This window comes from Dermacentor andersoni, chromosome 11 (genome assembly GCF_023375885.2).
Source record: "Dermacentor andersoni chromosome 11, qqDerAnde1_hic_scaffold, whole genome shotgun sequence".
Classification (NCBI taxonomy): Eukaryota; Metazoa; Arthropoda; class Arachnida; order Ixodida; family Ixodidae; genus Dermacentor; species Dermacentor andersoni.
Genome location: NC_092824.1, coordinates 38,079,494 through 38,223,672, shown reverse-complemented (window position 1 = coordinate 38,223,672; position 144,179 = coordinate 38,079,494). Strand labels below are relative to the sequence as shown.

Sequence of the window (144,179 nt, the reverse complement as noted above, 5' to 3'; positions counted from 1 at the left end):
CTGCGTGGTGGAAAACCAGGCAGATGGATCAATGCCCAAAGAGGCCATCCATTCCTACACATGGAGCGAAGATGAAAGCTCCAAAGGAAGCAACCAAGTAGCCAGTGCGGTACATAATACACTTCGAAGCGCTAACTTCGAAGGAATTAGAGAGGTGCGGTTAGTAGCCGATGGCTGTGCTGGACAAAACAAGAACAGTACTGTGCTTTGCATGCTTCTTTGGTGGCTCCAGAATGAGGCTCCAGCAGGTGTCTCAGTAGTTTCCCTTGTGTTTCCTGTCACAGGACACAGTTTTTTACCCCCAGACAGGGTATTTGGCAGAATTGAAAAAGATGTTAGACGACACGAAGAAATCCTGAATCCACAAAGCTACCAAAGGATTTTTTCAAATCACGGCACTGTGTTAGAGCTTGGAAAACATTGGCATGCGTACGACTGGAAGGCCTACTGCACGGCGGTGATGAAGTCGACATCCAGCTTGCCGTTCAAGATAACCGAAACGAAGGTCTTCTACATTCAAAGAAATGCAGCTGGTAGGAGTCCTCAAACTAGAGCAGAGCCTCACTATAAAGTTTCTGTGTCAAATTTTGTGTCAGTGCTAAAAAGGGGAAGGTCCCTTGCACAAGCACCCATAAGATGTGCACTGTACGCACACCACGTCAACGAAATGAAAGTCAGAGATGTGACCAGCCTTCTTGTGAAGCATTTCGGAAATTCCTGGCAAGACAATGAAGAGCTTGCGTACTTCGTTAGTGTCTTCAGGCGCGCCCAAGGAAATGATCCTGCGGAAGAATTAGAAGAGAGCTGCTTATGCTGCCAAGAAGACGCACCTGCTCTTCAAGTATAGTTCTATTGTTCTTGAAGCACAGCAAAGCCCTGCTGCCAATGTTATTATAGCTTTTCTGTCATTATTACATGATGCCATTCTGGAAAGCCAATTTTAATAAAGTTTTCATAACAATACCGCCTAAAATCCAGTGTTTCAATTCAATACGAGCCAAATCCAGAGTTCTCACCCTAATATTGGGCATATCTGCCGCATAATTTTTCATTACTTGTGGTCGTAAACTTGCCCTAGCCGACATGTAAAGCATATCATATAATAGCTTTGCTAGCGTTGCATTTAGGTCCGGTAACAAATTTTTGCTTTTTTCTCAACTTTTGTTTACGTGGATTTGACCCATTTCGAAAAAAAAACTCCTCCATTCTCTATTTTAAATAAATTTATAAAAGCATACAAATCCTTATTTCACATTACATGGCTTCGTGTGGATTACCACAGCAATTCGTCAGCTAAGTAAACTAGTGAGCTTACTCTACTTTTTAATGACAAACTTGGCAGCGAGTGTTTAGAAGGAAACGTTCAAGAGAATGATCACACAAGTTCACTTTCGTGTTTCCATATTACCAGGTTATTTGGAAGAACTGCTGTTAACATATTCACTCCCTTTATCTCAGTATGCGCGCGTGAATACCCTGCGCAATTCGCGGTCAAACTTCTGTGCGATGAATTAGGTTGTGTTAATAAGGCTGCCGTTGCCCTTCCCTCTGTGCACAAGCTAATGCGGGCTGGTGCTTTGCGTAAATCCCTATTCAACGAATATCTTTTCAGAAGCAAGGGGAGTGAGGGGCTGCTCCCTCGCGCGATATATTGACGTTTGCCTACCGCGCCTATTCAGCATTGCTGACCAGCTGTCGACAGTTTGAAACGCCGCTTTCGAGAACCTCCACGCCATTCGCGGACGTACTGTCCTTTCGCACTTGAAAGGGAAAAAGCATATTCTTTCCTATAAGGCGGTGGTTTTGAAAGCCCTCCGAAATTTCGCGATGGTCAAAGTAGAAAACAAAAATGGCTGCCTCCGGGAGCGGTGCGTGCTCTACGGAATATCACAGACCTCGCGATTCCACTGCGTCTGAGGCTGGTTTTATCGATGGATGAAGGAGCAGCGAACCTGAAAATGTTCCCTTTTTGTCGAACTTCGCTGCTGAGAGCAACGACAACCCAAACTAACCCGAAACATCGCCTGCCGCAGCGAGGCAAGCCAAATTGTAGTGCAAGGTTCTCTAACACTAAACCCTGAGCTGGAGCATGTGTTGGAACTAACGGTGGGCGACGTCCAACTTCTGCCCAGCAAGCCTCAACGGCCGGGCGGCTACAAGTGGGCCTGTGGTAGTGGTATGATCCGTCAACTTGTGTTTTACGGGCATTGCATCGTTTCGGGGCTTCGTTAGTTGTGGGCACTCAGCAAGTATCCTGTCGTACGTTGAAACCGGCCAAAACTTAGGATGCCAGATGAGAAGAGATTTGACTGCAGGCCAAGTACATAGAGGGATGTGACGTTATCCTTTATGCTCCGATCGCGAACACTCACATCTAGGTTGAAATGGGTGAGGAAGCCCACTGCTAGTATCGCAAAGCTGAAGTCTGCGATTACAAGCCCCATCTGCGCAAGCGCAGTAGTCCGATATGTAGCGTCCTGGACCGGAGCCCATACGACACGACGGCGTGTAGCGTTGGTGTGGGCTTGCCGCGATGGTAATTTGCTGCCATGGCGGCAAGGATAGGCGGCTCGACTCCAGTGTCAATGAACAGGAGGGTGCTGGTGATGCGATTGACTACGAAGAATAGGCGGCTCGCTCGAGGGCAGATGTCGCACTCCACCGTTAGCGACTGGCCGTTGTGTTTTCTGTCCACGAACAGGGCTGATTCAAGCAACTTGTGTTTTCGCGAAAGTGGCGATGGTACCAGCACAACCACACGGCAACTTTTCTTCGTGCAGTGCGTGATTATGAAGCCGAACGATAGTGCGTCAGTGTTCCCACCAATCGTCAGCTTCTCCCGTGCAGTGGCAAGGTGGTCGACTGTTTACTCCACGTGCCAGTGTTGGTCTCCTGGTGCTGAGACTCTCAGAGCAGCGATAGCAGGCTGTGCCGAAGACGAGCGGTCACATATGTCCTGAGCGAGTGCAGCTAGCCGATCAAGGCTCACCTCGTCGGAAGCCGCCAGTACCATTCGTGTAAACTGTAGAAAGCGTTCCAAGAGAAGCTTCGGCAAAATTGGAAGCTGGCTCTCGTTTACCGAGTGCTTCAACCATAACTGACGCAACTGGTGCGGCAGTTTTGACGGTCGTTGGTTGCCGAGTTCCTCGAAGAGGAGCTGTTGGAGCCTACTCTGTCGCAATGGCTCGAGACTCGTCAGGAGCGTGCGTTTCCGGTTTTTGCATGCGCTGGCCGAAAGCGTGCCCACTAACAAGTCTTCTATGGCATCAGCAATGTTGTGCAGGTACTTTGCTGTCTGTGAAGTAATGCGCCGGAATTGAAATCGGGCCTCAACTTGCATAAAGCAAACTCGGGGATTCTCGGGCCAAAATCTAGAAAGCTGAAGCTCTGGGGAGATGACAGTAGACATAATTGGGCCGTCGTCTCTGTCAGCAGGAGTAGGAGCAGCGTCGTCCGTGGCAAGTGTTCGAAATAAAACGTAGAAGTCCAGGGCCACCTCTTGTTAGGAGCTTGGTTTTGAGAAGGCAAGGTATACATGTTCTCACAGCTTGACAACCGAGCGCCTACTGAATTTATTCAAGAGTAATAGCAGGTTTGCCGAGTGACTGTGGTGGTGCCCCAGTGAGGCAGCCACCCTAATTCTAAGAAAGAGCAAGGGGCAATGCCCCTGCGGTGAAGCAAGGCGATGTATACAGAATCTCCGCGAAGCGCGGACAACATAGTGACGAACAGTCACTGCAGTTCCATTACACAGCACTAGCTATAGTAAACAACTCAACTCAGAGAAGTCAAGCTCGTGCATTATTTTATTTCATATCTTCTATCGCCTCATATTTCATCTAATTTCCGGGAACCTTTTTTGGTTTAGTAAAGGGCAAAATTTCCGAACCAGGTAACTTTATTGTAATAATAACGTGGCGAGCTTTTTTCTCTGACTTGTTATGTTAGTGGTCGTCTATTGTCCACTAAAAAAAGCAATGTGAACTGCGGCGCCCTATTTTTGCAAAAAATAAATTTCCTGGTTCAGTTAGGGCTTCCAGCTTTGCTCAGACAATAGATCGACACCAAGAACGGGAGGGGAGAGTTGTGATAACTTTCATATGCAAAAACACAGACTAATTGAAAGCAATTTAATGTTGCGATATGGTAAGTAATGATGATGCCATGCGTACCTGCATTACATAGGTTATGCGAGAGAAGCACAGGATGTTAATCAAACTTCGGAGACCCGTAGCCATGGTGGTGGTTCGGGGCAGCATTTAAACAAAAAATCCTCCTGCACAGGGATGAGTACGTCCGAGAGTAGGAGCGAAGCAATAAAGGTTTATTTTTGAGGTTTTTACTGGCTTCAGGTATAGAAGTTCATTTCATGTAGCATCACTTTAAATGTTTGAGCTCACCACATGTCTGATAACACATAAAGACACGTCAGGACAAACTCACTCGACAAAAGGCATCCGCTAGTCGTGCTCCCTCGGTGTCTGCAGTAGGGAATCTGATGACTTTGTCTCGGCCAATGATTCGTGGTGTCGTTCGCAAGATCCCGACAACGACGTCGCACCATCCGCCGAACTCCTCATCCAAGGTTGCGCGATCGCCACCGCCTAAAACAAAATCACGTGGCAATTTGGGAACCCGAACCTGTCCCCTTGCCTCAATTAGTCGAATCTCCATGACAGTCTACTTGCAGCTACCCGGGAAGCCTCGACTTCATGGTTTTACCATGTCTGCAGAGTGAGGTGTTTGTTTTAACTTTGAAAGAAGCTTCTTTGTAGACATGGCGAGCGTTTGCTGGCACAGATGAACAGGCTGTATTTCGGGAAGCAGCCAAGGAATGCCCATTGCCGTTTTGAGACTTAACAGACTCCTCCGCCACCGGGCCATCAGACCTGAGGGTGACCAGCTATTATATTGTCCGTAGTGTTGGTGTTCCATCGTGATCTGGGGATTTCTCTATGAAACATTGGCCAGTGACATACTTCAGCTTCAGGTCTCAGTATTCGCTTCGCTGTGGCTTTCTTCCCTGAAATGCACAGGCACCCTCACTACCACAGGGCAAAGGAAAGTGTCATGCTCGCACGGAGATTCTTCGGGTGTAGTGTATAAATCAGCAAATGAATCACTCACACTGAATAACATTAACTTCACAATCACTGAACCTTCGCTTAAACCCACAATGAGATGAGACCAGGCTTCGCAGCATTCTTACAGCATCCGATGCGGAATATTCATTCCCAGCGACAAAGCGCCACATGGCGCGCGAGCGTCGAACTCCGCCTAAATCAATCAGGCTTGGCTTGACCACCCGCCGTGGTTGCTCAGTGGCTTTGGTGTTAGGCCGCTGAGCACGAGGTGGCGGGATCGAATCCCGGCCGTTTCGGCCGCATGGGGGCGAAATGCGAAAACACCCGTGTACTTAGATTTAGGTGCACGTTAAAGAATCCCAGGTGGTCGAAATTTCCGGAGTCCTCCACTACGGCGTGCCTCATAATCAGAAAGTGGTTTTGGCACGTAAAAACCCTATAATTAATTGGGTTGACCCAATGACTTGGACCAAATATTTTCTGTCGCCAAAGCGACCTTTCAATTTCATCGGTGCTCAACAGAACCACAATGTCATGCTGCGAGAGAGCAAAATAACAATACACAATATTGCTATAAATATTTCACAATTGAAAAATCATGAGCCATTCACCCTGTGCAGGCGGATGGTCAGCAAGGCTGTGAAGCACAAGACAAACAAGTGACAGAATTTTCAACTATGATAAAAATTTATGGCCTACTCCAATGGTCATCTTTCCGAAAGCTACTCACACCCATCTATATTTATAAATCCGTGTTCATTTGTGTTATATTTTCGTTATACACATTCGCGCTTTCATTTGGCGATAAATTGAGTCAAAGAACTTTAGACGGAAATCACCGTGCCGACTAGCAGTGGGCCAGTTCCGTCAGTGCCTTCGCAGAGGGAGGGACAGTATGGAAACGATAGCACGATGAAGGGCATTGGAGCCAGCTATGGAAGAAGACGACGACGAAGGTGCAAGCGATATATTGAGGCAAAGTTGAGACCGTAATCAGCACACTTACTGACAGTGGGCCAGTGGCGTTAGCGCCTTCGCAGAGGGAGGGGAGTACTTACCCACTGCTGCTGCGGCTGCCTAGCACACCGCATCGAGGGTGGTTCAGGGAGTGCGCATACATGTCAGCAGCGTGGCAGAGAGTAAAGGCAATGCGAGAAACTCGTTCGGACCTTTGCACAACGTCGAATGTGTACAATTCTTTCAGGAGCTTCTCGGCCGTCCACACGTTAGCCTCTTGACGGCTGTGATTATGCGCGGCCCCCACAAAAGCGTAGCCAAAATTGCATCGCTTACCTTTCTGCTAACGTGCAAATCCACAGGGAAGCTGGATAGAATGATAGAGAGGAGGGAGAGAGGAGGCCCTGAATTGATAGAACCGATGCAATTGCGAAACGAGGGAGTGAACGCCATGGCACTCTTCGCTCGCCGTTCGCACACAAGAGGGCGCTAACGAGGTAAAGCAAGGAAACAGCACTACAATAGATACGACAGCGGTTCCGATCAAACGGTATGAATTTAACTGTAAGGAATTGTACCATATGTTTATGCTATCTCTGAAAAATAAACGCCATGCAAATTTGTCAAGCCGACAACTTACGTCTGCGTGCAGAATCAGAGCCGCATTAAAGCGCACCGTAGGTTCTAGACGACCTTACGCAAGCGATTACCCGTCATATCAACACTTCTGTGCCTCCCGCGGTAGTTTGCAGCTATAGCATTGCTCGAGGTAACGAGCTTCATCCCTGCCGCAGCAGCCGCATTTCAGCGAGGGCGAAATTAAAAAATCGTTTGTGCATTTATATTTAGGGACACGTTAGATGACACCACGTTCTCAAAATTGCTCTCGAGTCCACCAAGACGGCGTGGCTCATAATCCTATTGTTGATTTGGCACGTACAGGTCCATAATTCAATTCAAGTTTAGTACTTCGGTCCCGATACAATGAGACATGTGAGGCAATGACAATGCTCATCCATCTTAGAGGTTACGAAGCATGGTGCACAACAACCCCTCAAACAAACACCTCCCCCTCTGTGCTCTGTAGACTATGCAGACAAACAGCAATGGTGCACTCAAGATAACGTTTGATATCAACTCACCGATCTCGTGTTGGACTAAAAGTTGAAGAAATTAAACATGCGCCGTCATTATCACCGCTGATTTATGTCAATCGACGCGAACAGCACAGATAGCATCGCTTACATGGATTTAAACAGAGAATGTGATCCACATATTTTATGTTTTCAAATTCATATACATATGAAAGAGGGAGAAAAGTTTAGAAGATACATCATTTTGTATAGCGAAATGTTGCGCTGGAGCTTTCGGCAAACTTGCCTCGCATGAATACTACAGACAGCAGGGGCAAGTTACACTCATCAACACGCATTTGCCCTTGTTCAGTGAGTCGTTTTCTGGTTGTCACTAGCACTCAGAGCATTACAAGACGAAGATATTTCCGCCTAGCAGAACAGTTTAGAGATATAACTAATCCAATTTTTAAAATATACAAACGTAGTAGGTCAAATTTCTTGCAACATGAAGCTATATCCTCCCGCAGATGTAACGTGATAATTTCGTACCTTTATCATTCACATTCAGAGTCATTTTAAGTTAGTGTGAGATACCTAAATGCTAGTAATAACCAACTAGTAATCCATTTCATGATTACTTCCTATTACAAATTTACTAATCTCCAACACCTTTAGGGAGTGCATCGTGTTTATTTGGTCTTCTGTTGTCTTTTCAGTTGAATACCTTGGTACGTTTTATTTGTACCTTATTCCTGTATTTCTTTACTTCTTGTAACGTAAGTATTTTGCTTAGTGGCTAATTCTGATTTGTGGGGTTTACCTTCCCGAAAGTCAAGAGTGGATTCTGCCAATTGACGTAGTGGATGGATCCGGATTAAGTTTGACCGAAAACAAGGTGCACGGACGTTCTTACATTTATCTACATCTGAGTGCAACCGCAGCGGTAGGGAGTTGGGCCCTCGAGATCGTGCTGAGAAACACCACGAGACCAAGTTTTTTTCAGTCAAGTTGCTTTGCATGCCTTTTAACAGCACGCCATTCTAAGCATTTGTCGCTGAAATGACACCGTTTGCTAAAAACCAATACGACGGAAAAAATGCACCTGTATAAGAAAGCTCACATTGGTGGCAGTGTTCACGATACAATTACTTGAAAGATACCTGAATGGTGAATTGGTTGATAGGTAAGAGCAATTGAACAACAAATAGGTCTCCTAAGAAGAATACAGGGGCTCGTCAATAGAGAAACTTTAGCGTGCAGGCCACCAGTCTTCAATTTACGACGCCTCAAAGTAGTAGCCCGAAACAGATAAGAACGCGGCATCGCTCTTGCTGGGGACAGTGCCGCAGACTCGTCGGACGTCTAGCAAAAAATTCGGTAGCGCAACGGTAAGTAACAGCATTGCTAACTCTTTTTCAGCAAGCACAGGGCAATTGGCCCTTCGTGGCCCTAGGCGCTACGTCTTTGTCCGGTACTCGCTCGCAGGACAGTGAAAATATGAAAAGCTGTTGCGACGCTAAGTCATGACTCGAACCTCGCTCTATATTGTAGCGTAGCGGAGGCTTCATTTTGAAGAAACCAGAAGCTCTGATGAGCGGAGAACAATATTCACTAGGCTTACTGACAATTCAGCAACAGCTATTTACATTGCTGAATAGGAAAAGCAGAAAAGAAGTTAAGCCTTTAGCAACAAACGTCTCGTTGAGCTTCGTTTTCATGACCCAGAACAGCTTCTTTTCTGTCTGCACGCCATCACAACACCTCTGTTCAAACACTCCCTCCTGGTAATACCTCATCACACACAGCTGACCACCCACCAGGACGACAGCCAATGAAGAAACAGATTCAACACTGTCGCATACGGAATATCGAATCGGCTACCCCCTCCCTCCCCTTTCCAGCGGGCACAAAGGCGGAAAGCGGATGTGGCCATGGGAATGGGAGAGGAGATCTTTTACTCCCAACTGGTCTCCTTCACGGCTTCTAAGTTGAGGGCAGGCAGCCGTTCGAGGCGGATTTCTTCAGGGAAACGTTCGAGTCCTTCGCGTCATCTCGGCCTCCCCTGCAGTGGCAACTAACTGTTTCTTCGTTTCGTCTCACTTTGTGCCCTGGGGACAGCACGTTACGGTAACATTAGCAGCACCCAGCCTCGTGTCGGCACTGTCCTTCTACTATCTTCTCAACGTTGCTCTGGCATTGTACTCTTACGCGTGACTGACAGCATATTGTCTATAGCAGTCATAACAGCTTCGTCCCCGCGAAAATAGTAACTGAAGGTAGCAGTCAATACGGCTTCATTTTCTGCTGATGAATGCCAGAAACTCGTCATCGATTGCCCCATTTTAGGGTATGCCGCGGACGAGATTCTTCGAGCTGTCTCTGAAACTCAAGCACGTACTCAAGCAGCATTTAGCCACCTCCGGTCAAACCTGCTTCGCTGTTTGCAAAATGCACACACTCAATATCTTCTGGATTGGTTCGTGCAGATAAAGCAGAGGTGCTACAATGGGCATCTATATACACAATCGCACAAACAAACTGAAGTAGCATAATTGACGCAAAGCGCAAAAAAGCACAACAACAGAAGGTAACGGACACACAGCTCTACTAACAACTGAATGTTTATTGCACATAGTTACCACACATCGTACAATAGGCTAATATCGTAACATAGATTTCTTTCCGGAACAATCATCCACTGGAGGCAGCTACGGTGATAGGAATACAAATTGTTTTTGTTTTTTTTTGACAGCGACAAAGATGGGCAACTTACAGAAATATAATTTCTAATCGTTTCGAATGCCTCGGTGATCTCCCTAGTGACTTCATCTGGGTGGCTAGATATCAGTTTTGATTTGTCAAACAAGGGTTTAGAGCCACAACGCGAGTAGTGTTGTGGTAGTAATATGTTGCGATATTGGCCTGTTGTACGATATATGTGTGCTAACCACGCGCAATACAAATTCACCCGTACGAAAATGACTGTTGATTAACCATTGATGTATTGTTGGGGAATTGTTGAAACAACGGACTTCAACAAATTTTCAAAAGAACTTGAGTTCGCTCAACATTTGCACAAAAATATTACCGTTGAGTGTTCTCAATAAACAATTTATTGGGTAATTTGTGTTGATTTTTGTAGTTGTTTTCTTGTTGTGTAGCAGTTGAGTCCACTATACAATAATTAGGACTCGCAAATGAAGACAGTCCAAAAATTTAATGCGAAACGTTCCAACCTCATTCCTGTCACTTTGCGGCAGGTAGGTTCTTGTGTCGCCTCATTTTCATAAAAAGAAAATAATGTGTGACCTATGGGGTGGCATTGAACGTCGGCCGTCGATCCCGGTGCTCTAACCATTAGGCCACGAACGCGCGCTTGCTCCTATCGTTCGAAAGCCAGTAAGTTCTGAAATGCTTGGCGCATACGCAGCGTGCCACTTACTCGTGCAGTTGCTACAGCTAGAGCTTTCAAGCGCCTATCTCCGGGACCGCCCTACTTTCGTAGCCGTTTTCACTCTGTAAAAATTGCAGCGTTAGACTAGCTTCATGACCGCCCAAGTTCATAACGATTTATTTCTTCGCCGGTGTACAAATGCCATCGTTGTTTTAACATACACTAGATGACATAGCAATTGGTACGATCCAAAATGAGCACGTTTCGGGGAGCAGAAGAATGCGAAGTTCACTCGCAAACATGGTGACTACGTGCATGTGGAGTTCCCTAAAAGTAGACATGGCGGCAGCGCGGCCGGCGATAAGACAGACGCCGACACGCGACGACGCTACCTTCGAGCATCCGACGCGCTGTGGGAACCGTAGGATGCAAGCGGCGCACACGCTGCAAACATACACGTCAGAGATCTTCGAATTTCCTGCGTCGCACCCTCTGTCCGGAAAGTAAACATAGCTTTTATCCAACGGCCGTGGTACTAGATCAAACAACGAACACGCTTTGAGATCGCAGCGCGCAGCCGCTATAACCATTGCCTTCAAAGAGCTTCTGATTCAGAAACAGCCGCAACAGTATCGCAGCCAATTGCTGTATCTGCGGCTTCTCCCGACTCTCGCCTTGCAAGAAGAATGCGATTTATTTGAGCCTCGTCGAACTGTCGTCCTCCCGTCTCCCACGCCTGCAGGACAGGTCCCGTATGTTCAGAACAACACCAAAGTGGAATGAAAGAAATACAGGTCACGGACTCTTATCATACCTTACTTGTCACCTCGTCATCTGCAAATGTGCTATAAACTATTCTAGCAGGGTTACTTTTGTAAAAACAATAAAATTAGTAGTAATTTTTATTTCTAGGTGGCGCTACGAACGTCAAGGTAGCGTTTGAGTGTGTGTGTGTGTGTGTGTGTGTGTGTGTGTGTGTGTGTGTGTGTGTGTGTGTGTGTGTGTGTGCGCGCGCACGCGGTTGCAACCGTTTCAGCTTCGTTTTGAGCACGCTTTTGCAACAGTACACATCGTTAGCGCTAGTTTCGTAGTCGCATATTTTGGTCGTAGTATTTATTGTTTACGCTACAAATTAGGTTGTTCTTTAAACTTTATGAAGGTTAATGGATGAAAAATTAGTACCAATTATTAGTGGTTTTTCCGTGCGGTTACATTGTGTTTGAAAGGTTTTTATAACTCCATACGATAGTGAAGCTGTGAACGGCTTTCAAACTCAGTTAGTTGCCGTTGTGTAGTGAATCACGCCTCGTGCTTTGTGATGAAAGTATTTTTTTCTTTTCGGACATCATGACGCACATTTTAGTGAAATGCTTTAACGACGATAAGTGGGACGTTTATCCGTTGAAGTCGCTGGCTGACCCAGCTACTAGTCTTCGACTGATGTGCGAGCCTGGCTGTTTTGATGAGCTGCGCGGCAGAGGTCATGATGCCTGTTGGAGAGAAGGCACCCCGAAACAGTCGCAGCCGAACTTCTGCAGATAGGTAAGCAATCTCGTTTTCTTGGGCACGTAGCCTTTTTTCTATTTTGACATTGACAAGCGTGAGATGTTAAGCACACCGTTCACTTTTTTCAAGCAAACCGTATGCCCCGGAGCTAAAGCGCGCGATACTAACGCTCGCTGCCGCCGTCACTTCGTTTGAAGCAATAATAGGCGAAGAGGCAGCGGCGCCCCACGTGCGTAAAATTGCATTGCTTCATTTGTTCCTGTCTAATGACCTTTCCTTAATTTGTATGAGAGAACACAATTGGAACATAAGGATCAGCTTTTCTGAGCAGTGATAATTTTGTACAGTGGTCACGCCATCTTTCATAGGGGCTCACGTGGGTCGTCTAAGCGCTTGTTATCGCGTTCCGATACGTGAGAGGCGCGCTGCCTTTCAAGGTATTTAAGCAGACACTACAAGCTTAGGAGAACCGCGACAAATAATTGTGCAGCAGGTGTGCAGCTGTGCTACTTTTGTACCACACTCGTACCGGAAGGCGGTGTTGCACGTCACGCTTACGCATTTCGTAACTATGGCGGCCGCCGTGGCAGTTTGGGGCTCGAGGTCGTGGATATGATCCCTGCAGCGGCCGCATTCCAAAGGAGCGGAATGCAAAAACGCTCGTGCATTGTGCATTGTAGGCACGTAAAAATTTCCAGGAAGTCCAAATTATTACTGAGTCCCCAACTACGACCTGCCTCATAATCAGATCGTTGGTTTCGCACGTAGGACATCATAATTATTTTTTTTTAAATCCGTAGTGGCTCATCGTATACCATACGGTTAGTGTGATCACCTTTTGTGCCGTAGCGGTTAAGCGCGCCTAGATTTAGGTTGCGCCTAATGATGGGGCGCACCGCAAAATATATTTCCCCTCTTTGGGATTTGCGGAGAACGGCCAACCGATAAGTCGCAGCTTCCGCGCGGTGACTGTACACGGATACACAGCGCAAATGAACAGAGGTGTGGTAACGACGTCGCCAAAGAACACAGACGCCGACGGGCTCGCCTTATCGCCTATCACCGCCAAAACTACCGCAGTAAGCATCTTTATCTAGCGCGGCGCGTTTCCGTTGAAGGCGTACTGTACAATTTTAATTGGCGATAACCGAAACATGCCACCGTTCTCTGCTGCCTCTTTGAGCTGGACCGATCCGAATGTGCTTTGCTTGCAGAAGCGAAAGGAGCGCCACTCGGCGCGTTGTCGCCTCAAGCACCGTTTGCGCGGTGACGCGTGCATGAAGCTAGCTCACTGCGCAGACGCTACCGCGCAAAACGCGCAAGGGCGTGTACACGACGTTCTGCACACAAATCGCGTGGGATGATCGGAGACACGCCGGAGCGGCTAGCTTCAAAGAAGCGGTGCATCTTCTCACTCGTACAGGCACGCTCACGCTCGCGTCTCTCTCGGCGCATCTTTAGGTCATTCCTGCTGCTGGACTTCTACCCAAAGATTCGATATCTGCTTGGTATCGGCTATGCACTGTCGCGTGGTCTTTGGTTCTGCGAGAGCCGGGAATATTTCTCCCCGCTGTGAAACATCGCTGTGCGTGTCTTAGCTAACATTTACCGTAGCAACCCATTTCTTCCTTTTCTAGACAGCACTCGTAAAGAGTCGCAAATTTTTACTTGCCAGTATAGTGTGTACTTCTATTTTGTACTTCTTCAGTGTGTGGCAGACTCTGAATCCGCGCAATCTCATTTTCTGTCTGCATTCCCTTCTCGCAGGTTACGCATGCAGCAAATAACCAGATGCTAAAGTGTTCTACGCCAAAAGCGCCTTGGCGTCGTGCAAGAGACACCCGTCTATATGTGGCTGATTCACTAGCAAGCTCGCATCTCTGTTGCCACTCTCCATCAAGTGGAATTTTTAACTATTTTTTGTGCTGCTGTGTGGTGTACTAGCTGCCGCATGGACGCTGTGATGGCTTACTTTCGATTTTCTCTGGCTTGGGAGGTATTTCCTTTTGCTTGCGAGAATGTTTACCAGCCTAACCAAGTGATACCTGCGTACTGGAAACAGCAGCGCGAACAGAGGCGGACAATGGACGACGAAATAGGTAGGAACACACACGAGCGCAAGTTTATTTTTGAAGACAGAGGTACTAAAGACGCTGGTCAACTTGGCAAAGGTAAAGAGCCGTGCATGCGTGGTAGAAACAGCCACGAGCGACAAGAAAAAAAATATGAAAAAGCCATGTCGTAGAATAAACGTGCGTGAAAAACGAGAACTATCGGACAAATCTTTCGAAAAAGCGAAATATTTGTCCGATGAGTGATACTACCCAACGAGAAATACTCTTGAGAACTGCAAGTCTCTCCCAATAAGGGCAACAGATAACTTGGTTATGCATTTGTTTCGTTTGTGATCAATAAATATTGCTTCTGGAACTCCTCTGGTGTTGAGGTATAGGGCAGAAAGAACGGTTGTTCCATCACAAAGACCAGAACACAAGAGGACTTATGGAAGAATTATTTATTGATCACGAAGAAAAATTCATAAGCAAGATGTCTGTGACCCTTAGTGGGAAAGAGTTGCTGCAGCATTTCTCGTTAATATCACAGGACAAACCTTTGAGTTTTCATGTTTTTTTTTTTTTGACGCACATGTTTGTTCTACAGGACATGTCTTTCGGTGCTTTTTTGTTGTGCCGGGCCGTTTCTGCTGCACATCCATGGCTTTTTCTTTGTGAAGTTGGCCAATGTGTTTAAAATCTTTGTCTTCACGAATAAACTTCTAGTTGAGTCAGCGTTCATGTGTGTTGCTACCTTAATTCATCCTTCTCGTCTGTTTGGGTGGTTGTCCAATATAAATGCACACCGAATTGGCGAAGTGTCCATAGAATTGATACATGAAATATTTGCGCTGTTATTTCAGGAAGAACGCTATAGGGTCTTATCTCCTCTGTTTTTAACACTGATGTACATTTTTCTAGTTCAACTTCAAGGAGTCCTCTGAGAAAGCCAATAAGTGATGGTAACTTCATTTGTGTAAGATTTATGAATTTCATCCATTCAAGGCATGACATGTCACATGCCTGTAGGTATGCAAGTATTCGTACTTTTTAAACATACTAAGCTCTAGTTCTCGGTTCTCATGATGCTGCTTTGTACTGTGCTGCATTCTCCAGGCGCAGGAACCTTCTTTTATGAAGTCAGTGCATGTGTTCTTTTCGTATGTATTGGAGACAAAATTGTCTTGAGCTTAAATATGCATGTATATAACTTGTAATTTTTTTTCAACACGGGTGCTGTATCTCCCTTCGTCTTTGTTACTGCTTTGTCCCAATTTTTATGCAACTTTTATGTATTTTATGCAATAAAATTCTGGTAACATTTTAATAACATTTTACCTGCGCAAATGAGGTCATTGGTTTTTCGTATACGCATTTGCGTTTTTCACTGTCTCACCAATCTGGCTGTGCAGTCATTGAAACCTTTTCCAATCCTTTATGAATATTTCTGGGGTACTTCATACTGCAAGTGCAGGTGACGATCTATTTGGCACTTTGGAATTGTGTTAGCCGTGTGTGACTACCAATTTTCTGGGCTAAATAATAATTTTTTCTCTTATCGTTCAAGGTTTTAGCCTTGCCTTATCTATTTATTGACTGAGGTACCACTTAGTTGCTGTGTATAGTGAAAAAGGCCCCAAAAAGTGCTCTAAATAGCTTTGTGCAAGTCCAGAAAAATTAACTGAAAATAAGCTCACTAAATTGAGGAAATGCCACCAACAAACTCTTCTGTACCTCAATTTAACATATACAAGTGGTGTACTGTTCTTGCAAACCTAGCTCGTCAGAAACATGATTCAGGTGCTCACCATGCCCGACAACTTTCTAAATGATGTCTCATCAATTAATAGCTAAGTTGAGTGATGTTATTTTATAAAATAATTGGGCAACCTGAAAATATATACATCTCGAAGACAAAAAGCTCAGACAAGTCTACTTTGGTACTTCATTAAATTTTAATCGCCGTGAAGTTATTTGTTTCAAGTCTGTTATTTTGCCTTCTCACAGCCGTAACTGTTCCTGTGATGGATTAGTGTGCGAAACATTTTAATGTAACGTATTCAGATGTCTTGTGTGTATTCACACGCAAGCAGCTTCAAGTGTTCATGTGTTCAAAGTTGGTTGTTAAAAGGGTATGCTTAAGCCCTGCCTTTTGAGTCGCTTTGCCTTCTAGTCACAAACTTAAGTCGCAAGTGAAGACCACCATGATCGTTTTGATTGAATTCATATGTATATGTGTTTTCAGATGTATTTACACTGTTAAGAGTGCTGTAGGTACTAGCCTATGTCTCCAGGTTCGATGTAGTGGTGCCTTATGTACTGTTATAATGTTTCATGGGCACGCATCTTTAGTGTAAATAAAGGTACTTCAAATTGATCAGCCTCTCCTTTGCTTTTGTTTGTGTTTGTGAAAGATATGAGCAGGCACCGGGGCATGCAAGTGTGAATAGCAAAGCGATTTCAATATATGAATAAAAATCCACTAGCCCAACGAAATGGCAATAATATTTCAATGGAGACATCTGAAATCTCAATGCCATCTCAACTGAGCCACAATGTACTTTTCAGTGCTGTGACAACAATAACTCAACAGCTCAACAGAACTACCACAACGTCAATTCAATGCAGCATCAATGGTAACCCAACAACCATTCAACAAAATGAACACAACGAGCCGTCTAAGCGCAATGGAATTTCAATGGTAACTTAACAATTATTCAACATTGAGCCACCCAATGGTGTTTCAATTAAATTTCAGTGGCCAATATTCAAGACCACTCAACAATCAGCCCAACAATTCTCCAGCAAAATTTTCACAATTCCTGAATGAAAAACTCAACATTGACCAATAATAATTTAATGCCTTCTCAATAATTTTTTTGTACGGGCAGTTGTTACTAGCGCTGTGTCTCAATTCTCTTCTGTTGTCATGCTTTCTTGCGCTTTGCATCAAGTTATGCAAGACCAACTAGTCCACTATTCTGTTCCCCTGAAGTTCATTTCTAGCTCTTGGGCTCTATTAAATGTATGAACATCGATTTAAGCATTTTAATCTCACTTATGGCCGCCGCCATCTGCCGCTCCCGTTCAATATCCTTCAGTACCCGAAAGAGTATACTTCCGCATGAAGTACTTATGGTCTTTCGTGGATTCACCCCTTCATTTGGTCAACAAAGGAGAGTGCCCCGAGTTTTGAAGTCAGAGCTGTTACGACAATCCCGTGTTTACAAGTCGGCCCTCTTCATTAGAGTGTACCATGCTGTGGGACAGAACCCAGCCCGTATGAAATGGGCGGAATGCTCTCGAATGTTGGACAGCACGATTGAATGGCTGTAGCAGTAAACTTTCCTGCAACTTCGGGCCGATCTGCCGAAGGAGCCCCCTGTTACCCGGAACCTGATACACACAGTCGGAACATCCACCTTCCGCAGAACGTGAGCAATGTTCTCAACCGTGGACCGAAATTTGCTGTTCAACGAAAATAAAAATCCGCTCCAGAGCTTCTTGCCATGGCGAGGAAGAATGGTAGCAGAGCTCCTGACAATGACGCTGACTGATGCATTTCAGAGGGGGCGGACCTAGTTGAAAGAACTGTTGCACCAATCTGCACGAACGATCTGAACAGTACAGTTGCCTACCTCAAGAACGGTTCGTTATTTTTAGTTCCTGCTGATAAGAAGTATGGTTTCACTGTACTTGAAGAAGGCACACACAACGCTAAGGCGTTGGAAGCCGTAAACTCTACGTTTGTTAAGCGGGACGACGTGTGCCTTGAAAAAGATCAGAAAGAGACGCGTACACTGTGTGAGAGCTTTATTCTAGATGCGCTTCGTCGGAATTTACACAAGACAAAGGGGATATGTTTGTAAATGTTTTTTTCTGCGAAAACACGCAAAGATCAGTGCCCATTCCGTGTTATTGTGTCAGAAAAGGGCTGCTGGAAGAAATCGGTAGCTTGCTTTTACCAGCGAAGCTCAAAGTTTTAGCTTTTGACAACCCGTTTAGAATCAGCAGCTCTGAGCAAGTGATATAATTTTTGAAAGACAACAGTCACGTGAGCTCTGCCTTCCCTCTAGACATAAAGGATTTGTTTTACTCGGTACCTCAAAATGTGCTACTTCACTGCGTGGAAGGCGCCATTCAAAAACATGGCACAGTGGGCTTCCAGAATGTTGTTCTAACCACTCACGAGTTTTTATAACTTTTAAAATTTTACTTGTCTTCGACGTTCGCCTGCTTCGGATGACTCAACGCTTTTACAAAGAGAAGGCGTATGGATTGGATCCTCCCTCGCGCCTCTTTTAAGCGACCTATTACTCCCTGATTGCGACTGGACTCTGTGCACTAGCCTGAAAGGGTCAAAGGTTGTAAAAGTTTTTATTTGGGTCAATGATTATCTAGTATGTTTACAATGTGACAATGAATGCTTGGCTTCAGCCATGTCTGCTGTTTGTTCATTTTTTCGAAAATTCCTCCAACCTCCTATTTTGTCATGTGAGGAGCGTGCTAATAGCTCCATTCGGTTTTCAGATCTCGTGCTTGTTTTCGGAAACAGTCCGGTGTGTTGGTGTTATGAACCCGAAGGGAAGAACGTCATTCTACCGTTTTCATCAGAGCATTGCAAGCTATTTAAGTGAGGCATCATTATTCTTTGTTTCAAAAACGCTCGCCTAATATCCTGCCATCACTTGGTACACAGAAGCTTCGAAAACCAGGTTTCGCGGCCAAGCACAGCTGGCTACCACTTGCCAATGTTGACAGCAATGGATGGCACCAGGTTAAGGAAACGTGATCACTCGGAATCCGCTGCACAACAGAGCAGAAGCAGAAAATTGGTTGTGATGCCGGACTTGCACCAAGCTAGCCAACACATGAAAAGTGCCTTCGCACCTTGGCGACATCAAAATTAAGCCAGATTTGACGAGTACCGATTGTTTATCACATTGACCACGTCAGTAAAATACTCTATTATTCATAATACCCTGAGCGTCAAGCGTTATATTCAGGAGAGTGGTTATTGTAACGCATAAAAACATGCGGACAAAAGGGCAATTAGTCAAAGATAAACTATAAATGTTCTATGAGATTTTGCGAGTTGCTCACTGCAGGGGCTGTTATAACATTTTTTGAGATTATACACAAATTGGGAGGGGGGGGGGCAGTTGGTTAACAATGTAAAGTACAAGAATGTCAGAGAAGATTAGCTAAAATTGCTTGAAATCGTTGGTCTCATTGATAGGTTCGACGTCTTTGGAAAGATAGCTCTAATGAAAGGAAACGCGCCACCAAAAGGCTGCCGAAGAGATTTAGTCTCGCATTATTCAATACGAATCCAAGAACGTTGATAAATTAGAGCTTATGTGTAAAGTCGTTGAGATATGGGCTTCAAGAGCAGAGTGAGATAACGCTATAGGGTGTGAAAAAGAAGCCAAAGAAAAAAATTCGCGAATATACTAGGGCCGAGAATTACAACATAAACATGTAATGATGGGATGTGCACAAGCATGATACAACAAATATGCGGCGCAGCCCTTGGCTAAATATGGAGGCCATATAGCCCATTTTATCCATTAACTCATAACAGTGTCTGGAATGAAGGCAGACTAGACATCGGGGGAGAGAGTGTCCTGTAGCTTTCGCGGGAAAAGAAATGTGAATGCTTAAAACGAGTTGCATTGCAGTCAACTTTCAATAGCCGTTTTCCAACAAATGAGGCGGCTTGTTTGAACTCGCTACCGACACATGACGCCTAGCAGCTGCTTTCCCAAATCGCTAGACATGTAGGACTAACATCGAAAACATTAAACAGCCATTTTTGCTAACAGTACTGTATTATTATGTTTCAGAGTTTGATGATGAGGGTGACCTCAGAACACTTCACTCTTACTGGACCAACGACTGCGGCACGGGCACAGCTGATTGTACTAGTGCAGGTCGAGACCATACTGTTTGTGTCTGCCGTAAGTATGCTATTTTATTTAACCCTCTGAAATGTAAAAAAAGTTTTAAACAAATCTCCGCAATATTATAAATGATCAGGACGTTAACACAAATATTAGTAGTCTCTTCTTGAAATCCTTGCTCTTTCTTCAAGAAGTGTTCCTTTTTGTCGTTGCGTGGCACTTAATACGGCACTTTTTGCAGCACTTAACGAATATTTCAAAAAGGAAACCTCAGACAGAGATAGAATTTTAGCTCCACTATTGAAAACAATATAGAAACAGTGAAATAGTGATTCCTGTTTTGTACTTCTCCTGAAATAACAAATTTTTTATGCTAAGATTATACGAATCCGGTTCTTCCTCATCGTTGGTTTCGACGAAAATTTCACTACGGGAATCCCTGTTGAAATCGCCTCCGCGCGGAGTCACCCCATAGTCCAGCATGGCTATACAAGGTTGGTCTAACCGCGTCTCCTTTATGCAACACTTGTAAGACCTTAGGTGATGTTAAACGCAATTTCTTTTGGTGCCCTCTACGCGTTACAGCGCGTAACTTTTTCTTTGGCTCACTCCAGGGCATAGGTCCTCTAAATTTTGGTGTGAACACATGGTGTTTCCTCCTAGACCCCGGGCATCTAGGAAGGAGGTGCCCCGCCTCCTTCTGGAGTTTTTAAGTCATGTAGCCTTCGCGAATGAATGGTAATACTTCACACATTAATTCTAGGTCAATGTATCGGGGGGTGGGCGACCTGGCGCCGCATGTCGCACGGAATATTTCAACGGCTGAGGCCTTGTGTCCTATTCCGCCTCGCTGTTCGTGCCATCTGGTTCACTCACATCGTGCCCTGCGTCTGACCAATGGCCAACTTTTCTGAAAAGGGGCACTCCGGCTGAACAGTTGCCGGCGTGTCTTACAAGCCTAGATCCACCTACAGTCTACAGCATCCTCCATCTCCTCTTGGTGCTTGCGAGAAACGCTGTGCTTCTTTAGTGACTCTTTGCAACCTGACAAAACAAGGGCCACGATAAAGTCAAGCTGTACCATAGTGATTTAACTCCGTTAGCGGCAGTTAGAATAGATGTAAGCTTTGCCGTGAACACGACCACGAACTCGCGACTTCTTTAGCAGCCAAGTCAAGCGCTCTTCTCGTTTGTAGCAGTTTGCTTTCTTTTTTTCAGCGAATAGCACTGCCTACCATGGCAGGTATCCTTTAATTAGTCGACGGATAACCTGCTCGCCGAAAAGAACGGGGTTTGTGCGGGGCAGTTTCACTAGCCTGAAACTAAGTCACTGGGGCAGGAAAGACTCCAGCGCTGGTGAAGTGGCATAGCTGGCGCCTCGAGCACGGGACGACTAGGTTTGAATCCTGGGAGCGCCGGAAGCCAACCGGTTGTTCACCATGATTAGAGGTGTATGATGATCTGGCATTCGGTTGCTGATATGAGCTCTCATGTCAAAAGGGGACGCTATCGCGATTGCTGAGCACATATCTGGGCGCGCCTTGTTCCCACCAGAACTTTGGTAAAATAGTCAAGCGCGTGCCACTGCTGCGGTAGACAGACGGGTGCTGGTGACGGGTAGCAACAGGTGAAATAGGCAAAAGCGTGCTCCCGGCCAGTTGCTCCGCAATAATTGGACTTCCGGACGTTTGGAAGGACACCCACCTAGAGGCAAGTTAGTGCCTTGAGAAATTCTGACCTCTTTTTGAGTAGTTAGAGCGCTTTCACTGTGTTGGCTGTTAAAAGGCAAGCTTAGTGGTTTGTACAAACCTCTCCCAAGAAATTCACCTCTGGAAAGTCGGACGCCCGGACAGGGTGTTGGTCACTTTCTACTTCGTCTTTTAAACCGCTGGGCGTCCGGCGGTGAGGAGCGAACAACTACCTCTAGCTACTGAGCCGGTTGCACAAACATCCGGACCTCGGCTGCAAGTGGACCGAGCTGCGCTGACATCACGCAGCTGTCATAGAGAATATGAAGGGTGGCGGATAGCGATGATGGCTTCTGCTTGCGGTGCGCTTGGTGCTTGTGGTGTGCTACGAAGATTGGGCTGGCTTTAAACGGGTACTACGGTTTCTCCCGAAACTTATATTCAGCGAAAACATGTGAGCATATCGGCGTCGTTAGGCTGCCAAAAGAGATGTGGAACGAAAGGAATCACTGGGCGAGATCAGTGAGATTAGCGCTTAGCGCCGTGAAGCGGAATGCCTGGAACAATCTTCGGTTGCTACTGCCTACAAATAGTTCGTGTATAACTTATGAAATGGCAAGCGTACAGCAATGTGTGACTTGTGGAGTCAGTTTAAGTCATAGGTTGACCGTCGCTATCAGTAACCCAGTAGTAATAACGATAGGTATTTTACTACAATTGTTACACTGTACAAAAAAAGAAGGAAAGAAATACTTGTGACCAAACGAACTTTCCAAAGCAGTCAGCTGACACCTGCACTGCGGTCAACACTGAGAGAATGCGGGAACTCAGTAAAATTAACACAGAAAGAAAGGGAGGTTGGTAAAGGTGATGGACTTATGAAGGAGAATATTTACGTGTTGTGTAGAGTACAGCAGGGGTGTTCGATTATACAAATTGGTGCCAAGGAAAATGAAGCGTAGCCGAAGATGGCAGAAAATAATGTGGAGTGATGAAGTTAACAATTTCACAGGTGGAAGTCACAATCAGCTAGTGTAAACCGGAAGAATTAGTGATCGCTGGGAGAGGCCTTCGTCCTTCAATGGTCATAAAAATAGACTGATGCTGATGACAAAACAGTACAACGACTAGGCATAGTTTGATCCATAACTCGTCTGATGAGTGCATTCCTCAGGAGAGTTCGTAGAACGATTACAGGGCATCGAGCCAAAACAGAATCGAAAATTGTAAAAAAACTTACTCTTACAAAAACAGGAATTGAACTGTTATTTACGATTTGACAGCTTTCATCAAAATGCTCAAAAGGCGATGACAAAAGGAACACAAAGTTATTGTTACAATTTCCATCACTGTGTAATCAAACAAAAAAAAGCTGATTTAGTGTTAAGGCTCACCATCTTTCCAGGAGGCATTTATCCGTGCATTGTCTGCACTTGCTAATGAAATATGCTACGTAATTTTATATACCCACCGTTTCTTCATGATTGTAGATGTAGAAGCACAATTAACGTGGGGGCTGACGTGTTAATAATAGATATCTAGGCGGGTGCAGCGATGGCGTAGAGATAGAGCATCCGCCTGGCGCGCAATAGGACTTTTGTTCGAATCCCGGTGCCCCGCAATTTTCCACCGGAATAAAAAAAATCCGCGTGTTGATAAAATTGCATAAACAGGCCTGGAGAGCGGCCTGATCCCGGCGACCAGAACCAGTAATCCACTCCCTCACCATAGCAGGATTGGCCACCCTGGGGCAGTACCTGGCCACATCCTACTATATGATTAAAACAATCTAACCCCGGCCCCCAGACCCTAGCGGCTGCGAAGCAACTGATCACGGCCGCGGTCACATGTGCGACGTAGCAGAGGGTGCTAAGAATCTCTACATCCGGGCAGGCCGCCAGTGGAATTCGAACCTGGCAACGTTTAATGCTAGAACGTAATCGAGTGAGGCGAGTCTATCAGTGCTACTGGAGGAATTAGCGGGCAATAAATTTGATATAATAGGGCTCCGTGAGGTTGGGAGGCCAAATTAACCATATACAGTGCTAAAAAGCGGGCACGTCATGTGCTACTGCGGCTTAGCAGTGAGACGATACCCAGGAGTCCGATTCCTGATTAATAAGGATGTGGCTGATAATATAGAGGAACTCTAAAGCATTACCGAGAGGGTGGCAGGTCTTGTTGTGCAACTTAATAAGCGGTACAAATTGAAGGTCGCACAGGTCACATTCAGTCATGATGACCAGGAAGTTGAAAGCTTCGATGAAGAGGTGGAATCGGTGATGGGTACTAGTAATGGTAAGAAAATGGTACATAAGAAGCCGATCAATGAGTTCGAAAGGCGGGAAATAGATGGATTCGGGATCAAGCTACAGAAAAGGTATTCGGCTTGATCTCAGGAAGAGGACCTTAGTGTTGAAGCAATTAACGACAATCTTATGGGCATCATCAAGGAGTGCGCAAAAGTCGGCGGCAACTTCGCTAGATAGGATACCAGTAAGCTATTGCAGCAGACGAAATGTCTGTTTAAGAAACGCTAATGTATGAAAGCCTATAACCCTACAGGTACAATAGAACTGGCAGAACTTTTCAAGCCAATGAACAAGCGTAAGATAGCTGACATAAGGAAGTATAACATGGATAGAATTGAGCATGCTCTCAGGAACGGAGGAAGCCTAAAATCAGTGAAGAAGAAACTAGGAATAGTCAAGAATCAGATGTATACGTTAAGACACAAAGCCGTCAATATCATTAGTAATATGCATAATATAGTTCAAGTGGCTGAAGAGTTGTATAGAGATTGATACAGTACAAGTCGCATCCACGACGATAATGTAAGAGGGAATAGTCTAGAGAAATTTGACATCCCACAAGTAACGCCGGATGAAGTAAAGAAAGCCTTGGGAGCTATGCAAAGGGGGAAAGCAGCCAGGAAGGATCAGGTAACAGCAGATTTGTTGAAGGATGATGGGCAGATTGTTCTAGAAAAACTGGTCACCCTGTATATACAATGCCTCATGACCATGAACATACCGGAATCTTAGAAGAACGCCAACATAATCTTAATCCTTAACAAAGGGGACGTCAAAGACTTGAAAAATTATATACCGTGCAGCTTACTGTCCGTCGCCTACAGAGTATTTACTAAGGTACTCGAAAATAGAATCAGGAACACCTTAGACTTCTGTCATCCAAAGGACCAGGCAGGATTTCGTAAAGGCTACTCAACAATAGACTATATTCACACTATCAGTCAAGTGACAGAGAAGTGTGTGGAATATAATCAATCCTTATATATAGCATTCATTCATTATGAGAAAGCACTTGATTCAGTCAAAATCTCAGCAGTCATGCAGGCATTACGGATCAGGACGTAGACGAGCCGTATTTAAGAATACTGAAAGATATCCAGTAGCTCCAGAGCCACGGTAGTGTTCCATAAAGAAAGCAGCAAATTTCCAATAAAGAAGGGCATCAAGTGCTATTCAAAGCGTGTTTACAGGAGGTATTCAGATACCTCGATTGGGCAGAATTGTGCATAAAAGTAAATGAAGAATACCCTAGTAACTTGCGATTCGCTGATGATATTGCCTTGCTTAGTAACTCAGGGGACTGATTGCAATGCATGCTCGCTGACCTGGACAGTCAAAGCCGAAGGGTGGGTCAAAAAATTAACCTGCAGAAAACTAAAGTAATGCGTAACAGTCTCGGAAGAAAACATAAGTTTATGATAGGTAGCGATGCACTGGAAGTGGTAAGGGAATACATCTACTTAGGGCAGGTAGTGACCACGGATCCGGATAATGAGACTGAAATAATCAGAAGAATAAGAATGGGCTGGGGTGCGTTTGGCAGGCATTCTCAGATCATGAACAGCAGGCTGCCACTATCCCTCAAGAGAAAAGTGTATAACAGCTGTGTCTTACCAGTACTCACGTATGGGGCAGAAACCTGGAGGCTTACGACAAGGGTTCTGCTTAAATGGAGGACGACGCAACGAGCTATGGAAAGAAGAATGATGGGTGTAACGTTAAAGGATAAGAAAAGAGCAGAATGGGTAAGGGAACAAACGCGAGGTAATGACATCTTAGTTGAAATCAAGAAAAAGAAATGGGCATGGGCAGGACATGTAATGAGTAGGGAAGATAACCGATGCTCATTAAGGGTTACGGAATAGATTCCAAGGGAAGGGAAGCGTAGCAGGGGGCGGCAGAAAGTTAGGTGGGCGGATGACATTAATAAGTTTGTAGGGACAACATGGCCACAATTAGTACATGACCGGGGTAGTTGGAGAAGTACGGGAGAGGCCTTTGGCCTGCAGTGAGCGTAGCTAGGCTGATGATTATGGTGAAGCGTTTCAAATTGGTCAAATAAGTCAGCGTTCATAAGATACGTAAATATGATCCTTGAAAATGTTTGCCAGATCCCATGTCACGACCAATATCGAGGTGGCTGTGATTAGCATTGAAGCTAGCTATCGGCACACCATATCGCTACCACCGAAAATATGAGGCGTGTATGCTGCTGGGGCATTGATGCTCTGGGGCATTGGATTGAAGGGATGGATGTTATGAGCATACCCTTTGGAACGGGGCGGTGGGTTGCGCCACCAAGGTCCTCAACACACTGCGCCATTTAACAAGCACACACACACACACACATATATATATATATATATATATATATATATATATATATATATATATATATATATATATTGTGACGAGTGGTGCTATACATAGGTAATTAGAGAAGACGAGCGCACAGCAAGACAACCATTTATTGAGGCGAACTTGTGCCCCACATAGCCAAAAAACAACTAGCCCAATAGCAGCAACATGTGCATGGACAGCAATCGACAAAGAACGAGCATTCCGTATCTGCTGGCAGTATTTAAAGTCTGTGAAGTAACGTGCGTAGAACTACCGCGAGAGATAGCGCGAGTTGCCCGGCGAGATACGATGGGCGCATCGTAGATACGAAGCTAACGCGGTAGGTTTGTGCGATTGCTCACACGCGTCAACATCCATCATTCGAACGCCACCGGCACAGATGCAAAGCCTGAAAGGCACGTGCCCATATATATATATATAGCACCGCAGCGAAGCGTCACACAGCTTAGGCAACACAGGCACAAGGCTACCAACCACCCCTGATTGTTGTCTTTTTCTAAGCAGTGCGTGCTGCTCGTTCTTCTCCAGTACAATTGCCTCCCCGGAGAAGAGGAGCCGTCTCGGTGACCTACGGGCAAGATAGCACAGGTGGATCAAAGTACGGCCTGAGCCCCTGAACATGCACAATTTTGTGCCCTTGGCGGCACTTATCGGAAGGCGGATCAAGGGGTTCCACCAAATAGTTCACAGGAGACGTCTGACTGACGATGCGCTAGGGAGGGTCCCTGGTACTTGGACACAAGCTTAGGTGAAAGTCCAGGGCTGTTAGCCGTTGTGCACGAAAAGCGCCAATGCCGACGCCACTGGCATCCGTGTGTATTTCGGTCGGTGCGCTTGGGTGAAAATGTCGGTTTATGGGGGGTGAGGTTAGAAGACGACGCAGCGTCGTGAATGCGGCATCGCAAACTGGTGGCCAGGCCAAGAGGTCGTGGTTACCCACGAGAAGCTGCGTGAAAGGCGCTATTATGGTGGCGAAGTTGTGAATGAAACGAATAAAGTAGCAGCATAATCCGATGAATCTGTGGAGTTCTTTTGTGGGCTTTGGTCGAGGGAATTCAGCGACGGCTTGGAGTTTGGTTGGATCTGGGAGCACGCCATCTTTTGGAACAACTTCGCCAAGGATGACTAGCTGCCCGGTGGCGATTCTACACTTCTTTAAGTTGAGCTGGTGTCCAGCATCGGCGAGGGAAGTGAGCACGCGTTTGAGTCGGAGCAGGTGAGAAAAAAGTACGGGGAAAAGATGGCATTGTCATTGCGATAACGAAGGCATGTCTGTCATTTGAGGCCCCTGAGGATGTTATCCATCAGTATTTCAGACGTCACAGGCAAACGGGGATCACGGTAAATTAATATAAGTCGTCAGGCGTAACAAATGCCGTTTCTGGGTGGTTTGCGTCAAGCACCGAGATCTGCCAATAACTCGATCGTAAGTGTAAGGACGAAAAGAATTTAGCGCCTTGGAGGCAGTACAGCGCGTCTTCCATACGCTCAACGAACCACTTTAACGTCGTCCTGGGTCAATGTACGCACGGCACTGCGTAGATACGGCTGTACGCAGAAACAGTTTGACGCCGACTTGAAGTGCTGGATATGTGCCACTGGGTCTAGAATGAACCTTCCTGACGCCAGCATGGGTCACCGGATATGTAGTTTGTACGTGTGTGCCAATTTTCAGTCTCAGTAACTAGACATGTGTCATTGAAATGGTGCCACTCTACAATGACAAGGAATAACCCCTTGATATATCTGATGCTGAGCGGAATCAAACCCACGTCACGAGGTATCGTCAAGAGTAGCAACGTGGTGCATTAGTAGGCAGGGCCACAAATGCACTGCGTACGTGCCACCTTTCAGTAAACGGCTTTCACTCCTGTGCTTTCGTAAGCTGTGTCATGAATTCATTTGTTATTTACCGCTCTTCAATAAACCTCTCGCCAACTTGGTGCACTGAGTATGTGCGACTCAGTGTGCGGTGCGCTAGGGACGAATTCTCAGCTTTCACAGGCACCGGTAAACCAGGCGTTTTGTCTCTGAGTATACGTGCGGACGTCTCGGCAATGCCACTAGTTGGCAGAGGATGTCAAAGAAATCTCTAGGGGAGCCCGGATGCAGCATGGCGCGTTTCCCTCTTTCGCACGCATCGGCACCCTACGCATTTCGGAGGCCACGCCCAGGCTTCGCGGTGGTGTTGTTAAATGGCGCAGAGTGTTCTTAGGGAAGCGTAAAAAAAGGAGTCCCGCGGCAGTGCACGGCATTTACTAACTCATTTCGTTGGTGCCAATAAGTTGTGTCGCTATATTGACTCACTGCCAAAGCATTGCCGTCAAAAGTCGCCGTGACATGGGTTCCGCCGCAATTTTCTTGTGGTTGAAGAAAGGCACACGCGCAGTGGCACATACCAAGCAACGGAAGAGAGCGACAATAAGATTCATGCGAGAACGATAGATACCCACTACGCATACTCGTGTGCCTAAGTTTGTGTAAAGTGGTTAATTGAAGCGCCGCACAAATCCAGTATCGCACGTCTAGCAACCAAAATTCAAACCACCGCTGTTTATTAGTCTGTAGGCTGTAGTGCAACTGTAGGCCGTGTGCCACGCCGACGGAGCCGCCCTAGTCCAAAGACTCGAGGTCGTAACCTGAGCTAGGGTACTATTGGCCCCACCTCACCCAAATTGCCTGGTATCTTTAATAAAGTTTTCACTCACTCTAGTCGAGTGGTACAAAAAATATCATCGGCAGCAATAGCTCATACCCCAGTAAGCAAGCGAAAAATGCAATGGCTTGTCCTCCCAGAGGGCAGATGCTACAAGCGCTTAGCAATATCAAGCGATCAGTGCATACATTGATCGAAATGTCCCATATAACACACATTACCGCATGTGTTTCACTAAAGAACAAGGTTAAAACAATCATCTGAACCATCAATAAAGCATCGCATACCCTCTTTGTAAACAAACATATAACATTTATTAACGTATCTTGTAGCTCTAATCCATTCATTGTAAGATGGTTTCGACTTCATATTGCCAGTATAGAGAAAAATGAAACGTTTAGTACGGGTTACCACAGCGGTATTTCGCCTAACTAAACCGTCGGGCTATATGCTCCATGCTGATTGTGGAAAAGATTTGCCGTCTTTCTTTACCTTATTTTTTTGCACATGTTCTCGTTGCTCGAACTAATGCACCAACCCCATTCTTTTGTTGCAGCGACGTAAAAATAGGATACCATGGATGGTTAGAACGCCAGGCATTCTTAGTGGTGACGGAAGTAGATGGAGGGCAAATAAATGTTTGCGAAAAATGCACCTGTGCAACAAGTTTTCTTCTCTACAAATACATTAAAATTCGTCACTGATAATCAAGAACAAATTGCTGTTGTAATATACATTGCAAGAAGCCGCATTACACCAGCATACACCTTACAATAAGAAAAAGTGGCTGATTTTTCTTCTCATGGTCAGAGCTCCCAGTGATTAGTTGACCTGTACAAACGTAGTCCTTCACATACTCTAGAGGCTGACTTGCGATCTTCAACTCTTGTTCCCTTGCCGGGTTATTTACCATTATCTTTGCCTTCTGCATATTAATCTTCGAACCCACTCTTACACTGTCCCTGTTTAGGTCCTCAATGATTTGTTGAAACTCGTCCACCGCGTTGCTGAATAGAACAATGTTATCGGCAAACCTAAAGTTGCTGAGGTATTCGCCGTCGATCCTTACTGCTAAACCTTCCAAGCTTAATAACTCGAATACTTCTTCCAAGCCCGCAGTCAGACAAGGTCAGCCAAGGAGAGATTGTGTCTCCTTGCCTGACCCCTTTGTTTTTTGGTATCCTTCTACTTTTCTTGTGTAGAATTAAGGTGGCTGTGGAATCTCTGTAGATATTTTCCAGGGTAGTTATGTAAGTGGTCCGTACTTGTTGATTACACAATGTCAACTATGACTGCTAGTATTTCTACTGAATCAAATGCCTTTTCGTAATCTATAAACGCCATATAGAGAGGCTTATTGTACTCTGCCGATTCTTCAATAACCTGAAGAAAGACATGGATGGGATCCATTGTAGAGTATCCCTTCCTGAAGCCAGCCTGTTCCCTTGGTTAAATAAAGTCCAGTGTTGCCTTTATTTTATTGGAGATTATTTTCGTAAATATTTCATATAATACTGGGAGTAAGCTAACGGGCTTACATTTTTCAGTTCTTTACCATCCCCTTTTGTTGGATTAGTATATTTTTTGCATCTTTCTAGTTTTCTGAGATACTTGTAGTCAATAGACACTTTGTATGAGAGCCGCCACTTTTGCGATCATTATGTTTCCTCAGTCTTTGACTAAATCGACTGTCATTCTATCCTCTCCTGCCACTTTTCCCCGTTTAATGCCTTGCGAGGCCCTTCTGACCTGATCTCTAGTTATGGGAGGATCTTCTGAATAATGTTCATTACTGTATCGAATAGAGTACTACTGAGTCTTCTGCGTACTGTAGAGGTAGGAATAAAATACTTCCATTGCTTTTATTATACCTTCGAGATTGCTGATGATATTACCCTGCTTATCTTTCAGTGCATACATCTTGGTTTGTGCTATGCCAAATTTCATTCTCACTGATTTCAGGCTGTGCACATTTTTTACGGCTTCTGCAGTGTTTCTCACGTTAAAATTTCGAATATCAGTTAGTTTTGCTTTCTTTATCAGTTTTGACAGTCCCACTAATTCTATATTATCTCTTGAGTTGGACACTTTCATTTTTGTCGTTCCTTTATTAGGTCCTTTGTTACTTGGGAGAGCTTGCCTGCTGGTTGCCTTGGTACCTTACCTCCCACTTCAGTTGCTGCCTCGGAAGCCAGCCTCGTTACGGTTTCATTCATTACCTCTATGCCATCATCATCTTCTCTCTGTTCTAAGACTACTTATTTGTTTGCAAGTAATAGCCTAACCTAAAAACCTAAAACCTAAAAAAACCTAACACTAAAATCTGAAACCTAAAAGCAACCTAAAAAAAGAAATGGGCATGGGAAGGACATGTAATGAGGAGGGAAGATAACCGATGGTCGTTAAGGGTTACAGACTGGATTCCAAAAGAAGGGAAGCATAGCAGGTGACGGTAGAAAGTTAGGTGGGCGGATCAGATTAAGAAGTTTGCAGGAACAACATGGCCACAAATAGTACATGACCGGGGTAGTTGGAGAAGTATGGGAGAGGCCTTTGCCCTGCTGTGGGTGTAACCACGATGATGATGATGATGACCAGCGTAAGTTTGTCTGGTTTCTTCTTACTGCCTCTAAGTTGACCTGTTTTTTCTTGGCCAATTTTACTCTTTCTCTGTCCAAATTGAGGTGAATCCTAGCCCTCACTTACCTATGATCCCTGCACCTTACCCTACCTATCACTTCTACATCTTGAACTATGCTGCGATCGGCAGAAAGTAGGAAATCAATTTCATTGTTTCCCCATAAGGGCTTTTCAGGTCCACTTTCTGTTGCTACGTTTCCTGAAAAAGGTGTTCATTATTCTCAGCTTATTGCTTTCTGCAAATTGTACCAGCATCTCTCCTCTAACATTTCTAGAGCCGACGCCATAGTTGCCAACTTCCTGTTCACCCGCCTGTCTTTTCCCCACTTTTGCATTGAAGTCACCTGTTACTACTCTATCTATTATCACCTACTATTATTATCAATCATTACTACTGTAGATTAAGAAGTTTGCAGGGACGACATGGCCACAATTAGTACATGACCGGGGTAGTTTGAGAAGTATGGGAGAGGCCTTTGCCCTGCAGTGGGCGAAACCAGGCTGATGATGATGATTATTACTACTGTCTACCGAGTTTGCACTTTTCTCGTCGCTAATTCAACATCTTCGTAAAACTGATCTTCTTCCTCATCGTCGTGACTTGAAGTTGGCGCGTAGGCTTGTTCTACCTTTAATCTATAGCTCTTATTAAGTTTGATTAAGACTACTGCTACCATCTCGTTAATACTGTAGGATTCGTCAATGCTGCCCGCTATGTGCTTATGAATTAGGAATCCTACCCCGTATTGCTTCTTATCAGGGAGACCTCTATAGCAAAGGCCATGGCCGTTATTTAGCCATGTGTAGGCCTCACTAGTTGTTCTAATCTCACTAAGGCTCATAATATCCCACACTACGTCTGATAGTTCCTCGAAGAATACAGCTAAGCTTGCCTCACTAGAGGGGCTTCGGGTGTTAAACGTTGCAAGGGTCAGTTTTCGTTGGCGGCCTGTCCGGACCCAGGGATTCTTAGCACCCTCTGCTGCGTTACAGATCTGACCGCCACCTCGGTCAGGTGCTCCGCAGCTGCTCGGGACTGAGGGCCATTGGTTCATTGTAGATATGAGGGAGGTTGTGGCCAAATACTGCACCAGGGAGGCCAATTCCTGATCTGGTGAGGGAGTGTCTTTGTTCAAGCCTAGTAGGCTTTTTTATTTGGTTCTACCTGAATTAGTACAGCCCCACTCGCTCTCGGCATCTTTCGCCGGTGCCAGGCATCACACAAGCCTGCAGATCCATATTACCGAAAGGCAAACATTGTGGCTAAAAGAGTCAACAGTGACGGTAAAGTGTTCATTGTATTCTACCCTGATTTTAAGAGCGGGTGAAAGTGTGCGCCCTTCATAACAGCGCCCCGTCACAATACCTTCCACAGAAAGACTCTAGGCTGGCGTGCGCACTTTGCAGCCTATGGATCAAGCCCTCAGCTCCGAGCATACGTTATGCTTAAATGTCCTAACAAAGTGACAATGAAAGAAATGGCAAAGTCGCATGGAAAGCAAAAAAAAGTGCCAAGATAATGACAAGTAAGCTTCTGACAGCCGTCCCCCAAGCTGCCTTCCTGATATTCCCCATGGGGAATGCTGCTGCTGCAAAAAGGCTTACAGAGCCTTAAAATCACCGCCTGCGCTCACGTCTGACGAATAAAAACCGCAAAAAACAGGCAGTGCTGAAGACTACATTATGAAAGACCACAGTGGTTGGAAGGCATACTTTCTTGGAAAAATGGCTGCCCGAGGAGAAGAGCGAACTCGAGCGGCTTTAGAGACTAGGAAAACTGCCTTAAAATATTTAGACTTGAGGGAAAGCTTCGGTAACAAACGATAGCACAGCAATCAGCACTCGAATATAATTATAACCCTAATAATAATTGTAAATATTCATCTCATCTATGGGATCTAATGCGCGCGCTGTTGCTTTGTCTCTGCGTGTAGTAATTAAGAGAGCTAGTTTAAGGGCGGAGAAAGAGGAAGGAAAGGAAAGTCTCTGAAGCAAAATTGCAGCGCCGTGGTTTTAAAACGCTACCGTGGTAGAGAAACGGAAGGCGATATAAGAGTGCGTGGCCATGACACGCACACGACAAACCGCCTTAAAATATTTAGACTTGAGGGAAAGCTTCGTTAACAAACGATAGCACGGCAATCAGCACTCGAATATAATTATAACCCTAATAATAATTGTAAATATTCATCTCATCTATGGGATCTAATGCGCGCGCTGTTGCTTTATCTCTGCGTGTAGTAGTTGAGAGAGCCAGTTTAAGGGAGGTGAAGAAGGAAGGAAAGGAAAGTCTCTGAAGCAAAATTGCAGCGCCGTGGTTTTAAAGCGCACCCGTGATAGAGAAACGGAAGGCGATATAAGCGTACGTGGCCATGGTACGCACCCGACAAACTGCCTTAAAATATTTAGACTTGAGGGAAAGCTTCGTAAACAAACTATAACACGGCAATGAGCACTCGTATACGGCGAGAGAAATTATTGAGACGTGGAAAATTTCCTTGAAATAAATATGGTTTGCGAGACAAATGCTTGTAAGTATTGAACCTCATAAAAGATGAGGGGAAATTTGCGCTCACCAAGAGGGCATCGTCCGCACGAGACCACCACCAGGCACCTTACTGAGACGTGGAGGGCCTTGCGGCCGGAACAAAGCCTCCCGTCCCCGCCGGCCAAGAGGGGAAAACGCGCTTTCCGATCGCTCAAGGTTGCGCGGACATAGTATAACTAGCGTCTAGGAGAAGCTTAACCAGGTGCGATAGCGGTACGCATAGCGTGGGAAGCTAGCCGCCAGAATAACTATCTCAAGGACTGCTGCTGACGAGGGCGAAATACCTTCGTGTAATTATAATAACCCTAATAGGACTACTTTCGAAAGAAAAAAAAAAGGAAAGGCCCAGGGGGCTATACTACGAGAGCTATGACTGATAGTTTTCTATATATATATATATATATATATATATATATATATATATATATATTCATCTCATCTACGGGATCGCATGCGCGCGCTGTTGCTTTGTCTCTGCGTGTAGTAGTTAAGAGAGCCAAGGAAAGCGAAAACTGCAGCGCCGTGGTTTTAAAGCGCACCCGTGGTAGAGAAACGGAAGGCGATATAAGCGTGCGTGGCCATGATACGCACACGACAAACTGCCTTAAAATATTTAGACTTGAGGGAAAGCTTCGGTAACAAACGATAGCACAGCAATCAGCACTCGAATATAATTATAACCCTAGTAATAATTGTAAATATTCATCTCATGGTGCTATTAAGGCACGCAATTTTACCCACTCTTAAAGACGAGGTAGAATACAATGAACACTTTACCATGCCTGGTGGCTCTCTTAGCCACCATTTTTACCTTTCTTCTTTATTTATTCCAATCTAACAGCTTGTTACTGTAAAAATGGCACTGGTCTTGCGTACAAGAACGTTTGATCTTTCATTATTTACTATTGAAGTGCGATAGATGTGCTGGCGTCTTCGCCAGTTCTTGCTGCTTTAACTGTCTTGCGCATGTCAGTATCAACGAGAACCGATGTCTTCTTTACTCTTCGCATGACGATTAGTAGTTCAACATGTGTAGGTATGTCACAGAACGCTGTGCTACGTTATTTCCGCAATGACTGTATTGTGCATTGTTAAGGCACTTCTGACAGGTTTCCATGTATCGATCTATTTTTGATGTATTTCATATGGTCTCGGCTAGACCTGCAGCTGGATGAGTTGCTTTCTATTTGTACTACGTTTTTTGGGCAAATAACACATGGACAAGAAAGAATAAAAGGCCATTTGAGAGCTTTCGCTCGAGATTTCTTCGTTGCCCCTTTGTGTTTATGCACTACTGTTATTTTCAAAGAAGCACTACCTTGTATAATTTCGTTTGCATCTTCCAGCTTGGAATCCAATCATTGTGTATTTCCCATTGCACAAAATCGACATTGAGAATTCCAAAATCGGCATACAAGCTGAGTCATCCAAACGGATGCACCAATATCTTCCTTCAAAACCACCCCGATGAATTTAAAGAAATACTGCCGTGGTACACTACATAGGCTCCCTCATGAGTGTCAAAAAGCATTTCCATAGTTGCATACAAAAGCTGCTCAATTACTGCAGACATATACTCCCAAAGTTCGCTGTAAAATCTTGTCAATGGATGTAAAGATATACGCCCATAGTTCCCTGCAAAAACTTCTCGATGGATCTTAACAGACTCCAATCTTTTGCTGCAAAAGCTCTTTAACGGATTTAAGCTCATACTTCCATAGTTCTCTGCAAAACCTCTTTAAGGGATTTAAGCTTCTACTCCCATAGTTATATGCAAAAGCTCTTCGATGGATGTGAACATATACTGCCAATGTTCCTAGCAAAAGCTACTTGATGGATGTAAACATATTCAACCATACCTCTCTGCATAAGCTCATTGAAAGAGGTAAACATATACTCCAATAGTTTCCAGCAAAATCTCGTAGATGTATGTAAACCAATACTCCTATAGCTTTATAGAAAAGCTCCACGATTTACGTAAACATATACTCTGATAAGTCCATCCGAAACCTGCGTGCAGCAGGTGAGTAAAATTTTTCCTCGACCTAAGCAGGGTATAATAAACTCCCATCGGGGAAGGTGCTAGAGGACAAGTCATTCAGTCCCATCTCGACTCATTTTTGCTTACAGTGCAAACTTCACATTCGCATTAGTAAACAAAAGTCTCGCCATCCTACCAACGCAAAAAAATTGACACACTCCGTGCTGCAAACAACAGTATAAAGAAGTTCACGTGGGCATGACTCCTCTAACACAAGGCACATGAACAGGACGGAATCCCCATTGTTCTGTTGCATACTGCCTCTCACAGTCAGCACTCCGCACCGTGATTGTCCCAACACGCGAGGCCCACTCTGTGCACCCCAAGGACCCCCAGAGCACACTCAAAGGGAGCGACGGGAAAAGTGTAAGCTATATCCGAAGCTTAATGGATCGCACTGGCAAGTGAATGACCATTTCACACGGCATCCCAGACAATTCGGCATTATGCACAAAAATATTCACCTGTCAGAGCTAATCTAAAACTACAGTTACCACTTGTCTCCGAACATGCGAAAGCAAATCCTGCACGGCGATTCGATTTAGGCAAACTAATTCATGGCCAAAGATCAAGTAATATACAAGTCTTAGTCAACATACCAGCCTACTGAGTAAAGAAATTTATAACACATCCCGAATGATCCTCCGAGACGCGAAAATGCACCACCAGTCTTGTTCCATGCACCTTCGATGAGAACAATTATCTATGTCGTACTTTTGGATCGCCAATGCCCAACGCGTCAGCCTAGCACTGGAGAGAGCAGCGCAAGTAAGGAGAGTCAGTGGATCGTGGTCAGTCATTACTTTGATCTTTGTGCCGAAAAGCCATGTACCCAAAGACTCTAGCGCCCACACAATTGCATACGCCTCCCAGTCAATTGTGGACCAATTTTGTTGTGACGGGCTCAATTTCTTACTAAGAAATGCAACGGGTCGCTGAATTTCACCTACATCTTGGGAGAGTCAAGCGCCAACTGCCATTTCCGCTGCATCCTTGGCCAAACAAGAAGCTTTGCCTTGGTCTGGTGCTGTCAACACTGGAAATGACGCAAGGGCCCTCTTAACTGAGTCGAACGCAACCTGCGCCTCCAAGTTCAACGGCAGTGTGTTCAGAGCCCTTTTGTTTGGCAGCCTTCTCTGTGTCAAGACGAGTCTTGAATAGGCACATAGCCTCAATAGTAATTGAGAAGACCGAGGACAATCCTTAGTTGACGTTTTGTTTTAGGCTGTCTCAGCTGCTGGATAGTGCGTACCTTATCAGTGTCTAGAGCATGTACACCTGATCCCACTACGTGTCCGAGATACTTTACCTACGGCTGGGCAAATTTGCATTTTGCCGTGTACTGTGAAGCCTGAAGTCTGAATGGCTCATAATACTACCCCCAAGTGGTGCATGGGGCGTTTTCCTGCCTCACAAAATGTGGCTATGTCGTCAATGTATGTACAAGCATACTGACGATGACTGCTGAATAACTCGTTGGCTACTAGTTGGAATGTTGCCGCAAAATTGCATAGTGCGTAAGGCATAACCTTCTACGAATGCAAGCCGCTAAGTGTTGCGAACGCTGTCAGCTTTGCTATTTTTCGTAAGGGGTATTTACGAATACCCGCGGGTCATATCTAAAACTGATATGTACTTTGCTTTACCTATATAGCACAAGAGCTTGGTCCCACTTCCCATGGGAAATTGGTCAGGTTCTGTGACGACGTTTAAATTCCTGTAATCCACACATATTCTGATGGATCCGTCCTGCTTGGCCGCACACACCACGTGATGTGCAAAGGCGCACTGTACTGGGAAGATAAAGTCGCACGCCAGCAACTCTTGCATTTGCCTTTCCACTCCCTCCCTCAAGGTCATTGCTACCCTATACATATGTGGACGTGACTGCTTAGTACCGGGTGACAAAATAACGTTATGCTCCCCAAACTTACTTCAACAGGGTGGGTCCGACATCACCTCTCTATACTCATGCACAATCACGCTGAGTTCTTTCCTCAGGCCAGGAATTAAGTCACATGTCTGTGTACCTAGATGAATTTGGCCACACGGCTTGTTATCGTGCGGTGTCATCTCGATGTTCCCAAGCTCTGCGTCGGCCTCGAATGCCACGCCTACATTACTAACTCGCGCGTGATGCGGTCGGAGCTTATTAGCATGTAGCAGCCTCTCAGCACCCACAGTATCCACTACAACGTAACTGTCGGTCCGATTTCTTTCTGTCCCGACTACGGGTCCTTTCCATTTCGGTTGCAGTTTGCGGACACCCTCCCTTTCCATGACGAGGACCTAATGTCCTGCCCAAAGCTCTTTCCGGGTGGAGCGCAGGTGATACGTCTATTTACATAGTTTCTGCATTTCGCAGCTACGCTCATTTACAACTTTTGAAGCCTTGCCCATCTGTACTCAGAGCTCCTTTAGATACCCCGCTGCTAGTTTGATTAGTCCTATCGGAGGGGTCCACTCACCAGTCCACGATTTACGAAGAATGCTGAGGGGCCCATGTTCAGCGCGACCACACAATAGTTCGAATGGTGACTTCGCAGTGGTGTCGTGCGCCACTTCGCGATACGACCACAGCAAGCAAGGTACGTAGCGGTCCCGACCTCTTCTGTGCGTTCCGATTACGTGAAACGGCATACCTTTGAAAGTACCGTTCCCACGTTCAACTATACAGTTACTTTGTGGGTGGTGAGGCATCGCGAACCTCATCTTTACACCTTCCGCATCGACTAAACACGTCTATTAATGCTTGACAAGTTGCCTTGGCTGTTAAAGCTTGCAGTGTAATCACTTCACGTCGAGTGCAAAGATACACTACACTTAAAGCATATTTATGACCCGGTGACGAAGCTGGCTCAAGGGCGCCTATGCAATCAAGGTAAATTACCTCGAAAGGCGTCTGCGGTCCGTTCAGGGGCATTATGGGCACCCGTTCAGTTTTCAGCTTCCGCGCGTTAGCGTGACACTCATGACAACTCTGACAATGGCGCTGTACATCAGATGCCAATGATGGCCAAAAGAACGCTCCTTTATTGCGATTTTTTTATTTTTTTTCTGACAAGTGACCACCTAAAAGACTGTCATGCGCTAACTCTAACACCTCGGTTTGCTACGAGCATGGGGCTACCAACTGGACGCACTGTTTCCCACCCAAATTCTCCATGTGATAAAGCGATGGACCATTGATTACCATGCCGTGAAACCCCTCTTTCGCCTGGCGTCAAGCATCGGCCAGTGACTCATCTTCTTTCTGCTTTTTCGGGAAAAAACTTTCTGTGACTGGTCAAAGTTGCTCGCTGTCGCCTATATTATCCGCCCTTACAGCATCCCGACTGTTCGAATGCTCCTGCTCCTCAATTGACGTGGGATTGGTAGCTCACGGCTTCAATGTTTGTGCGCCCTCTTCTCTCTATCATTCATCTTCTAATGAGGTGTCTGCGCCCTCTCAGTGTCAGTCGCCTGGCACTCATTGCTCTATGGTTCCTCAAATGCACCCTGCACAGGATTAGCACTACAGGTAGAGCATCCGGTCCCCTGTTCTTGCTCTCTCATTGGGAAATTGTTCTAGTACCAACTTCTTTGTTTTAAAGTCTATACGCCAATCACATTCCGGCAGATCATTCAGTAGCTCTTGCCGGCAGTGACGAAGGCATTCGTAATCTTCCGGAGTGAGTAAAACTGGTGCGCTGGTAGTTAACTTATCAGTTACTGCGCAGAGCAATGGCACGCGCTGAGTAGCGTTCCCCGACGAGCACTGGAAGACCGAGAGGCACGTACATTAGGTGTGAGGGGACACCCTGTCCAAAAGCACAAGTTATCTTTTTTGTGCCGCTCCTCTGACCCAGACTCTGAGCCGGTACCTCGTTTGCTCTTATCACTGTGATATCTGCACTCAATGAACGCGCGACGGAGCGTTTGTCTCGCACTAAACTCTGGATTCTCGGGTCACCCGTTAGAGGGTTGTTCCCAAAGGCGATGTGTCGCGGTGGTGTGCCAGGGCTCTTAACTGACATCTCATGCTGAGGAGCTACGCGTGGAATTTCAGCTTTCTTGGCAGTAGTGACATGTGAAGAGTCACAATCTCTTTTAATGTGACCCCGTAGTACACATTCAAAACACACCACAGAATTAGGGCTGAAGCTCGACCCACTGGCCTGTTCAGCTTGTGGCCTATAATTATAATTTCCTGATGCAGTACCTCGGTTATTGCCTCGCCTGCTAATGTCCACGCATTCCTCGCATTTTGCGGCTACCTCTGCTATGTCACTGGCTTTAAAACAGCATTTTACTTCCTGAGGCTGACCAGTGAACGGAGATCGCTTGGCATTAACTGCTTTACCCTATCAGCTATGAGCAATTCCGGCACACTCTCAAGCGCCTTTGCGGGCTGCGAAACAGTGCCCACAGAACAGTTCGTGTGTGTCCGTGCGTGTGCCTATGTTTAGGTTTTTCTTTTCTTTTTTTTATCCTTCTTTCTCTCACCTATTGCATCCCCTTGCCCCTCCCCCAGTACAGTGTAGCCAACCGGAGATAATCTCGGGTTAACCTCCCTGTCTTTCTTTTGCATTTCTCTCTATCTCTCTCTCTCTCTCGAACGACAGCACATTTCTACTTCTGAGGTAGTACCTGAACATTGTCTCAAGGCGTGCTGCAACTTGGCTCCAAGACTCGTCTGCTTTCCTCGTGATTTCGAAAAACATTCTGCAGTACTCACTTGAAGTCATTCGCACTTCCTTCAACACTGTATACTCTAGGTCTGAGTAACGCATTACACCAGCCTCCGATTTATTGGCAACGAATGTTTGCATCTTGTCATTTAAGAAAGGTTATATAATCCTCGCCATGTTATCGGTTGTTAACGAGATTTTCCCTCAAGTCTCTAAATATTTTAACGCAGTTTGTTGCGGGTGTATTAAGGCCACGCACGCTTATATCTCCTTCCGTTTCTCTACCAGGGGTGCGCTTTAAAACCATAGCGCTGCAATTATGCTTCAGAAGCTTTCCTTTCCTTGCTTCTTCTCCTCCCTTAAACTCGTTCTCTTTACTACTACACGCAGAGACAAAGCAACAGCGCTCGCTTTCGATTCCATAGATGAGATGAATATATATATATATATATATATATATAGAGAGAGAGAGAGAGAGAGAGAAAATTATCAGTCATAGCACTCTTTTCGAAAGTAGTCTCATTAGGGTTATTATCATTACACGAAGGTATTTCGCCCTCGTGAGCAGCAGTCCTTGAGACAGTTACTGGAGCTAGCTTCCCACGCTAAGCGTGCCACGCTCGCACCTGTTTAAGCTTTTCCTAGACTCTAGAGGTATACTATGTCCGCGCAGCCTTGAGCGATCGGAACGCACGTTTTCTGCGCTTGGCCGGCAGAGAAGGGGGGCATTGTTCTGGCCACAAAGCCCTCCATGTCTCAGTAAGGTGCCTGGCGTGTTCCCGTGCGGACGCTGTCCTCTCAGTGAGCGCATATTCCCCTCATCTTTTAAAAAGTTCAATACTTACAAGCATTTGTCTCGCAAATCAAACTTAGTTCAAGGGAATTTTCCACATCTCAATAATTTCTCTCGTCGTATTCGAGTGCTGATTGCCGTGTTATAGTTTGTACACGAAGCTTTCCCTCAAGTCTAAATATTTTAAGGCAGCTTGTCGGGTGCGTATCATGGCCACGCAGGCTTATATCGCCTTCTGTTTCTCTACCACGGTTGCGCTTTAAAACCACAGCGCTGAAATTTTGCTTCAGAGACTTTCCCTTCCTTCCTTCTTTTCCGCCCTTAAACTGGCTCTCTTAACGACTACACGCAGAGACAAAGCAACAGCGCGCGCATTAGATCCCATAGATGAGATGAATATTTACAATTATTATTAGGGCTAATTATATTCGAGTGCTGATTGCTGTGCTATCGTGTGTTAACGAAGCTTTCCCTCAAGTCTAAATGTTTTAAGGCAGTTTGTCGTGTGCGTATCATGGTATCATCGAGCATGGCTCGATGATATCGTAATACTACCCCTCGGGCGGCAAAAGCACCGTGACGGTACTGTTAAATATCCAAGGCGCATGGAGAGTTGTAGGGCTTGAGTCGGGCGACGTGGACAATGTAACTGGTTGTCACAGCGGAGGACGTAGTGGGCGTGGCTAGAACGATTTCATAGGCGACATCGGTCACTTTGCGGAGCACGCGATATGGATCTGTGTAACAAGAAAGAAGTTTTTCACATAGGCCAACATTACGCGAAGGTGACCAAAGCAACACGAGGCTGCCGGGCACAAAATGGACATCATGGTGACGGAGGTCGTAGAGTTGCTTCTGCTTGTCTTGAGACACTTGTAGACGAGCGCACGCAAGTTGGCGAGCATGGTCAGTATGGGCGATTGCATCACGGGCATCATCGATAGTTGAAGCTGTGGCGGACGGAAGCACAGTGTCCAGTGGTAGCGTTGGTTCGCGGCCATACAAGAGGTAAAACGCGGAAAAGCCAGCAGTTTCGAGACGGCAAGAGTTGTATGCAAATGTAACGTAAGGTAGAGCCAGGTCCAAGTCACGGTGGTCGTCGGAAACGTATTTGGATAGCATGTCTCTAAGGGTGCGATTCCAGCGCTCAGTGAGGCCGTTCGTTTGGGGATGGTAGGAGGTGGTAAATTTATACCCTATTGAGCAGGCACGCATTTCGTCGATGACTTTGGCCAAAAACGCACGGCCACGGTCTGTTAGCAATTGACGCGGAGCACCATGCATCCACGGTCTGTTAGCAATTGACGGGGAGCACCATGCATCAAAATAATATCATGTAGGAGGAAGTCCGCAACATCAGTTGCGCAAGTGGTCGGAAGAGCACGGGTTATGGCGTAGTGGGTCGCGTAGTCCACCGCGACTGCAACCCAATTGTTCCCTGATGTAGATTCCGGAAATGGGCCGAGAAGGTCTAAGACGACACGATGAAAGGGCTCGGCAGGAATGTCGAGTGGCTGCAGGTAACCAGCGGGGAGCTGGGAAGGCTTCTTGCGTCGTTGGCAAACTTCACAAGCGGCGAGGTAACGTTTTACGGAACGGGCAGGACCCGGCCAGAAAAAACGGCGACGTACACGGTCATAGGTTCGAGATACGCCGAGATGTCCTGCCGTTGGTGCGTCGTGGAGCTCTTCTATAATGGTGGAGTGGAGGTGTTTAGGTACTACAAGTAGGAACTCAGAGCCGCCCGGATGAAGGTTACGGCAGTACAGAGTACCGTCACGGAGGACGAAGAGGCGTAGAGTAGCATCGGCCGGAGAGTGCTTAAAACGGTCGATAAGCGCTCTGGTGTAGGCGTCACGGCGTTGCTCGTCGGCGAAATGAAGCAGCTGTGATACAGAGAATACGCAAGAAGCACTGGCAATACTAGAGGAGTCAGAGTCGTCAACAGGGTAACGCGACAAGCTGTCAGCGTCTTGGTGCAGGCGGCCAGACTTGTACACCACGGAATATGAAAATTCTTGAAGCCTCAAATCCCATCGACCAAGCCGGCCTGTAGGATGTTTTAGCGAAGAGAGCCAGCAGAGAGCATGATGGTCAGCGACCACGGAAAAAGGGTCACCGTAAATGTAGGGACGCAACTTCGCAACCGCCCAGACTACAGCAAGGCATTCTCGTTCCGTAATGGAATAGTTGCGCTCCGATGGTTCTAAGAGGCGGCTCGCATAAGCAATAACGCGATCCTTGCCACGCTGACGCTGGCCTAAGACGGCACCTACGCCATGACCACTGGCATCTGTGCGCATTTCAATAGGGGCATCAGGGTCGAAATGGTCGAGAAAGGGTGGTGAGGTTAGAAGAGTGATGAAACGAGAGAAGGCGGCGGCCTCTCCAGTGCCCCACGACGAGAATTGTACGCCTTTCTTCAAGAGATTAGTTAGGAGTCTAGCAATTGTCGCAAAATCTGGAACAAAACGACGAAAGTACCAGCATAGCCCTAGAAAACTTCGAACGTCTGCGGCTGTCTTTTTAACCGGAAACTCTTTGACAGCGCGAGTTTTGTCGGGATCAGGCTGTGCTCCGGCAGCGTCAACCAGATGGCCCACAAGAGCAATCTGCCGGTGGCCAAAACGACATTTGGACGAGCTAAGTTGCAGCTACGCCTTTCGAAATACATCAAGTATAGTTGTCAGACGCTCAAGGTGAGTGTCGAACGTTGGCGAGAAGACGATGACGGCGTCGAGGTAGCAGAGGCATGTGGACCATTTGAAACCTTGGAGCAAGGACTCCATCATACGCTCGAAGGTGGCAGCGGCGTTGCATAATCCAAACGGCATTAGTTTAAATTGGTATGGGCACTCAGGTGTGATGAACGCAGTTTTTTCTCTGTCGATATCGTCAACAGCAATCTGCCAGTATCCAGAAAGAAGATCAATAGAAGAGAAATAGCTGGAACCGTGCAGGCAGTCAAGGGCGTCGTCTATACGTGGGAGCGGGTAGACGTCCTTCTTAGTTACGTTGTTCAGATGACGGTAGTCTACGCAGAAGCGCCAGGTGCCGTCCTTCTTCTTAACCAACACCACACCCCGCAGGGGCGTCTGCGTAAGCAGGCGTTTGGTGTGTTGCGACACCACGTACCCGAGCACACGAGGGTTGGACCCTCCCGCGTATAGCCGTGCGCGGCTTAGCCGTGTCCGGGGAAAAGGGGATCCTGGGGGTTGAGCCAATGCCGGGTGTTTGGACCTTTACGGCCCCTCGGCGGCGGCAACACACCCCTTTGGCCTCGGCTTCACGTAGACGGCACCCCCGGACTGACCCACCCGGGGGAAATCGGCAGTCGCCTTTTCCTGTCCTCCTCTCTAGTCTTCGTCTTTCTCTCTCGCCTTTTTCATCTTTCCTGTCTTCTCATCACTTCTTCTTACTTCCGAATTTCCTGGCGGCAAGGGTTAACCGTGTGTAGTATATCCAGTCTTGGTTATATGCATTAGGTTATAGTGGCGGTGCATGGCTGGCGTGTGCAGGTTGCTCACAACCTGTAGCGTCCCCTTGTTGGGCTCGGTGGTGGGTGGCTACCACCGCCGCCGAATTTCAAACCATATTATGGCAGAAGCTTTTCCGCGACTTCCAGATCGGCCTCTGAAAAGAGGCCGCACCGAAGCACCTTTTCAATTCACCCTCCGAACCGACCTAGACAACTTTCAACGTTACCACGTCTTGCATAGTGAAGGATCACAAAGTATGCGTAAGCTATCTCCTTTCTTGGTGGCGAAATGCCTCATCGAAAAAATTGGCAAAGACTATAAAGCCTCGAAAATGACCAGTGGAGACCTACTTATAGAACTGAGAAACAAAGAACAAGTGCCAAAGCTGTCCGAACTCGCCAGTATTGGTGAAATCAAAGTCACAATTTCTCCCCATCGCTCCCTAAACACCTGCAGGGGCGTTATCTCAGAGGAAGATTTTCTCAGCTTGAGTGACGAGGAACTTCTCGAGGGGTTCCAAGAACAGAATGTCATTAAAGTACAAAGAATTACAATCCGAAGAAACAATGAACAACTCCCGACCAAACATGTGATCCTCACATTTGGTACTAGTATTCTCCCCACTTCTCTCGACGCAGGATACCTAAAGATAAATGTTAGGCCATACATACCGAACCCGAGGCGATGTTTCAAGTGCCAGAGGTTCGGCCACGCATCACAATCATGCAGAGGCAAAGAAACATGCGCGAAATGCAGTGCCAACGATCACCCATCCGAAAATTGTAACGCTCCTCCACGCTGTGTGAATTGCAAAGGGGATCATCCAGCGTATTCGCGATCATGTCCCTGTTGGAAGAAGGAGAAGGAAGTGATTGCTCTTACAGTGAAAGAGAAGATTTCATTTTTTGAAGCAAGGAAGAGGCTTTCGCTCCTACCCCAAATAAGCTATGCCAATGTGGTGCGACAGGGGGCAGCGCCACATCGGTCTCAGGAGTCTACAGAGGTCACAGTCGGTGGTCCTGTAGCAACTCCATCCGCCCCCTCGGTGGCAGCAGCTAGTGCTACTCCACCATCATCCAAGACGGCCCTGCAGACAGTCGTCCCGCAGGTCCCCAGACTAAACAGAACGCCAAGGCCCGAGGCGCGCGTCTCGGCGCCTGGCTCTCGATCATCCAGCGCCTCAGAGAAGGCAATGGAGGTCGACACTAAAACCCCGGCGTCATTGACGCCAAAAGAACAGCGCTCTTCTGAGCGCCCTAAGAAGGACAAGGTCCTTATAACTCTACAGAAAAAGCAACAGGCAACCTGATCGGTTACCGCCCATTAAACGTGCACTGTCCCGTATCGCATGTCACCTTTAGTTTTTAAGTTCGCAAACACCAGTACATTTTTCATTTTAGAAACATGGCTTTCATTGTACACTGGAATTGCAGAGGTCTTATACACAATATAGGTGACATCAAAGACATTATCAGCACTTTTTCGCCAGTTGCAGTGTGTCTCCAAGAAACGAATCTTGGTCCAAAAAATAGTAACATTCTCAAAGGTTTCACCGTTGTCCGAAGGGATCGCGAACACTCTAGCCGTTTGTCAGGAGGAGTCGCCATAGTCGTTCAGGGCGGCACCCCTACACGAAATGTTCAACTGAGTACTTCTTTCGAGGCTGTTGCCGTCACCGTTCTATCGCATAAAACCATCACCATCTGTTCACTTTACATCCCACCCCATACTCATTTTACTACTAGACAACTGGAAAATCTAATACACCAGTTGCCGGATCCTTTTATTCTAGTAGGAGATTTTAATGCCCATTGTAGCCTCTGGGGCAGCGATAGAACAGACCAAAGAGGGCAAGTAATCGAAAATTTTATTTTGTCTAACAGTATATGTCTTTTAAACTCGGGTTCACCAACATATTTCTCACCAAGCTCACGCAAATTTAGCTGTCTAGATCTAGCCTTCTGCTCACCGTCTGTTTTTAGCGATTTTAAATGGGAAGTCCTCGACACTTCATATGGAAGTGATCATTTGCCGGCCTTTATCAAGCTAACATCTCCATTACCTACCTTAAACTCTAAGCCACGTCGCTGGAAAATACATCTTGCCGACTGGCCGCTTTTTACGAAATATGCAAAACTTGAAGAAGTCTTTTCAAATGAACTCAATATAAATGATATTAATGAGAAGTTCACTGAAGTCTTAATTTCAGCGGCAGAAAGGGCAATACCTCAAACATCCAGTCTTGTGCGCAAAAAACGTTTCCCCTGGTGGACTCCTGAGTGCACACAAACAAAAAAGCTTCAAAATAGGGCCTGGGGTATGTTACGAAGACACCCCACCTATACTAACCTTTTATGCTTTAAACACGCCAAAGCCAAGGCACGATTTATCAGAAGGCAGGCTGAAGAATCATCGTGGAAGAAATACGTATCTTCTATAAACAGTACAGTCACGTCTAAACGCATGTGGGAACAGGTAGGAAAGTTTCGGGGAGATTACTCATCTTACACAATACCGTTACTTACAAGTCCAGACACACAAACAACAATACAAGAACAGGCAGATATACTTGGCGAACATTTCCGTGATGTATCCAGTTCAGGAAATTATACAAAGGAATTCTTACAGTACAAACAGTCTGCTGAAAAACAGAAGCTGCCCACTACTGGCGCGTTAAATGAACCCTACAATTCCCCCCTCACACAACAAGAAATAAACAGAGTCCTTTCTGCAGGGAAAAACACAGCGCCAGGACACGACCGTATCCACTACGCCATGCTGGCTCATCTCCCTCAGGCATCTGTAGAAGCTCTCCTTAAATTTTTCAACATAATCTGGGAATCTGGTATAGTGCCCGAAGAATGGAAAAAAGCAATAGTAATTCCATTCCTAAAAGCCGGCAAATCCCCAACATCCGCAAGCAGCTACAGACCCATTGCCCTCACGAGCTGTTTGGCAAAATCATATGAAAGCATTATCAATATGAGACTCTCATTTATTTTAGAATCAAGAAACCTCATAGACCCCCACCAGTGTGGATATAAAAAGGGTTGTTCAACTACTGACCATCTTGTCCGTCTAGAACATGAAATTCGGTATGCATTTTTACATAAACAACACTGTCTTGCAGTTTTCTTCGATTTAGAAAAAGCCTATGATACCACATGGAGATATGGAATTTTAAGAGACCTAGCAGACTTCGGCATTCGTGGTAAAATGCTGAATTGCCTAACTGATTTTATGTCTAATAGAACATTTCGGGTACGTCTGGGTACAGTTCATTCTAATACATTTACGCAGGAAAATGGCGTTCCGCAAGGCTGCGTCCTCAGCACGACGCTGTTTATAGTAAAAATGAATTCAGTTAATAAGGTTATACCGTCCTCTCTTATGCACTCCGTTTACGTAGACGATCTCCAAGTAGCTTGCCGCGCTTCAAATTTGCCAACCTGTGAGAGGCAGCTTCAAATGACAATAAATAAACTAACACAATGGGCTAACAAAAATGGTTTCCATTTCTCCACACAGAAAACAGTTAGTGTTTTGTTCTCTCAGAAACGAGGGCTACACAGCGATCCATTCCTAAAATTGAACGACACCATACTACCGGTGAAACAAGACCATAAGTTTTTAGGAGTAACCTTTGACACCAAACCTAATTTCCTAACTCACATAAAAGCGCTAAAGGTTAGAGCAAATAAAGCTCTAAATATCCTTAAAATTTTGTCTCATAAGCACTGGGGTTCCGACCGAACGTGCCTTTTACGTGTTTACCGGTCTCTTGTGCGTAGCCTTTTAGACTACGGCTCCGTGGTTTACGGCTCAGCCAGACAGTCCTACATCCAACGACTTGATCCGGTACACAACCTTGGACTGCGACTGGCAAGTGGTGCCTACCGAACTTCACCCATTCCAAGTTTATATGTTGAATGTAACGAACCATCATTACAGCAGCGCAGAGCATTACTCACATTCTCTTACGTACTCAGAATTCAGTCATCACCGCAACACATATGCTACAACATCGTCACACAGTGCAACTCACGCATACACTACACAAATAAACCAAACATGATTAGACCACTTGTACTGCGGTATGAGCAATACTGTCGAGATTATGAAATTCCCCACGAAGTCCTCCAGGTTGCCAAGAAACCAGAACGGTTGGCCCCGTGGTACGATTTTACGCAGTTGTGCGACTGGACATTAACACATTTAAGGAAAAGAGACACCCCACACGAACACATTATACAAGAATTCCGTGCTCTTCAGGATCAATATCAAAATCACATGCAATTTTACACTGATGGGTCCAAAACAAAAGAACACGTGGGTGTAGGGGCAGTAACAGAAAACTGGGAAAGAAGCATTCGTCTAACAAAACATGCCTCTGTTTTCACTGCTGAAGTTTACGCTGTATGGGTTGTAGTCAAAAAGATTATCACTGGCAAGCACAAAAACACAGTCATATACACAGATTCTTTAAGTACACTGAAGGCTCTAAACCTAAAATCTGAGTGTGAACCCCTATTAGGGGACATACTAAACATGGTCGCGCTTAACAAATATGGGAAATCAATCCGCTTCTGCTGGGTACCAAGTCATGTCGGGATACCGGGTAACGAAGCAGCCGATAGATGTGCATCGATAGCAGCGAACAAAGAGATAACAGCAGTGGAAGCAGATGGGCCGGTCATCAGGGATACGTCAATGGGACGGGTTGCAGCGAGATGTGGCGGAAAAGGACTGCCCAGGACGAGGAGGCCCGCTAGAGAAGTGGGGAACGCTGGGTTGAGACGTGGAACACACGGAGGTCAGACCCATGTTTTCAAATTCCTGTCGGACGACTGCCTGGATCATCGCAATGGTGGTTGCTGGCGGATCGGGAGGCGTCGTCGAGAAAGCTGGCGAACAGGTGGCCTCGAATCCGCGGCGAACAATACGGGTGACGTCGTCATAGGTGGTGGTCTGACGTGGTCGACTCTCACATGTCGGCGTAGCAGCAGTGTTGGTTAGCCGTGTGATGTGGTGTGTGATACGGCGGCTCTTAGCTTGATCAATGCGACGGCATTCTTTGATGTTGGCGCCGATAGTCGAGACGTTGCCGAAAACAAGCAAATTGAAAGCGTCGTCGGCGATGCCTCTTAGAATATGTGACACTTTATCTTCTTCGGACATAGCATCGTCAGCTTTGCGGCATAGAGCTAAGACGTCGAGGATGTAGGAAACGTACGGCTCCGTAGATGACTGAACACGAGACGCAAGAGCCTTTCTCGCGGCAGCCTTGCGCCCAATGGGGTCGCCGAATACTTCCCGTCGCTTCTCTTTGAAATTGTCCCAACTGATCTCATCGTCATGCGCTTGGTGCCACACGCGTGGGGTGCCGTCGAGATAAAAAATGACATTGGCGAGCATAATTGTTGGGTCCCACCTGTTATTAGCACTGGCGTGTTCATAGAGTTTGATCCAGTCGTCAACATCCTGGCCCTCCATGCCACAGAACACACCTGGGTCGCGATGTGGGGCGACCGTGACGATTGGAGTAGTGGGACAAGCCGAAGCCGTTGCAGAGGTGGGCGCGTCGCGGGGAGGAATGGTGACAAGCTCGTGTGCGCCGACCACTTCTGAGTTCCGTGGTGAGGACGGGGATCGCTGACCTCCACCAGAATATTGCGTGTGGAAAGACACAGACAGAAGCTATTTTACAGGCTATTTACACTGGAGCCAGGCAGCCGACACTCGCTCGCGCCGCGCGCACTCACCAACTTCATTGTCGTTCTCGTGGCGGTTCGTTTCTTGAGCGTCGCTCGATGATATCGTATATATATATACACACACGCACATTATATATATATATATATATATATATATATATATATATATATATATATATATATATATATATATATATGAGAGAGAGAGAGAGAGAGAGAGAGATAATTATCAGTCGTAGCACTCGTAGTACAGCCCTCTGGGCTGTTCTCTTTTCGAAAGTAGTCTTATTATGACTACACGAAGGTATTTCGCCCTCGTGAGCAGCAGTCTTTGGGATAGTTACTCGGGCTAGCTTCGCACGCTAAGCGTGCCGTGCTCGCCTAGCCCGTGATGAAGCTTTTCCTAGTCTCTAAACCCGCTCGAGTTCGTTCATTTTTCCAAGAAAGTATGCCTTCCACCACTCGACCATCGCGGACAAAATCAGTCCCTTTCCACGTAAGTATAAGGCTCGGGACAGGAGCTATGACACTTCATAAAAATCTGGGGCCTGACGGACCAACCGACTGAGCTATCTTTCCGGGCAACATCCAAGGGTCACGAGTTCAAATCACCTTTTTTCTTCCTTTTTTTGCTTCCCACCTTTTTAATGTCTTTTCCTTTAGTTTATCACTGTACGGGGGCCCTCCTAAAAAATAAAAAAAAATAAAAAAAAATCTTCGTTATTATGTATGACCACAGATGTGCAGGTCATAAATACCAGGTTCTCTAGTTGAGTACCATCCCTGCGGTATAACCGAGCTCAGATTGGTCCACCTTCACTGATAAAATAAGGCTCCACCCTAGGTTAAATGAGGCGTACAGCTCCTGCGGGGGCGGTAGAGTATCCACCTCGCGTGCAAGAGGACCGTGGTTCGAATCTCTGTGCCATGCAATTCTCCACCGGAAAAAAAACAACAAGATCGTGTCTTGCGAAAATTGCACCAACAGGCGTGGAGTGCGGCCTGATTCCGGTGACCAGAACCGGTAACGCATTCTCTCACAAGAGCAGGATTGGCCATACGGGTGCAGTACTTGGCCACAACCTCCTATATGAATACAACAATCAAACCCCGGCCCTCAGTCCCCAGCAGCCGCGAAGCCACTGACCACAGCGGCGGTCAGATCTGTGGCGCAGCAGAGGGTGCTAAGAATGCCTGGCTCCAGACAGGCCGCCATTGATATCTGAACCTGGCAACGTTTAACGTTAGAACGTTATCTAGTGAGGCGAGTATAGCCGTATTATTGGAGGAATTAGAGGGTAGTAAATAGGATATAATAGGGCTCAGTGAAGTTAGGAGGACAAAAGAAGCATATACAGTGCTAAAAAGCGGGCACGTACTGTGCTACCGGGGCTTAGCGGAGAGACGAGAACTATGAGTCGGATTCCTGATTCATAAGGATATAGCTGGTAATATGCAGGAATTCTATAGCATTAACGAGAGGGTGGCAGGTCTTGTTGAGAACCTAATAGGAGGTACAAATTGAAGGTAGTACAGGTCTACGCCCCTACATCCAGTCATGAAGACCAGGAAGTCGAAAGCTTTTATGAAGACGTGGAATCAGCGATGGGTAATGTCAAAACAACATACACTATACCGATGGGCGACTTCAATGCCAAGGTAGGCAAGAAGCAGGCTGGAGACAAGTCAGTGGGGGAATATGGCATAGGCTCTAGTAATAGCACGGGTGAGTTATTAGTAGATTTTGCAGAACAGAATAATATGCGGTTAATGAATACCTTTTTCCGCAAGCGGGTTAGCCGAAAGTGGACATGGAGGAGCCCGAATGGTGAGACTAGAAATGAAATCGACTTTATATTCTCCGCGAACCCTGGCATCATACAAGATGTAGACGTGCTCAGCAAGGTGCGCTGCTGTAACCATACGATAGTAAGAACTCGAATTAGCCTAGACTTGAGGAGGGAACGGAAGAAACTGGTAGATAAGAAGCGAGTCAATTAGTTATCGGTAAGAGGGAAACTAGAGGAATTCCGGATCAAGCTACAGAACGGGTATTCGGCTTAACTCAGGAAGATTACCTTAGTGTTCAAGCAATGAACGACAATCTTATGGGCATCATTAAGGAGTGCGCAGTAGAAGTCGGGGGTAACTCCGTTAGACAGGAGACCAGTAAGCTTTCGCAGGAGACGAAAGATCTGATCAAAAAACGCCAATGTATGAAAGCCTCTAATCCTACAGCTAGAATACAACTGGCAGAACTTTCTAAGTTAATCAACAAGCGTAAGAAGCTGACATAAGGAACTATATTATGGATAGAATTGAACATGCTCTCAGGAACGGAGGAAGCCTAAAAGCAGTGAAGAAGAAACTAGGAATAGGCAAGAATCAGATGTATGCGTTAAGAGACAAAGCCACAATATCGTTACTGATATGAATGAGATAGTTCGAGTGGCTGAGGAGTTCTATGGAGATTTATACAGTACCAGTAACACCCACGACGATAATGTGAGAGAGAATAGTCTAGAGTTACTTGAAATCCCACAAGTAACGCCGGAAGAAGTAAAGAACGCCTTGGGAGCTACGCAAAGGGGGAAGGCAGCTGGGGACGATCAGGTAACAGCAGATTTGTTGAAGGATGGTGGGAACACTGTCCTAGAAAGGTTGGCCGCCCTATATACACAATGCCTCATGACCTCGAACGTCCCGGAATCTTGGAAGAACGCTAACATAATCCTAATCCATAAGAAAGGGGACGCCAAAGACTTGAAAAATTATAGACCGATCAGCTTACTGTCATTTGCCTACAAACTATTTACTAAGGTAAGCGCAAATAGAATCAGGAACACCTTAGACTTCTGTCAAGCAAAGGACCAGGCAGGATTCCGTAAAGGCTACTCAACAATAGACCATATTCACACTGTCAATCAGCTGATAGAGAAATGTGCGGAATATATCCAACCCTTATATATAGCTTTCATTCATTAGGAAAAAGCGTTTGATTCAGTCGAAACCTCTGCAGTCATGGAGGCATTACGGAATCGGGGTGTAGATGAGCCATATGTAAAAATACTGGAAGATATCTATAGCGGCTCCACAGTCACCGTAGTCCTCCATAAAGAAAGCAACAAAATCCCAATAAAGAAAGGCGTCAGACAGGGAGATACGACCTCTCCAATGCTATTCACAGCATGTTTACAGGAGGTATTCAGAGAGCTGGAGAGGGAAGAATTGGGGATAAAAGTTATTGGAGAATACCTTAGCAACTTGCGATTCGCTGATGATATTGCCTTGCTTAGTAACTCAGGACACCAACTGCAATACATGCTCACTGACCTGGAGAGGCAAGGCAGAAGGGTCGGTCTGAAAATTAATGTGCACAAAACTAAAGTAATGTTTAACATTCTCGGAAGAGAACAGCAATTTACAATAGGTAGCGAGGCACTGGAAGTGGTAAGGGAATATATCTACTTAGGGCAGGTAGTGACCAGGGATCCGGATCATGAGGCTGAAATAACCACAAGAATAAGAATGGGCTCGGGTGCGTTTGGCAGGCATTCTCAAATCATGAACAGCAGGTTGCCACTATCCCTCAAAAGAAAAGTGTATAAGAGCTGTGCCTTACCAGTACTCACGTATGGGGAAGAAACCTGGAGGCTTACGAAAAGGGTTCTGCTGAAACTGAGGACGACGCAACGAGCTATGGAAAGAAGAATGATGGGTCTAACGTTAAGGGATAAGAAAAGAGCAGAATGGGTAAGGGAACAAACGCGGGTAAATTACATCTTAGTTGAAATGAAGAAAAAGAAATGGGCATGGGCCGGACATGTAATGAGGAGGGAAGATAACCGATGGTCATTAAGGGTTACGGACTGGATTCGAAGGGAAGAGAAGCGTAGCAGGGGGCGGCAGAAAGTTAGGTGGGCGGATGACATTAAGACGTTTGCAGGGACAACATGGCCACAATTAGTACATGACCGGGCAGGCACGTACCCAAGGGGGGGCCCGGGGGGGCCCGGGCCCCCCCCCCCGAAATCAAGTGGCATACCCCCTCCCCCGCTCCCCACCCACGCCACCACTCCTCACTCATTCCTAAAGCGCCGCCAGATCAATGTTGAGACTTGGCAGCTGTTCATCGGTCAGCATTATGCTGCCTTTTTCACTCCTTTTAGATGGCGGTAGTTATCGGCATCGCTTGTAATGTGAAGGACAGTTTTCTCATAGATTCCGCACCGGCGCGATTAACTCGAGATGCGTTCAGTTGTCACCATCTATTCAACTGTCACGCGCATAGCTGTTGCTGTTGTTAGTTCAACCTTCTTTATTTAGGCTGATCCTGGGACCAGGAGAGGGATGCGGCTGTTACTCAGCTGGTCTGTATTCTCATGCAACAAGCTGCGGCGGGAGAAAACGCTAACTGCGTTTAACTTATCCCTTTGCTTCATTATTTCCTTGAGTTACGGCTCGCCGCGACGCTGGCAGATGCCCGGAACCATATACACATGATATGGGTTAGGTAAGGCGGGAAATAAAATAATGTGAAAGAGCGTCCATCATGAAACCCTGCAATAACCCTTAAACCCATAAGCAAGATGACTGTAGCCCGTTACCTCGTCTGTTTTTCCCTAATTGTATAGCACTTTTCGTGCAAAATTGGCAACTCGAAACAAAAATCGCAAGGAGTTGAGAAATTAAGCGATCTACTAAGAGAGAGAGCCAAGGCAACCACCAAACTGCAAGCAAAAGCGAATAATAAAAAAGTTAACCGTTGCTTATGAGCATATTTATGGATCAACATCTGTTTATTTCAAAAGGAAGTAGAGAAAACGCCACCGGAAGTGGAGAACAATTACTTGTTTTGAATGACGCTTCAACAGTTATCGGTCGAACCGCCTCACCTAGCCACTTCTCTGCTGTGCTTATGTGGGTGTTTTTCAAACCTTTCGCGGGGAGCGCAGTACGTATAGAATCGCAGAGTCCTGCGCTCTACGCGTTTGTAAGGGACTGGCGGCCGCACAGCGTCGTTACGCAATTCGCGGAACTGTAAAAACTGATCAACAAGGCGAAAGTAACTGATATTCGAAACTATAACATGAGAAAGAGAAAGTAACATGAGAAAGTAACAAAGAAACCTGGCATAGGACAAACCATGATGTATGCACTAAAAGATACGAAGGATAATATCATCAGCAATCTCGAAGATATAGTAAAAACAGCGGAAAAATTCTAAGCTGACCTGTATACAGTACCCAGAGGAGTCACGATACCTCACTTAGAAACAGTAATGAACAGGATACAGAAACTCTCCTATAACTAGCGATGAGATCAGAAGGGCCCTGGAAGACATGAAACGATGAAGAGCGGGAGGAGAAGGTGGAATAACAGTCGATTTCATCAAAGGTGGAGGAGACATATTGCTTGGAAAACTGGCGGCTCTTTATACGAAGTGTCTATCGACTGCAAGGGTCCCAGAAAACTGGAAGAATGCAGACATTATACTAATCCACAAAAAAGGAGACGTTAAAGAATTGAAAAATTATGGGACCATTAGCTTACTCCCTGTATTATATAAAATATTTACCAAAATAATCTCCAAACACTGGACTTTAGTCAACCAAGGGAACAGGCTGGCTTCAGGAAGGGATACTCTACAATGGATCACATCCATGTCATCAATCAGGTTATCGCGAAATCTGCAGAGTACAATAAGCCTCTCTGTGTGGCTTATATACATTACGAAAAGGCATTTGATTCAGTAGAGATACCAGAAATCGTAGAGGCACTACGTAGTCAAGGAGTACAGAATGCTTACGTAAAAATCTTGGAAAATATTGCTACATGCGTGTGTTGCTTGTTTGTTTGAACGAGGCGCGTAGGCGCCATCACTCCAGAAAAGAGTAGGAAGAACGAACTGGGCTCGCGCTGCGAATCTAACCGGTCAACGCTGCAACCGTTGTTGTAAATATAATCTGTAAATAGTTTCTCGTCTTACTGACTCGTCCTTCGCGTAAGAATATCTACAGAGGTTCTACAGCTACCTTAATTCTACACAAGAAAAGCAGGGTGATACCTATAGAGAAAGGGGTCAGACAGGGAGACACAATTTCTCCAAAGCGTGCTTAGAAGAATTCAAGCTATTAAACTGGGAAGGCTTAGGAGTAAAGATCGACGGCAATTATCTCAGCAACCTTCGGTTTGCCGATTACATTGTTCTATTCAACAACAATGCAGACGAGTTACAACAAATGATTGGAGACCTTAACAGAGAGAGTGTAAGAGTGGGGTAGAATATTAATATGCAGAAGACGAAGATAATGATAAATAGCCGGGCAAAGGAACAACAGATCAGGATCGCCAGTCGGCCACTAGAGACTGAAGGAGTACGTTTACCTAGGTCAATTAATCACAGGGAACCCTGATCATGAGAAGGAAATTCACAGAAGATAAAAATAGGTTGGATCGCATACGGCAGACATTGCCAGCTCCTGACTGGAAGCTTACCATTATTATTGAAAAGTGAGGTGTGCAATGAGTGCATTTTGCCAGTGCTGACATATGGGGCAGAGACTTGCGAGCAAGTTAAGGACCGCGCAAAGAGTGATCGAACGAAGATTGCTTGGCATAACGTTAGGAGAGAAAGAGAGCGGTTTGGATCAGAGAGCGAACGGGTATAGACGATATTCTAATTGACATCAAGAGGAAAAAAAATGTAGCTGGGCAGGTCATGTAATGCGCCAGTTAGATAACCGTTGGACCATTATGGTTACAGAATGGGTACCAAGAGAAGGGAAATGCAATCGAGGACGACAAAACACTAGGTGGAGCGAGGAAATTAGGAAATTCGCGGGCGCTAGTTGGAATCGGTTGGGGCAGGACAGGGGTAATTGGAGATCGCAGGGAGAGGCCTTCGTCCTGCAGTGGACATAAAACAGGCTGATGATGATGATGATGATGATGATGCTGATGATGATGGAGGTGGTGGGCCCCCCCCCCCCGAAAAAAAATCCAGGGTACGTGCCTGTGACCGGGGTAGTTGGAGAAGTATGGGAGACGCCTTAGCCCTGCAGTGGGTGTAACCAGGCTGGTCATGATGATGATGATTTGTTTCTGCCTTGTATTTCCCCTTAGGTACACTCAATGCCGCAAAAAGAGCGTCCACCTTCTTGAACCAGGCGAGAATCATTGGCTCGTTAGTGGACATGGGGACAAGGACTGCTTTTAACTTTTTTGCCTATCGTGCTATTCCGGTGGGCTGATTCCTTTTCTCCAGTTTCTCTGACGAGGCACCCGACGACCTGATATTCTCCCGCTCTAGCTTGAGCTTTAACGTCTCTATCTCAAACTTCAACTCGTGGGTGCGATCCGATTCGTTCACATTGTCACCTTCCATCGCGTTTCTATTTGAATCCGCCATCTCCCAGAGTGTGCCTGAACGCAAGTGCATTCAGTGAAGCGGATCTCGAGAGAGCACAAAATGAGCCTCACCTTGCCCTGATGCGTCGCCCTGTGTGGCTGTCAGCTACGTCAGTCTTGTCTCCCAGGCTCGTCGTGACATAGTCCTTCGATGCTCCAAATACTCCAGCGGACCACCCCTGGTGTTGCCTTGCTCAGTCGTGTCGACCTTCCTGGCTACCTTACTCCTGATGCAGAACACCACAGCACCACCTTTGTCACTCAGCAAAATCCTTAGGCTCTGCCCTGTTCATTGCCGCGCTGCTGCTCTCGTCCCGCTCAGCTCCTTTCTCGCAAACGTTGTATGGCAGGCTCGTACGGGATGCCAGTACTGCTTCTCACAATGTACCAGCAGGTCCAATTTGCAGCTAGCGTCCAGTCAGCTTTACCGGATTTAAGCGCCTTCCTCGCTGCGGGCTGTCTGATCCTAGGGTTGACTGCGCCAGTTAATTTCATTTCCCTTTATCCTCTGCCAGCTTCAGCACTATTAACGGAGGGAAAGTATTTAGGGTCCGAAGTCGGCGCCCCTCGATGATTCGAGCGCACGGTGGCATCGCGAGGGAACAGCCATTGTCCGATAAAGTGACGCTACATTCAAACGCCAAGGCGTCTCTCCGAGTCCAAGCCTGAAACTCCGCTCTCTCCACACAACCAAACATAAGTTTTTAAGGCCTCAGACGCACAAAGGAGTCGCAAACCAGCCAATCACACATGCGAGTTCACATCATTGTAACCAATATCACGACCACCTTCGAGTTGCACACGGCATTGGTGGAAACAGTGGCACCATTTACAGCACGCCATGGGATAGGATTGCTCAAAGACACGTGTCATCTCCCTCCCCCCTATGGTAGACTCCTAGTGTCGGCCCTTGATGTCCTCCCCTTTTCTTCTGAAAGCGGCCGCCACGCAAGCTGCAAGAATGGTTCCATGAAACGACGGCCCATTGACTGCATCTATGGCGTAGAGGGGCTGCCCTGCCAGTACTGAAAAAAACTCTGTCCTCCACAAAGCTGTGGGACGGTTGGCTTGAAATCCAAGCACCATAATTGGCACCCGATGGCGATCGCACAAAGAAGCATCCATCGGTCGTAGCCGGCTAAGTTGTGGTAAACCTAGGGCAGTTTCAGACTGCCCTAGGTTTCATTCAGACTCATTTGAACCGGCTGGGTAGTGTCGCGTCGCCTAATCTCCGTGACCGACATGGTCTACGGGACATGAGGGAAGCGCATGGGCATTTGCGGTAGAGGTGACCTCACGCACCCCCTACCATTTATCTTCATGCCAGTCTCCCCGTACGCTTCCTTTCAGCTCGCACCGTCCCCCTTTTGGTACCGAGCTACGCTGCAGATTAGTGCCTCTTCTACGGCGCAGCCACTCATCCGATTTATTTCCACGCGTGTGTGTTTCCCGCGTCCCCTCTTCGCCGAACCCACCTGCGTCCTTCATTTCCGCCTATTGTCCAATACAGCAGCGTGTTAACTCTTCCTGCGCTTTGCTGTAGTCGCCTAACCTGGGCCACATGAAACAGCAAGGCCAACAACCTAACCTCAAGCTGACTCATGGGTTTACTAGCCGCGGCACAGGTAAAATGTGAAGCCAGCGGAAGAACGAAGGCTTCACCCTTCGTTGTCGACGCTCATCATACCAGCTCTGTAATTACGAAAGCTTGCACTGATTGAGTGAAGCCCGTTCTCGTTCTTCTGTCCGCGTGCCACAACATGCTTGTTTACTCATAGAGGAATGTGCACTTTGCTCTCGCTGCCAATGCTTTACCTTTTGTTAAAACTGCTATACCAGTCGTGGTGTACCACAAGGCGGAGAACTCAGCCCTACCCTTTTCAACCTGGTGCTCATTGGTCTCGCTGATTCGTTACCGCAAACCGTTCAGCTCTCCGTATATGCAGACGCCATTTGCATAAGGGCTTCAGGCGTTACACGTCTACAAGTCCGTGCATGACTTCAGGAAGCCTCAATGGCTGTGTCAACGCAACTAAGAAGACAAGGCCTGGAGCTTTCCGCTGAGAAATGTGCCATAATTGCTTTTACTCGCAAAACGATGACCGTGTATGCTTTGCGGATTAATTACCAAATTATACAATATAGACGAAGGCACCGATTTCTTGGCGTCATCATTGATAGAGACTTGTCTTGGAGCCCCCAAATCTCGTACTTGACAAAGCGTTTGGCCGCCATTGTGGAACTTCTTGCATTTCTCGGCAGGAACTCCTGGGGCGCAACAGTACCGTCAATGTTGCAAGTATATAAAGCACTGTTTTTGGGCTTCCTGCTGTAAAGCTTACCTGTACTAGGAAATACTTGCACTACGAGTATCCGCAAACCCCAGAGCGTGCAAGCCCAAGCACTCAGGTCTTGTCTCGATCTCCCGAAAACTACGTCATTGATTGCGACGGTGGCCATAGCCAGAGACGCTCCTTTGACTGTCTACATTGATACAGATGTCCTGAGAGCACACATCCGACGCCTGATTCGGATTCCCTCCCACCATCTTGCTTGCTTGCCAGCAAAAAGGCCACTTTCAACTTTGGCCAAAACTAGTGTAAGACATCAGTCCTACTTGCCCTAAGAATTTACGCCCGCTACACGATTATCAGGTCCATTATGGTGTCTGCACCGGCCGAAAGTGCAACTGACGATTCCAGGAATAAGAAAGAAAGCTGGAGCGCCATTACAAGCTTTGAAACAAACAACCTCGGAGACATTGAGAACGTGCACCGATTCCGGCAACATGTGTACACAGATGGTTCAGTAAAGCTCAACAGCTCTGCTGCTGCAGTCATCACCCCGGCAAAACCTGAGGAAATCAAATGGAGAACTTCATGTGTGACCACATCGACGTGTGCAGAGCTCGCGGCGCCCCGTGCTCCACTTGATTTGATTAAGCAGAAGCCACCGCAACAATAAACAGTCTTTAGTGACTCCAAGGCAGCCCTTCAGTACATACGAAGCCCAATGCGCCACAGACCCAAAGAACAACTGGCCTCAGAAATTCGGCACATATATAATCAAAGCCATGACAAGGGACACACCATAATCTTTTAGTGGCTTCCAGGACATTGCAACATCAGCGGGAATAGTCACGCCGACGAAGCCGTCCTATCTGCACATGAAAGTGGTCAACGAGTCTTCATTCCGCTTTCGCGAACAGACGCTGCGGCTGGGATGCGATTGATGTCCCGTGATTGTACTTTGCCATTGTGGGACTCAAATGTTTTCACCATGTGTCGGTTGCGTTCGTTTTCTCCGGATATACGCATGCACCTCCCGCCTGGGTTAGTACGACGTGAACAGACCATGCTCTACCTGTCTGTGTCTAGGCGTTGCCTTTAAGAACTCATGTTTTCCTCATTGGAATGGCCAACAGCTCCTCGTACGACACATGCAACATCGACGAGACGGTCGCACATATTATCTGTGTCTGCCCGCGATATAGTGCTCAGAGGCCAGTGATGTGCAGAGTACTGCACCAGTTGGACAATCACCCACTATCAGAACTAAAAGCTTTAGGCCAATTCTCCGATAGAACATCCGTGTTGAAGGCCTTACTCGCGTTGTTAAGGTTCCTGTGGTCTACGGGACTTCACGACAGACCCTAAGAATTTATCCCCCTTAACCCTTCCCCCTGCGCAGGGTAGCCAACCGGAACTACCCCTGGTTAACCTCCCTGCCTTTCTCTGCATTATTTTCTCTCTCTCTCTCTCTTTTGTTAAAACTGCGAAATAGTGAAGTACGGAACAATTTGTCTTTTTTCCTAAATTGTTTGTGTGTTCACTGCAGTGGTGTGGGGAAAAACAGCTGCATATAATTCGTTCCTGTATTATTTGAATATGTCATGCCGAACAGTCAAAATTAAGCCACTCTTTTCGTATTGCGGGCTGTGTACTAATATAATGGTGTAAGTTTATTGCCATATCAATTGCAGGAGCAGATTATTCTATATCGTCAGTGAATAATTTCAATGTATTTGTAGAGAACAAATGCTTTTGCACAGACGCATTTTGACAATCCTTTATTTTCTCTCCATCTACTTCCATCAGCACTTAAAATGCATGACGTTGTGAACATCCAAACTCTCCTAATTTCACCACGCTGTAACAAAAGAGCAGGATTCGGGCATCAGTGCGAGCAAAAAAATTTGTTTAAGAAAAAGAAGGTAAAGCAATACCGCTATTTTTCCCCATTCAGCATTAAGGGAATCGCCTGACGGCGTAACTGTGCCCATTACCGGTGTGGTCACCTCTACTAATGGTTGGGTTTTTTTTATACTGACCATTACGAAGTTGAAACTATTTTACATTGAATGCGTTAGCGCTACTAGACACGTTAATAAATTTTATATGTTAAATTATAAGAGGCGTAAGCAATGCTTTACTGATCGTCCACATGCTTCTTTTGAGATTCTTCTTTATAGAAATGTATACGGTTCTATGTGTTGTCTGGGTAATCTCAATGAATAAATGCATCGTTCTCTTCACTTTGCTAAGTGCTTGTAGCCTTTGCCTTAATGACGTATGAGCCATGGTGTTGTTTGCTTGCTTACGGGGGAATGACCCTTTGCTGCTGATGATATTTTTTTGTACCACTCCACAAGAGTGAGTGAAACCTTATTGAAGTTGTCCGCCGATTTGGGCGATGTGGGGCCACCATCACTTCAGCTTTGGAGGCGGCCTCGAGTCTGTCGATACCGGCGGCTTCCCTGGCGTGCCGGACGGCCCACAGGTGAACTGCGCTTGAAGCCATGTTTTTTAGGTATCAGCCAACGCAACGACTCATCTAGGACTTTCGCCTTAAGAGGAAGCTTCAGCTTGAGCCCAACTCCAACACTGCCGAGTCAAACCCATTAGGTTTTTTCTAGCACCCGTTCTGCACTGTATATACCACGTAAGTATTCCCCTTCTTAAATAGATCACCTTTGCAATCCTCTAATCCATCCCTTCTTTCGGTTCCCTATTTCCATCCTCCAAGTGTGGACCATCACGTAGCTGTCAGGAGACTTTGTTTGAAAGTTAGTTTGGCCACATTTATTTTTTCCCTTTTTTTCTAAAATTTAATTATTTCAGTATGGCACCAATTACTATTAATGCTAGTTTATTGATAGTAACGGTTCATCTAGGATTTAATTCGAGCCCACACGTCGCAAGCTGCACGATGAATGTTATTTCGGAAGCCATTCTCAAAATACTTTAAGCGGCAAGAATTGAAGACTGTTCCAGAGATTCCGCTTCACGGCGCTCAGCGCTCTTGGATTCTTCGAAGCAGGCTTCCTAGTAAAACGCGGCCTGTTGTGCGGGACGCCATGCGGCGGAGGCGTGCGCCATCTGGAGGTGTTCCAAGGAATCGGGCGCGCCGCTCCGTGGCCCCCGAGACACTCGCGCTGGCGCGCTTAAATGCCCGGCGCCGCGGCTGACCTATGCAAGGTAGAAACGCTGGAAAAGGGGTTTCTTTGGCTTTTCACGTAACATAAATATGTTTTATCGTAAATTCAAATTATAATCCGACGCTATCGCGTATGTAGCTTTTGTGTCAGTCGCACCTGACAACTTTTCCACGTGTGTTAGCTTGAGAAATTCAATTAGTACAGTAATTTTCTTGCGCCACATGAGTGCTAGGTTATGGATGGTTCGGAAATATTTATTCCGAAACGACGTCCGATGCCCTATTTTCTTTGAAACGGGGCCTCTTACTTTGTCGCGTTAAAAACAAAAAGGAACTGCGATAAAAGAGGAGATCGCTCGGCTGGGCTGCTCACGAATTCGCGTACGCACGGCCGCGTTCGCAACGAATTTTTCGTAAATTTTACGTCTCTTAAACTAAATTGCATCATAATGGAACAGCTTGGCGCTATCATTCCCCATGTTTCTTTGGGTTGCAAGAAGTCACTAAACAAGCACAGCGTTTCTCGCAAGCACGAAGGGGAGGAGGAGGACGTTGTATGCTGTAGGCGGGTCTAGGCTTGAAAGAAATGCCGGTAAGTGCTCCGCCCGAGTGCCTCCTTTAAGAAAAGTGCGTCACTGTTAAGAAGGGGAGCACGATGCGGATGAAAAAAATGACTTGCACAGCGAGGCGGACTATCACACAAGTCCGCAGCCGGTGATTCACTCTGTGCACCAGGCAGCGCCAGGTCGCTCACTCCCCGACTCAGAGCCCAGCAATTAATCTGTCCCTAATTACGAACGATTTGCGAACTCTACATTTAAATACTGTAGCTAGAGTCGGAACACCTGCTTCTTAAGCATGCGGGGCCTACGAGGAAACACCAAGCATTCACAAAAAATTTGGTGAGCCTATGCGCTGCAGTGGGTCGAAAAAAGTTGCACTGTTTAACAAGTCCAGGACATCCCAATAAATAGCATACAACATCACCTAAAGTCTTACAAGGCCTCACAAAACGGACACGTGACTAGTCCACTCTGGTATGGCTTGGCTCGAGTATGAGGTGATTCCATACGGAGGTGATTTCAGCAGGGATTTCCCTAATGAAAATTTCATTGAAACCAATCACGAGAAAGCATAGGATGCGTATAATCCTAGCATAAAACAAACATATATAACTTCAATTGAAATAGAAAATAGCAAGCACTATTTCACTGTTTCTATAATGTTGTGAACAGCTGAGGCAAAAATTTTATCTCAGTGCGAGGTGCCTTTTTTCAAATATACGTCCAGTGCCGCAAAAATGCCGCGATATGCACGACGCATGAAGTGAAGGAACACTTTAAGAAGAAACAGCAAGAACTTCAAAAAGATGTTGTTAAGGTACCTGCCTATGTTCTGATAATTTTCATGATGTAACAGGGAGATTTTTGAAAAACGCCCTATATATTTGAGAAGCTAGAATGAGCACACTTACTGCAGACACAAACACTGTGCTTTGGGTCTTCTGTAGTACACTCCACAGTGCCATTCGGGCAGTTTCCATCCCAGTAAGACTCAAGTGTTCTATTACTACCATTGTTATAGGAACCTGAAATATGTTAACACCATAATGTTAGTGAAAATGGCCAGTTTATAGTTATGCATGTTAGTTCTAAATGTCTGTTAATTTAAGAAAGCAGTCGCTAGCGCCATTTTTCTGTTGCCAGTTCAGAGAAGCCGCCTGACTTGACAGTAAGCGTTTGCAGAAAGTTGAGTGCGATGCAACTCACTTTCATGGATTCAAATTTCTTGCCTCCTGTAAGTTACAGGAAACTCCTTCAACAGATGTCGAGTGTCACTTTACTACAGAATTCTTTCTGAGGTTGATGGGTAATCTGGGTTCTATGGTATCCTTGTTAAGTCAATAGTTGCACCGCATATTTATTGTATCAAACTTGTGCACATGACGCTATTAAGTGCTTATATTGCATTTGTCTACAGTAAATTTTTTGCGAAATCTTCAGTTTATCATTTCTTCACATTATCATCACGTTACTCAGCTCAGCAAGCGAATATCTCAACCACTGTAGGCTCAACCTCGAGTTCATCACCTTTATAGGGTTGGTCTTGAATAATGTCACACTAAATCAGTTGCTCCGCCCTTTTGGCGACGCGCTACCTCTCACTAAGACCATCTTCCCAAACATGTTGCATCGGTTAATAAAAGCAATGATCTCAAGCAGTTTTAACTAATATTGTCCAATCAGATCTTGTATACTACATTACTGACCAATGGCATTTGTATATAATCTGAAATAATGTTATAACCGCTCCTGTAGCAGGAAAACAAAAAATAATTAAGAACATATATATTTTATTTTTCAAATTGTTGCCTTTTTGTTTACAGATCTTTAGGCGTTTGCAATGAGCACTTTCGTAAGTACTGCCTTTGGCCCTGACGGTATAATTAATTATAGATTATTTTACTGACGTGTTCATTGCCAGGACCTCTTGGCACAGGTCATGCCTGGCTTCATTCTGAAGTCGCCGAGGTGCGAAGGCACTTTTCTGGTAATTAGCATAAACACTGCCGCGACCGGTTTTCACGAGGACAAGCAACTATTATGGAATTTTACTTTCCCAACGACAAATTAACTACAGCCTCTCATGCAGCTGGAAAACGTATGGAGGCTTTATATTACAAAATGTTGTATTAGCGGAGAGCAACTTGGTTACAGTGAGAATCATCATGAAATCACCCCCATAGCACGGTGGGCTTGTACAGATGTTGGCTTCTTGAAAAGTTTGCATTCGTTGGAGGAATGATTAACTTAGAGACTAAAAAGAAACCGAAAACTCTGGTTTCAAGATAATCTGAAGTAAAAACAATGTCGCAGTATGTTAATTTGTTCGTCATGCACGAATGTTTTTACTGCACGCAAGACGAGCACCGAATAAAAAGGTTGCTGCAGAACCTCCCTATTGGGACTCGTCAGATAGCATTGCGCACATCCGTCTCTGACGTATTCGAAGGCGCCTGGTCGTGTGAAGGCGATGTTTTCGTTAACCTATTGATACATGCATATTGCATGCTTCTTATGGACGATGCATGCGGGCGCCCCGACAAAGACGACGAACGCTCTCTGTCTTTCGAGCTATTGGCTGAACTAGCCAGCGCTGCAGTTATCTATTGTACATATGCTTTGTATATAGTCTCCAGTTATTATTCCTTCGTACGCGTAACATTTTGGTGGAGGGTGCGGATCCAGCCTCGCCATGGAGCTCCGCAGCAGCAGCACCGTCCTGCTTTCCGCCATGGCTTTCAGTGACGACCCGTCTCCTCCTGCACCTACGACTCCGACAACAACATACGTTGCGGTTACCAATACCCGCGTTCCCGGCATATTCTCCGGCCAAGATAACGTCGAGGTTGAGTACTGGCTCATAATGTATGAGCGTGTTAACCGAAACAACCGCTGGGACCCTAGCATTATGCTAGCGAATGTTCTATTCTACTTGAGCTGAACTCCCCGTGTCTGGTTCCGCACACATGAGCACGAGATATCTAGCCGGGATGCTTTCAATGACCAGCTCAACGACCTCTTTGGATATCCCACCGGTCGGCAGCTGGCTGCTAGAAAAGAACTTGCAACCCGAGTTCAGTGTTCTACGCAATCGCATGTCTCGTACATACAAGACGTGCTCGCTCCTGGCCGGAAAGTCTACGAGGAAATGAACGAGGTTGACAAAGTCGGCCACGCACGTTATGCATGTCACACGCCTCGAACCGTATTACTCTCCTGTTATCATCGATATTTAGACACCCAGGGACGGTGCTTCTGCCGCTGGAGGTAATGATACATGCATATTACGTGTTTTTTGCAGTCGCTGAACTTTCCCCCCGCCTCACCCCAAGTTCAGCCGGGCACAGGCTACCACCCTGCGTCTGCTCAAAAAAACACGTACCCTTCACCCGCCCGCCTCCACCTTATATTTCCAGACGTTTATTTCCAACTGCTGGTGCTGTGGCATTCACCCGGCTACACTTCCGAATATGCTGTGGGAGTGGCCAGCACAGTACACACAGACTAACACCACGACTCTCTCGTCGAGGTTGCATGAGGCTCTGTGGAGCTCCGCCCTCGACGACCAAACCTGGGCGATCCGGCACACCCGTGAGGCGGCGACGAGGCAAGCCCTCGACGTCCCCTCATGGGAGGCTTAGGCTCGGTCATCATAAAGCGCTGGTTTTACAATAAAAGGTTATTCCTCCTCCTCCTGTAGACCATGCACGCGGGCGGCCCGACAAAGACGACTAAAGCTCTCTGGCTCTCGATCTGTCGGCGGAACTGGCCAGCGCTGCAGCTATCCTTTGTAAATATACCGTGCAAATAGTCTCCAGTTCTTAATCCTTAGTTCGCGTGAGAGTATAATAATGTTAATAATAATAATAATAATAATAAAGTCTATGTTATGTAACACTCTGAAAAAGTTCACACCCCCTCCCCTTTGGGGCGTATATCTGCCTCACAACAATAATCGTCACCTGCCTTGCTTGCGTTTCCTTTTTTGAAAACGCCGCGCCCGCTACTTTCCTGTCGGTAATGCTATGTGATGCTGATAACGCGCATGCCGTTAGTTACTGCGAAGTACCGGGCTGGCAGCATTAAAGAAAGGAAGTGCGGACAAGAGCGATGACGTTTCTTGCTGTGTGGCAAGATACGACTCAAAGGGCATAAAGATTTCTTAGAGTGCACTGTTGAACGAAATACTGTCCCAGCGATCTCCAGTTACTCATGTTTTACGCTATCTGATTCCAACTTGCCCCTGCAAGTTTGCTTCTTTCGTCACCCAAGCCATCTTTTCGCAGTCTTCGGCTGCGCTTTCCTAACCTAGGGAGCCATTCTGTAAGTCTAATGGTCGCCTCGTTGTCTACCTTACGCAATACATGGCCTGGCTAGCTGAATTTTTTCTTCTCATACTAACCAGCAACTAGCCTATCGGCTTTCCCATTTAGCTCTCGGATGTACACCGCTCTATTCCTGTCTCTTAACGTCGCGCTTAACAATTTCGTTCCATTGCTCTTGGCACGCTCCTTAACTTGTTCTCGCACTTGTTTGTTCACTTCCAAATTTCGATCAATGTGTTAGCAGAAAACTAAAGTAATGCTTAAATGTCTCGGAAGAGAACAGCAGTTTGCGATAGGTAGACAGGCAGTGGAAGTTGTAAGGGAATACATCTACTTAGGGCAGGTAGTGATCGAGGATCTGGATCGCGAGACTGAAATAATCGGAAGAATAAGAATGGACTGGGGTGCATTTGCCAGGCATTCTCAGATCATGAACAGCAGGTTGCCACTATCCACGTTTCATTAGTTCCCGCTGCGAACTTTCAGATGAATGTTCGCAGCGAGAACTAATGAAACGCATTCTAAGAGAACAAAACGAAACAAAAAATACACTGAAACAACTGTCTTCAGATATTAAGCACGTGGAGATAATAGTTGCAGATTTGCAAGAAAGAATGACAGTTATTGAGAATGAAAGGGGATTATGGAAAAAAATGCGAAGACCAGATAGTACACTGCGAGGAATCTTGTAAATCTACCATGACGCAAGTAGAATTTCCGGCATCGAAGGTCGATGATTTAGAAAATAGAAGTAGGCGGAATAACCTAGTAATTTATGGATTAAGAGAGAGAGCTCTCATGAAGGTGTTAAAATACTTGAAGAAGTGCGAGACGGTATATTTAAGAAGATCCTAGGAATAGAAATTAACTCAATAGAACGAGTTCACAGAATCGGTAAACAGCAAAGCCAAAGGACACATCCCGTTATTATCAGCCTATTCAACTTCGCTGAGAAAAACAAAATATTATCAAGCTGCTTCAAGCTCAAAAACACCCAGATTTCAATATCCGAAGATTTCTCAAAGAAAGTACGCGACACACGTGCTAAATTATGGCGTTCTGCAGTAAGTGATAAGGCGAAAGGGGCAAAGGTAGCTCTGACATTCGATAAACTAAAAATAAATGGCAAAACCTTTATATGGAATGAGTGGGAGGACCGAAGAATTGAACTATGTAAACCGATAACTTCGCCACACGATGGCCCAACAGCTCGTGTTGGCACGTGACAACAACATACTAAATGTATCAGTGTGTTATCACTGAATGCGCGCAGCGTAGTCAATCAGTTCAGGTTACTTGAAAGCATAGTTGCAGCCCATCAACCGCACATTATAGTCATCACGAAAACCTGGCTTCACGAAAGCGTCCAGGATTCCAAAGTGTCTCCACCTTCTTATCGGGTGGGTGGTGTATACCGACCTCCGAATGCACCCCTGAATACCCAGACGTTATGCGCTATTACATTGCACAACACACTAATTCGCGTTCCAATATTATCATCACAGGTGATTTCAATTTACCAGGATCCAATTAGTCTAATCTTTAACACAACGGCTCTTACGCAGAAAGTGCTGAATCACTATTGTTTACGTCATTTACCTTCTCTTTAGACCAGCTAGTTTCCGAACCGACCAGAATAGCTGGTCTGTCATGTTCTGTGCTTGATCTGGTGTTCGCAAGCAGTCTATTTCAAAATATGAGATTAAACGTTGAAAATGGCATTTCGGACCATAAAATGACTGTATTCTCCTGCCCAATTTTAGGAAACCGTGAACGCGTTAAGCCATCGATTGGTGTTATTAGGGATTACTCAAGAGCGGATGACAATGCTATCTCAGAATATTTAAACGCCTGCTTTCTGCAGTTTTCATTACTTCATGACGTAAATGAATTATGGTTACGTTTTAAGCATATTGTACACTTTTGTGAAGAAAACTACATTCCCTCCAGAAAGAAACGAGTGAACAGAGACATCCTTGGGTATCGCGCGAAATAACACGTTTAAAACGAAAGATTAAAAGGAAGCGCAGAAAGAAAACCACACGTGACCTTCAAGATTTCGTACGCTTACTACAATATAAGATCCACATGGCCAAGCAGCGTTCTTTTCACTGTTACTCTGCCTTCTTACATGACGAATAAACCACAAAAATTCTGGCGCTACCTATCGAGGGAGCGGCACACCGTATCGCCGATTACTGTTTCGAACGAGACGGTTGTTCAGCCTGACGTCGTAGCAAGCAAATTTAATGAATTTTTTTTTTCAATCTGTACTTAACAGAACTACCTTTAACGGCCCCTCTCCATGGTATCAGTTCGAGAATCCAATGGCTGAAATAGATATCGACCAACAAGGAATTTTTCGACTCTTACAAAAACTGGATTTAAAGAAACCCTGTGGCTCCGATCTAATATCAAATGCATTTTTGCAAAAACATGCAATTTGGACGTCAAAATACTTATACGTAATTTACAGGCGATCTTTAGAAACTTCAGTGATACCTGACAACTGACAAAGGGCCAAAGTAATACCTGTGCCTAAATCGGGCTCTAAACTCGACGTAAGTAACTATAGACCTGTTTCATTAACATGTGCATCCAGTAAATTATTCGAACATATTATTTATGAGGCCATAATATTGCACTTAGAGAATAATAACCTACTATACAGCCGGCAACATGGATTCCGTTCAGGTCTAAGTACTATTACTCAGTTAGCTGAGTAAACCCATGATGTAGCTACCGCAATAAATAACAGAAGCCAAATAGATGCCATTTTCTTAGATTTTTCATAGGCCTTTGATGTTGTTCCTCATCCAGATCTTATTACTAAACTAATTGCCATTGGCGTACGCGAGAAAACAGTATCATGGATCAAGAACTATCTCGAAAACAGAAAGCAATGCGTAGCTGTGAATGATATTATGCCTGATTACGTCAACGTTTTTTCTGGCGTCCCACAAGGCTCGGTTCTTGAGCCCCTCCTATATCTGATCTACATCAATGATATTCGTTCACGCGTACAGCCGCATATTCAAATGCGCATATTCGCCGCCGATTGTGTATTGTACACAACAGTGAATACCAGAGAGGATCACGTAAAACTAAATGATTCGTTAGCTGCGACACAAAATTGGTGCAACATTTGGGGAATGAAACTGAATGCATCAAAAACTACCAGTATCTCCTTCACACACAAGAAAAATTCGCTTCAGTTTACATACACAATAAACAATATACCACTAAGAAAATACGAGGAGGTCACATATCTCAGGGTCACTCTTACAACAAAATTAAATTGGGAAACTCATATAAAAACATATATGACAAGGCCCTAGGTAAATTACATTTCTTGAGAAGAAAACTTAGAAACACACCTCCTAGTGTTAAATTAAATGCATACAGAAGCCTCATTAGACCCGCCTTAGAGTGTGCCGACATTATTTGGGATCCGCACCAGAAGTATTTAACCGAGAAACTAGAACGCATACAGAACTTAGCATTGAGATTTATACATTCACAATATTCACGTCAAACGAGCATTACGAACCTGTGCGTCAACGCTAACGTTCAATCACTGGCTCAACGTAGAATGATTTCCAGATTAAGATTTCTATACTTGCTAATCACGGCTCCTATCGAATACCACAAACAACATACATTCAAGCGCCAATCAGACTTTCTGCCCGAACCAACCATAATAAATCAATACAACACCATCCCAGCCATATAACACTCACAAGTATTCTTTATTCCCACACGCCATTTCCCATTGGAACATACTACCCTCTAGAGCCGTAAATTGCCCATCTGCCAACGCATTTATTGACCGTATTGAGAATCTGGAATTCGAATGGTGATATCACCTGTATTTCATATGCAGCCTCTGTAAATGCATTGTCATGGTAAACGCTGTTTCTCCTGCTTCCCGGACCGCTCATTTAAACAAAGTGTATATATTTATTGAGTATGTTCATTTTTGTGTGTGCTAATGCTCTTTGTTTTGGATACACTAGTTTCACTTTCTTCTTTTTTTTGGTACTGTATTCCATGTTGTAACCACTCGTGCATGGGCCCGAGGAGGGCCTGCAGTATTGCAATATAATAAATAAGTAAATCCCTCAAGACGACAGTGTATAACAGCTGTCATACCAGTACTCACGTACGGAGCAGAAACCTGGAAGCTTAGGAAAAGGGTTCTACTTAAATTGAGGACGACGCAACGAGCTATGAAAAGAAGAATGATTGGTGTAACGTTAAGTGATAAGAAAGCAGATTGGGTAAGGGAACAAACGCGAGGTAATGACATCTTAGTTGAAATCAAGAAAAAGAAATGGGCATGGGCACGACATATGATGAGAAGAGAAGATAACCGAAGGTCATTAAAGGTTACGGACTGGATTCCAAGGCAAGGGATGCGTAGCAGCGGGCGGCATAAAGTAAGGTGGGTGGATGAGATTAAGAGGTCTGCAGGGACAACATGGCCATAATTAGCATATGACCGGGTAGTTGGAGAAGTATGGGAGAGGCCTTTGCCGTGCACTGGGCGCAACCAGGATCATGATGATGATGAAGTTTTGATCTGTATGTTAGCAGAGGTATAAAGCAATGATTGCACATAGACGTGAGTTCGTTCGCGCTTTGCATCACGTACAACATCTTCACTTAGTCAGCAAGAATGTTTTTTGCTGTAATATTCTTTCTTCTTTCGCCTATAATCTTTGATGCGCTTGTGACCTCCGCTCTTTCAAGCATCCGCTGACCGCGTCAAGGTAAAGGCATCATTGGTGATATCTGCCTATAAGTTAACAATGCTGGTGCGTCCCTTCCACAACTAACGCCTAAGCAGTGTACATATACGGGACGGGGTTAACAAATCACCGAAATTAGAGCTCCAGAAATTTTTTGTTTGACTTGATGTAGGGCAGCAACTTTTATTTTATTGTAATATTTTATTTATTCATTTATTTATTTAAATATTAATTCATTTATGCCATACCGGACTTCGCACTAACAGTTCCCTTTGTCCTAGTCTGCCTCTTACAAGGTCAACTTCAGCCCACTTAGCTCTATCTGACCTTCACTGTCGACCACTGTTCGGATGTCAGCATACGCTGCCAGACAGTTACAGCGCGGTCAGCAGTAATTTCTCTTAGTTTACCTTCCTAATCTTGTATAAAATAAATGAACATTTACTACTACTAACGTTTTCAGGAAGCAAGCTTGCATAGGTATTTCTTATTTTCATTGTCGTGATAGTGTGTATCGGGCAAAGGCGTAGCGCTTAGCGCGACTAAGGCGTACTCACCCTGTGCATGTTGAAAATTGTTAGCAATGCTATTACTCACCGTTCCGCGACACGAGCACATGCATGTTTGCCGCGTCTGCGGCATTGTCCCCGGCAAAGATTGCAACGTTCAGTAAGGTAATTAATGGGGGGGGGGGGGGATGCAACTTCGTAGAGGTTCATGATTTTGTTCAGCTTAGTGTAAGACTGACGTAACTAATCGACGAACACAAAGGAAGAAAACGTGGAAGTGCGTGGCGCAAACTACCAACTCGTTTAATGTTGTTAAAGTTCAGTTTAATACAACTTAATAGTGTTTTTGGTTCTTCGCGTGCGCACGTCAACGTTTTGTCCCTTTACGTTCGTCGGTTAGTTCTCCCATCACTGTAACACTAAGTGCAACACAATCATGCATCGTTTAGGTTCAGCGTTCCTATCTATTACGGCCAGCCACTTCGAGATCTCGTGCTTTGAAGTCTGATGGCCTGCACGCTAAGGCCTCTCAATTGACGACTGTGGATTCGCTAAATAAGGGAAGTAATGATCATTCGGTTGCACTGATATACCAGACTATTCACCCTTCAGGTACCTTTCAATTTATTCTAGGATGAACTCAGGAAGCAATGTCAGCTTTGTTATATTGGTGTACTTTTCTTTGATGATATTGATATTTGGCGAATGGTCTTATTTCAGCGACAAATGTTAGGAACGGCGTGCTCTTAACAGGCACACAAAGCAACTTGACTGACAAAGCTTGGTCAGGTGGTGCTTGTGAGCACAAGGTCGGGAGCTGGATACCCGTCCATGGCCGTCGCATTCAGATGTACTGACATGCAAAAACATTCGTGCACCTTCTTCACGGTGCACGTTAGAGAATCTAAGGTGACAAAAGTTATTCTAGATCCCTCCACTACGACAGTTGGCGGTATCCACTCTAACTTCTTGGGACGTTAAACACCACACATAAAGAAAGAGAAACTTTGCACTAAGCACAATACTTGCGTTCCAAGGAGTAAAACAAAAATAAAAAATTATATGCAATATACGCACCCTGTGTTGGCACTGAAAAAAAACAAACAGGAGGACAAAATAAAGAGCAAGCCTTGTTAGACGTGTCAGACATCAGCACGTTTGTGAACGACGTAATCAAGAAATTTTTGGTAGTTGCACATTACTGGAAAATGGGCGTTTTACGCTAAATCAAAAGGAGTGTAACTGACAATAATTAAAATATAAAACAATAACGCCACATCTGCTGGACGCTAGAGATTCGTGATGGAATAAATGAGACATTCCACGTTTCATGTATTACAAGCTTGATTTTGTATATCTCTAGTATATCCAACTCCTCGATATTATCTTCGTCTTGCAATGCCCTGAGTACTACTGAAAACTACACAATGACTCTTCGGGCCAGGGCGACTCCGTCTCGATGTGTGGTTTTAACTTGTCGCTGCTGTGGGTAGCACTCATTGCAAGAAAAGTTCAACCAAAGCTTTAGCCCCATATTTCGCCATACAAAACCATGTGTTTTCTATGCCTCATTCTTTGCTCTCTATGTCTAGGAATTTCAGAAGGCAAAAAGTAACAATATTTGATTTGCATACGCCTTGCGCCCATTTGCAAGGTTTCGCACTTTGTTTCAATATGTAGTAATGTGGCAATCGTAGCAGTAGCAGCGGCAGCAGTAGTAGTTTATGTAATTCATAAGGCGCAGAAAACAAGAGGGGCTGACTCGCAGCCACTCTTACTGTCAGGCATTTCACTGAATACGCAGATACGTAAAACACAACAGTTTAATGGTTCGTTGTTAGTGTAGCAATAAGTATATGTGAACAATAGCGTTGCCATCATGCATCTGTCCAAGACGTATACTACCCCTTCCATACACCCTCTGTCAGCAAAAATCCGCATACGAACAGCCTTTGGATTGCGTCGGCTGTGTAAGGTTTGTCTACAAACCGGCAAAGGGCACAACGTACGCAAAGAGAAACACAGGTAGTTCGCTCCCGACGCGAAACAGTTTGTGCCAAATGGCTCATCGAAGACCAGAGTACTTAGGACGGGGGGGGACGAAAGGTTCTAAGGGAACGTGGGTCAAATCATATAGTTTCCAGTATGTTTCGAAGTCATCATTATCATCATAATCATCATCATCAGCCTGTTTTATGTCCACTGCAGGACGATCCCTGTCTTGCGCCAACCGATTCCAACTAGCACACGGGAATCGCCTAAATTCATCGCTCCACCTAACCGTCTCTCGTTCTCGATTCCCTTTCTCGTCTCTTGCTACCCATTCTGTAACCCTAATGGTCCAACGGTTATCTAACCTGCGCATTACATCTCCTGCCTAGCTCCATTGCTTTCTCTTGATGTCAATAAGAATATCGTCTATATCCCTTTTCGCTCTGATCCAAACCGCTCTCTTTCTGCCTCTTAACGTTATGTCTAGGAAACGGCGTTCCATCGTTCTTTGCGCTATCTTTACCTTGTGCTCAGAATTCTTTGTCAGCCTCCAAGTCTCTGCCCCATGTGTCAGCTCTGGTAAAATGCACTGATTGCACATCTTCCTTTTCAGTGATAACGGTAAGCTTCCAGTTGGGAGCTGGCAATGTCTGCCGTATGCGATCCAACCCATTCTTATTCTTTTGTGAATTTCCTTCTCATGATCAGGGTTCCCAGTGATTAATTGACCTAGGCAAACGTACTACCTCACAGACTCTATAGGCCGAGTGGCGATCCTGAACTCTAGTTCCTTTGCCCGGCTATTTATCATTATCTTTGTCTTCTGCATATTATTCTTCAATCCCACTATTGCACTCTCTTTGTTAAGGTGCTCAATCGTTTGTTGTAACTCGTCTGCATTGTTGCTGAATAGAACAATGTCACCGGCAAACCGAAAGTTCCTGAGATATTCGCCATCGATCTTTACTCTTAAGACTTCCCAGTTTAATAGCTTGAATACTTCTTCCAAGCACGCAGTGAATACATTGGAGAGATTGTGTCTCCCTGTCGGACCCCACTTCATAGGTATCTTCCTGCATTTCTAGTGTAGAATTAAGGTAGCTGTAGAACCTCTGTAGATATTTTCCAAGGTATTTACGTAACGGGTCTGTACTCCTCGATTACGTACTGCTGTTATCACTGTTGGTATCTCTACTGACTCATATGCCTTTTCCTAATCTATAAAAGCCATATAGAGTGGCTTATTATACTCTGCGGATTCCTCGATTGCCTGATAAATAACATAAATGTGATCCATTGTAGAGTATGCCTTCCTGAAGCAAACCTGGTTCACTAAAGTCCTGTATTGTCCTTATTCTATTGCAGAATGTTTTGGTGAATATTTTACATAATACTGGAAGTAAGCTAATGGGCCGATAATTTTTCAATTCTATAACGTGTCCCGTTTTGTGGATTAGTTTATTGTTCGAATTCTTTCAGTTTTCTGGGAGCCTTGCAGTCTGTAGACACTTCATATAAAGAGCCGCCAGTTTTCCAAGCATTATGTCTCCTCCATCTTTGATTAAATCGAGTGTTATTCCATCTTCTCCTGCCGTTCTTCCTCGTCTCATGTCTTCCGAGGCCTTTCTGACCTCATCGCAAGTTATAGGATGAGTTTCTGTATCCTTTTTATTACTGTTTGTAATTGAGGTATCCTGACGCCTCTGGGTACTGTACAGGTCAGTACAGAATTCTTCCGCTGCTTTTACGATATCCTCGAGATTGCTGATGATATTCCCCTGCTTATATTTTAGTGCATACATCTTGGTTTGTCCTATGCGAAGTTTCTTTCTCACTGATTTCAGGCTGCGTCCATTTTTACGGCTGCTTCAGTCTTTCTCACGTTATAGGTCACTTATTTTCGCCTTGTTGATCAGTTTGACAGTTCCGCAAATTCTATCTTATCTCTTGAGTTGGACACTTTCATTTTTTGTCGTTTCTTTCTTAGGTCTTTTGTTACTTGGGAGAGCTTGGCGACTGGTTGCTTTGGTGCCTGGCCTCCCACTTCAACTGCTGCATCTGAAGCCAACCTAGTTACGGTTTCATTCATTAGCTCTATGTCATCATCATCTCTCTGTTCAAAAGGTGCATATTTGTTCTCAAGTACCAGCTTGAATTTGTCTGCTTTTACCCTTACTGTCTCAACGTTGAGCTGTTTCTTCTTGACCAATTTTGCTCTTTCTCTTTACAAATGAAGGCGAATCCTAGCCCTCAGTAACCTATGATCACTGTACCTTACCTTACTTATCACTTCTACATCCTGCACTATGCTGGAACCAGCAGAATGTACGAAGTCAATTTCATTTCTTGTTTCACCATTAGGGCTTCTCCAGGTCCACTTTCTGTTGCTACGCTTCTTGAAAAGGTGTTCATTATTGGAAGCTTATTCCTTTCTGCGAATTCTACCAGCATCTCTCCTCTAGCGTTCCTAGAATTGACGCCGTAGTTGTCAATTGCTTGTTCGCCAGCCTGCCTTTTCCCCACTGTTACATTGAAGTCGCCCATTCCTATAGTATTTATTTATTTATTTATTTATTTATTTATTTATTTATTTACCCTCAGGGCCTTTCGGCATTAGAGAGGGGAGTGGGTTATACAACAAATAAGAAGGAAATAAATCATGAGCTTATACACAATATTTGCTAGTTATACAATGTTAGCTGAAAGTATGATAAATGCAGTAATAGAACATGACATATAAAAGTAACATTAAACAATAAAAAGGAAAACACCAGGAGCAGTTCGTACAAATGTTTGCTATTGTACATTGTTAGCTAGTTGTTTTCGAAAATGATCATTGTTATTAATGGAAAAAATGTCAGAAGGAAGTTCATTCCAATCTTTCGACGTACTTGGCAAAAATTCATGTAAAAAGTGTGTCGTGTTACATGTACCAATTCTAACTTTATGATGATGATTAGTACGGTGAGATAAGTAATATGGTAGCGACATGAATTTTGGATGAAGTGTAGGATGGTGGTACAGCTTATGAAAAAATGAAAGGCGGGAAATTTTTCGACGTGTTGCTAGCGGTTGAAGACCCAGATTCGATTTAATTGAAGAAACGCTCGCACCACGGTAGTAATTCCAAAGAATAGAACGAGTGGCGTTGTTTTGGATGAGTTCAAGGGAATGTATTAGGTTTTCGTGGTAAGGGTCCCATATAGCTGCAGCGTATTCTAATTTTGGCCGTAACAGGGTTTTATAAAGTAGTAATTTTAAAGGAGAGGAAGCATGAGAAAAGTTGCGGCGTAAGTATCCCATCAAGCGGTTAGCTTGATTAATTATGTATTCGACGTGATGATTCCATGTTAATTTAGATGTTATATCTAGGCCTAAGTACTTATATGAGTTAGTAGATTCTAAAGCAACGTTATTCAAGTAGTACACAGGCAGATTATCGTTAGATTGGGATACTCTTAGAAATTTGCATTTGTTAATGTTGAGTTCCATTCGCCACAATCGGCACCATTTGCTGACGTTATTGAGATCGGCCTGAAGCATGGAGATGTCGTGTTCGTTGGTTATTTTACTGAGGATTACACAGTCGTCTGCAAATAAATGTACGTCAGAGGTTATTGCTGAAGGTAAGTGATTAATGTAGATAAGGAATAATAGAGGTCCCAGGACGGAACCTTGGCGCACACCGGACTGAACGTCGCTATGAGGTGAGTCATGGCCATTAGCTGTTACGAACTGAGAACGGTTAGCGAGAAATGACTCAATCCATTTGAGAACGTTATGATCGAGGTTTAATTTGCTTAGTTTATAAAGTAAAAGTTTATGACACACTTTGTCAAAGGCTTTTGAAAAATCTAAAAAGATGCAATCGGCAAGAGAAGAACAGTCAAGTATTTGGTGTAGTTTGTGAGTAAATGCTAATAATTGTGATTCACATGAGAATGATTTTCGCAAACCATGTTGTGATGACGAAAAAAATGAATTAGATTCAAGAAAATCCGCAATTTTAGTAAAAATAATGTGTTCTAGCAGTTTGCAGCAGGTACTGGTTAATGATCTCGGGCGATAATTTGTAGGTGATGTTTTGCTGCCAGATTTGTGCAAAGGAATTATTTTTCCTATTTTCCATTGTGATGGAACAGTCGATGTGTTGAGTGATTGTTGAAATATTTTGGTTAGTATAATGGAACTATAAGTGCAGGTGTTTTTCAGAAATTTAGCACTGATGTTATCAAAGCCGGGTGACGAATCTATCTTCAATGAATCTATTAGTCGAATAACTCCGGGAACTTCAACAGTCACTGGAGGCATAGTTAAGAACTTATAGTCATTCAAGATAGGTAGTTCAATATCAACTATGCACGAGAAATTTTTAACAAAGTTATTATTCAGGAGAGTTGCGCATAGGTTTTTCGGAACAGGGTTACCAGAGTAAGTGTTAAGAGTGACAGAATCATCGGAAAGTTGATGTATGACGCGCCAAAATTTTTTTACGTTAGTTATCAGCATAGATGGTAATGTGGTTGATAAGAATGTTTCTTTAGCGCATTTGAGTGCGGCTACATAGGTGTTAGATGCTAATGTGTAGGCTTTCCAACGTGAGTCAGTGGGTGATTGCTTCGCGGAACGATACAGTCGTCTTTTTTTGTTGGATAGTCGTTTTAAATGATTATTGTACCAAGGCGCGCGCGGGTTGCATGTTATAGTACGGGTTGGGGTGTGTTTATTGATTAAGCGATTTACCTCTGCCGAAAACATGTTCCAGTTTGACTGCACACTACGATTTTCAAAATCACTCATGAATATGTTAAGAAATAGACTGAGTTCATTATTTATTGCTTCGAAGTTAGCTCTCTTATAGTCTCTAATTATTTTTTTAGTCTTCGGAAGTTTTACAAACGCAGTATTAAAGTGAATATTTAGCAATAAGTGGTCCCTGATACCCGGTAAGTAATGGATGGTAGAGGCATAATCGGGACGATTGGATAGGATCAAATCGAGAATGTTTGCGGAAGTGGATGTTAATCTCGTGGCTTGTGTTACTAATTGAGTTAATGAAAATGTAGTACAAATACCCAAGAAATCTTTTGAATCAGAAGAAGAAGATAATAAGTTAGGTATGTCACTGTTCCAAACTATATTAGGAAAATTAAAGTCACCAAATAAGAAAAGAGGTGTAGAAGGAAACTTTGTCGTAATGGTACTAATTATATCATGCAATTCATTGGTAAATGCGGGTGACGAGGAAGGTGGACGATAGCAAGCGCCTAAAATTACCTTTTGATGGTTCAGAGTTGCTGTAGCCCACACTGATTCTAGATTGGTGCTGATGTGAATGGGTGACGATGGGATGCGTTTCGAAAGGGCAAGATGTACGCCGCCACCACGGCGCTCTGCTCGATCACAGCGGTATATCGTGAATTGTTTGCTATCATGAAACAGTTCTGAGTCTTGAATGTCATTCGAGAGCCACGTTTCAGTTAAAGGTATTATATGGGCTGAACACGTGCCAATTGCGGATGATAATGAGTCACGGTTTTTCAGAACACTTCTGATGTTAGTATAAAGGATGCTGACTTGATTATTTTGCGCATTCCCACTGCCCCTTACGTGTCCCTATGTAGGAACGTGTTGCGAGGCAGCTGAAACATGGTTTAGGCCGACGTTGCGTCTTGGCATCTCCTGAATACTATTCGAGTTAGAATGGTACATGCAGCATTTGTTTAGTAGCAGTTTCTTGTGGCTGAGTTTAAACTGTGGCGAGTCTGGTTGCGATTTCGCAAACACAATTAGTTTTTTACGGGCAAGTCGAGTTGCGGGTGAAAAGTCCTCATTAACTGCAATGTTACTAGATCTTAACTGCGCGCGTGATGAAAGTACCGATTCTTTCGCTTTGTAGTTAGTAAATTTAGCAATTATCGGGCGACATTTGTTAGCATGGTAGGTGCCGAGCCAGTGGGCTCGCTGAATAGAACTGCTGGGAAAAGATCCAAGAGCAGCGTTAAGTACTGAGGTAAGTTTTTCTTCTGTCTGTTGCCAGGTTTCTTTCATGTCGGGTAGGCCATGAAATATTAAATTATCGCGAAGAGACCTGTCCTCCAGATCATCCAGACGCAATAATAAGGAGCTGTTCTGAGCAGCGAGGCTATCTACGTTGTCTTGCATGCGTGTTAGGTTAGTGTCGAAACTGTCTAGGGATTTTGATTTTTCTTCTAAATCGTCAAGCCTTTTCTTGATACCTGCTAGCTCAGTTTGTATGCTTTTCTGTCCGTTTTTAATGGCTTTGACATCTGAAGCAAGTTCGGTTTGACACTTCGAAGACTGTAGTGAACGAGAGTGTACGTCCTTAAGCAATTTAAACATGATCTTCATTTGGTCTGCGGGATCATCAGGTAAATCATCCAGTTCAGATAAGGCGACAGTACGTGTGTTAGGTCCAGGGTTAGATTCAATGTCTCCAGCGCATAACAATAAAATCGCCATTGCGCAGCACTCGACCAACGACTCGCACAACACCCGTGGGCACGGGAAAACAATCAGGCAGAGTTCATGCTGAGTATGCTGAGTTTGCACTTTTCTCATCGCTAATTCAACATCTTCATAAAACTAATCTACTTCCTCATCATCGTGACAGGATGTTGGGGTGTAGGCTTGTACTACCTTTAAGCTATGCCTCTTATTAAGCTAGATTACGACTACAGCTACTCTCTCAATAATGCTGTAGAATTCGTCAATGTTGCCCGCTGTGCCCTTATGGATTAGGAATCCTACCCCGTATTGCTTCTTATCTAGGAGACCTCTATAAGAGAGGACATGTCCGTTATTCAGCAATGTATAAGCCTCTAGAGTTCTAATCTCAGTAAGGCCGATGATATCCCAAACAATGTCTGGTAATTCCACAGCGAGTCCTGCAAAGCTAGTCTAACTCGAGAGGGTTCCGGTGTTAAACATTGCAAGGCTCAGTTTACATTGGCGGCCTGCCTGCTATAGGCGTTTCCAAGTATGCAGGTGCAAAGACACTCGGGGATGAGACGTCGTAAAATGTCTGCGCCGTAAGCACTACGACGATACCAGCAGAACAAGTAAAATAAAAAAAAACACTTACAAGGTCGTCGAGTAAATCAGTATCAGAAAGCAACCGATTTTCTATCACTATCATTCATCATTGACTACGACTGCCAGTAGGTGCAAGGGTGCCGGTGTGCCGAAAGACGTGGTGGCATGCTTGTCGCGCTGCATGATTCTCCGACGCGCGCCCGCTACACCTGTTGCGCCGATTTCAGTGAGGCATAGTTGATGCCTCGTTGATGTGGCGAGTATATGAAGTTGTTTGCAGCGTACTTGATTTTTTGCTTGTAAGTGAAGCCTTTCTACTCGTTGTCTTACGTGGGAAACACAAAGCAAATGGTATAACTACATATCAAGTGAAAGAGTAATGAGCACTCCCACAATAATTTAATCATAACATACAATTTAAAAGTGCAATAACAAAACGCGGCCCAATATTCCCATCATACTGTCATATGCCATAATTTATGTTCCGAATCAAGGGGCCGTATACCGTAAAACTATTCCAAATGTCTTTATTAAAATCTCCTGACGTGAAATTTGCCTAACCGCCGATGCAGGCATCGGGCGGTCACCAGCAGGGTTGTCTGAACAGACCAATCAAAGGATCTCCTTGTTCATAGGAGACAACTTTTGTTTGCATCAAAAACGAATAACATTGCCTACAGCGCCTTGTCTTATCTAACTGGCTGACAAAAGGCGAGGAGCACGCTCAAGGGGAGAGGGATTTCAGGGGGCTGAGCCACTGCACTGAAAATCGACAGCCGGAAGAAGAGGGTGGTGCCGGCGTCTGCGATTGGTCCGCTTTCCCTTATTCAACTCGTGGTGGCTGGTCGAAAATCGCTGCGGCATGCAACGGAAGCTTAAGAAGGACGCTAAAATGGATCCTCAGCAAAGAAGAGATGGCAGAACGAGGTCGTAAACGTGCCGAAAGTGCTCGAAAATGTTGCGCGCCCTGCAAAAAGCTTTATTATACGCTAATAAACCCATGGTTTCCTGTAGATGCGAGTAGACAGTGCCTGCGCGATCGGTGGCAGCTATCTCTTTTTCCTTTCGGAACGGGGAAGCCTGCGGCTATTCAAAAGAAAACAAGTTTTGTTCGTCATATTAACGCATCATTAATCCGTACACGTCACTTTGACGCTGTGAGCTTTTGTAGTTTCGTGACGTCGTGTGACAGGCAGGTGAAGTGGGTATAGCCCGAAAGCCTTTCACCAATACCCGAGGGCTAATGGCGAAAAGGCGTCGAATCAGAAATAACTATTTTGCTTTTGTTTGGCCAAATCATGCATAATCAGTGTGCACACGTAATATCAGATGGGGAGCGATAGGCGTTTTCGTGACGTCGCGTGACAGCCAGGCACAGGGGGGGTGGTCCAAGAAAGTTTTTAACCAATCGCGTAGGCTTGGTTGCAGAATTGGAATAGAAAAGTTGGGAACAGCTTTACGTTATAGCGCCCAAGCCTTATTGAGTAGTGAGTAGCACAGACAGGATTTTCTTCGCTTGTCTTACTTTTTCTTCCCTTATCTATTTATTTTCTGCTCAGTGTTCTCTAAAACTACCATTCATTTGATAATGATTTTAAGCTGGACTCGTTTGTGTGGATTCGTAGCTGCGGGCTAACACGACCACTGCCACCAAAACGCAACGGGAGCCCGGCACCTTGAGCGCGCTTCAAAAACCAACTATTCCCTTGACACACTGCCTCCTCTATCCATCTGATTGTCATTATCTTCCTCCTCTCAGTTGCGGCATTCTACCTTACCCTTAAACTATATATATATATATATATATATATATATATATATATATATATATATATATATATATATATATATATCCATTGAGAGTATATGTGGATGTTACTTAATACAAAGACAAAAAATGATGCTCCGATAGCCGTATTCGAATAGAGGGCCGCTATACAGCACAGCGGCCCGATGCTCTAACCTTTCCACGTAATTACGCAGGCGGAATATAACGTCCTTAAGCATTTTCAACGTGAAAACCAGCTCCCTGACGCGCTTGCTTGTATTATGAACTACATCTACACTCCCAATCATCCTGCGCTGTCGGCGACAATTACATATAAACATACTGATTTCTGTTGTTTTAGTACGTTTTGGGATTCACAATACTTTCATTACTTGCACGCTTGCTGCCCTATGCCACCTTGGACATGACGCACGTGATGAGCTTCTCAACTACTACAGTGAGTCTTGGCAGAACGGCGCCGTTCCTAAACAATGGAAATCGAGCCGCTTGATCCCCATTCTGAAACCTGGAAAGTCACCGCTTGAGATCTTATCATATCGTCCGATTGCGCTTTCGAGCTGCGTCGGCAAAGTGATGGAAAGAATGATTCTTGCCCGATTGCAATGGTACCCAGAACGATTCAACATCTATCCGAACGCCATGACAGGCTTTCGTTGAGGTCGCACGTCCATCGACAACGTCATTGACATCGTAACATGGGTCCAAAATCAAAAAAGCCTCAAGCGCCTGTCTGCGGCACTCTTTCTGGATATAAAAGGAGCATACGACAACGTCGCCCATGAGGCCATACTAAACTCACTTGAGGCTGTTGGAGTTGGTGGCCGGATGTATCAATGGATTCGGGACTATTTGACTGAAAGGCGTTTTTTCTTACAGACCGAAGACGGCCCAACTTCAGACCATTACATCTGCCGTGGTGTGCCGTAGGGTGGAGTGTTGAGCCCTATTTTGTTCAACCTCGTCTTGGTAGGACTAGCGGATTACCTACCGCAGACAGTACATGTCTCAATATAGGCCGACGACATTTGCACCTGGGCCTCTGTGGTGACTCGCCCTCAGCTAAGAGCCAGGCTTCAGCGGGCGGCAACCATGACGGCTTCTTATCTCCGAGAACAAGGCCTCAGTGTGCCTACTGAAAAGTGTGCATTACTCGGTTTTACGCGGAAACAAATGTCATCGTATCCTGTTACCATCAATGGTCAAGCTGTATTCTATGTTAAGACGCATCGCTTTCTGGGCGTCATCATTGACCGCAACCTCTCGTGGAGCCCTCACTGCGTCTATCTGAAGAAGAAGCAAGTCGCCATTGCTCAGGTCTTCAAATTTCTATGCGGGAAAAACTGGGGTACACCAGTCCATTCTATGTTGCAGCTGTACAGATTTTGTTTCTCGGACTCCTACGTTACAGCCTACCAGTGTTGTCAAATGCATGCAAGACGAACTTTCGCGCCTTGGAGAGCATACAAGGTCAAGCCCTACGCACGTGTTTGGGGCTACCTCGGTGCACGTCAACAGTAGCAACAATTGCCATCGCAGGAGACCATACAATCCAGACACATGCAGCTGTCGACTCTCTCAGAGCGCACATTCGCCATCTGTCAAGGATCCCCGACCACCATTTGGCCTCCCTACCAGCCGAGAGACCTCAAGCGACCTTTTCACAAGTGATTAACGCTCATCAAGCGTACATACCAGCATCTTTTACACCGGCAGCGAAGCCTTCCTCCCCCCTGTGGTGCCTGCGACAGCCTCAAGTGAATTTTGCTATTCCTGGAATTACAAATATGTCCAATCATCCATCGCCGGCTCTGAAGCAACTTACACTCCTATTACTGCGCCAGACGTATCATGACCGCATACATATATATACCGATGGTTCGACCTCACCTACCAGCTCAACTGCCGCATTCGTCGTTCCAGCCAAGAACGTTACAGTTAAATTCAAATTGTCGCACACGACTACATCTACATTGGCAGAACTTGCAGCTCTCCACGCCGCTATGATGTACATTACCGAAGAGCCAACAGAGAAATGGGTCGTATTTTGTGACTCTAAGGCAGCCCTTCATAGCATCAAGTCCGCATTACGTCACAGAACTTACGACCAAATGACATCTGAAATCAGGGAACTGCACCACCTTTCTCTGAAAAGAGGACACCACATTATATTTCAGTGGATTCCTGCTCCCTGTGGCATCGTCGGCAACAACCTAGCTGACAAGGCTACCCGGTGTGCCCACGAAGATACCAAGACGCGTCCAACACCTTTGGCGAGGTCGGACGCTGCCAGAGAACTTCGCCTACTTGCGCGCAAGAAGTCCCAAGATCTCTAGATTTCAAAAGGCTTCAATTGCAGATTACATAAACTGGACCCCACGCTACGGCTACAACTGTCATCTAGCCTTTCCCGCGGCGAAGCAACCTTGTTGTGTCGCTTGTGGTTGGCAGTGGCGTTCACGAACGCATACTCGTACCGTATGGGAATGGCCGAGAGCCCGATGTGCGACTCCTGTGGGTGCGAGGAGACCATCGAGCACCTATTGTGTATCTGCCCTCGCTACGATGTCCAACGCCTCTCTCTGCGCGCAACTTTACGCAGACTAGACTCGAGACCGTTCACCGAGACAAAGATACTCGGACCGTGGCCGCAACCGTCACTGGCTCGAAAAGCGATTCGTGCACTAGTGCGGTACTTGAAGTGCACGGGCTTAAGAGACCGCTTATAGTGTCATTGTGTACGGTGTCCCTCCCACACGTGCTCAGTGATTACTCTCTCCCTTTCTTCCTCTTCCTATTCCCCTTTCCCCCACCCCCAGTGTAGGGTAGCAAGCCGGATGCTGTTCTGGTTGACCTCCCTGCCTTTCCTACCCTTGCTTTCTCTCTCTCTCTCTCTCTCTCTTGATGCGACTGATGCGCCGAAGCAGCTGTATTGTAAGGCGTCAGCAACTGCCAGCTTTGTTTGCGGAAACAAATAGTGGCACAGCTACAACGACCCTTCCGGCTTATGGCAACTTTTTTTGCGCACGTAGTAGCCACGGTACTGCCTGCCATCTGGGCGTGTTACAACTCCAACCGTAAAGTTCCTGTGAAAGGATCACATTGAAGCAATGAGGGCCCGCATACGAGCCAAGGCCACTCCGTCGTCTACACGCAGCAACAACGTGCTTCTCTCTCTGCGACAGAAGCTGCAAGCTTAGAGCCATGGATGCCCAGACGCGGCGCTGCAGAAACAGGAGGCCTAGACTAAGCGACAGCACCGTAAAAATCACTAAGCGCACGCACATCGTACGCACCGTGAGGATGTCACCGTACAGGAACGCGAAGCCGACGCAATGTAAGAGCGCCGACAAGACTTCGGCGTCTATCTGCCCCTATGTGCCTGCGCACGTCAAGCTACGCGTCTTAGCCAGCTTGCGCTTACTTTAGTTCATACTGCCCCTAAATTCACGAGACATATACTTCGTCTAACATTCTAACACTTTATCGCAATAATTCTATCGCTCTGGCGCCTTTGCTGTGACAAAAAAAATAATAAAGCTGTTCCAAAGAGCAGATTCCAGTAGAGTACACCTGGAACTTAATTATGATATTGTAACGATAAAGTTTTCCCCCTTAATGGTGTGTCTCATAGTTTGGTCGTAGTTTCGGATGTTAAATCCTGAAAATTAATAAATATATCTTAAGCGTCGTCATACGCCCAGGTTTGAGACCATGTCGACGGCAGCGGAGTAGCAAAAATAAAGACCGATGCCCGTCCCACTTTCCTTGCTTGACGAATGGCTCGAGTAAGTGGGGTGCGCAATGTTTGTGCCCCGAACTCACCAAACCTCACTCACCAAGAATCCGTTTCAGCATCGTTTTGCCGCTTTGGCTGCTCCAGCATCGTGACCACTGACCACGGCCGGAAATTTGACTGTGCTGTATTCACTTCCGTCAACTGTTTGCTTGGTGCTAAAGACTGCCGTACCACTGCCGCCCCAGTGCATATCAACCCTGTCCCAACGGCATGGTTCAGTAGCTCCACTGCCTGTTCAAGGCTGCTCTCACTGCGCACCTGGATAGGGATCACTTGGTCAACCCCCTTCCTTTGGTGCTTCTCGGCCTACGCGCTGTCTTTCGTCGCGAACTTGGTTGTTCTTGTCTATCATGCACCCCAGCGGCTTCCTGGAGACTTGTTCATTCCTTCGGACCCCTCTCCCCAGCCGCTGCAGTATTTTCAATACTTACAGGACTGCACTGAGCAACTACGTCCCGTCTCACCTCGATATTCGGACCACATCATCTTTGTGCATCCGGAGTTAGAGTCTTCGAGTGGCCGGAAGAAGACAGCACCCTACCGAACCAGGTCGTTCCCTCTATTTCGTATGAGACTTCCCACATCTGGTGAAATTTCTGAGAAACAGATTAGTCCAAACAGTAATGAAAATTCCAGAATGGCATGCTACTGTTGATCACATAGACGTTGCCCGAAAGTGTGATGAAGTGCATGAAACCACCCTCAAGGCGATGCCTCACATAAGCAGGGAAGTTGTTTATCCTTCTGGTTTTGAAAAACAGAGAGTGAATTATGCGTTTGGCTACTAAGCAATGACACGCTTAGAGGACACTTTCTCTACGGAGATGAGATCGTGTGGCCACTGGGAAGCGTGAAGGCGACAGTTAGCCTTGTGGAAATGATGAGACCTTTGATCAAAGCCATGATATCCCGGCGCATCTCAGATTCTCTAAGACCCAGCGGGAACCACAAAAAAGAGATCAGAAGCTGCTTCTTCTGCTTAAACACATGGGAAGAAACAGCTTGATCAAAAGGGTTCCAAAGCAACAGCACAGCTGAAGGTCTTCGTGTGACTCTTTCAAGCACATTACACTTGCGTCAGTGTTTAACGACATAGGCGACGCTTCCTTACATGAGGACAAGCCATTTGTGCCAGGACACCGTCGAAAGAGTTTTTGGCATTGTGCGGCAGATGTCTGGCTGTATTGACCACCCAACAGGCAGCCAATTGTTTTAATTCCGTTAATACGCTAAGCTTCCAAAACTTGGAAAAATGACTATCACAAATCAATGGCGCCTGCTTGGTGCTTCCAATGCAAAAGGGACAAGTTCCCAGAGGAGAATTGATGAGCTTCGCGACGTTGCAAGTCGAACAGAAGCATGTGAATTGCTTAGTGTTTGTGAACTCGTTAATCGCTCCATGTTTGTTGAAGCTAGTGATGGCAGGCTTATTTTCTACATGGAGGGCTATGTCGCAAGGAAAACTATTGTGACCACAAGGTTTGCTCAATGCTGCCAGCAGCTCCTGCAAGCGCAATTACGGAGAGCAGCGCCATCTCCGCAAGGCATGAATCAGAGGAGCGGCGCTCGCCTCCCGTTGGCGTTACCTATAAATTCTAGCTACCATAACTAAACGTTGAACAAGTTAAACAATGGCCACCAGCAACACCACTAATTATTGTCAATCAAAGCAAACAACACAGAATTGGGTTGGCGCACATCGATTCCCACAGTGCGTGGGATGGACATAATTTTCCTTTCTGTGCTGTTAGTGTGTTACGTCTCAAAACGGCGATGGGAATTTCTTGGGCGCTTTCAATGCGGCGGACCCTTCATTAGCGCCCGCCCGACGCCACCCTGCCCCCCCCCCCCCCCCCCCCCTGGTAAAGAAAGAAGCTGACCAAAGTGACAACGACCACAAGATTCTATAGACGGGGTAACAACCGTTAAGGCCAGGTTTTCCGGGCTGCTACAAGGGGACTGTCACGGTGATCCCACTAGTTGATGCGAGGCGCCAACGTCGAGGACATCCGTGGGAACTGCGTCGATTTCAGGTTACGAAACTGCCACGCGGTTTCTTTTTATACGGGTGCAACACTGGAGCGGTAGTCTAGCAGAATGGTGCGATGTCACAGAAGAGATTTTGCGACTGAGCCGACGATTATGGTCGCCCAAGACGCGGTCATCAAATTTCCTCTTCTAGTCACCTAGGAAAGACTACTGTTTTAAAAGCGGGCACCTTTGGTTCAGTGAGTGTGTCTTGAGGTGCCCTCGTGTGCGCTCAAACATGAAATGACCCAGATATATAACCTACTCCTAGAGGGAGTGGACTTCCAAAGATGCAACCAGTGTAAGTATGTAAACTAAGTATTTTCTTTTATTTCGCTCCTATTCCCGGACGCACTCACCTGTGTGCATCAAGGACTTCTGCTTTAAACGCTATCCCGAGCCGCTGAAACTGGATGACAGTAGTTGGAACCTGCAGCCAATGGCAATCGTCAACAATGGGTCCGCGAACGGGTGCATCAACGCAGCGCATCATGACTGCACAGAAGAGGAAGCATGAGTGGTTTTCGCTTGCGATTCATCGGATCCTTTAGCCTAGACATCCTGAAAACCGATATAGCGTATGCAACTGCATATTGTGATAATGTGCTTTCGAGCATCTCATCAGAAAGCAGCTTTCAGCATAGATCTGAACAAGGTACTAAAGCAAGACTCCATACTTGTATGGAAGTAATCGGCACGTGTAAATCTACCGTAACTCTAATCAAGGTGACTAAGGATTGTCGACTTCTCGGAAGTTATTCTTCGCTGCGGAGGAGAACTTAGGGTAGTTTACACAGAACGTTGGGCTAGATGGTGTTGATACCGTTATGTGGCATAGTTACTAACACGAACAAGGCGAACGGAAAAAAAACGTTGGGACAGGGGAGCACGCTACTATAAAACTGGGGACTGAGTGCTACTTCGGTGGGTAGGAGTTCGATTTCTGGCATATTTGCAAGACTTCGAATTCGCCTGGAAAATCAGAATTGGACCGCTGGTACTTTCATTAATTCATTGCAGTTTGTGCGGGTTACACAGAAAGTATTGTGGAATACCTGAGCCAAGGCTTAAAGTAGTGACCATCGACCTAATGAGTTTTATGAGAACTACCTCGTTGCGGTTATGGGAAGAGCTGGACGCAGAAGTAGAAGATGACGGGTCAGATACCGATATTCGTATAAATATTTACCAAGCCGCAGTCACCGGAAATGTTTTGAATACTTCGGCAACCTATTTATAAAAGAAGAGGAACAGGAAGCAATAACGGATGAGCACGATTTGAAAAGACAGGAATAATTTGGGTAGAAGAAGAAGCGATCGCAGCGCCAACTCAAAAGATTCCAAGAGCGGAGCAGGCAATTGAGCAGAAACGTCAGGCACCAGTAGAAGGGGCGCACGGAAGGTGTGAAGAAATAGCACTCACGGTTCTACCGATGATAGAAAGAGACGCTAATTCCAGTAATTTTAAAAGCACGTTCATGGGTGATGCCAGATCCGTAGACCGTGCCTTATTTGCTGAGGGCCCGTTTATGAGGACCGAATTTAGCGTGACCAGATGCGGTGCCAATTATGCTCAAGAGAAGTAGTTAGGCCAGCTCTGATTGATTTGGCACAGTTATCAAGGGAGCGTGTCGTGAACGTAGGCCTCGCAGAAAAACGTTTTAAGTAACACCAAATCATTAGACAAGAGCACAAGTGTAGAGTTCAATCGGTCAGAAAAGTTCCAGTCAGAATGAGATGCGAGCGAAAGGCTCAGAAATGAGAACCAGAAAACATGCTAGGAAAAAGCGGCGTTCCAGACAAAATTATAGACAGGAAGGAAGACAGGAAAAACAAGGATTGACAAAGAGAGATGTTCCCCATTTGAAGTTTCCAGCTGGCTACACAATATAGATACGGCTGTGCAACTGTTGATAGCTCCCAGGTGTGAGAGCAGCGTTGCGCAAATGAAAATGGCTGCACTGTCTCAAAGTATTTGAAGCTCTGCACCTCGATGCCAGCGAAAGGCTCGGAAATGAGCAGCAGAAAGCTTGCTAGGAGAAAGCGGCGTCGCAGTCAGAAATGTGGGAGAGAACAGGACGCAGGCGAAATAAGTGAAAAGCGCTATGCCCGGCGACAAACGCCGTGAAAGTATTGGAAAGGCACGTTTGTGGCTTGGAATGTTTCCAGTGAGAAAGCCTCAGACGCACGGTACGGCAAAGAAAATAAAGGGCCGTTTGGCGGGAAGGCAGACAAAAACCACTGGCAATTATGTTCCCATTCGTTTGTTTACATTTTAGTTGCACTATGCATGACACAGGAGAGCGAGGTGTTAATTTGACGTGAAGTGGTCATACAAGCCAGTGAATTTGTAGGGCGATGTTTAGAAGGCATGTTGCCAGTCCTTAAAGTGTCGGGCGCCTGCAGCGAGGGGATTAGCCTACGTGGCCTTTGTATGCCCTGGTTGACAAGAAGAGTTTCAGACCGCGCCCTCATCGAGTACGGCTTAAAAATATTACGCAAGCGTACGCTATCAGGAATGAATAGCGGTGGTGCAAGTTGTGTGGAAGGAACACTTTGTTTCTCCATTTTTAGTGTTTCGGTAAATGTTTTGAGATCTCCGATAGCAAAGATCGTTTCAAGAAGCAAGTTTCGAGCTTTGTTGATATTGCTTGTTTGAGAAGTTTCCCTATATTCTCAAAGACATAGATTGCGCGAGCCGAAATCGTTGATACTTCGTGTTCTGGATGTGTCGTTCTTATTTTAAGCACATATGCCTTTTTGGGGGAAATACGCTGCTAACGTCAAGTCTAAGTTATCTGCTGTAGGCCTGTAGTGGCAAGCTTGAGCGCCACTTCACTTTTCTGAAGTGTTCGCAAGTTTTATTTTAAATAAAACGTGTTAGCACCGTTATTTACCCGCACAATTTGAGGGAGTGTTTATGCCGTTCCTTGAAAGTGTGTCTCGGGCGGATAGAAACAAGAAAATTGTTGGTGCGTGTCTCGCACGTGTATAAAGAAACACGCAGCATTACGAGTTTCGTTCAGAGCTTGCGTGGAAGTACTTTAAAATAGGCGCGAAATTTCTTCGCGTTTTGAGCGCGGTAATCTCTCAAGGATTTTCTAAGTGAAGCTTGCATTGGCTCACAAGTTTAGGTGGTGATATGGTCACGCGAAAACGCATTTGCCCCGAGATCATGCAGTTCGGGAAAGGCTGGTTTGATGGGTTGACAGCTACGCAGGCGCAGGAGGGTCAGTCATTAGCGAGGACTCCAGCTGCATAGACGCGTGCTCGTGCAACGTGAGCAACCAATCACAGCCGTTTCGCTTCAGACGGGGAGGGAAAGGGCAGGAATTGGTTTCGCCCACGCTGCAGCAGCTTTGTTGTAATCGCATGAAAGGTGCCTAGCATGATTATCTGTTCCTTTGCTGTTCAGTGCGCACACTATGCGCGCGTATCCTTTCGTTAGCGCTGTTGCCTTTAAAAGCGCTGCGACCAAACTGAGCCGTGTCATGTGTTGTACTGCCGTCAGATAGAATAAACGACCTTTCGACATATGCGTCTCCGTTGTAACAGGCTTCATTTCCGTTCAGTTCAGTCTCGGAAAATGGATGGGTCGGGCACGCGTTGTGCGTTCCCAGAGTAACGGGCAGCGTTCCGCGCGCGGCGGCGAGAATTCGCCTATGATAGGGCCCGCAGTCGGCACGCCGATCCAGCCGTTAAAGCCGCCTGAGCTCAGGCAATCCGATAGCAACAAGGAGATGATGTACTGGGGGGCCAAAGCAATCCGGCACCTTTACTTGGGGGTTGCTTAACCGAGACGGTCAGGTGCACGAAGCACAAGCTTCGCTCACCCTCGTTTCCTGTAGGTGAAGGGGTGGTACTTATTTTTGTTTGTTTGTTTAGCGCGTGTCCTGCGTGGACAAGCGAAAACAGGTTAGAGCTTGGATCGCACGTGCATCAAGTTTTGACCACAAAGTGAGAGCGACTCCGATATGACATCCAAAAATCAAATGTTACACTAGTAGATGCGTTAATGACGGATATTGAGTAAGAACAGGCTGTTCGCGGCGTTATTGCTGTATGTGCAGCGAAGCTCCTTGTCGGTGAGATTACACGCATTTTTCGTGTCCGTAAACAAATGTGTGAAGAAAAGCTATAATCATCGGTATTGCCTCGTCCCACATCTCGCGCCTTCGTCGTCCTCGTCTACCACCGCTGGCTCGTTGGTGACCGTCGGCGTACCGCGCGAACGAACTCGTGCTACTGCTCGCGCGTTTGTCACCTTCATCTTCTTTTACAGCTGGCCACGTTGCTGCTCATCAGGTCAGCGTTCCCATAGTACCCCTCAGTCTAAGAAGGCGCAAACGGCACAGGCCCACTGCCAGTCGGAGCAGTGATTACGGTCTCAACTTCCTTGCCTCAATATGCCGCTTGCGCCTTCGTCATGTTCTTCCACATGTGGCTACGATGCTGCTCATCATGCTAGCATTCCCATACTGCCTCTCCCTCTGCGAAGACGCTGACGGCACTGGCCCACTACCAGTCGGCGCGGTATTTTCGGTCTCAAGCTCTTTGCCCTAATATAACGCGAAATGAAAACACGAATATGTATAATGAGTGTGTCACAGGAATAAACGCGGGTGTATAAAAATAAATGTGTGTAAGTACTTTTCGGTTTGATGACCATCCACCAAGACAATAAATGTGCCTGTACCATTGTTCGAACTTCTGTGTAACTTCTTTTTCTTGTCCTACACAGCTTTCCTGGCCATCCGCCTCCACACAGTGCAATGGCTCATCATTTTTCAATTGTCTATTATTTACAGCAATTCAGTGTATTCTAATTTTTTCTCCTTTGCCGAACGATGATATGGCTCTGTTGAATACCGGTGAACATGAAAGCTCGCTTGGGCGACACAAATTTTTAGTCCAGAATATTGGGTCATACAAAGCCTGATGAATTTAGGCAGATTTCGGGCATTTGCGCGCCATGTGGTGCTTTGTCTCCGACAATGACTATTCCGCATCGGATGCTGTGCGAAGGTTGCGAAGCCTGGTCTCATCTCATTGTGGGCTTCAGAGAAAGTTTAGTGATTGTTTTGTTAGTGATAGAGTACACGCCATCGTGTTGTATCGGCTCCGGTCAATAACGCTAGACATCGGACTGGGGCGCTTGCGCAGATGGGGCTTGGGATCGCAGACGTCACCTTTGTCATACTAGCAGCGGGCATCATCAGCCATTTCAACCTATACGTGAGTGTTCGCGATCGGAGCATCAAGGATCACGTCACATCCTTCTATGTACTTGGCCTGCAGTCCGACGTCTCCTCATCTGGCATCCGAAAGTTTCGGCCAGTTTCAACGTACGACCACATACTTGCTGAGTACATACAATTCACGAAGGCCCGAAATGATGCGATGCCTGTGAAACACAATTTGACGGATCATATCCCTACCGTTGACCCACCTGTCGCCGCCCGGCCATGAATACTTGCTGTACGGAAGCTGGATGTCGCACATCGTGAATTAGAACACACGCTTCAGCTCGGCGTTTTGCAATAGAAAACTGCACTACAACTTGGCTTGCCTCTCTGCGCAGCCCACATTCCGGGATAGTTTGGGCGATCGTTGCTCTCAGAGCCGAAGCTCGACGAAAAGGCAGCATTCTCAGACTCGCTGTTCCTTCATCCATCGATAAAATCAGCCGCAGACGCAGTGGAATCGCGACATCGGCGATCTTCCGAAGAGCAACGCACCGCTCCCGGAGGCATTCATTTTTGTTTTCTACTTCGAAGGGCGTTCAAAACCACCACCTTATAGGAAGAAAATTGTGCTGAATGGAAAGCAATAATATACTTTTTCTCCTTCAAGTCCGAAAGCAGAGTGTGTCCGCGAATGGTAGGGATTGTCTCGAAAGCGGCGTTTCAATCTAGCGATAGCCGGTTAACGATGCGGATAGGCGCGTTAGGAAAACATCAATATATTGCGCGAGGGAGCAGCCACTCGCTGCCCCTGCTTCTGAAAAGATATTCGTTCAATAGGGATTTACGCAAAGCACCAGCCCGCATTAGCTTCTGCACAGAGGGAAGACCGACGGAAGCTTTATCAACACAGCCTAATTCGTCGCACAGGAGTTGCACCACGAATAGCGCAGGGCATTCGCGCATGTACTGAGGTAAATTGATTGCATAAGTTGACAGAAGTTCTTCCAATTCACCTGGTAATACGGAAACACGAAACTAAACCTGTGTGATCATTGTCATGAAGTTATGCTTGTAAAATCTTGCTGCAGAGTTTGTCATTAAAAATTACAGTAAACTCACTAGTTTACCTAGCTAAGAAGCGCCTGTAGTAATCCATACGAAGTCAAGTAATGTGACATAAAGATTTGTTTATTTTTTTTATTCATTCCAACTGAAGAATGACAAACAAATAACGCGCAGTGCAGATTCGTACAGGTACCGCTATAAGGTTTTACGTACATGCAACGTCATTGGTTTTTCTGCATTGCTATACATTTGTGCATCCACGCTAGTCACAGCGACAGATTACAAGCACTGATCTAAAATTCTTATTTCTCCTTTTTTTTTTGCGTTTTATTGTGTATTGAGATAGAATACATAGATTTTTAGGGCCAACATCTGCCCCATATCCTAAATGTAAGTCTACAACGCGGAATAAGAATATTCGAACTGAAGGGAACACATACCACACATTGTGCAGAAGGGGTATGTGTTGGTTCCGTTGAACAAACATAACGTTAGTGAAGTATTTCCGCCGCAGTTTCCAGCCTGATGGCACAACTGTCCCTGTTGTTCTCGGGCTGGAAGAGAACATAGCATTACACTAAAAAACATTCTTGGCATTTTTGTCCTGTGTTTCTTTGTCATAAGTGTTTACGTCCAAAATGCAATTATTCGAGTAAGCTGTTGGGAAATCCGCATAGTAAACAAAGTCTCACCTGAGAAAATATTTTTTTTACTGTCTCCTGATTTACCCGGCGTACTTACTTCAGTGACATTGAAAACAGAACGTCACAACTTAAAAAAGCCAAAAGCATATCTGTTCAAATTGTCCAAAATACTTGGTGAACAATAAAGTCTATGTCTACCAGACTCGGTAACCAAGAGAACGAAAAGCTACGCTGCTGAGCGTGACCTGAATGGTTCGATCCCGGCCATGGCGACTGAATTTCGACGGGGATGTAATTCACATGCTCTATTTAGATTTAGATCCCAATTAATAATCGTAGACGGTCATACTTAATCCGCATTCCTATGGCACATCATGGCTTATAATCAGGCTGTGGTTTTGGCAGGTATACCCACGATCATAATTATTTATATCTCGCCTAATGGTGGTTTATGAAGCATGTGAAAGTTGAAGCAGTGCATCTTGTCTGCTCCCCTTCACTTTGCCTGTGCACGCTGCAGCTTCGCCATAACTGCAAGCGTACGTAAAAAATGAATCTGCTGAAGCCACCTCCATTGATGAATATTGTATTTAATAAGATGTGGCACACACCCTGCAGCAACAATTATCATTGCTAAGTTGTCTAAGCACGCGTACACATTCGGCCACTAGCTCAGCTCCATGTAGTGCGGCATCATTATCACTCTTATGAAACTTGATGTGACTTATCAACCTTCATCGGTCGCTATTAAGCTTATTGAACATGATCCGACTCTTATCAACTCTTATTTATCAACATGGATTTTCAGCTAAGTTGTTGCAAAACCACAACCACAACAATTGCTGAGAGAGGTATGCAATCTTTTATTGATTGTTCGGAACCTTGATCGAATGCACTGTTTTCTTCACTTTGCTGGGCCTTTGTAGCCTCTGTTTTACGTGGTTGTGAGCCAATGTCCAGGACGCGTGAACCATCGCATTCGTTTTACGCGACGGGTGGCCAAATATTTTGTTGAGTAGAGATATAAATGCTCACTGATTTAAAAACTTGTGAATTGCCCTGAATACGGCTTTTTAGAGTAAAATTGGTACAGGCTTATTTGTCCAGTGGGACATACGTTCGCTTTCTACGCCACAAACCACCGTAGCAATCCTGAAGTTCTCGCAAACTGTCGCCAAGTCGCGCGCGAAATCGAACACTGCTCTCACGGAGGTTTCGTAAAACCGTCGGAATCTTAAATACTTAGTAAATGAGAACACCTTATTTTACTGCATGCCAATAGACCAATAAACAACAAATCTTTACTTGATTAGGATATTCAGCGTGATATTGCACATATCTCTCCAAATTCTGCGGAAAAAGAAGCCGGACGGGTAAGACGCATTCACATCGCCTCCAAATTTGGGTCGCTTTTCTCACAGAAATCTTGTTAATTGGTGTTTCCTTTTTTGATGCCCTGATTTTCGAAGTTGCTTGCTACAAGAGGAGAACAATCTTACGTCTGTGATTGACTTTGCGACCAATTTACGGCCCTTTTTGTCATTACTTACGATGAGTTCGGCCACGGGGGTAGGCCTAACCAGGAGACGGCCCTCATCTAGCGTTTCGGCGACGCGCCGAGCACGTTGCCCCACTCCGGTGACCTGAGATCCGGGGCCAAAGGAGAACACATCGATCCTGAGAATCGCAAGGAGATCGCCGTCTAGAAAATCATTGCGCCCAGGGCGAGTAGGACCGGCAAGGCAGCGCGTTCAACCAAGGATACTACTCCTACAGGGACACCGCTACAACAGGCAAGCAATGGCAAAGTTTCTACATTTAGAAAAAAGCATTGTAAGACTGAGTAAAAGGCCTCTATTACCCGCGAATGATATTAGGATCGTCATCATGATCCCTGGAGGACTTATTATTGCCTAATTGCGCCTCACATGAGTGTCTGATGCATTAACAACGTCAGCTTGCATTCAGACGATATATTATGCCCTAACTTTCAACAGAACATGGCTGTGGTCAACACTCCTCTCAACGAGAATGCAACGAAGTATGCCACTATTAGAGACATTATCATCAATGACTATACCCATAACGTTGCCGCATACAGGTTGGCACCGCACGAGACCTGTAAAGATGTTATTAGAAGCCTCCCGCTCAGCGAAAACGAATACGCAGTCAACCGTAACATTGTTATAGTGCACAATCCTCTGGTCCTGGCAGCCAAACGAATTAAAGATACCAATACGGTCATCATTGCTTTCGACGGCTATGAAGTTCCAAACTACATAAGATGTGGCAATGCTCTCATAGGCTGCTCGCTATACCGCAAGCAGATAGACAACTACTATGCCTGCGGAAGACTGGGACATCGAGCACATGTCTGCCTCTAGCCAGATGAGCCCATCTGGCCGCGCTATTGAAAGCCATATCCCACGGAAGCACATAACTGCACCCATGATGCTCCCTATGCGGTGAGGAACATATCACGGCTCGCAAGGAATGCAAGCAACCCTTCCCACTTCCCTGTGTCGTTAGCAAACGTAGAAACGAGAAGAGAACAACGCTGATCTCGAATAAAGGGATCCAACAGAGCACATTCTGGCTGAACGGGCAACATTTCCCTGAGCTCAACCTGTCTCTATCAAGCAGGGGAAACGTAGTCCCTGGAGGATCGAGATCAAGAAAGCGATCGAAAGACCATAGAAAAAGATCACGCAGCCAATCCAGGGAACCCCAGAGCCGATCCCGAGGACCCAACAAGGACAAGCACAAGACCAGGACCCGGTTGGACGACCGGGGGCAGACCAACGGGCCACACGGCCACGTGGCGGCCAGCAGGATGGGGGAGCCGAAGCTACCTGGGTCCAGCGACTTCAATCACAACGACCGAAAGAGCTAGCTTCGGCTAAACCACCAGAGCCTAATAACACTTCCGACACAGTCAAAAGACTAAAACACAACAACCTGGAACTGAGCAAATTGTTCGTTAGCCTCATGGATGAAATTAAGCAACTTCGAGCTTCCCTTGCCGCACCAGGCAAAGAAAACAGCTCTGAACTTGAAACAACGGATATACCGATAGTCGAATAAGCATCAAACCCGGCTAAAAGAAACGCGAGCTCGGCCACAACGAACACAAAGGTAGCCAAATCGAGCACAGATAATAAAGATATATTAAACAAATTAGTTCTAAGCTTCAACGCACTCAGGGAAGGTCAGAAGAAAATAATACTGCAAATGGAACGCATCCGCGGGATAGTCACTCCTCTAGACTAAAGGGTGCGCTCCATGGAAACGAACACCCGATCCATACAGGTCTCGGCTTATTAGAATACGGTGGTACCAAACAGATCGTCCCCAACTGCTCTGCGTCAGGTTCAACCTTTGGCACCTGACGACACACGCATTCAACCACATGGCCAATCACTCTAAAGCTTTTATATGCGTCAATGCAACTGTAGGGGAAATGCTCGAAAAATGGAGGCCTTACAGCAATATATTCGTGCCACAGGTGATGCACCACATGTAATTCTCCTACAGGAAATCAATGGGGCTAACCCTACACTCACAGGATATAGCGCCATAGCAGAAACCTGCGGTCGGAACGGGATATCTTCGCTGCTCAATAGCAAACTAAGCAACATTCAACACGACCTCAACGTACCCAGTAGTAGTAGGGAAAACACGGGGAATGTGGGAGAGGGAAATTCAAGACGATGAGCAAAACCTGAACAAGGTGAATGCAGGAGCCAACGTTTCGACAAGTGGACTTGTATTCTTCAACCCGCTTTGAAGAAGACAAGTCCACTTGTCGAAACGTGGGCTCCTGCATTCACCTTGTTCAAGTTTTGCTCATCGTCCAGTAGAACCAGGAACATATCATGACCGAAATAATTCCTAGGAACCGCCAGACTAAAAGCCTATTTGTTCATAAGATTTACAGCAGCCCCTAAGTTCAGGCAGAAAGATTCAAACTAATCCTGAAAAAACATGTAGCAAAGCTGGTTATAACCCGCTTGTAGTCGCGGGAGACTAATGCTCCCTGCAGCATCTGGGACTACAAATATGAAACAACTAAAGGCAATCATCTGTAGCAAATGCCACAGACCCGGAATTCCCTACCAGAACAGGCACCTCTACATGCAGAGACACGACGCTTGACCTGTGCCTTGTCAGGAACGCCATTGGATTCTGCTGGCGTAATCTCCTCGAGGATCTAGGCAGTAACCTCTGCATAAGCGAATTAACCTTCCCGTTAGCCACACGACTCCCTGAAGTTCACACTTTCGTAGATTGGACAAAACTCAGAGAAATCAGAGGAAATGGACTCAAAGACCAACCCACACTCATGCTAGAACAATGGGTGAAACAGATCAGCGGGGACATCAAAGCTGCCACTTCATAAATACAGAGAGACTTGTCAATGGACAGCGCAGACAGCGATCTAGCCCACATGCTCGAGGCCAAACAGTCAATCGCTTCCAGGCGGGAGGGACAGCGTCTTAATCGCAGGTTTAGAAAAAAGATTTGGGAGCTTAACAAGCAAATAGAGGAATGCTGCTCTTGGCTTTCGAGGCAGCAGTGGGAAGATGTCTGGGAGGCCACCGACGAGCAGATGCGAACCAATGACAACTGGAACCTGCTTAGACACCTTCTAGACTGAATTAGCACCAAATCTAGCCAGCATCGCCCTATAGATAGGGCAGTTCACTTGGCGCTACAGACCTCCACGGCCACAGACCTCATTAACAAGCTGACCAAGAAATATCTATCGCTCGCTGGCGCTAACCGCAGCGGCTCATACCCTACCTATGTGGGGGCGGCTAACCTGGAACTAGATCGAGAGTTTCAGGTTCAGGAAATTCGTACTTCCCTTAACAACCTGAGTAGTAAATCAGCTCTTGGCCCCGATGGCATTAGCAATAAAACACTTAAGAATCTAGACACATAATCAATCGAATATCTCACATAACAAATCAACTCAATTTGGAAGCAGGGCAGCATTCCCCCCGATTGGAAAACATCCTTCACCGTTCTCATACCCAAGCTCTGCAAAACCCCCGGCACAGATAATCTAAGACCGATCTCACTCTTCTCGTGCGTTCGTGATGCCGCGTAGCATGCCATTTTCAACGCCTTACCAAACACCTAGAAAACAGTGGTGATGTACCCACACGCTATGATTAATTTCCGAGCAGGGCTATCCCTGCAGGATGCTATGCTGCTGATCAGGCATCAAATCATGGATAACTCGAGACACCTGAAAGCTATCCTAGGACTTGACCTCGAGCGGGCTTTCGATAACTTGTCGCACGAATACATTCTCAATACCATCTCCAACGGTAGCTTTCCTGGGCAACAGGGCCGGGACAGTCAACTCAGCCACGGTTATCACAAACAACCCAGAGATTGCCGAGGAGATAGCCATCGCCCCCGCGTTAACGGATCCCTGGAGGCCACACATATACAGTGACTCTCGAAGTGCAGTCAGAGCATTCCAGAAAGGGGTAATCTCGCAGCAAGCTTGAGCTAGCCTACAAAAGAGCAAAATCCACTTTCATTCAATTTGCTGGTCCGCTGCACACCTGGGAAACATCGAGAAGGCCCCCTTAGTCTCAACGAGATGGCCTATAAGAGCGCGCGAGATCTAAGCCTCCACAGCGCCTCCCTCACGGGTCCCGCCCATCTCCGAGAGACCAGGGACGCCCCACTCTTATATACCGAGCTCACTAAACACTGCTACCTCAGCCGAAGAAAATTTGCCACACCACATCCCCCGCTCAAGAGACCACAAGTAATCTCTTTGAGACTACTTCAAACCAATACATACCCCGCACCCAAACGCCTGTACTAATGCAATGGCGGAACAATTTCCCTATAGGCAGTGCACGAATTGTAATGAATCACTTAACCTCAAACATATGCGCTGGCCATGATCCGAAGCGCCAGTGTCGACTACACTTAGGACCAAACCAGGTTCGAGGCTGCCATTCGCCGCCCGGATCTGGTTGAACAGCTTTGGGCAGCCCAGCAAGCCCACGACGCGACCGCCAAGTTCCGTCTTCCAGTCCAAACGTGGGATTAGCCCTCCTATGGGCCACCCCATAGCATTGCAGGACCCAATATAGTTTTCCATCCATCCATCAATCCATCCATCCATCCATCCATCCATCCATCCATCCATCCATCCATCCATCCATCCATCCAAATCCTGCTACGGCAGGCCAAAAAGAAAACAAAGAGGTCCTGTGTCTCTGCTTATACATCTTATCACTATCACCGACACAAACCACAGCGGGCAGCTCAGTAAAGCTAGCTGCCGAGCGCTAAGCGCTTCGTTGCTACTTGTTGTGAGTACAGGGTGCTCTTGCCTGCCTTTCTGCAAGTCGTCAGCAATATCCAGCAGAATCCTCGGCCAGACAATTCGACCGTTCTTGACGAGCTGCGCACACTAAGCACCGGTCAGTCGACCAAAAGTACAGAAATTAAATGCATTAAGGCACATCTCGTTACAACAAATAATGTCACCGCTCACCTGGCCAGTCATATAGTTTCTGTCTAAGCCCATTGCGAGCACATTGAACACTTGTGATAGCAGCGTGTAGCCGTACAGACCGATAGCGCCGGATCAGCGTGTTGTGTCTCTAATGTAGATGGCCGTTTGACGACGCTGAGAATCGTTCTTTGCGAAACACGTAATATTTTATGGAATCTCCGGTTGCTCATCAGAACAGTGTGCACGTCTTGAACAAATAATAATTCAGCCTTGCTGCTAAAGCGTAAACATAACACTTCACTCAAAAGAAGTAGAAATGCGCATCGTTTAGGTAGCCATATGTCTGGGCGTAATTCTTCGATTATTGTCAGGTTTGGTACCTTTAACACGAAAGAGGCTATCTTTACTGACGCTCGTAAGCTGAAAGGTACTATTTGCAGTGTCGGCGAAATTGTTCCGGGCTGGAAACCTCACCACATTTGCAAAAAGCAAGTCTATGCCCTAACCTCTTCGTTACAAAAAACTGCACATCGCCTTACAACGCTTCTTTATTAATGAAGCTTCACAAAGTGTGAAAAAACAATTATACACTATCTCATACCAACTGTCAATCCTATTACCAGCCCACTCCTGCACCCCATGCCACCTTCTCCCTTTCGGTTACCCTTACCAATGCACGTAGCTTCCGTCCAAAACATGCAATAGTGTCTAATCTCGTATCAACGTCCCGAAGCAATGTACTCATAGTAACCGAAACGTGGCTTTTGAGCGGTATTTCAGATGTTGAAGTTTTGAATAACTCACCTAACCATGATATATTGCGACAGGACAGGCGCAGTGCCAGAGTTGGCGGTGTTCTAATCGCTGTCTACAAAGAGCTGTCCTGCTTCGCTGTCAGTATATCCCGTCGAAATTTTATAGCCAATCTGCTGTTCCGGTCCCCCACTAATTATTCCTGATGTATGCAACAGACACTCTAACCTTAATCTTCATTTTCCCAGAAAACTTAATAATATTCATTGTGAACAAACCAGTAGGCATCCTAGTTCATGTATCTTGCTTTTCGGTGACATTAAATGCCCCAGAATTTATTGGATTACTACCCAGTTATCTACATCTAACTCACAGGCTACCCAATTTCTTGACTTCTGTCTTCACGAAAATATCACGTAACTGATAGAAGAATCAACTCGTGTCACTCGAGATAGTGAAAAAGTCTTATCGAATACTAACCATGCAACCCACATATTTATTATTCATGACTTACTTTCAGGAACTTAGTGACCACAAAGGAATTCATGCTACATTTTCCTTGAAACCGTCCCTGCGCAGTCACAGATGAAAAAAAAATCGCCTCTGCGATAAAGGTGACTGCTCTAAACGACGAACGGCAGAAAGTTTATCGAAGATACGAGTCCGTTTTTGAAAATCAACCTGTTGAAGACAACTGGTTATTATTTCGAAACATGATGAATTCTTTAGCTGATAACCATATTCCACTTATCTATATTCCTACCAACAGCCACAAACCATGGTTTGCCAAAACTGTGAAAACACTTGAGAAAAAAAAGAAATGGCGCCTTCGTTGTGGGAAAGTAAAACAAATTGCCGACTTAAGGTACACTAACTACCAACGTGAGATAGCGTATTTAACAGCAATTCACCAATGCAAGCGTTCTGTTTTTCTCTCAGACCTCCCCCGCATGATAACTGATAATCCTCGTTATTCTGACAGATCATGAAGCCTCGGCATACTCACATTACACATGTTTGTAATGATCAGGGTGATGGTGTTTCAGACTCTGAGTGCGATAATACCTTTAAAGCCACCTTTTAAGCAGTTTTGACGACGGAACCTAAAATCCCACTACCCGTGTTTTCTGCTCCTGCATGTCTACAATGTCGGTGATAAGTTTTTCAGCTGACGGCATCCCCTCACTAATTAAAAAATTGAATGTGTCTTCGTCAGTGGGTGTCCGTGAAGTCGCCTCTCAACTATTAAAAACCAACAACCATATACGCACCCCATTCTAAACTTTATTCTTCTCAAAGCCTTTGTCTTAGGGCGCTCTATCAAATGAATGAAGAATGGGCAAGGTCGTTTCGTGCTACAAGTCAGGTTATCAGGTTTCACCGCTAAGATGGTGCCATATCTCCCAAACAAGTATACCCTATAAAATCATGGAGCATATCATATGGACCCATATAATGAGCTTCCTCGATTGCAAAAACTTTTTGCATGATTCAGAGCATGGTTTTCGCAAGTTACTATCATATGAAACCCAGTTACCTCTTTTGCGTCATAACCTGCACTTAAACTTAGACGCTAGCATACTGATTAACGCAATTTTCCTGGACTTTGCTAAGCTGTTCGGTACCGTACCGCATCAACACGTACTAATAAAATTTTCCTATCCAGGCTTGCATCCAGCTGTCATCGGATTAATTGAAGAATTCCCTTTTCCTTACTAACCACTCACAGTATGTACACCTGTGTGCATCAATAACACTGCCTATATCTCTGATCCCGTATCCTCTGGCCTCCCCTAGGGCTCCGTACTGGGACCCCTATCGTTTCTCATATAAAATAACGACGTGTCATTGCGTGTTTCTTGCACAGTCCGCATGCTTGCAGACGATTGTATTATTTCCTGATCAATAACTAATACTAAGAAACAGGTCTCACCGCAGAGCAGGGTAAATAATATTTTAAATTGGTGCTATCTTTGGTTCTGATTTCCAATAAAATAGCGTTTACTTGTTTTACTAACCCTCTCTTTATCCGTGTACAATTGCTAACACTCGAATTGAGACAGTTAACTTCCTTAAATTTCTAGGTGCCACTCCCTCTAAAGATCTTAGTAGGCCCCTCCATCTATCCAACATCATCTCATCTAGTGGTCAAAGCGAAGGTTTCCCCAGACCTCAGTTAAAAAACTCTCCTCATGGCAAACTCATTGCACGAAACTCCCTAATTCGCCCTAAACTCGAATACACGTGTGCAGGTTAGAAGGCTAATCAAATGTACCTTACAAATGCACTAGAGATGGCATAGAATCGTGCTACTAGGTTCATCCTCTCATCGTACTCATACAACATACGCATACTGACATGTGCACTTATTTATCCTTTTCTCGAGGACTGCATTTCAACAAGTAGCAACGTCTCGCTCAACCTGCATAATACATAGTTTGACAAGTTCTTCATGGGTGGATACCATCACGGCTACCAGTATTTCCGTTGCAGTGAGGAATAGTGAGTGGCATGACCGCCAAGGGGTGGATAGAAGATTGTTGAGCGGCTACAGAGATCTGTATCTTAGCAAGCCTTGATAATGGCAGGGGCTGTACTTACGTGCGAGGCTTAGTAGGTGATGCGGAATAAACCTAGAGTTATAAGTTAGTTACGACAATTGTGTTTGCATGATTCTTTTAATTGAATTTGTCACCTCCCTATCGAATACTCTTTCCTGTTACCCAGTTGGCATAGGCGAAGAGGTGGGCACACGCCAACAAATGAAAAGAAAAAAGGAGCTCGCCCAACGACCCTCGCATCTAGCATGGAAAGTGCGTCTTTCAATTACAAATGAAGCTTTGTGAGTCCTTTTATTATTTTTGGTTGTGTTAAGGTACTGATTCGCATTTCCTGTCTTTCATTTTCAGCTCCTCTGAAGCCTGGAAACAGGCTGTTCAAGTCCTTCAAATAGACCACGACTGAAAAGTGACCTTCTTGTGCTTGTTTTTGCAAAGACTATCCTGAGGATCCATGTCAGTTTTATGGATTGTCAATTTTTGCTGCATGAAAAACCATTTTGGGGTGTTATGCAGAAAAGGAGAAAGCTTACCAACAAAGTTTGAGCTCCTGGTGTCCATACAAGAGCAAACAATGTTGTTTTATTCATCATTCTAACATGCTTCTTTTCTAATGAACTCTTCACCGTATGAGTTCCACTTTATCAGACTACCTAACAGATTGCTACAACACTGGAGAATACCGCACAACACCGCAGGAGAGGAGTCACACACACGAGCACCGGTAGCAATCGCTGGTGTTACAATTCCTTTCCTTCTGTATATTTATGTTGCATTACTTTATGGTTTTCATAATTCATTTATATTTTTTTTTCTCACGTTATTCGTCAAAGCTGCTGAAGAGCACGACAAGCATACAAATTCACTACTGCGCCAATATATTCACGATGTCTCATAGGTAAGAAGGGTCGTGCGCCATTAACTGTTCCAACCCTGAACTTGGATGTTATATATTGACAAACTCGCTGTAACTACGGCTCAAAATTTTTCACTGGTTGTATGGCAATATCGGTGTGGCAAAGTGCTACGGCTTCTATGGTAGTTTCCAGTGCTACTGCGTTTGTAATATGGGTAAATAAGTATGGCTTCAGTGGGTTTTCCTTGCGGCACGGCATTGGTAATGCTGAGGAGTACTACGGCTTCAGAAGTAGCTTCTTAAGGTTGCGGCCTTGGTAATGTTGGTTGGTAATTACGGCTTCATTGGGATCATGTTTCATTACAGTAACTTCCTTGCATGAAAATTTTCCAGGTCGTTGTACTGTAATGTGATATGATGTCAGCTTTTTAACAGTCAAAAATTTATAATTTGAGCAGAATTGAAGAACCACAATTCAAAAGTAAGGTAATCGCAGCATGCGGCTAAACCAGGTGCTCTTATTTGACTGCGTCGGTATTTATTGTCAGTTGCCAGTGATCACGGAAGTGGCTCCAGCGGCTATCAAATGAAAATAACTGACTCACTTTGGAAGCACATGCACTCATCGTCAAGCACAACAAGGGGAATATGCATGGCAACGCAGATGGAATGAGCAGGGCTTTCTCGTTACAGAAATACGCAGCAATGAAGTAGCAGCATAAATATTTGTTTTATAACTTTTTTCTCGATGTTTTCAGTGGGCCAAGCTGATTATAAAATTTTATGCGTGTGACCTTACTTGCGCGGTCTTGCTTGGAATCTTTTTATAGTGTTTGAGAATATCGCTTTCTTTATTTCACTCAGGTGCACTGACACGCAAGAACCTGCCTACGAAATGGCAGGGCCTGCTTTTGCGGAGACGAAGTGTAGAAGTGTCGACTGACTCATTTTCTTTTACATGTCATGTCCAATTGGCTCCCGGTTCGTCGGGTGGCGACGGCACACGGGACATGCCACGAAAAATTCGTGGCCCTTGCGACTTCATGCGCGTTTGGTGGATCCTACCGAAAACGCTCAAATCGTGTGCAGACTCGCTGGATGCCTGGAAAGAAATCGCGTTTGCTTTGTTGTTATCTTGCACGGCAAAGAAGGTATTGAGATAGAGATGCAGGGGTGACGTGGCTGGTGTTAATATCAAGGCGCGGTCCTACCTGCATCCGCTAACCGGTAGTTGGGCAAGCGTCCAAACCGTACCCGACCAATGAGCATCGGACACTCTGAGATCGCAGCCCATGCCCGCTGTAAGCAATCGCGAAGAGTGCTTAGAATTTCATGAGCAGCAACGCTCAGCATCAGCGGCGACATTCTGAGGACTGTTTGCTGCTTGAGCGGCTGCTCCAGGCTCGTCTCAGAAGAAGTGTGCAATAAAGCGTTGTTGAAACGCCTCCCCGACTCGGTGTTTCTCAGTCTTGCAGCTCGGCAGGCTGGTCCAAGTGCAAGAGCATCGAATACTCGCCCGCCACACTATCATAGCCAAGGGCTTTATTTTCTCCCTCCTTTTCCAATGGAGTTCTCCATCATTTACTCGGGCACGTCGCAGTTTACGTCAAGAGCTTTATACCGCGTGTTTCTGCGAGGATTTTTTTCAGAAATTTGCGCATATCACCAGTGGCCGATAGCCTAAGCCCAAACCATGAGCGGAAGTGCTCAAATGGGCGGACATTATATGGGCTATAATGCAAATGTATAATCGACTTATTAAGGAAAACTCATAAGTTTAGTTTTCAGCTATATATATTACGCCACGTATTGTAATTAACAAATTGTAGCTGCAGGGTTCACAAGGTGGTTCTATTTTACCGAAATCTCATGATGAGGTCCAGAGAACTTGGAGCATCATTGCTAAAATGCGTTTTCTTAAAAACGTGAAACTGACACGCATTTTTCACCTCAAATTTGACGAGGCATCGCTTGAAAAGGGTGTCATCTACAGAATGATTTGCTAGTGTTTAGGCCCTGAACTCTCAATGACTACAATGCGTAAATTGCAATGTGTGCTTTTAGGTAATTTAGTTAAAATTTTATTTAGTGAATTTTTCGCAATTATACGATTGCGTACTTCAATTTGTCGTGAAAGTTGTGTCCAGCACTTTGAGCGGACCACTTTAAGGACAAATGCTGTGCTACCTACTGCAGGCAATTTATTTTTAAAATTCATCAAAGTCCTCGCATGAAATCCTGGTATATATAGCTTATAGAACGTAATTATAGTTTACAGTTGCAGTTTATATTAACATTATAGTTATTATAGGTTGTATTTATAGTTTATAGAACGCTATTACGGAGCTTTACTCTGTGCTATAGGGAAACACTTGAATAAATATTTTTTTGATAATTTAGACTGTTCTCTTTTGTGGTTTCTTAAATGCGTGCGCGTGTGCGCGTGTGTGTGTGCGTGTGCGCGTGTGTGTGCGCGTGTGCGCGTGTGTGTGCGCGTGTGCGCGCGCGTGTGCGCGTGTGCGCGTGTGTGTGCGCGTGTGCGCGCGCGTGTGCGCGTGTGCGCGTGTGTGTGCGCGTGTGTGTGTGTGCGCGTGTGCGCGTGTGTGTGCGCGTGTGTGTGTGTGCGCGTGTGCGCGTGTGTGTGCGCGTGCGCGTGTGCGCGTGTGTGTGCGTGTGCGCGTGTGCGCGTGTGTGTGCGCGTGTGTGCGCGCGTGTGCGCGTGTGCGCGTGTGTGTGCGCGTGTGCGCGTGTGCGCGTGTGTGTGCGCGTGTGCGCGTGTGCGCGTGTGTGTGCGCGTGTGCGCGTGTGCGCGTGTGTGTGCGCGTGTGCGCGTGTGCGCGTGTGTGTGCGCGTGTGCGCGTGTGCGCGTGTGCGCGTGTGTGTGCGTGTGCGCGTGTGCGCGTGTGTGTGCGTGTGCGCGTGTGTGTGCGTGTGCGCGTGTGCGCGTGTGTGTGCGTGTGCGCGTGTGCGCGTGTGTGTGCGTGTGCGCGTGTGTGTGCGTGTGCGCGTGTGTGTGCGTGTGCGCGTGCGTGTGTGCGTGTGCGCGTGTGCGCGTGTGTGTGCGTGTGCGCGTGTGTGTGCGTGTGCGCGTGTGTGTGCGTGTGCGTGTGTGCGTGCGTGTGCGTGTGTGTGCGTGTGCGTGCGTGTGTGTGCGTGTGCGTGCGTGTGCGTGTGCGTGCGTGTGCGTGTGTGTGCGTGTGCGTGCGTGTGCGTGCGTGTGCGTGCGTGCGTGCGTGTGCGTGCGTGCGTGCGTGTGCGTGCGTGCGTGTGCGTGCGTGCGTGCGTGTGCGTGCGTGCGTGCGCGTGCGTGCGCGCGCGCGCGTGCGTGCGTGCGTGCGTGCGCGTGCGTGCGCGTGCGCGTGCGTGCGTGCGTGCGTGTGCGTGCGTGCGTGCGTGCGTGCGTGCGTGTGTGCGTGTGTGCGTGTGTGCGTGTGTGCGTGTGTGCGTGTGTGTGCTAGTCACTGTTTTCGCATAGCGGGCTTATCAGTTGCCAACCTTCCCAAATACTCGTACTTTATTAATTAACAAGAACGGTTCACTGAGTCATGCGAGGTTTGTAATGCAGTGCCCAGCAGCTTTAACCATCTCAGCTAGTCACTACTTTTAGACAAGAGACAAAAAATGAAAATGAAAACTTAAAACGATAAAAGAAAGACGAAGAAAAGAACGGAAGAAATGTTTTACATGCGTACTTACGATTGAGAGGTGAACTGCCACCGCCGTCAACAAACGGTAGAACGGCCAACAGCAGTAACGTCAAAACCATATCTGTGTAAAAGCATCGGAGTCTAAACCAGAGGAAGGCTGAATCTTGAGCATTTTGTTCAATGCCTGCTAATTCGCGCGTTGCCTACATGGTATTATCAACACCCCCTGACAAATAATATGCCAAGCATGAAAATCTTGCAGTCTAACACATTGCAAATCCTATTATTATGAGCTAATTTTTGCAATTCCTCAATTGACAAGGAAAAAAGCGGGTGTGGGGGAGAGACGGAAAGAGAAATGGCCAGCACGTAGAGAGAAAGGGAGAAAAGTAGAAAGACGAAACAAAAGGAAAGACTGGGTGATTAGCCAGTGTAAGCACCGACGGGCTACCCAGTGCTGGGGAAAGGGCTAAAGGGAATAAAAGAGAAAGAAGAAAGAAACGAAAATTAAGTGAGAAAATGTCCCCCTTTTACGCGATGCTACACGCTAACTTTAAATGTCTGTCGCACGATTCAGAGCTCTTAAGAACTTGAGCAGCTCAAGGCCTCGACTGCTGAAGCCAATCTGGACCTGTGTCCGAGAACGTTGTCCTCTGAGAAGTGGCGATTGTCCAGTTTTTCGAGTATTGCCTCCAGCACTTGCCACATCGCAGCGGGGACAGTCACATAGGAGGTGCTTGATCGTCGCCTCGCAGCCACAATTGACGCGAGCACGACTAACGGCCATTCCAATGCGGAAGGAATGGGCGTTCGAGAACACCATGGCGAGCCACCCGCGGCACAGAAGTGTTGCTCGCGCGCGTGCTAACCACGGCTGAAGACGAAGTTGCAGACGTAGATATGATATGTGGACAAGAGAAGACAAGGTTCTCCGCTCTTTTAGGACCAGGAGGCTGCTTGGAACGCTGGTTGTGGTCAAGTGGCTGGCAGTTTTCTTTTTCGTTTGTCTTTTACTTAATTGTATTTGACCTTTTGCTTCAATATCTGCTAACTTGCCAGAGTTTTTTTTTCCTATTTATCTGCAATGTCTCTCTCATCGCCACGACAGAAGGCTTCCTCCTGCTCGGCTTCTGTTGCTCGCTCTGATTTGCCAAGTCTATTCAAACCAAACTCCGGATGGCCTCGGCCGATTTTCAAGAAATCACCGAGGTTCGACAGTTTTGCCGAGGGTGTATTTTTTGTCTTCGTCAGACCAGGATTGTGGTCAAGCCTTACTGCAGTGCAGTGTTCTTGCTATACACACAGTGAGCAGTTTCATTCCACATCACCTTGCATGTATCAAAGGCCTAGTCAGTGGTATCGACGTAAGTCTGTCCCGCAGATGTTTTGGCAATGTTTTCAGCGGGAGGCGTGATTTATTTGTATCGTTGCGGCCGTGTCGTCTATATTAAGCGCATGTCCACAGAAACAATCATTTCTACATTCGCTGGAAAGAACAACCCATCGGAAATCAAGGCGTGGCCACTTATATACTGAGTTGAGCCTCTATAAAACCCCGCGTTCTTCAGTGCCTAAATTTCCAGCGGTTTTGGCACTCCATAAAAGGTTGCAGGTCGAACACACAATGCCGGATTTGTGGAGAAGGATTCAAATGACTGTGTTCCGAAAGGAGTGCTGCTGCTTTTGCAGTGGTACTCACCCTGCAGATGAGCCTAACTGCCCTGCAAAGTCCAAGGAAATGCAAATTTTTGAATTGGTAGACTTCAATGCTCTCGTCGTGAGGCCACTGGAGAAATTCAGAGCAGTACTCAAGGGCATGCTGGTATGACGGGCCGTCAAACAATGTGTATAGAAAACTTAATATCTCAGGCTGTGGCAGCTTCCGTATAAAAGGCGTTGGAGAAAGCGATCGAGCACATCTTGACAAATCTCACCAGGCCCTTTGTTGGGGTGAGGTCCTTCGAAATAGCTCATTGGCTTCTACTAAATAATAAGGGCAACATCGAGCATCAGGTATCCAGCCTACCACGGAATCTACCTATTGAACTATCGATAGCTCAACCATTGACTAATAACGATTCATCAAACCATCAACTTCTGAGAACGTTGACCCCAGCTGTGTCTCCGATATAAATGGAATGGAAACTAAAGATGTAGATATGGATCCACAATCTCTTAAACGAACAAGGTCACCGACAGGGAAAAAGTTTAGCTATACAAGGCAGAAAGTACGTGAGAGAAATTCCGACTAAGAAGGACTTCTTAAAAGAATGCGTTTTAGAGCAGGCAGTCTCTGCTGCTCGGATGTATTCACCATGGGAAACTTAACAGTAATTCAGTGGAACTGTCGTTTCATACCTTCCGCTGCAACATGTTTATATCTTACGTCTAAATATTCTCCAGATATTATTTTTTTATAGGAAAGTTGGCTTGCTGCTGCTCAGGCTTTTCATCTAAAAATGTACGATGTTTTTAATTAAATCGCCTTTCCTTAGGCGCTGTTGTTTTTTTTTTCTATCATTAGAATTCTGCCATAAAGCTACTATACTATACCAAAGAATGTCACCAGAATCTGAAATATTACCACTGGACTTAATACTTCCTGGCTGCGCGTTTTTGTCCATAATTACCACGTAATTCCCCACTAGAGTGCGAGATACCCGTTATCTTGATACCTCTATTGCTTGCTGTCCGAAGAGCACCGTACCAGTGGAAGGATTCTCACCATGTATCGTACTCTTTCCGAACGGACACTTTTGGCTAATGCTTATGGAATTGGGTTTTATTAAATCATTTCTTTTACCTAAATTCGAGAGCGCATACTTTTGTTACATGGAGGTGACAACATATTTGCAACATGCCTGGGCAACATGCCTGGAAGACCGTTGATCCCGGAGCTAACAGTGATCACTTCCCTATAATTCTTGAACTGATTAAACCGTGAGCTACTTTGGGTAGTCGTGCGCACTTTTGTTAATTATGAAAAATTTTTAAATGCGTTAAAATCAACAATAAACGCTCAGGAGGGCATGGCGAGGGATATTAAAGCAATGAGCCTGCGTTGAATTCTAAAACAATGATCCAAAAAAGCTCAATTTGTTGTACAATCTACTAAGGGTGGATTATATTATCCCTGGTGGAATTCTGACTGGGAGAAAGATTTTAGACGTGCAAAAGCTGCGTGGAAGGACTTGTATGTCACAAATGCCCTGTTAACTGTTAACGCAGCACGTTTACCTGAAAGTAAAAGAGAAGCGGAATGCAGCAATAATGAAACATATGGCACGTTGAGGCTATACTAAATAGGAAGGAGTGCGTGGGATCTGGAAAAGAGGCATCGTGCCAGCAACAATGTTGCCAAATTCCATTCTGAGCGTAAGCTCAGGCACTAGTATCTTATCCGGTTTGCAAATTAACCAAGTATCGGGGGGCAGGTTGGCTTTGGGAGCCCACGCAAAGCCACAAATCAGCCCGTGCAGGAGGACATGGGTTGGGCATCGTTTGAATTCAGAGAAGCGCAGAGAAAAATCGCTTTTCAAAACTGAAGAACATGGATCAAAATAAATGGCCGGCAAAAATGCACAAGCATCTGTAGCAAAAAGCGTGTACACCGAATGGAGCAAGAGGTAAAGAAAGTTGCAAGCAAGTACACGGCAATAGCAAGTGCAGTTAGACAACTAGAAGGAATCAGAAAGAAAGTGAGAGAAAAAGAAACAGCGAATTGGATGCAACAAATGGAAACAAAAAAGAACATGCACATTTACAAGTATGAGAAAACAGAAATGAGAAATGAGAATGTGTGCGATAATAAAGAAAGGAAGTACCCTAGTAATTGAGGCTCGAGCTGTTTGCCTAAGGACAACAATGTACCAGAGCAAATATTCGCAATCATATGGCGCATGTGAATGCTATATAAAACATTCGGAGATGACTGAGCTCACTTCGCTTTTTTTCAATAAAATTGATATTATCAGTGATGCCGAGTTTGGTTTCTGCAAAAGCAGGTCAACGTAGTTAGCTTTCTCAAGGATAAAGCATTTCATTTTAGAAAACATCGATAGCAAGCTATATAGGTTAGGTTTCTTTATAGATTTCATTAAACGTTTTGATTCCCTTAGCCATAATTGACAATTGCAAGGGTTGGAAATGTATGGTGTTGGGGGCATTCTCCTAGCTATACATAAATCATATTTGCTAGGTAGATATTAATGCATGTTTTTGGTAACCTATAACTCATCTTCAGTGCAATCACTAGAGGTGTACCGCAGGGAAGCGTGCCAGGTCCCCCATTTTTAACGCCTTAGTACATAAATGACATTTTAATCATTTACAAAACAGTGCAACTTATATTCCATTGATGCCAACCTGTCTGTCTGGCTAAAATGAAGATAGGTTGGCTGAAAGATGTAATCAGTGATTAACTAACATTAAACGATGGCCTCTATCAAATAAACTTAAAATCAACGCAATTAAAACGGTGGTAATCACTAAAACAAGACACTGAAGACTAAAGCAGATATTGTCACATGCTAGTGATGTATAAAGAACACAATAGCAGTATTGTGGAAGACGAAACTAACTTTTATTGAGTGAACCTTTATCCGAACACGGTCGCCAGGCTGGTACTGGACGTAGCGACGTCGGAAGTTGTAGTGTCGGCTGTCGGTAGGCTGCTGGTTCTTGATCCGTAGGCAGGCGAGTTGTCGTGCTTCTTCGGCGCGCTGGAGATAGGCAGCGACGTCAAGATTCTCTTCGTCGGTGACGTGCGGTAGCGTGACGTCAACAGTCGTCATCGGGTTCCTGCCGTAAACCATCTTGAACAGCGTGATTTGTGTTGTTTCTTGCACCGCTATATTGTAAGAAAAGTTTACGTACGGCAGGACCGCATCCCGCGTCTTGTGCTCGACGTCGTCGTACATTGCTGGCATATCGGCGAAGGCTTGTTCAGGCGCTCCGTGAGAGTGGCTTGCCTGGCTGTACTGCAGAATGCCTTGGGTGACCTATGCTGTAAAGGCCTTTCGTCTGTCGGTGACAAGGACTTCTGGGGCACCATGTTGCTGACGTTCTCAGCAGGACGTTCTCGACGAAAAATTTCGCCACTTCAGCTGCGCTGCCTTTCGGTGGAGATTTAGTTTCGGCGAAGTGGGTGAGACAGTATTTCACCACGATGATCCACCTATTTCCGGATGTTGATGTCGAAAACGCACTCAACAAATCCATCCCGACCTGCTGAAATGGTCGGCAAGGAGGTTAGATCGGCTGTAGTAGTCGTGCTGGCCTTGTCAGTGGTGTCTTGCGTCACTGACAGTCTCGGCATGTTTTGACGTAACGGGCGACGTCGGTGGTCAGACACGCCCAGTAATACCTTTCCTGTATCCTCGACAGCGTCCGGGAGAGTCCCAGGTGCCCAGCGGTTGGAGGATCATGTAGGGCGTGCAGTACTTCTGGACGAAGCGCTGATGGAACAACAAGAAGGTAGTTGGCACGGACTCGTGAGTTCTTCACGAGCAGGTTGTTTTGTAGCGTGAACGAAGGCAATCCGCTCTTAAATGCCCTGGGGACAACATCGGCGCTCCCTACCAAATTCTCGATGATGCCATTTAGCTCCGGGTCTGCTGGTTGCTGTTTAGTGAAATCTTCCGCACTTATTATTCCAAGGAACGCGTCGTCATCCTCGCCGTCTTTCAGCGGGGGATCGATGGGGGCGCGTTAGAGGCTGTTGGTGTCAGTGTATTTTCGTCCGGACTTGTAGATTACCGTGACTTTATATTCTTGCGGTTTGAGGCTCCACCGCACTAGCCGTCTTGAAGGGTCCTTTCCGTAAGCTAGCAAACACAACGCGTTATGGTCGCTGGCGACTTGGAATGACCTGTCATATAGCTATGAGCGTAATTTTTCTGCAGCCCAAATGATGGCGAGGTATTCCTTTTCAGTCGTAGAATAATCGCGTTTCACTTTTGACAGCGTCCGGCTAGCTTAAAATATCACCCGTTCAACTCCGTCTTTCCTCTGGACTAGGGCGGCACCGATGCCTAGGCTGCTGGCATCAGTGTGGATTTCGGTATCGGCGTCCTCGTCGAAGTGTGCAAGTACGTGGGCGACTGCATGCGTCGCTTGAGTTCTTGAAATGTGTCGGCCTGCGACGTTATCCACTTGAACTCGACACTGAATTCGGTTAGATGTCTTAGTGGCTCCGCAAAGAGTGAAAAAGGCCTTGACGAAGCGCCTATAGTAGGCACACATGCGAAGGAATTGGTAAGGGCTCTACACTCGGTAAGGGCTCTGGCGGAGTAGTCGAGCGCACTCTTCGGTTATTATGCGACGCTTTGCAACAGGTATTTGTCGAATCCTCGATGACGTCGAAAGCAGTGTTTGTATTGTCCGAGAAGACTTCTGAGCTGTTGCTACTTAGTCATGGGGAGACTTGGATTTACGTCGAAGTCTGGTCCGGCAACTATGGCCGGCGCGCAAAATGCGGCAGAATCCGAGAGGACAAAGTCATTGCTGGTTTCCACAATTTCCTCGATGTACGCGATTGTCGTGACCTTGCTGATATGCTTGTACTCTTGGCTGAAGTTGGTTAGCATCACTTCCGCTTTTCCTCCATGCAGTGCAAAGATACCTCTTGCTACACAAATTTCACGGTGAAGTTGTAGACACTGGTCACCCTCGATTACGCCTTCTACGTCAGCGGTTGTTTCGGTGCCACTCAAGGCACTCACAAGCACACTCAAGGCATGGTGACTACGAGAGCTCTCCGGCGGTAACCCTTTGTCTTCCGACAGCATTATCAATTTCGACTTCAGGTCGATGACTGCACCATGTTGGTTCAGGAAGTCCACGCCGAGAATGACGTCTCGAGAACACTGTTGGAGGATAACGAAGGTGGCAGTTAAGTCCGGTCATGAACGGTAATTATTCCGGTGCAGATTCCAGTCGGCGTAATGAGACGTCCTCCAGCGGTCCGAATTTGAAGACCGTCCCATGCAGACTTAACTTTCTTCAACTCGGTGGCGATGTGTCCACACATAACAGAGTAATCGGCCCCTGTGTCCGCTAAGGCGGTGACTGCGAGGCCGTTGAGAAACACGTCGAGGTCGGTGGTTTTTTGTCTTGCGCCATAGATAGGTCTTGGCGGCGGATCACGGCTGCGTCGCGTTGACCAGTGGCTGGTACGTGACGTCGTGAGGTCGTCTTTCGTCGTCGTATTCTATGCTTCTAGACTTCGTCGGGACAGCGGCGTGTCGTACTTATGTCGTCGAGGTTGTCTCTTCGGTGTCCCCGTCGGCGGCGGAGGATCTTCGTCAGTTGGACGAACAGCAACCGCCCCCCCATCGGTTGCTGCTTTTAGTTTTCCGGATATAGTTTCCAAGAGCGGCCCCACGTTGGGGCAGTATGTGGACGGCACTGCGACGACAGGTGATGGCGAACGGTACGGTTGTCGAGAGCTCCACTGAGTAACGGCGAGGTGGTCGGCGATATCGCGAGGTCGTTCACCTTGCGGCGGGCGCGTAGCGTTCATGGCGAACTCTTGTACTCCCATTTCGCGGTAAGGGCATCGGCGGTAGATATGTACGGCTTCCCGGCTTCCCCGCATTGATAGCAAAGCGGGCGATGGTCGGGGGCACGCCAAATGTCGGTCTGCCTCGCGTAGCTGCAGAAGGCGAAGAGTGGGCGTGCTGGCGGCGGCGGCGCTGGACGAGGGAATTACGGCGTTACAGGGCTGTGAAGCGGTCGCCGAGGGGGATCGTCACGACGGGCGACGGCGGCGTAGGTCATCGCTTCCGGCAGGGGAAGCGACGATTCGGACTGCACTTCGGTAACACCCAATGACTGTCGAAGTTCGTCCTTGACGATGTCGATGACTGAGGACACCTGAGGTTTCGATGAAGGAAACACCTTGCGCAGTTCTTCGGGCAAAATGGCACTGATGGTCTCTTGGAGATCACTGGGGCCCAGTGCTTGGATAGCGCACTGCGGCGTGAGTACTTGGCGGTTATATGGCCTAGTGCGCATTTCTCGAGTTTTCTAAATCACCGTTGCCTCTGTCAGGAACTCCGCTACGGTGTTCGGTGGGTTTCGGATCAGGCCGGCAAAAAGTTATTGCTTTAGGCCTCGAATCAAGAAACACACTTTTTTCTTTTCGGACATTTCCGGGTCGGCGTGCGGGAAAAGACAGGTCATCTCTTCCGTGAAGTTGGCGAAGGTCTCATTGCGTAGTTGCCCTCGGATTTCCAGCAGAACTTCGGCCCTTTCTTTTCGAACAACGCTCGTGAACGACCTCAGGAAGTTAGGGCAGAATCCCATGTTGTCAGGATGACTCCCGGTTCTCGAACCAAGTCCTCGCGGCATCGTCCAAGGAGAAGTGCAAATGTCGTAGCCAATCCTCAGAGCTCAGGTTGCTGAAGGTCGAGATACTTCCTCCGACGTAGCTCCACAGAAGATAGGGGGCTCTCTGGGTTGTTGAAATACGATAGGCCATTGTGGTTGTCTTGGCGAACATCTTCTTGGTCTTCTCAGGTAGAAGTCCCTGCTCTGGGGGCAGCTGTTGTAGACGGTGGCTTGCTCCATGGTTCGGGACTAAGTTGGAGTTCTTTTTGCGGTCTGGCCTTGGCTCACGGCTTGGCGGGTGCGCCCGGTACATGAATGAAAGCAATCTCCACCAGATTTCACATGGTAGTGACGTATAAAGAACACAGTGGCAATACTCTGGAAGACGAAACTAACTTTTATTGGACGAACACGTGCCCACTAAAACAGGCAACACTTAAAGAACGGCGAACACAGTCGGCGATCGTCAAAATCTGGTCAGCAGGAAAGCGCATCGGCTTTTATACGTCAGTCGTCGGGGGTATGTTCCAGAGTAATCACTGGGACCCGCCTGTCTTCCACAAAGTTCTACCCTATTCGCGTCACGCATACATGCAATCAGATTATACAAGCTTCGGTGACAGACATCGGATGGAACCATTGATAACATTTCAGAAATTTTCGATATGCAGGCGCGTCCTGCACTGTGCGATAACATTTCTTATGCAGTGAAACGCGGTCACCCGATAAAGATAAACAAGAACACGTGTCAATATTATATGCGCAGAACATAAAATTGACATTGTTGATCCGCGCGAGATGCTTGGTGCAGCCGTGCTCAGCCAAAGACGTCATATGAAACTCCGGACGTCTTTGGCTGAGCACGGCAAGGGAAATTATTGCACTGCCCGCACCTTGTCGGGTTGTCGTTAAACACCGGCAGCACTGGCAAGGTGACCGAGCATAGTTATTTGGCGTCGCCCGAAACGACACTTGGCTGAGTTCAGCTCCCATCCATTTATCTGCGCAAACGGCCGATAAATGGATGAGGTGGACGTAAAACGTAGGCCAGTAGGCAAGGGTATCGTCTAAATAGCATTGACTGATCAATAACTTATATCCCCGCAGTAGAGAGTATATCATACGTTCGAAAGTTTCTGGGCCATTGCCGAGTCCGAACGACATGACCACAAATCGGTACAGGCCACCTGGACTAAGAAAGTGAGCTTTTTTTCGTGGTCGATAGGGTCGACTGAAATCTGCGAAAGGCTGGTCGGTAGGCGAAAAATGCTGGCTCCATGAAGGTAGTCGAGAGCGTCATCGATGTGAGGCAGACGGTAGATGTCGTTATGATTTAATTTGCTCAGATTCAGATAATCCTTGCAGAAGCACAACTGCCGTCTTTATTTTAATGCGATAGCAGTTATATGGACACTCCAGCCGCATTTTTGCCGTCACCGCCGTCGCCGTCACCGCAATGTTCCGCATAAATTCCAAACCCAATAACACCATCGCCGCGCTTCGTATGCTGTAAGTGCAAGTGAAAGCACTCGAGAAAATCCGACGAGCGCGGTTCCGTCTGGCGCGCGCGAAGAAAGGGGAGAGCAAATGCGCCGTCTTCGTCGCGCGAAAGGCCGTGGAGCGACGGAGGGGGGGGGGGGGGGGGGGGCGGCGTTGTACTGTTGTAGCAACTGCTCCATTTCGGACCGGACGCCAGAGGGACCGACGATCGCGGCTCAATTTCATGCGCCAGATATGCAGGAAAGGGGGCAGGCAGGGTGACTTCGATTCCGCCAACAAGTTTCTAATTTGCATGGCCGCGCGCGGTCGCGCACGCCATATCCTCAAAAGGAATATCTGTGCACCCTGTGTTCTCGCCGCTCTTGCGTTGAAGCGATAGACCACAGGAAGATGACTTCGTTCGCTGCTGCTTCTGCCGCGTTTGCTCACACTTGTGTATTGACTGCGAGTGTCCGCGCTCTTCGAGTGTGATATGTTCATGTTTGCTTTTGCGCCATGACACGTGGTACATGTTAATTCAGTTAGTAAGCGAATGTTTGCAAGTTTACACGGCCGACAAAACCACTATGCTTGCTTTGTATGGCTGTATACTAATTCGCTATTGATATCGACATTTGGCCTTTCAGGTGAAACTGCAACTTTTTCCCGGGAACGACAAGGGAGGCCAACGACCTAGATCAAGGTACGATGACCTCTTCTTTATTAATTTTGTTGACGTAGCTCTTGTTGACTTCACATTCGCGAAAGGGTACGTGATACGGATTCCGGCGTATAGAATTGGCGTCAGCAGTGTTGATTCGATGAATCACGACACATGTTTGACCTAGAGGGCGGTGGTAAAAAATAAAGATATCCCGATAGGACACCACGACGCTGTAGAGGTCATTAGCTTGCGCCGGGGTCTTATGAGGAAGAAATCAGCTTGTTAAAGCCGTCGGGAGACGAAGGAGTGTAACTGCCGGAGCAAAAATGGGCAGTGGCTTAACTCGGCTATGGCAGGATATACGTAGCAAAAGCTAAGGCATAGCATGGTTAGCCTTGGTTAATCTTGATTGCAAGTCGATGTTAGTCTGGTTGTCTAGCTATGTTGCGGCGTTTAGACAGTCATTCGGCGCGCTGTTCGCCTGTTTCCTAGGCGATTCGTTTCCTCTTCATCTCGTTACGATTTCGATTCCAGGTCTCCTCCTGCTTATCGGAATTGTCGCCGTCCAAACTACCGCCTCAACTGTGCTTGCGGCGCACGCGAGCTCTCCTTTTCAATCCTCCGACATGATATCAGGCATGCGACGCAGCTGGCGAAGCGAGCGCAACGATGAGGAACTGTGGTGTGACGTCATACCAAATGACGGCGACGGAAAGGGACGTTGCTGCGTAGCGGCGGAACACCTGCGGCTCGGTGCTACTAGTGGCGCATACGCAGTAGTGACTAGGGAGCGAGAGTGAGCGAGAAATATCCGCCGTGAGGCGCGCGTTGTGACGTCATGTGTGTTCTCGGAGCACCGCCAAGACGAGATCGCAAGTTCGCAGCAACTGAAACTTTCGCTTTAAAAACGCAGCGAAACATCTGTATCCAAAGAGGCAATCATGTAGGGATGAAGCACGGAAATGGTGGCCAGCGACGAGCGTAGAGATATATTCTTAGTCAACAGGCTGACTTTGAGAACGGGAACGACCACTGTATCATAGAGAAAGAAATTTTAACAGGAGCGGACACTCCCATAGAGCCCAGTGGCCGAATTGGCAGTAGCACACCAAGCGGATGGTAATAACTCCTTCCTGTTTCCGTTCTGGGCGCGCACGTTTTGAAAACCAGTTGGTACACGCCGCGCCGGCTCCGCTGCCGGCGCGGCTTTTTTTTTTTTTTTTTTTCGCTTGTACTGAACGTCGCGTGGCCTTGGCGTGGAATCGTTTCATTATTTAGTAGAAATGATTGCGAACGAGCGTTGCGAGACTTCGCCGAGTCTGTCAGGTGCAATTTCATAAAGAAAACGAAAGACGTCTTCTGAAATGATGAAATGTTTATTTTGCTCTATATAAATGCTCGTTCCGGGCTTCTTCTGCATTCATCCAAATTTGTGGAACAAGGTAAGCAGCAGTCGTTGCCGTGCGAAGCTCCACCGGATGCCATCAGCAGAAAGAAACTAAATTAAAAGCATGTATCTTTTTCGTATATTGACCTAACAGGATTATTGCGTGTAGAGGCGAAACGTGCGTAAGTGGTGAATGAGCGGCGCTACAGATAAATTCACTTTTACGTACATTTAGCAGCAACGACTCCTCTCAAACAATGCCATAAAATGTGAAGAAAACATCCGATTTTCAAGCATCCCTCCCTTCCCGGGCTATATTTCCTGCACTTTAAGAGCACAAATACACGGGTGACTGCGCGTTTCCAAAACAACTTGGATTCAGTCGACGCGACGGTACGCCAAGTACACAGAGTTGGCTACAACACAAGCTCAGTCAGACCATGTTACACGCTCGCAGAATGCCTCCTAGTCGTACTCAAGAGAGATTCGTGGGTGCAAAGCCTGTTTTCAGTCGCTTAGAATACATAAATGTCAAGTTCTTGAGCTCCTCCGTGTTATCTTTTACGCGTCCTGCCGGCGCAAGCAACACTCCCGTGTTATCACTCTCGGCAATCGCTCGTCGCGTTTTCGACAAGCGTGAGTACCGAAATAAGGTATGTGTTATTCGAGGGCTATAAAATGCGCCACAAACTTGTCCCACTAAAATTCGGTACACGCAAAACTAATTATGGCTCGCTTGCTTTTTTGCTTACAGCTTCACAACCCCAGGCGCGGCGAGCAAGCCTTAAGATATCCCAAAAAGCTACCAAATAGATTACAATACTTTTTCGGGTCAAAGAATGCGTCACGAACTTCTACCAGTAAGATTCAGTACACGCGAAAGTAACTGCGGCACACAGCCGAGCTACTCTTCGCTAACTGCGCCACTACGCCGAGCGCGGCCACTGTGCCTGAAAAGTACCCCAAAAAGTAGCGAAATTAGTTACAATAATGCCTAGGGTCAGAGAAAGCGCCAAAACTTGTCCCGGTAAGATTCAGCACACGCAAAACTGCGTAACACGGCCAAGGTGCTTTTCGTCACAAAGCCAGTTGCGGTGGGCGTGCCCAAAAACTACCGAAATAAGTTTTAACTATGCTTGGGCTCATAGAAAGCGTTGAAAACATCTCCCAGTATGAATAATTAACTCAATTAACTAGGCTTGGATGGCGGAGCTGTTTTTCTATCTGCGTCACTATATAGGTTCAGTTTTGTGCAGTAAGCCTAAGTGTGCTTGTAGTGCGTCGCAGACTGTCAAACGAAATACCTCACCTTGTAGTCAAGTAGTGCAGCTGTACCGTGCCGAAATGCAGACGGAACACAAAAGAACGCCGGGAGCCTAAAAAACGGGCTGCATCCAAAAAAGACGGGTCGCCGAGCACGCGGGCTTCACATGCGCAGCCGGCCTTGCTCACTCCTGTGGCTTGTTGGGCGCATGACGTATGCACGCGCGTGTGGCATGCCGCTAGCTTGTTGCTAGGCAACGCAACAAAAATAACTTGCAAAGTAGTTCATCTACACGCAAAACCTTTTCACATTTAGTGAGAAAGAATAAAAAAAAATAAAACGTTGTCTGTAAATTTATTTCCCATTCTTTTTTTCTGATGCTCGCGTCAACTAACGGATGGAGTTGAAACTCGGCGTGACGTGTTTCTTGTTGCCAGTTTTTGAAGAGTGTCTCCTCTTGTTGAATTTATTTCTCTATGACTGTATTGTCAGCAACAGAAACAATGGTATTAGCAAGTGTGATATCTCGGGCTAAGATAACGCTGACAATAGGAGAAAAGACGCAGTCGAGATCGCGAATATGTTGAAGACGTCAAAGTGACGTCTATAGCAGCTTGAGGCGTCCAACGAACGATGATGGAGAAAGCATAGGCATGGTGGTATTTCAGCTGGAGTATCGGGAAGATGCGGCAGCTCAAGCTGAAGAGCACCAGTAGAACGACCAATGAGGGAAGAATGAGTGGAGACAAAATCCAAACCGAGGGTGTAGGCCATGGGGAACTTGTCAATGACGGCAAAATGGGCGGACATAGGATGACCCGAAATTCAGACGTAGGTGCTTCACACCCCTAGAACGGCAGGAGTCTCACCATCAGTGACTCGCGGGATGCGGGAGGCGTGAGTACTTTATGAAGACCACGACGAGGACCTGCGACGAATACCCGGTGTCTATGAGCGCACAAATAGTGTCTCCATCAACCTCAACGGCTAACAAGATCCAGGTAGTCGGTAGCGTCAGAACGGGAGATGAGGTGGACGTTGTCAATGCAGCTTCACATCTTGGGTGCTGCACTGATTAGTTTTCCTGGGAGCCACGGGCAGGGCTAAAGTGGGACGGCGGACGGTGGTCTGTCGATGAGCATGACTAGTGACCACGCGACGACGGAAAGCAACTGTTCATCCTTGTGGAAACTCGGGTGTTGACAAAATACGATAGGGTTAAAGGTGGGAGGCCGCTTCTCTTTACACTGCGGTAAAAAGCACATGACGTTCGAGGCGGCGATGACCAGAAGGTGGCGAAGCAACAGTTGGCGTGGTCGATACGGTGACAACTAAAGCATACCGGTGGATCATCAGAGGTACTCCACGCAGCAGTGTCGCGATATTATGTAGGGACTCACTGCTCTCGATAGGATCAGAGCGTATGCCAAGAACTTTGTGTTGAGCTGCGAACGATGCCGAATGAATGCTTGTGTAGGCGACCTGCTGCTGGACAATAGCGTGGACAAATCGGATCGCAATGGAGCTCAAATCCCCGGCGGGAAGTTGAGCAGAGGTCATGCCCTTATTTCTCGGCATTCCATCTCAGTAAGCCGATGTGAGGAACTGAGCGCTGTACGGCTGAGTGGACTTCCAAAAGAAAATTATTGCCGTTTTGGGAAGCCGAGCAAACACGTCCAATGCGCCGGTGTTTAGTCTCCTCAAAGTACCGGCACTCTTTTATAGCGGCATTGACTGTATAAAAAAATTTTACATATTTAAAGATTTAAGGCGTCAATGCCAATCCGTTTCAAGATATTCCTAACCTTGTCGACTTTCGGGATCTCGGCATCGGCCTTTCGGCTCAGCGATAACACGACATTTATGTATGAAACATAGGAGTGTCTAAACGTTAGCGCTCGGGATGCGAGCATCTTTGTTGCAGCGATCTTGCGGCCAGCGGGCTTCCCATACGAGCCACGTAGTATTTCTTTGGAGGTATTGCAGCTCCCAAGCTCAACTTTGTGGTTATCGAAGCATACTCTCGCAGTGTCTCTGAAGCTAAATAATATGTCTGCCAACATCAGGGTAGCATTCAATCGGCTGTTAGCACTCACGTGCTCGTGCTCCACCAACCTATCGTCGACGTCCGCTATATCGGAACCGCCGAACGTGTCAGCATCCCGTAGATGCACCAGCACGGCCACTCTCCATCAATTTTTAACATGTCGCACATTCTCAGGAAGCATTATAACTCATTGACAAAGAGCCACCATCTTAAAAACATTTTCACGGAATCGCCAAGAGTGGTCTATCGTCGTTCTAGGAATCTCCATGACCTACCAATCTCTTCAAAAAATAAACCAATTCCTCCTGCTGTTTGTTATCCCTGCAATAAGCCCCGCTGTAAAGTTAGTACACATATGACCACGTAGAAGATTCCTAGAAGCACAGCATCCAATTTTTCAGTTAAAATCAACGGCAACTTCACTTGCGATAATATTAACTTCATCTATCTGCTTGAATGTTCAGTGTCTCATATGCAGTACATTGGTCACATGGAAACATCTTTTTGTAAACGATTCAGCAGCCACAAAGCACACCTTAACAGCTTGCCGCACCGGCCATTATGTAAACATGTTCCACTGCCAGGTCATACGTTTGACAACATCAATGTAACAGAAATACAATCAGGTTTCAAATGGCACCATGATCGAGAAGTACGAGAATCCTTCCTCATTCATAAATTAAAAACTGTGTCATCCGGTATCAACGAGAGCGTAGGAAAAAACGTTGTGCCTTTCTGTAATATTTTGATGTGTATGTTCTTGCAGACAATTGGTAAAGCATGCGAAATCTATTTTTCCCTAGTTTTGCCGCGTCGCAATTGATATTGTCACGTACGAGTTTGTGCCACAGTGGACAAAAGGACGTTGGGAGGTGAAGAGGAGGTACAAGTGTATCAACGATCGGTAGTTGATGTACCCTGGCTACTGAGCTACAAAATTGTAACTGTATATGTTGTAAATACATATATTTTCTCCCCGTAACATTTTGATGGACGTGTGGAGTACTATCGCCACAAGCCGGCCCTGGATCTTCGTAGCGGAAGTTACATCGGTTCCGCTGTTATGGCTACTCACGCTGCCTCCGCCGCTCAGACGCCAGCGGAAGTAGTGCTAAACCCGCTACGTCACCCCGGAATATTTATCGGCACTGATAAGGTCGATGTTGAAGACTTGCTGACGTTGTATGAACGCGTCGGCAAGCACAACAAGTGGGATGTCACAATTTTGCTGGCCAACGTGATCTTTTACTTGGGAGGAGCCGCAAAGGTATGGCTCGAGACGCATGAAGCCGACATTATAAGCTACGAATCTTGCAAGGACAAGCTACGTGATCTTTCCGGAAGCCATGTGGGACGACAAATGGAGGCCAAGCAGGAGCTAGCGTTTCGTGCTCAGACATCAACCCAACTGTACGCCGCGTATATTCAAGACGTTCTGGCTCTCTGAAAAGCGAACGCGGGCATGCTGGAGGCCGATAAGGTTGGACATATCTTGAAGGGCATCGCATAAGGTGCGTTCAGCCTCCAGCTTTGCCGGAACTGCTCAATGGTTGAGTCCATCATTAAGGAATGCAGGCATATTGAGCAAGCGAAGAGCAAACGCATTGTACAACGCTTCTACCGACTTTTGAATACGGCTGCCACTTCCTCCTGCAATGACCCTCCGGCATCACATCAGCCTACAAGGCCAAGCTTAACACAGGTCATCCGTGAAAACACCGCCTTCGTCACCCCAAATGGTTCCTACCAACTTAAAGTTATGCCTTTCGGACTGTGTATTGCCCCTGCTACATTAGAGAGCATGATTGACTCCCTTCTGCGTGGATTGAAATGGACCACATGACCCTTGGGAAGACCAAAAAAGTTGGCTCCAAGTTCTTGCTCTCCCCATACGCATGACAACATGACCATCTTGCTCATTCAAGCTGTTGTCCGCCAAGAAATTGCACACACGGACGGCCAGTCTGCCTTCCGCCCACGTACCACCCCTACCGCTCCTGTCATTGCCTCTGCTGCACCTCGACAGTCGTTGCGGAATCGATATCGGAACCCCTCTGAGTGGTGAACATCAGATGACAGGTCAATTCTCTTTGCTTGCTCCCAGTTCGGTCACATCTCCCGCCACTGCCGTAGTAGCCGCTTGTACACCTCGCCTCGATCATGTGCTGATCGCCGCTTCGACCGAGACCCTCGGCCTCTGTGGCTTCTCTCTGGACCATACAATGCTGGCCTTCCCTCTCGGCACGCACCACTAGGCGCTCGCCCTCGTCGCAACGCCGCAAGTCCCGTTGGCCTTCACCTCGACGTCCCTCGTGCCCGTCCTACGCTGGCCGCATCACGGGAAACTAAGCAATGCAGCCCGCAGGTGAGGCTGCATTCACGACTCGGATTGCAAAACCTCTGCAAACCCCTGCTACTTCACCGAGCCTTGTTGATTTTTGTGGAATATGTACCCGTTCAAGCCCTCATCGATATTTGCGCTAGGTGTCGGTTATGAGATCAGATCTTCGTAGCCGTCTCCGTAAAGTCCTGACACCTGCCGAGTCGCCTGCCGTCCGAGTATCTTATGGCAGTACAACAGCCGTGATGGGAATGTGCGCCGCCCGTGTTACCATTTTCGGCCGTACAGTGTTAGTCCTGTTCACTATGCTGGCAGAGTATCCCCGCGAACTGATTCTTGGAATTGACTTTCTGACTTTCCGACCAAACCGACGATCACAAGTCCCGCCTTCATTCTACTGAAGTTGCTTGACTGCAACCTGATGCTGCAACATACGTCCTCATGTCGCCTTCTCCACCACTTCGAGATGGTCCTTACGCTGTGTCCCCACTTTGCGACATCCTGCTGGCCCGTCATATAGCACTACCAAACTTAATTGTAACTCTTGTCAACAATCAAGCGTCGCTTCCTCTTCTGAACTTTGGTTCGTGTCTGCAAGTGCTTTCTGAGGTTGCATTTGTCCCTGAGCTGTCCCATTTGGAAGACTGTGGAGTAGCTGCTGTTTCGCCCGAACCACGGCTCGACACTGCTGCAGCTTCTGCGCCTCCAACTTCAAGCAACGGCAAGCTTGCACCAGTGATAGCTACTGATTTACGACCTGCTTACGTCGACGCCCTTCGCCACATTGTGATGTCTTATGAAGACATCTTTTATTTTGGCAATCGCCCGCTAGGTCGAACCTTTTTCGTCACCAATCCAAGCCACACTGGTGGCGCTCCTCCTATACACCGGCAGCCGTACTACGTGTCTGTGGCTGAACGCCAGGTGATCCAAACGGAGGTGGACAAAATGCTCTCCATAGATATTACGGAGCCTTTCTGCAGTCCGGCGGCGTCACCTGTCGTTTTGGTTAAAAAGAAGGACAATACCTTGAGATTTTTTATCAGTTACCGTCACTTCAATAAGATTACCAAAAAAGACGCGTGTCCGCTTCCGCGTATACATGACACGCTTGACGGCTTACACGGTGTCAGTCATTTTTCGTCGATCGATTGGCGCTCTTGCTATTCGCAGGTCGCACTCGATGAGCGAGATCGCGAAAAGACCGCTTTCGTCACCCAAGATGGTCTCTAACAACTTAAAGGGATGCCTTTCGGACTGTCTAATGCCCCTGCTACCTTCGAGCACATTATTGAATCTCTTATGCGCGGATTCAAATGGACCACACGCCTCTGCTTCCTTGATGACGTCATTGTTTTTTCACCGACATTTGAGAGCCACCTCCACAGACTCTCAGCAATCCTTGCTGTTTTTCGAAGAGCTGGCCTACAACTCAATTCGGCAAAAAGTAATTTCGGTTACCGCGAAATACGAGAACTCCGTCACTTGTTTGACGCGGCTGGCGTCCAGCCTATTCCTGATAAATTTGGTGCTGTTGGTGAGTTTCCACTTCCGCGTCCTAGCGATGTCCAAAGTCTTCTATGGCTGTGTTCCTATTTTCAGGGACTTATCCAGAACTTTGCCGAAATCCCTCATCCTCTAACAGACCCCCTCAAAAAGGACATCGCTTTTCGTTGGGAACCCGACCAGGCTGCAGCATTTCAAACGCTTATCAGTCGCCTTATCAATGCACCCGTGTTGGGTTGTTTTGATCCGGATGCCTACACATAAGTTCGCACTGCTGCCAGCGGCCATAGGATTAGTGCTATCTCATCCCAACAACAACGAGATACCAATCGCGTGATCGCGTATGCTAGCCGTCTTCTTTCAGCACCAGATCGCAACTACTCCACAACAGCACGTGAATGCTTAGCCTTTGCTTTGCTCATTGCTAAGTTCCGCCCTCACTTGTTCGGTCGGCAGTTCAACGTCGTGACAGGTCATCATGCCTTACGGTTGGCCATCCGCACTCCGAGACCCGACAGGTCGTCTTGGTCACAAGGTGTTAGGCCTCCAAGAGTACACCTTTTCTGTGTCCCACGAATCTGAGAGGCTACATAAGGATACCGGCTGCCTCTCCCGTTATCCTGTGAACCCTCCCGATGGAACCGAAACCAATACAGATACCTGCGTTTTACCGATCTCCGACTTCTCAAGCATCGCCGACGAGCAACGTCGTGACCCATATTGGCGATCCGTCATCGAACGCTTTACCACGGAGAAACAGGACGTTTCCCTCCATACATTTGTTCTCCAGGACGGGACCTTATACGGACGCAATATGCATCCACATGGTGCTGAAATGCTTCTTGTCGTTCACAAGCATCTGCGCTCGACAATTCTCTCGCAGTTACACGATGTGCCCACCGCGTGGTCATTTGGGCGTCTCCTGCACGTACGACCGTGTGCGCAGGCTATTTTTCTGGTCTGAGCTTTATCGCTATGTTCGAAGCTACGTCGCTGCCTGCGAGCTTTGGAAACACAGCAAGTATCATCCCTCTTCTTCCTTTGGACACATCAAGCCTATAGATATCCCCAGTAAGTCATTTTACCACGTCGGCCTGGCCCTCGTTGGCCCATTTCCAACTTCATCCTCGGTCAACAAGTGGGTTGTCGTTGCGACGGACTATACCTCGCGTTATGCCATAACGTGAGCCCTCCCTACGAGCTAAGAAACTGATGTGGCTGATTTGCTCCTCCATGAAGTGATCCTACATCATGGTGCCCCACGTCAGCTACTCACTGATAGAGGCTGCTATTTTCTTTCGTGGTTGTCGACGACCTTTTTCACTCTTGCTCAACATCCCACAACTTCATGACGGCTTACCACCCACGGACAAACGGACTTACCGAGCGTCTCAACCGTACACTCACGGACATGCTCTCGATGTGCGTGTGTGATGATCACTGGGATTTGGACTGCACCTTGCCCTTCGTGACGTTTGCATAGGATTCGTCGCGTTCCGATACGACTGGTTATTCTCCGATCTACTTACTATATGGCCGTGACCAACTCCTGCCGCTTGACTCCCCGCTCGTTTCCGATACCACCTCTACCACGTTCAATGATCACATCGCCTTTGTTCGCGTGGCCACAGCACGTCGCATTGCCCGTGACCGTCCTCTGGCGTCTCAGACTATCTAAAAGCACCGTTATGACAGACGTCATCGGGACGTTCATTTCAGCCCTGGGTCACTTGTCCTGCTTTGGTTACCCTCCCGTCACGTCGGCCTTTGCGAAAAACTGCTGCCGTGGTACGTCGGGCCATTTCGAGTTCTTTGCCAAGTCACAAGCCTCACATATGAGATTTCACCTGTGATTTTCACATCTATCACACCAAGGTCTGATATCGTGCGTTTTGCGACCAAAGCCCTATAACTCGCACACTGATTCAAAGCCTTAGGAAGCACCGAGACGATGCTTCTGCACCGGGGGTTAATGTCACGTACGAGTTTGTGCCGCTGTGGACAAAAGGACGTTGGGAGGTAAAGAGGATGTTGAAGTGTCTCGACGATCGACAGATGGTGGTACCCTGGCTAATAAGCTTCAAAATTGCAACTGTATATATTGTAAATATATACATTTTGTCTCCGTAACAATATCATTCTGTAACTTCATGTACAATCATCGTGACACCATAGTGATATTTGATAGATATCATTTAGCGTAATAAGTTATTTTTGCTACTGCTGCACCACAACTGAGCACTTTTCCTTCGTGTATAAGCGTGCATATCAATTTCACCGCCCTGGTGGACGGCTGTCCTTGCCAGTCCGGATGAACTGATAAGATAGAAATATTTGTTAAAAATGTTGTAAACCTGCGTGCGTTAGCGACACTTACCGAACTCTATTCCGTCTGCTTTTCGTTTTGATCTTGAAGGTTGCACTACATGTAGGTGGCAAAATACACAGCATATGCTATCAGGTGAGCTCTACAATAGGGCTAAAGGCACTTCTGAGAGCAGTGTTAAACCTAAAGGAGGCGATTTTCTCAGCTATCAAGGCCTGAACTCACCTGACCTCTTCTGGTCCTGTCGTTAAAAGCTTTGTCAAACTTCCCTCTGCGAATGTAACATTCGAAGCAACAGACTGCTTTATGTATCTAACGTCGCGATGAAAATGCAGGAAGAAACTAGGTGGAGCCTTGCTTACTAAGTATCAGGCTACGATTTATGTTGCTTTATTATTATTGCTTTTGGTTTTCTTTCTCATACTGCCGCTTTTCTTGCTCACTACGCAGCTCCTTGGCCTACTAGCATCTGAACATGACGGTTATCATTGACGCCAGTGAAAATGATTCATAACATTTCAAAGAAAAAGAAATAGTTGACAGGTGGCATGCATGGAAAGTATTGAGACTGTGCGCAGCCCTGTATGAAGTACGGAACGCCGGAGCTAATTCTTGTTACAACAAAGGAACTGTCATCGGAACTTATGTGATGTCTGACGTACGATCTCTCCTGGCGTACGTCATACCGCGCCGATGACCTTACAGTGAGACGTCAGCGGCGCCTATGCAGTCGTCCTGCTTGGTTAAACACAGCCGCCGCCACTTGTGACTCCCTTCTGCGTGCTTTAGTCGCGCAGTGTTTGGCGTAGCTGGGAGTCACGTGAACGTGTGCATTCTTTCCTTGGCTTTTTTTTTTTTTTGCGAACCTCCCCAATTCTATTGCGAGCCAGATTAGTAGCATAGCGTGTTGAGGATCATAGGTTTATCACAAACTGCGTGAGGTAAAATCTGGCATCGCTTGCCTCTCTTTGTTTGGGACCGGCAACCACGTGGTGCTGTGTGATGGATTGCGCGACGGAAACGGACGCTTTAATAGATAAATCAACCATATCATGTGTGCGCGTGTGTTTGTGTGTTCGAGCGGTCCTGCGTGCGCGGGCGGACGCTACGCAAAAAGCAATTCATCTCGCTGCTGAGACTGTCGATGCGTCCTGCGTGTAATGAGGCTAGTCGTAGCAATCAGGCGCCGATATAACTTGAGAACCCATAATTTGAGAACAGGTGAGTGTGAAGGACACGCAGTGATTAGTTAGGGCACTTATCTGGGTGTCGCCTGCGCTGTGTGAAGAAATTAACAGAAATGGTAAAGATTTCAGTCTGAGCGTGTTTTATCGAAAGAAACGTATGACTATAAGTGAGCTCCTAGCTTATTTACACCACGGTCGAAGCAACGCGTAGATGTTTCCCTTCGGGAACTGCACAAGATGCAAACCGCTGAAATTATGGCGTTTAACGCCCTTTTCATGCGGTCTAAGAAAAGCTTAACTTCATTTTTTTTAAATATTACACTTGCCTTTAAACTCAGTATGTTAATGTGTGCTGATGCACATAAGCACGACAAAGTTAGCTTTTATAAAGTAGAGAGCAGCGAACGGAAGCAGCAGATGCTTTGGAGGCATCAAACACCGGGATGCTACCGCTCAACGAATTATGTACTTATGTGCGCTTTTCCTTTGTACATTCAAATGACCATGACTAATGATTAAAATTTTGTAACGGTGTCTAGGATAACTAAGCTTCACATCAGTTTATGAGGGACACTGTAAGGAAAGGGTTGGGAACCATTTTGACCATCTAGTCTGTGATGGCACACTAAGAAGTGCTTTTGTATTCCTTCCTTATCTCAATTTGAGCACCGGCATTGGGTGCAGCTTTCGAAGTTTTCGAAGAAAGGCAAAGTTCGTCTTTTATTTCATTTAACAATTAGAGTGTAAATGGAGCAAAATGAGTACCTTCAGGACAATGCAACACAAATTCGCGTCCAAGGACAACGGCTATGTATCATTTCGGCAGAAACTTATTATCAAGAGTAGCACATCCAGATTATTTCCATATCTGTAACAAAGACTTCATTTTTCATTCTGGCCAACAGGTGTACTTGCTAGTCCAAACAACATGTTATACCTAGTCAATTTTCTGCATAGCTCTCCTTGTGCTAATCGGCCGATAAGGTTGCAAGAAGTTATAAAGAAACTGTCCATCATTTATTTTTTTTCATATGTGGTTTTGTTTCACAATACAACATGTAAAACAGATAGAGCTTCATTCAGATGCGTAACATTGCGAAAAAGATATAAATATGAAATTTCTCGCGAGCATATTGCCAGTGTTTTTTACATTTCTAATGCACATTGTTTAGCTGTGCCACGATGCACTCATTGAATCCGTTTGCCTTCCCTGCGCAGGTGTTTGTCCATCTAATCATCCAGATGCTCATCCTGGTCCTGGTTCCCGCCGCTCCCTATGCCACGGCTCCCAGAGAACCACTTCGCTTCGTGTGTACCGCCAACCCTTGTCAGCCTTCTACAGCTACAAATAGCCCGGCAGCGCCACCGCTGCCGCTCCTCAAGTGCCCCAGGATTCCCATACCGTCATCGACAACAACCGAGGAGCCGACTATAAAACAGCATCACCCACGTGCGGCGCTCTGTGGGCTCGGTCCTTGTGCCCCGACGCACTCGTTGAAGCCGTTTGCCTTCGCTGTACGGGTCAGTAACCAGTACTGCCTTTTCACAAAACAATCAAGTGACTGCTGTCTCCTGCAGCTACCGAACCCAAAGTGCTGCCTTTCAATTGTAGTGAAGGTTCTGATGTAGTACTCACCTTGTCGTTGTTGGCTGGCGATATCGAGTCACACCCAGGTCCCGACACAGTAGTCGCGGAATTAAAAAGGCTGTCTACTGGTCCGTCAGAACTACTCACCGAGGTTCAAGGCCTTAGAAACTAGCTAACAACTACTGAACAGGGTATATCTGACCTCAGTAACAGATTATCCGACCTATAAACTCACTATCAAGATTTGGTAACACTGCGCACCACCATGGATACGATCTGCACTAACACCACCCAAACGGACATAGAAATCAGAGGAATAGAAGCCACACTGGATGACGCGGAAAATCACACACGAGGTAACAATTTAATTTTCTATAAAATCACAGATAACAATGCATCGCAAAACTACGCCCAATCTGAAGAAACGGTCCTGCCCCTCTGCCATGATCGCTTAGATCTAACCATTGACCCAAAAGAAATTGAACGGGCTCACCATCTTGGGCGCCGTTCTTCTGGGCGCCCTCGCCCAATAGTAGACAAATTTACATTTTTTTAAACCAAAGAGCTAATTCTGTCTAATCGCCGTAAGTTAAAAGGGACTGTTTGCAGCATTGGGAAGGATTTTTCACGCCCTGTCCGAGATGCGCGAAAGCATTTAGTTAGATTTGCCAAAACTAAAACCACAAAATTTTCCTTGCGCTACAAAACCTTGTTCATCGGTCCTAAGCGGTACGCATTCGACGAATCATCGCAGACAGTAACAGAAATCTGATAGCATACGGTTCATCGTCATGGAACTAAACTTCCTGGTAGCAGCCCTCGTGGTAAACTTCCAAATCTTTCTTTTTCTATTATTTTCACAAACATACGCAGTTTCCTCCCCAGACGCGAACAGATCTGTAATCTTGTTTCATCATCTACCAGCAACATACTTATACTAACTGAAACGTGGCTAACAGATGACGTCACTGATACTGAAGTTCTTGACGATCTACCTAATTTACTGTTTTCCGCAAGGACCGCAAGTGCTCCTCCAGAAGAGGAGGTGTTCTAATTGCAACTAACCGGCGATTGCTTTGTTATGTTATTAATATCCAATCAGAACTTGAAATACTATGGGTAATCTCCCGTTCTGAACCTCAAACCGCAATACTAGGTGTACGCTACAGACCCCCTCACAGCAATCCAAAATTTTCTTATTACCTAAATGATAGCCTCAATCAACTTACTACTACACATCCCAACGCGCGCATTCTTTTTTTTTTTTGCGATTTCAACTTCCCGTCTATTGACTTGCAGATCTTCATACCAACAAGCAATGAAGAAATAACTAACTTCCTTGACATCTGTCTAAATTTAATCTCACCCAATTAGTAAAAGAACTCACACGCGTCGTACGTGATTCGTCAAACATATTAGACCTTATCCGAACTAATCACCCTGAAAGTTTAGCAAATCTTACTTATCTCCGCGAAGTGAGCGACCACAAAATTATACATGTTACTTTCACCTTCGCGAAATCGCGCCAAGCGTTCCAGAAAACTGTTCGCCTTTACAACAAAGGCAATTACAAGGAAATGAACAACAAATTGCTCGTTTTTTTCCAGAATTCGAAATAGGTTTTCACGACCGATCAATTGAGGACAAATGGCTTACTTTTAAAACCGAACTAACTCGCCGAACTTACATCCAAATTCATTCTCACCATTACATTTCGTGCCAATCATAACAAACCATGGTTCACAAAGTCCTTGAAAACACTTGAGAACAAGAAGAAACGACTTACCTGTGCAGCAAAACTAAACCCAAGCGAACGCGCATAGAATAACTATTACGAGGCCGAGTCAACATATTTGCGGTCAATTTGTAATGCCAAAGACGCATTTTTTCATACTGACCTGCCGAAGATCCTAACAAATCACCCCAGAAAGTTCTGGCAAGTTCTAAACCCTGATCATGCGCCTATCATCACACTTACCGACACACGTGGCGAGGAAGTGAGCGACGCTGAATGTGAAAGTATATTTAACACTGCATTTTCATCTTTCTTCACAGACGAAACTGATATGCCACCCCCTGTGCCAACTGGCCAACCAAGATCGCTCATGCCCCCAGTCACATGCGTTGCAAACGGCATCACCTGTATCATTGAAAAAGATGTCATCTTCAGCAGCTACAGACGAAATCAACACCAAACTCTTAAAAAACACTCACCATGCTTCTTCAGTGTACTTATGATTACTGTTCACACAATCGCTCTCCACATGTAGCAAACCTAAGCGATCGGAAGGTGGGGAAGCTCGTTTCGGTCTTAAAATCAGGTAACAAAGAATCGTCACTTAATTATCGCCCCATCTCTTTAACCAGTGTGCAATGCAATATCATGGAACATGTAATCTATTCTTGCATGATGAACTTTCTTGACACGGCTTCCGTAAGAACCTATCTTGTGAAACACAATCAGCTATTTTTGTCCGTGACCTGCACATGGCCCTTGATTCTAACCTTCAGACTTACTCAATCTTCCTAGATTTCGCGAAAGCCTTCGACAAGGTTCCTCACAAGCGCTTGCTACTAAAACTTTCTTGGTTAAACTTGCGTCCTGCAAGGGTCATTCCTTGGTCCCCGTCAATTTTTAATATATTGTTACGCCCACAAAAGGCGTTACTTTGAAGCCGGGTAGAGTTAGAAGCGATGGCCTTGGTCAACTGAGCGCCTGTCGAGATTCAGCCAGCCAGCCACACGTCGTCGTCCTCGTTCACTACCCTTCGGTGCCCCCGCATACTGTTTGTTGAGGCCTGAACCCACTATGCACCTAAGCGCGTCACATTCGTGAACCCACTATGCACCTAAGAGCGTCACATTTCCCTCCGCGCAGACGAAGCCCGCCGGGCAAGTCAAACAGGCTGTCGAGAAATAAAGGGCTTTAAACGGGCGACATGCGAAAGTTCAGTCTTTGCTGACCGTCGGCCATTTGATGTGAGACGTGCTATGCGGTAGGTTAATTCGCTGATGCGCTCCGTAATAACATAGGGTCCAACATAGTGGGCCAGCAGTTTTTCACATAGTCCACGTTTCCTGGTTGGTTTCCAGAGCAACACTAAATCACCAGGGTCATATATCACGTGTCGGCGTCGGCGGTCGCAGCGTGCCTTCGAGCGGTCTTGTGAAACAAGAGTGCGTAACGAAGCAAGTCGTCGGGCTTCTTCAGCAAGACAGACTGTCTCTGATATACAAAGATTATCGTGGCTGGAAAACGGGAAGATAGTGTCTAGTGTATAACGAGGCGGACGAGCGTAAAGAAGAAAGAAGGGACTGTAGCCCGTAACTTCATGCTTTGAGGTGTTAAATGCGTACGTAATGAAAGGTAGCACGCTGTCCCAGTTCTTATGATCTGACTCGACATACATGGACAGCATGTTAGTAAGAGTTCTGTTCGTGCGTTCCGTAAGGCCATTTGTTTGGGGATGATACGGGGTGGAATGTCGAAACCTTGAAGCACATAGACGAAGCATCTCTTCGACCACGTCTGCAGTGAACTGCCGCCCACGATCGCTGATGATGACTCTGGGAGGTCCATGTCGGAGAATGACAAAACGCAGCAGAAAAATACACACCTCGGTTGCAGTAGCCGATGGTATTGCAGCTGTCTCACAGTAGCGTGTCAAGTGATCGGCACACACGATAATCCAGCGATTTCCATCGGATGAACGCGGGAAAGGACCGAGGAGGTCGATGCCAACTTGCTCAAAGGGAGTGCTGGGGGGTGGCACTGGATGGAGTTGACCAGGAGGAGCACTCGTCGGACGCTTATAACGTTGACACTCGCTGCAGCTGGACACATACTGGGCGGTCGTCTGGCGCATTTTAGGCCAGTAGAACCTTTCTTGGAGGCGGTAGAGAGTTCGCGCAGAACCCAAATGTCCAGATGTTGGATCGTCATGCGTAGCGCGCAAGACGGAGACACGGAGACTCTCCGGGACCACCAGAAGATATCGTGGGCCTGTAGTAGAATAGTTCTTTTTGTAAAGAACCCCATCACGAACACAGAAACGAGTGGATGGTGCTGATTGCCTTGCAGTAATGAGCAGTGGTTCTAAAGTTCTGTCTTTTTGTTGCTTGACCTTGAAGGTATTTATATCAGGAAATCCCGGCTCCAGTGATGCGATATAGCAGTCGAAGTTGTCCGCGTCGCAGTCCGTCGTTGGAAGCGGCATGCGCGAGAGGCAGTCAGCGTCGGCGTGTCGGCGGCCGCTTTTATAAGAAACGGTAAAGTTATATTCCTGTAAACGGAGTGTCCAACGCGGAAGCCGGCCCGACGGATCACGGAGATTAACCAGCCAGCAGAGAGAATGATGGCCTGTCACCACAGTGAAGGGGCGCCCGTACAGGTACGACCGGAAGCGCTGTACTGCGAAAATAACTGCAAGACATTCTTGCTCTGTAACGGTGTAGTTACGCTCGGACTTACTTAAAGAACGACTCGCATAGGCGACGACGTGTTCTTTGGTGTCGACGCGTTGAATAAGGACGGCGCCGATGCCAATACCGCTAGCGTCCGTATGAACTTCTGTGGGAGCCGCATGGTCGAAGTGTCGGAGAATGGGATGAGACGTCAGACGAGACTTCAGCTCACGAAAACTAGCCTCACATTCAGGAGTCCATTCAAAGGGAACGCCCTTCTGGAGGAGGCATGTCAGCGGATACGCGATGTTGGCAAATCCACGAATAAACCGGCGGAAGTACGAGCAAAGCCCTAGGAAACTGCGTAGCTCTTTTACATGGCGAGGTTGCTTGAAGGCTTCCACCGTAGCAGTCTTCGCTGGATCAGGCCGTATACCGTCCGTATCCACTAGGTGTCCCAGAACGAGTGTTTGGCGCTCTCCAAAATGACACTTCTTCGAGTTGAGCACCAAACCCGCTTTGTCCAAGCAGTCTAGCACAAGATCGAGACGTGCGTTGTGCTCACTGAACGTGCGCCCGAAAATCACTACATCATCTAGATAGCCCATGCATACTTCCCACTTCAAACCACGCAGGATGTTGTCCATGAAGCGCTCGAAAGTTGCAGGCGCATTACAGAGCCCGAACGGCATCACATTAAATTCAAAAAGTCCATCTGGTGTTAGAAATGCCGTTTTCTCCTTGTCTGCCTCGTGCATAGGAATCTGCCAGTACCCCGACCTCAAGTCAACAGACGAAAAGTAAGACGCTGATGAGAGGCAGTCGATAGCATCATCAATACGCGGAAGAGGATATACGTCCTTTTTAGTGATGGTGTTGAGGCGGCGGTAGTCAACACAAAATCGCCATGTACCATCTTTCTTTCTAACCAGGATCACTGGCGCTGCCCACGGACTACAGGATTCTTGGATTACATTCTTATTTAGCATTTCGTGGACTTGGTCATTGATCACCTTGCATTCCGACGGTGAGACTCTGTATGGTTTCTGTCGCAGCGGTTGGGCAGATCCCGTATCGATGCGATGGTGTATACGAGAAGGAGGAAACAATGGTGGTACCTCTTGCTGGAAGAAGTCAAACAGTCGGGCATGTTTTAGCAGAATATTCGCCACTTCGTGACGCTGCTTAGTGCTGAGCGACTTGTTTACCATAGTCAGAAATGAGGAGTGCGCCGCAGGGCAGACATTAGCGAAATGGCGCTCATCCGCAGAATCAAGGGCCTCTGTAAGAATGGCCAGCGATAGCACGTGATCTTCATGGTAGGCGGCAAGTTTCAGACCCTGTGGTAGTATTGCAGGTTCACTCGAACAGTTTACGGCCCATAAGTTGGTGCGTCCCTGAACAACTGACAGCGTGCAATACCGAATCAGTACATTCCTCTTGATGCAACTCAGGTGAACGGGCTCCACGGTAGCGTCAAACGTTCCGTCGGTGGTGGGGAAACAGGCGAGTGAAACACACGTTGCGGATAACGTAGGCACAACTGTATCCCGGGATACACAAAGCACACTTTCACGATACGGTGGGGCTTCCATAAACGCCGCAGCAAAGCTCGTACCTACACTGATTTCACCCGTTTTGCAGTCGACGGTGGCACCACACAGTTTCAAAAAATCAAGACCCAGGATTACGTCATGCGTAGAATGAGGTAGAACAGCGAACTCCGCGTTAAATATTTGACCACCTAAGGTAACGTCTACATTACACACGCCCACAGGATACAACAACTCCCCACTCACTCCGCGAAACGTATCGGCACGGTCCCAGCGAAACATCACCTTTCGTCCTAGGAGGCTTTTAAACGCAAGACTCATCACTGAAACGGTTGCTCCCGTGTCCACTAAGGCCATGGATTAAACCCCGTCAATTAATACAAACACCTTATTCTTAAACATACAAATGGTTGGAGGTATCTCTGTCGATATCGAAGATTGTCCAGCGACCTCACCTCCAACGGCCGCGCTGGCTAGTTTTCCGGAGGTGGCGACGGGTATCGACGCCGCGGAGAGGGCGACCGGCTTACACGAGGAGCGGGTGGTGGTGTCAAGCTGCGGTCGGATGCTGGAGAACGGTTCCGTAGCGGCTCCGGGTGCTGGTGAGGCAAGCTTCCTAAATATGTGTGCGAGGGCGAATATGTTTCGCCCAGAGGAGCGCGGTACCGCCTAGACATCGTCGATCGGTCGAACCTCGGTGGTTGGCGGCGATTGCAGTACCTGGCAATGTGACCCAAGTCACCACAGCTATAGCACACAGGTAAACGACGATCGATGAACTGCCCTTCGAAGCGCTCAGCCGTGGGGGGTCGTGTAGCAGAGCGGAGCGGCTGAGCCTGCTGCACAGGAGGAAAGGTCGGTCTGCGTGCAAACCTGCTGGGGCGAGGGTGTTCTGCTGGTCGGTGTTCGGGCGTAAATGTGTCCTCACGTGGCCATGGAGCACCTCTGTGGTTGACGTCTGTGACACATACCGCCGGTTGCCAGGAAGCGCAGGGTGCGGCAGGCGCCATGTGTTGCGGGTAGTAAGCGTCAGGTTGTCGTATGACGTCGCGCGCAAGTTCCTGGTGCCGCAGCAGTTCTTCACGCACGATCTGCCGTATAGTAAACGAAAGATCGGCAGACGGGCTCTCATCGACGCTGGCAATGGTTGTCACATTCGCCAGGCGTCCAAACTTTGGCACAATGCGACGTGTTTTCAACGTCTCAAACGTACGGCAATGACGCACGACATCTGAGACGGAATCAACGTGTTCCCGACTTATGAGGAAATTGTATACATCTTCTTCAATTCCTTTGAGGAGATGTCCGACTCGGTCTTCCTCGGACATCTGCGGATTTACGATTTTGCACAGCTTGAGGATTTCCTCTATGTATATAGTGCATGTTCCTCCAGGAGCTTGAGCTCTTTGAGCAAGTGTTCTCTCGGCGCGTTTCTGTTTGGCGTGGGTGTCGCCAAAACACTTCTTAATTTCCTCGACAAAGTGCTCCCACGTTGTTAGGGAGTCTTCGTGGTTTTCATACCACATCAGCGCTGTCTCACTCAGAAAGAGTGCAACATATTCAAGCTGAGTGACAGAATCCCAACGGTTGTAGCGGCTCACCCTTGCGTAGTGCATCAGCCACTCGTCGACGTCTTCGCCCACTTTTCCCGCGAACGAGCGTGGTTCCATGTAGTGCCGCAAAGGTCCAACTGGCGCTGACCTTTGAGAAGGTGGAACTATAGCTGGCATTTGTCCACCTCCGTCCTGAGCCATAGGGAAGGTCGTTGTCAAGAGACCGGCAAGACGACGGCTCCGGCGAAGTTCTAGATGTTGCGAATCCGTGGTACGTTCTGTCGTACCCAGCACCTCCACCACTCTGTTACGCCCACAAAAGGCGTTACTTTGAAGCCGGGTAGAGTTAGAAGCGATGGCCTTGGTCAACTGAGCGCCTGTCGAGATTCAGCCAGCCAGCCACACGTCGTCGTCCTCGTTCACTACCCTTCGGTGCCCCCGCATACTGTTTGTTGAGGCGTGAACCCACTATGCACCTAAGCGCGTCACATTCGTGAACCCACTATGCACCTAAGAGCGTCACAATATATTAACGACCTACCAACACATGTCTCCTGTAACGTTCGTATCTTTGCCGATGACTGTGTTATCTATCGCACAATCAGTTACTCCTCTGATTGACCAACCCTCCAAAGTGATTTAACTTGCGTCCAGGACTGGTGCAACCAATGGTTCATGAAACTAAACCCAGATAAATGGAAACTCATGTAATTTCATTGAAAACGTAATCCTCTCCTGTTCCCCCATACAATCTCGCACGTCACGATATCATTACCACAGTCTTACAAATACCTAGGCGTAACGTTGTCTAATGATCTA

At 46.4% G+C, this 144,179-nt stretch overlaps 1 protein-coding gene across 1 annotated transcript; it reads right to left on the bottom strand.

Annotated features, from left to right (window-relative positions):
* Window positions 1-62,340: 62,340 nt before the first annotated feature.
* LOC129381458 (uncharacterized) lies at window positions 62,341-125,040 on the bottom strand. Its single transcript, XM_072285265.1, has 6 exons — window positions 124,901-125,040; window positions 111,780-111,851; window positions 97,223-97,336; window positions 74,948-74,959; window positions 65,197-65,310; window positions 62,341-62,435 (listed from the first exon to the last, which is right to left on the bottom strand). The coding sequence occupies exons 2-6, from the start codon at window positions 111,847-111,849 to the stop codon at window positions 62,428-62,430; spliced, it is 318 nt and encodes a 105-aa protein (XP_072141366.1). The 5' UTR covers window positions 111,850-111,851; window positions 124,901-125,040; the 3' UTR covers window positions 62,341-62,427.
* Between the last annotated feature and the right edge of the window lie 19,139 nt (window positions 125,041-144,179).

Excerpts from the sequence above, each read along its gene's own strand:
- LOC129381458 (XM_072285265.1), bottom strand. The coding sequence starts at position 111,849 with ATGGTTTTGACGTTACTGCTGTTGGCCGTTCTACCGTTTGTTGACGGC. Across the intron at positions 97,337-111,779 it reads TGGCAGTTCACCTCTCAATC|CCCGAGAACAACAGGGACAG; the intron begins GTAAGTACGCAT and ends GTTCTCTTCCAG.